Consider the following 144,179-nt stretch of genomic DNA (forward strand, 5'->3'; position numbering starts at 1 on the left):
CTCTTTTTGTTGTTAATGTATTTATAGAAACATTTTTTGTTATGCCTTACGACCGTGGTCAGGTTGAGCTCTAGCTGGGCTTTTGCCTTTCTAATTCCCTCTCTGCATGACCTAACGAGGTCCTTGTACTCTTCTTCAGTTGCCAGTCCCTTTGGTCAGTTGGGGTCAGCTGTCCCAGCTGTGTTCCCTCCCAACCTCTTGTGCTCACCCAGCCTACTCGCTGGCGGGGCAGTGTGAGAAGCTGAGAAGGCCTTAACACTGTGTAAGCACTGTTGAGTAATAGCTAAAACATCTGTGTGTTATCAAGACTATTTTGGTCATAATCCAAAACAGCATCCTACGAGCTGCTATGAAGAAAATGAACTCTATCCCAGCCAAAACCAGGACAATATCCTAGCTTCCACTTCATGGTTTAGAAGAGTGATGACTGCAGAGAGGTATCCTAGCGTCAACTCACAAATGGGGCAACAAGGGAAGCATTATTCACAACTTCTCATATTATAAAACTTAAGGCACACCAAATTTAATTATTTGGTTACAGTGTTAAAATAAAAATAATTACTTTTTCAGACAATGCATAGTGAAATTGTAGTACTCAGAAGTTGAGGATGTTACAGCAGTCAAAAAGATGTAATTGTGTTCAGTCCATGTGTTCATGGAGGACAAACCTAACAGTGAATATTGAGTAGTAAGCAGTTGCTGGACGCAAATTTGACTCAAGATATTCCCAGACTACTGTAACATGCAAACTGGGAGAATGCACACAGGAAAGAATAATTTTATCCATAGTTTTCTTCCCATCACTTTTGCCCCTGCATCCACCACAAATTCCTGCCGGAGACAGACTAATCACCTGGGCATATCTCTGGATTGATATAGTATGACCTTTATGTTCTTATTCTCAAAGAAGTTATTCACAGGTGAACACAAACCAAGACTGAGGAAGTGAAGATCATCATGCATTAACGTGAGCCGGTATGGCTGCTGCAATCTCTAAACATCGCGGTCGAGGACATTAGGAAGTTCAGTTCACATTGCACATAAATAACATCTTTATGAAAAGACTAAAAATGCATCTGTAAAAATAAAACTCTTTGGACAACTGAATTAAACAGTGTCACCTTGGCAAGCAAATATTTAGAAGAATGGAAAAAACCCTCAATGTTATCCACACATTTATATAAGCAGTAAATGCAGTTTATGAGCGGATGTTATCATAACCTATGCTCACAATCACTTCGCTGTTCTCTGCAATTGCCAGGGCAAAACATTTCTGCAAGAACATAAAGATAATGGCACAGTTAAATTTAGTTGACTATTTTAATCTTAAAATTCAGCCTCTAAACACATGTAATTGATAGTATATGAATGAGTCATGGAAACTTGCTTTTTATGAAGAAAATTACTAATGTTCAGTTCTGGCTTTTCTCATTACTTTTTATATCACCAGTTTCCTTCCAGTATGCAGTTTAGTGATCACTGAGCCACAACGCTTATAGTAATTTAAATGTATTTCAGATGCCGAATAACATGGCTCCTGCCATTTCAAAATGCTCATGAGTTTCCAAGCTATTCTACTTCCATTTTTGTTCTTTATGAGCAGGTCATTCTTTAGCAAGTCTTTAATGATGAACTCCTGCTTTCCTCAGGCTGGAACATATCCCTTTCACAGACAGCTTGCCAAATCCTCTGCACCTTGCTTTCAGTCCTGCACAACTGGGAAGGTCAGCTATGACCAGCAGAGAAAAGGCACCGAGATCAGAAAGGCAAAGGAGGTTCTGGGAGATGTGCAAAGGGTACCTTGATGAGCTCAGACACTAGCTGATATTGTGCTACCCTGCAATTTCTCCCACGCTGCCTTGCAGGGCTGCACTGTCATGGAGAATCGTGCTAGGTGCATACTTCCAGGTATACTTCCAGTTATACATGCCTTTGACATTGCTCCTTTTGGAGACAGGTAGAACTCTTATATTTTCCAGTTGAAGCATGCAGAAAAGGAGGACAAGTTGACCTTTTAAATTTTAAATTACCTTTTAAAATGATAACCTGAACTTTCAAAAATGATGATGACTGTTCTGAAGCTGCACTCAGCCAGCAAATCATTTGAGTATGCTTGCACGCCAGGACAGCCCCATGGGACTGCCAGGAGGGCTGGAAGATAAATGGAATGGCTTTTGGGTGGAAATGGGCCAGCCACAGCCAGTGAGACTAGTCATGATGTTGTCACAGGACTCTGAAAAGCCTCAAACTGAATGGAAATAGGGGAACCATGGAGGCTGTTATGATCTCACCCATTCACATAATTTTTGAGATCCCCTTCTTTTTAGTTGTCTAGTATATGTGGAATGTTACCGATGGCTCTTCACCACATGAAATACCTGATCTGCATCTCACAGGGTCAGAAGCATTGCCACACTCAAGTATTCCAGCAAAACGCTTCCATTGCCACAGCTGCATAGGAACCGGTAAACCAACTCTCTTCTCATTTATAATAGTACACGTTTCAGTAACATCTCCAGTGGTTTCTATAAACAAGAATTTGGAGCTAGAGACTTAAAAAATGGCCCCTTTCTGGCCAGAAAAGAAACACAAATGCATTTCTAGTCATTTAAATAGTTAACAGGACGTAGCGATACATGTTTCTGAGAAATAGATTTAAATAACTGCATAAATTGAATTAACTCATCAGCACAGGAGTCAGCTCATAGTCAGGGTGTCATTTGCCATTAAAAGTGCCAACTACAAATTCATATCACTAACTGGCACACAAAACTGTAAGTCCTCTAGCAAAAAGTCTATAGTTCAAAGCACCAAACCGGAGAATAGTAGGTATAGTAACTATATATATGGAAGGAAAAGACATCAGACAGCTACAAGAGTAGTGTGACTTGAATGGGATGCAAAGCTTTAAAACACCTCATTTTTTTAAGGAAAAAGTAAATTAAGGAATGGAACAAATAGAAAATGGGAGGAAATCAAATATGAGTTTGCCACAGCTAACTGTACTGGAAAATCCGATACCCTCGTTTGATAACAGCTGATCTCTTAGGCAAGGAGAGTGCTATATGCACTTGAGTCAGTGCAAAACATTTAGCATGTGACCGTGCAAAAATGTGAGTTAGGCAGAGAAGATGGGGATTAGTATAAGCAGTGTAGAAAAAAAACTGAAATGGCAGGCAATCCTATTTAGGGTGGAGGGAGATATCAGAGGAATTCCTCAGGAATCAGTCTTGAGACTAATCTCAATTATCAGTAATCATGAATTAAATTCATAAGGCCTTGGTCCAGAAATGTAGGAATTTACTCATGAAACCTGCTGATGACACAAAGTCAAGAAAAATCATCCTTATAGAGGGCTTTGTTGTGTAAAGAAAATATAGTTACATGAAACTTGAGGATCAAAATGTTAGAAATGGCATTAAACATAACATGAGATGGAAGCCCATTGTGCAAAGGGCTGCTACTATAAACTTTGGCTATGAACCAAAGTGCCGTCCTTGGAGGTTCCAAGGCTTGGCTAGACAAAGCTAAAGCTGTCATCATCCAGGGTGGCAACAGTTTCCCTCTGAGAGGAGGACTGGATAGGGATCCAGACATCTTTTCCAACCACATTTTTATGTTTCTATGAGAATGAATGAGAGAATGAAAGACTGATGTATTAGTAACATCATTGACTATGAACTGCCATTGCTACTCTGAGGAAGAACTTGCAGTCCCAGGTGTTTGGTAAGGTATTTCCTGAGAAATAAGAAGTGATTTGGGAAAATGCAGGTTTCCAAGTGGAATGCTTTATACAGCTGTAGTAACCTGTGCTCAGGAAAGATTAATTTTAACTTTAAAAGGTGCTAAAAGAGTAAGAGAGGACTATGAGTCAGCCAGGATTTGGGATGCATCTGCCTAGACCTTTTAATTCTAAGAAGTGCATCATAAACCACAAAACTTTTGTGGGGGTTTTAAACACAAAGTCAAACTTCAGTAGAAGATAACCTATACCGATTAACATTTCAAAAAATAAGTAAGATAGAATAGAAGTAAAAGATCAAGAAACCTAACATAGAGGAGATTCTGCTTTGGCTGCAGTCAGGACTGCAGGATACATTGCAATGTTATGGTCTTACTTTTTTTCCAAAGCTCTGAATATTGTACAGTTTGAAAGACTCCATCATGCTGATCCTGTAATAGCAGGTAAGGAGGGAATGGAGAGTAAGATTTTTCAGCTCTCAAAAATATCACGTTGCACAGACTGTCTATCTCCTCCAGAATGATTTCACAAGAATAGCTCAGGGCAGTCTACAATGGTTTTAGTAAATTTGAACATGTTTCATGAAAAGGAGAAAATTGGCACACAAATGGCTAATTTGACCTTGTTGTCAGCCAGAAAAGGAGTAGATGGTGTTAATGACAGCATGCTTCATCTTAGTACCTTTTACATGCAAGCCTGCAACATGCCAATTTAAAACTTCCAAAAATGTCTATTCTTGAAGTTTCTGTGTTCTCTCTTCCTTGTCGGTGTCAAGCCAGCCTGTCTGCTGGTAGATTTGAGGCTTGTCTCCATGCATATTTTCACCAAAAGTTCCTAAATACACCCTAAATTGTACCCTTAATCCTTTTTGAATTAAAACTTTGGCAGGGGAGGAGGCTATTTCAGAGTATGAAAAGTGACTCAAAACAAATCAAGTCTAAGGAAAGCTGAGTTCATAGCTAAATAGCAGGGCTGAGATTCAGAAGGTCTGGACTATATCCTGGACTGACACACACTTCCTGTATGAACTAAGCATATCTGAATTATTCAGTTCTCCTCCTAGGAAAAATGTGATTAGTTCTATAAAGCTAATAAACTGGAAGAATTTATTAGCTGATATTTTTCAAGCACTTTGACACGCTTGTTTGAGACAGTATAGAGCTGCAAAAGATTAATATAAATTATATATCAACACTGTCCATTACAGGGTGTCTACACCTGGAACTTATTCTGTTTCCTGGTATGAGTCTAAATTATTCATGCACTGCAGATTTTAAACATGAAATATTGGCATAATCTTATCTTTCACTTGATAAAGTTAATATTCTTTGATTTCTCTCTTCGTCATTCATTCTTCAGTACCTTCTCTTCAAGCTACTAAAATTTCCCTATATTCATACGTTACCAATTGCTCCTGCTCTAAGAAAACTCGACTTGTAGCTCCTCTGAAAAACCACAGGTAGGATCTTATACTATCCCCACACAGGGGCACAGTGTGACAAGTCTTTCTTTCTGGATTAAGCAGCCTCTGACCCCCTTTTTCCACCCCTACTCCTTTGCCTACACAAACTCTCAGTGTGCCAAATTAACAATTTGCCGGGCAGCATGGTGAAACAGAGCTGGGAACTGGTCTAAGCTAAAAACAACTATATTTTGCAGAGTGATTTTCTTTTGGGGTAGATATGCACAGAGGCAGAGCTATGCCTGTGTCAAGGTATCAGAGAGAAAAGGACAGATTGCTTAGCAGCACACCTCACGTCTGTGCTAAAATACTGCAATTCCCTTCCCTTGCTTGCTGGACCAGGAGCCTGAAGATTGTTCTGCACCAGCTATCACTGCTGGTTTCCAGAAGAGAGACAGAAACCAACTCCTTAGCTCTCAATTCCAGTCCAGTGAAACTAATCTAACAAATAATGTGAATTGGCAGCCCTGCAGTATCATAAACAAAACACTTTGATTGCTTAATTAACTGCCTAATCACAGTCTTGCTCCTTTCCAACAAAACCAGTTCAATTGCTCTTTCCAGCTCCATGTAGGAGTAAGCTGCACTTCCTTACACAAAATCACTCAGAGCTGGCAATACAAAGGGTATGCTGCATTATTTAAATTCTGAATGTCACCCTCAGAAATAAATACTGTGAGCTGAAACCCACAAATACTGCCAATATGCCCATGATTTATTCATGAACGGAATAGGATATGAATGGAATGGGGTCCTAAACACTATGTATTAGGGAAAGGGATATTAGTCAAATTAAGTAGCTTTGTTCCAGTTTCACCACCTGTGATATCATCTTTAGATCTTTTTACAGCCTCACAGGGAGAAAACAGCTTTGAACGTGGCAAAAAATGTGCTTTGAAAATTATTCATATGATGATGCAAAAGGTTTTACTAGAGCATTTTCAAAAGGACGTAACACACGAAAGCAGAAATATGTGAATAAAAGTATAAAATGGGCAATATTACACAATTTCAAGGAGAAAATTTTCCTTATTGGAAAAACAGGTATCATAAGGTGTTCCCTTGCAACAGCAAGAAACAAAGAGGCAAAATTTTATAACATACAAATGGGCACAACAAGGCTTTCTAGCTTGTGTGAGCACAAGAGAATTCTGGCTTTGGGGTCCTGTCCTTAAAGAGGCAGAAAATCAAGGGAAGGCAGGAAGAAGTTGATTTGGACAATCTTAGAATTTCATCTTAACATCACAGGTTAATTCCGCCTTGGTTGAAATGGGGATGAAAGCAACCAAGGAAGGTTTTTATTATTAAATACAGTCTACCGACATTTTGTAATTTTATCTCTTCTTGCAACTCTGTAAGGTTTATGAAAGAGTAGAGTCTGAGAAATTTGATGTGTAATGAAGCTTTCCATTCCTCTGGGAGTGGAAATCCTGAAAAAAGCATTGGTACATCACAGTGTTTTCATCTGCGTAAGCAGCCTGAAAATTGCTATCTTAAGGGTTGGGGAAGGAACATCTTCCAGTGATCAGCAATAGCAAGAAAATCTCTTAGTGTGCAGCAAAGCAGCATGGAGCAACACAGAGCAATGCTTGAGCCCAGAAGCTAGAAGCCAATAAGGAAATGCAGTGTCTTGGTTTGGAAACTTTAGACTACTGCAAGTTTTGTATCATACAGCAAAGAAACATTGCACTTACTTAGAAAATGCACTGGTCAGCTCAACAACCATAGCTGAAAGGAAAGTTACCCTTCAGAATGGATAGTCTACAGTGGGGTGGGAGTGGAAAAAAAATAAACCATCAGTCCTGAGGGAGTGTTACAGAATAGTAAAAATGCAACCCAGGGAGCTGGATGTTGGCATGTGTCTGTGTATAAATCATGAACTCTTTGGGTTAGAAAGAAACCAAGCAGAGGTTGTTCAGTAACAGTGTTTAGATGTGTTTTTCCTGAAGCATTTGGTATAGATGAGTGCAAGATCATGGATTTGCTCTAGTATGCCACACTGTACTATCTATGATATAGCAATGCATTCAGAAATATTTCTAAATAGGTAGACAAACCAAAAAAAAACCCTCTTGGAAACTAGCAGACATATACACGATACTCAGTTTATAACAGATAGTTGCAGTCTTTATCATTGTTTTACAGCAATTATTACCCTTTGCAGGGACATCTCATAGAATCCAGTTGAATGATTCATGGAGTAAATTGGTATTTGAAGTAAATTTATGAGAATCTGATGCTATGCAGACAAATAGAAAGTCAGCCCTCACTTATAAGTCCACATAGTTGTCTATTCCTGGAACACTAATTTTATCTGTAAACAACCCTCTTTTTTTCAATCACTGATACTGCTGTTGACTTGGGAAAGTCACAAGTTCTAGATTTCTTACTTTTCCCCCATCCATGACATCACTTTAACAACAATTATCTCATTTGGATGGTCTGAGACTTACTGGAGACCCTTAAATACTTTAAATACACTGTATCATTCTCAAGTACAATCATTAATTGTACAGAAACTTCTGCACTAATTCAGTGTCCTGTGTCAGTGATTTACACCCTTTTTTTTTTTTTTCAGTGTCCAATCATCACCTCTGGGGTTTGTTAATTTGGTACTAAACCAGCATTTGACAAATCACAAACAATATTGCTGTGTGGGGGAGAAAAGATCAAAGTAAGTATGAGAAACAAGGCTGTAGGAAGAAGCAGTAATTACTGTAAATGTAATTCAGAATTACTCAGCTGTACAAGTAGTGATATAGACTACTATTCTTATTATCCATCCATAACATACAACAGTTTTAAAAATAGGCTTGCATTGGAGGTTAGAAGGAAAATCTAGTGGGCTCATCTCTCCACTTCTTTAAATTCCTCATCTACATTACAATGGCTGATTTTTAAAGAACGCTAAGCGATACTGGGACCTAGATAGACTTGCATAAGTGTTTACTTGTTTAATGTCAGTTGAAATTCAGTTAGAAGCTACCTCCGAGTTATTATTCACCAAGAAAAGAAGAAATAAGTTCTGGCCTAATGGCCCTCTGCATCTCGGCTCGTCATTTCTTATGTCTCATGAACAGCACAGTGCAACCTCTATCTTCAAAATCTGAAACTGTTTTTAATTTACTCAAGCTCTCTCCTTCCACTGTAACATAGTTATAGGCCTGGTAGAATCTATTCCAAGTAATAAATGCCTCCCAAATGTATTACCTTATTTGCTTATTGGTGTAAAAATGCTTTCTTGGTCTGGTGGTGTGAAAGGCTTTTGCCTTTCTTGTCTTAGAAGATGAATCAGTGTTAGAATCATAGAATGGTTTGGGTTGGAGGGGACCTTTAAAGGTCATCTAGTCCAACGCCCCTGCAATGAGCAGGGACATCTTCAACTAGATCAGGTTGCTCAGAGCGCTGTCCAGCCTGACCTTGAATGTTTCCAGGTATGGGGCACCTACCACCTCTCTGGGCAACCTGTTCCAGTGTTTCACCACCCTCACTGTAAAAAATTTCTTCCTTATATCTAGTCTAAATCTACCCTCTTTTAGTTTAAAACCATTACGCATTGTCTTATCACAACAGGCCCTGCTAAAAAGTCGGTCCTCATCTTTCTTACAGGCCCCCTTTAAGTAGTGAAAGGCTGCAATAAGGTCTCCCTGGAGACTTCTCTTCTCCAGGCTGAACAACCCCAACTCTATTCTTCACTTAGAAAAGTTTTCATTTTGTCATATGTACAGAGCCAAAAAAAGGCCTTCATGTCACCTAAAATAGGTAACATTTCTATTTAGGAGGAGAAAAAATATAGACCATCAGTTGATAGGTGGATTGTACCTGAATACCTCAACTTTTCAGCCTATATAACTTAGCTGCAATCAGGAGCAAAACTGCTCAGGTTCTATATGCAGTGCACGTTTCTCAAAATTTAGCTTCTAGTTTAGCTTCATACATATACAATGGAAAGACCATTCACAGTTCTCCATGAAAACGGTCCCCAGGGAGTGAGTGACTCAAATGGGATCTTCAGCAAAGCTCTTGACTTCCTATCACAACCCTTTTTCCACTCACCTCGTACTACATGTGCCCCCTCCAAACCAAGCTTCCCTTCGCTCTCCCATCTTCCTAGAGTATAATCTTATTTCCTCAAAGTAAGATCCTAGCTTTGACCCCATTTTATTCCCCAACTTCACATCTTCTTTCTGTATGCTTTTCTTTTAATTTATCATTTTGAGTTAATCTGAATTTTTAAAATGTACTAAAGGAGTCTACTGCAAGTTAGTCAGGTCAGAAGCCACTTTCCACCCTATAAGCCAACCAAATACTTCAGTATCCAAATTGTCCAAAGAAACCACTATTTTTTAAACCTGATGACACATCGCATGAGGAAAGTTAAAACCACTCAAAAACATTGCCAAATGCTGAAATGAATAATTACAACTCAGAGAAAATAAACTATTCAGCCCAGACATTTGGAGAACATATATAGAAGTACAGTTGTGCTATTCATGGATCAGTCTATGAATAGGTAATTGGAAGAACTTTTCTAGGCTAGGGATGAATGCAGAGCACAATAGAGGGACAAGATGAACTTAGACTAAAAATCTCTTTATAGTACTCACATTTTCTTCCAAAGTATCTACGTCAACAGCAGTGTCTGTTCATCCAGGCACAATGGAGCCATGTCAGACTGAATCTACAGCTGAAACAAGTGACTGAAAAAGCATTAATAGAGAGTTTTATGATAGGAATTGACAACAGATCAAAACCTAATGATAGTTGTGATTCATGATGTGTTTAAACTCTCACATTTAGAAAGTTTGTAACTTTTTTTTAACTTTGCCTATTTCTTTCCAAAACTCTAGACATATTAATCTGCTCTAGGTGAACCTGCTCTGGCGGGGGTTTGGACTAGATGATCTCCAGACGCCCCTTCCAAGCCCTATCATTCTGTGATTAATGTAGTTAAGATCCCATAGTCTTATGGGAGCATAGGAAGTATAAGTGCATAGGTCATGAGGCCTAATCCCCTGCTGTTTTAGATTCATACCATATTACTCCCTCTAAGCCATATAAACAGGAATCTAAAAGTGGAATTTTCCTTCGATGCCATGAGGCTTTTTCAAAACCTCACTCCTCTGGTGATTACAAACAACTTTAACTTCCAGCCTCAGTTTATGCGATGCCAGTCAATATTTGACTTTTGTATGGAAATTTGCATTGGTAGCAGAACCATAAAGAACAACTTCTGCTCACATTTGTGCATCCAAGAACAGTTGTCACTGAACATTAATCCTTTCAAATAAAACCCTCACCCTCCTCATTAGGCTATTTCAAAGCATTGCTATAAATTCAATATTTCACTGCAGTGAAGCTAGAGAAGGTTGTAAAGTAAATATCTTCCTACTGAACGTCATGAGAGTGGGACAACAAAACTAGTGATCACCCAGTTTAAATTAAGATTCAGATTTCATAAGCAGCTGAAAGAATGGGAAAACCTCAACATATCTATAGCAGAACCCTGTCAGACCACCAGTGAGAGGGAAATGTGTGCGTGAGGGGCAGCAGCACTGTCAGGGCTTGCTGAACCCACTGGGGGTTACATGGGTCTCCCAGCTGCAGCCCCTTGCAGGCGTCAGGCAGGTCCTTAGCCCTCCCTTGGGGCAGGACGTGAGCTATCCCAGAGGCAGGATCAGTGCTCAGGCTGGATTTTTGGCTTTGCATTCAGCCAAAAAGGGGATTTATAAATAGAAGACTTAACTGAGATGTTTAAAGTTAGATAGAAATTAACTGGGCCTAAATGACAAAAAACCAGTATTGCCTGTGTCTTCCAAGCTGGAGTCAGCTCCTATTTGGGGCATCAGGACAAGTAACCAGAGCTATACTCTGAGTAGGGTATATGCTGGACTTTTAAAGGATTTTTAGAAAACTTATTAACAGTATTAATTCCATATGTTACAAGCCAAAATGGTACTTTCAAGTGTGTAAATTGATAAATTATTGTCCTAATGCAAGAAGCAGGATGTTATGGTCTTTATAGACAAAATGATTCTTTAAAGATGTTGTGTATTTGAGGGAAACAGTATTCTTCTTCATGTTTTTATTGCTGAGTAAAAAGGTCAAGTTAAGTGTTTTTCAAAACAGGCCATATGGTTTGGGTACTTACCTGAATAACAGAAGCTAGAATCTGCAGGAATGACTAAATTGTCCAATTCATCACCTGGCTAAGACACAATCATCCTCTACAGCACAATTTTCTGTATTACTCAGATTATACTTTAATTTTCAAATTGCTTCTCATGAATACAGCTCTGTATAACAAAATGTCCCCTAGTAGTCAGGATCCATTATTAATTACATTGTTATAAACTCGCTTACTGATTCCCTCATTATTTGCAGGATATTTTTTCATATGCTACAGAGACAGGCAGCCAAAGCCCAAGGCACTAATTAAGAGCAGGTGAAGAATGTAAGCAGGAAACCAGGGATAAGCAGTAGCTGAGGGCTATTGCTAAATAAAGCCTTTCTGAACAGAGGATTTCACAGCTTAACAGGATTGTGTTGAGAAGCAGTTTCAATTACAAAGGCTCCAGCTCAGAAATACAGAAGGGCTTCAACATAAAGCACAGCTCTTAATTTTGATTTCTTTTGTCTTCCAAATCCAATATTCATGTCTAATTGAATATCCTAGGGCACTGACTATATTCTGTAGGATATTACTAGAAAAATATTTATTTTTCCTATGTGAAAAATCTGTAACTAGTTTGATACAACATATGCTTACTTATTAAATGGTTTGATACAATAATTCAACTTAAATTGCATGGCAGCTAGCTCACAATATATCCCAGCCTATGTTGTTAAGGAAAGATATGGGTATTAAAATACAATCAGTTATAAATAATAGAACTTAATTAATAGAAAGCATTTTATTTTATTCAGTTGGACACATAGGGTCTGATTATCCGGAATTTTGTAATAACTCAATAGCATTGTGCAGTCCAAGGAATCCCCTTTGCAAACTAGAATGACCTCTATCCTGCCGCGGAGTCACTGTGGTAAAAGTCACCCCCCAAACTCCACTGACGATGCAGTGTTGCAAGGAGGCTATGCACAGACTCTGCCTTGATACAGCAACCTGCAGCTTGCGGTATAGATTGCTGCTTTTCCTGAACAGAGGCTCTCTGGCCTTTCACTGAGCGCCCAGTTCCTCCTCATGGTCTGTGTAAATCTCCTTTTAGACTGTCTCTTTGTCACCTAAGGGCTGACCTCTGCCTGGGTACCAGCACACAGAACTGGAATTGGGAGCTAGATTGGGACTTGGTTTACATGCTGCCAAGGCAAAACAAAATGTCCTATAAGAGCAACCTCATTATACAGTCCACATCCAAACTTGCACACATGCATACATAAACACACACACACAGTTTGCAATACCTTTTCTTTTGCAGTTTGCTGTAGTTCTTCGGTTCAGCTATCTTGTGGAGAGGAGGGGAGGGGAATGCAGCCAGTCTTTCTGACTGTTTCACTATCCAAGGCATCGATCTTCTTTACCTTTTCAAATGTCCCAGTTAGAAGCTCCTTGGTACAATCAGAGAAAACTGGGAGTTTTGTGCTTTGTTCAAGCCTGCCTGCAGGCCAGTGGGTATGGGTACAGAGCTAAGAGACTCCTGCAGCTGATACTGCCTAGCATAACCATACAGAAGTTGTGATAGAGTGTTTGCTTCTTTAAGCTGCTTCTTGAGGGCAGGCTCCCTTACTCTCTCCCCTCCCCAGTACACTGACTTTTGCTTTTATTCTGGGGTGTCGTGGTTTATGCCCAGTTGGCAACTAAGCACCACACAGCCGCTTGCTCACTCCCCCCCTGCCCCAGTGGGATGGGGGAGAGAATAGGAAAAGCAAAAACAAGAAAGCTCGTGGGTTGAGATAAAAGCAGTTTAATAAGTGAAATGAAATAAAATAATAATAATAATGATAATAAAAATTGTAATGAAAACAACAACAAACAAGAAAAGGCAAGTGATGCAAATGAAAACAATTGCTCACCACCCTCTGACCGATGCCCAGCACAAGCAGCGGTCCCCCGGCCAGATTTCCCCCTGGTTTATACACTGAGCATGACATCATATGGTATGGAATATCCCTTTGGTCAGTTGGGGTCAGCTGTCCCGGCTGTGTCCCCTCCCAACTCCTTGCCCACCCCCAGCCTACTCGCTGGTGGGGCGGTGTGAGAAGCAAAAAAGGCCTTGACTCTGTGTAAGCACTGCTCAGCAGTAACTAAAACATTCCTGTGTATCAACACTGTTTTTAGTACAAATCCAAAACACAGCCCTATACTAGCTACTATGAAGAAAATTAATTCTATCCCAGCCGAAACCAGCACATGGGGACATCCATTTCCCTAGCTACAGTAGTCTCTCAGCATTGATAAGTGTTAAAATTATCCACAGTTTTTTAAAGGGATCCACGGTTTGCATTTGACAGGACTCAGACTTGCCATGGAAGCCTGCAGGTGCTGTTGTCAGCACTGATGGGAATCAGACCAGTTGCCAGCCCCGCTGCTCACCTACACCCTGGCTCTCCTGCATGCTCAGGCTCATCAGCCCTAAAGCAGCTCACCTGCAGATGTCAAGGTGGTCTGGTTGTGGAGCCACCCAGTTAGCAATGGGGGAGAGAGGACATGCATTTGGGCAAGTACACTGAAGTGCTTTGCAGTCATGTAACTGAATGCAAAAGGGTTCAGACTGATACGCAGCTCACACAGGCACACATATAAGGTGAGAGAGAATGAGAGCTCAGGTCTCTCAAAGGTTCAGAAGACTCCTCCTGGTGACGTAGCTTCTGTGATAACTATAGATACCCACTGAAGGGGACAGATTCCATGGTTCCTGAGGGACAGCAAAATGGCACTCTGTCCTTTGTCCCTGCTGGGTGTTGCTGCCAGGGGAAGTGTGCTGCCCCATGAGGTGCCACCTCCTCCTCCATGTGCTCACCTCCCTCCCTGGCCCCACCAGCAGTGCACCACTGCCGGTCTTGTCCTGGTGTGTCTCTTCCCTCTGCCCATTTCCATGGCAGGAGCAGCCTCAGCCTTTCATTTTCCATGCAATACATTTCAATTTTAATTACATTGCTGAGGAACCCTGAGCTGCCAAGGCAGGAGGACCATTTTCAGTTTTAAAAATATGGTTTGTGACTGCATCTCATAAGTACATAAACCGCATAGGCAAAAGAAGTTCTGTGCAAAACCTTTAAAATTTTTATTTTCTGATTCCTCTTCATTATGGTGTTATTAACTACTATTATCCCTAATAGCATAAAGATGTAAACGCTTATTTGTTCACAGCTTTATATATAACATATCTCAGAGAAGGCTGTTAGGTAGGTGACATTAAAAACTGAAAACAGAAAAGAACAAAAGAGCAAACCCAGAAAAAAACGTTTAGTGAATTACAGTACGAAAAGGAAATGTATTTACACACATTAATCTATACAACATCATAGTCTGTACATTTTGTAAAAAATAATCACATTCATTTACATCATCTTTAATTTTTACCATACTTGACAGATAAAAAGTTATTGATAAAGACAACAAAAGAGAATTTCAAAACAATACTCATACTAATGTGCCAGGGAAAAAAAGCTGCAGGTTATCATAAACTTATTACAGTGCTTTGGGAAATAAAGGGGGTTGGGACATTTCAGCCACTGTTTAGCTGACAATGGAAATGTTACTGATTCAGATTTAACTACATACTGTTATCATTGGGCAGAACCAGGTTCAACACAGAGTGGTTAAACCGTATCACAGAACACTCCTTTTAAATGTTATCCTGATGTACTCTTGTAACATACATGTCAGAACACATTATTATTATTTTAATACTGTTTTTTCATCAACAGAATAGCACTGCATACCAACTTCTGCTATTTGGTTATGTCAGCATAGTACTGACAGCCCACAGCTTATATAGGCACTCATGGTAATGCGAAGGTACCTTTGTTAGTAAAAGTATTTACTGTATCCCTATGCACAGACAGTTAATTGCTTGGACAATAACCCTTATATACATAGCAGCTTTCTCTGCAGGTTACTTGCTGGTTCATCCTTTTTATCAGACATACTTAATGCTTGATTTTTCATTAGAGATCTCTGAAAAAATTCTGTCTAAAGTGAATTTGGACTTTATTCACAATCACTTTGCTGAAATGGACAAATTCACAGTCAACACAAGATGTTTTTTAGAACTCAGAAAAATAAAAGACAACTAATGCAAATGACTCATCTTAGTCCTTACGCATGGAGTGTGAGAGATTGCATTTCACTAGCCGGTTTCTGGTCAGTTAAAATGACTACGTAAAGTCAAAGATTTCAAAGGTATGACCAGGTGAGCTGCAAGTGGGAGTGAGAAATATGGTCAATGGTGTGTGCAGTCCTGAAAGAGGAGATACTGAAATACTTTCTTTGCTTCTCTTGGCTGAAGCTATTATGAACGGAATGGGGCACACAAGAGAATCAGAAAAAATATTGCAGAAAATACCTCACTCATGTCAGAATATGAAATATTTGATGTGTTTAGTTTATCAGAGAGGAAATCAAGACATGATTTAAAGAGTGATTTTCAAGAGACTTCACATCATAAAGAAAATTTCTGGTAGTCTAAAGCACTTTTTGTTTTAGCATGTGACCGCTCTACAAAAGACAACTAGCCAACCACCTAACCCAAAACAAGAAACAATTGTTGAAAGCTGAAGCCAGGCAAATCTAAACAGGACATAAGGCTATTGGCTTTATCATGGAAGGCAGTCAACCACATGGACACCCTATGAAATTAACTGTGGGATCCTCCATTGCCTGAACTTTTGAATCATCCTGCACATTTTTTGGAGGATAACTTTGGCTAGCCCAAGTTACTTGGCTTTAAAAGGAGTATCTGGGTAGTATTAGCCAGATAACTGAATGGCCTTTTCTGGAGAGATTAATCTTACCTAATTTTAGATGTAAAGCGAGAACTCTAAGCCCAGCTACTCTGGGCTCATTTATAGTAAGTATAGAGAAAAAAGTGATTCAGCTTACGTACCTTAGATGCCCAGCTGAACATGGGATGAATCATCTTCAGCTAGTGCCTATTTCTCTATGATGACTATGGAAGGCACTTAAAAAGAGTCTTTAGCTCAGAGACAGACATCCAGCTTTTAAATACCCAAACCAGGGCAGATGAATTTCACCCGAGTTTATCGAGCACGTAGCTGAAATCGACTCTGCAGAGGAAAATCTAAGTCAATGCTCTCTATATATTTAGATTTTGATCATGCTTAGAAACTGGAAAGCAATCTGTCACTGTGTCCCTCAGGCATTAGAAGCAGGTAACGCTGACAAAAATCACTCAGAATGAATGGTGCCACCCTGTCAGCCCCAAGGAAAGTAAAGTACAATTAACCACAGTACAAGAGTGAATTGTATTACCATTCTTGTTTAGTAACTTTACATGATGTGCTACTGGCTTTTCAGTCGGGACAACAGGTTTCCTGCTCTGAAGACTTTACAACTCAGTTTGGACCCTGATGCAACCAAAGGGAGAAAGGCAGTAAAGGAATAAAGAAAGGGAGGAGCACTATGTGACAAGGCCATGCCAGGAAAGCATGCACTTGTCTTGCTGCCTCTACCTCCTCCCCTGATGCTGCTAGGACTGAGCAAGAACTAGGATTAGGGATGACAGAAGGCCAAATGATGTTTTCTTGCGTTGTCCTTTTGGGTCTTAGCGTGATCACAGCACAGAGCAGGAGTGTTTAACTCCACACCCCTGTGCAAAATGCAATGAAAGACAAAGCCATGAGAAGCTATCTTGTTTCTGGGTGTCTTAAATATGCAAAACATTGATAAAGAACTAGATTTTTGTCAAACTGTTTTGCAGCTTTTACATACATTTTAATATGACATGTATCTGTGCGTGAAAAGGCAGCTGAAAGTCAAACAGGTGATGATGGGGTTGATGCTGTAACTTTGCATAAAATTATTTGGAAATCAGAATTCTCTGGGAGTTAAAACAAGGGAGCACAGTGCCCGCTGGGCCTTTACTGACATGAAAATGCTTGCACAAAGAATTATGAAGTTAAACTGCCTCACAGAAAACGTATTTTCTGTATTTAGATTCTATGATTTTTAATAGAGGGATGCGGTTCTACAAAGTACTGCCCTTTTCACTGGTTTGAAAGAAAAATACATGCAGCACCTCTCTCCCTGTGTGCCATTCTTCGCACGCCCACATAACCCTTCACAAACTTAGTGATACCATCTATGTTCTACCACTGGTGCAACTGCGTTGTCTCCTATGGCATTACTCCCTACATGAAAAGTAGAATCAAGTCTGCATGCATCTGCACCCTGTTAAAGGAAACTATGCTGTTTTGTTGCAACTTAAAATGTATTTTCTTATTTAAGCTTTTCTGTTTTACAACCCAGAAATCATTAAAATGGAGATTTTCTCCATGCTCACCTAATTAGAACAAAGATAGTTTTCTCTAGGATACAATGAATTATAAACACGTATAATTGGTGATGCATCATGCAGAACAGACTGGTGGAACTGATTGCTTGAAATCTCTTTCTATACGATCATTCTATCAGTGTGCCAGCTTACTCAAAGTACCTTCTTTGAACATAAAGATGAGTACGCTTAAATGCTTGTCAAGTGTGCCTTTCTACCCTAGAAATTTGGGGAAAAAAGTACATCCTGTATGTCAGATGTCAGGGAGCTGAGCAGTCCCAAAGCGACTTCAAAGAAACCTAAAGTGCACAGATGTATTTAATTTAGGTATAGGAGCAGCCCCCAAAGCTCCAATGTGTCTTTGTATATTTGCAGTTAAGTTTGTTGATAAGGTTATTCAGTGATCCAGGAAAAATACTAAAGTTTAGTAGTGGTTTCTGAGTCTAAAGCCTTTGGGAATATATTTAGTTTAAATACATGTGTAGGGGTATATCTTTAGACCCCCTGAGACTGTCACTGGGCAGCCCACTTCACTCCAGAATCTCACAATTACTTCACCAAGTGACAGCAGAAAACACACGGAATGACTGGGGGTGATCAATAGCTTATTTAAAGTCAAACTTGCCAAAGTAACAATTCATCAAGTAATTATTGTTTAATTCAAATGATAACTACTATGTAAAGTTTAGTGTTGTGTAACATTCACAGTTACCTGTTCTGCAGTACTCATGTGAACCATGGGGCCTTTTCTATCTTTGGTCTGACATAACTTTGTATCACTTCAGGGTGATTCCACTAAAATAAATTGTGTTTGATTGATAAGTAGCTAAATTAAATCAGACCAAGAGGTGTATGGAGACTTTGATGGCTGCCAACAATATTCCCAGTACTGGTAATATTTTCAAGAATATACATGTATGGCTGCCAAGACATGCCCTTACTCCTGTTCTTCACTTTTCCTGGCAATATTATGGACTTTGGATTCTGCTAGCTCCATACAATCTGTTATCTGAAATATCAGGGCAATTGCTTTTATGGATCAGATGTACTCATGCAAATATGTATTATTCCCACTTGCTATTTAGAGTGGACATAGTTAAATGTGACATGGGAAGTAACCATAATTTGGTTTATTCCTTTTAAAGAGTGCAAATGTTCTGTATATATTTATAAGAATCTGTCAGTTCTATGGTTTTTTTTTTACAGTGGCTACATGAGAGGCTTGGCATTGTTCAGAATTCCTTCTATTTATGCCTTTTATGGTGATTTTTAGGGATTCTGTCTAATTTTTTTTCTGCTGAAGTCATGGTCAGGACTAAATTTTAGATCAGCTCAGATAGATACAGAATAGAATTAAGCTGAAAGAATTTACATTATTCCTTAAATGGGAGTTGTAACTTTATTGCAATATTTCTTGATTTAGCTGCCAAGTATGTAGTTCTAGAGACATAGTTTAATGAAAATATTATATGAATATATTTTCAATGGGTAATATGCTATCCAAGGCTGTTTATCTTATGCCAGACTGCTCTAGCAAAATAGCACCTCTTCAGAAAATTGTTTAATAAAAGATCAACACAAATCTATTTGATTTTAAACAGAAGAGAACAACTGGTGATTGTAATAGCACTATTGGAAAATGCTGATGTTTTAATCAAAACTATTACAGTAGCCTTTTCTGTATGGACTGCAAAGGTAGCCTTACTTTCTGCACCTAAACATAAACCCAGGCGCTTTTGAAAGGAACAACAGGACTGGAATCTAACTCTGTAGAAATTAAACTCTGAAATTTATACAATTAGCTGAGAAGTACTACCTTTTTTCCCTCTGTATAAGTAATGTTAATGATTTCCTGGATTAGCACACTAAACTCCCAGTGCGGTTAATTGTACTCTTTCTTACATTTCTTTATTTTTATTTTGTTTTCCCTAATTAGGAAAGAATTTCCTAATCCTTAAGGAAAAAATGTTTCCTTAAGTATAAATAAAGTGTAAGACATTTTCTTGCTTCCCGTCTTAACCTTTTCAACATGTACCAAAGGAATCTGCATTGAACAGGATACCATACATCTATCTTGTAGACATGCTGGAGGGTAAAGGGACCGTTATAGTAAATGAGTTTTTGAATAGTTGCAGCTAGTAAACAGCAAGAGAACATCAGAATTAATATGAATACAATTTAAAAAAACCAGAAAGCATCCATGGGGCAGGTGTTATTAACTGGTTGGCTGCACAAACCAATTTCCCAAATACCAACATGTAGAAAAGCAAAGCACTAAACTGTACATTTTATAAAATATCACATCAAGCTGCATAATGAATGATGTATCGCACAGTTTTTCATGTTTTGGGGGACCTAGCTGATTTATATCATGGTGGTCTCTGTCTGCATAAATGACTGAGCCCTTGAATCCCGGTGGAGCTGAGAAACGCTTTCTGATCCATTTCGAGAAATCGAAGAGCTGTGGAGTCTGTAATCTCTGCCCGCTGTCTGCTTCCAGCACAAACTCCGCCATTTTCTTTTCAGCTCCCCTTGTACCTGTGTTAAAAAGAAAATGCACAAGATGAGCTGAAAATGTTCTTTTCTGTCAGGAACTTTTCCACATTTATTGGCTATCAAAAGGGGACCTCTAGGGACAGAATCATAGAATGGTTTGGGTTGGTACGGACTTTTAAAGATCATCTAGTCCAACACCCCTGCCATAGGCAGGGAAATCTTTCACTAGATCAGGTTGCTCAAAGCCCCATCCAACTTGGCCTTGAACACTTCCAGTGATGGAGCATCCACAACTTCACTGGGCAACCTGGTTCAGTATCTCCACCACCCTCATAGGAACAATTTCTTCCTTACATGCAATCTAAATCTACCCTCTTTCACTTTAAAACCGTTAACCCTTGTCCCGTCAATACAGGCCCTGCTAAAAAGTCTTTCTCCATCTTCCTTATAATCTCCCCTTTTTATACTGAACGGCCGCAATAAGGTCTCCCCAAAACCTTCTCTTCTCCAGGCTGAACAATCCCAACTCTCTCAGCCTCTCTTCATAGGAGAGGTGTTCCAGCCTTCTGGTAATTTTTGCGGCCCTCCTTTGGACTCACTCTAACAGGTCCATGTCATTCTTGTACTGAGGACAATCACCTCTCTCGACCTGCTGGCCACGCTTCTTTTGATGCAGGATACGATTGGTTTTCTTAGCTGCAAGTGCACATTGCCAGCTCATGTCCAGTTTTTCATCCCCCAGTATCCCCAAGTCCTCTCTGCCAGACTGCTCTCAATCCATTCATCCCCCAGTTTGTATTGATATTGGGGACTGCCCTGACCCAGGTGCAAGACCTTGCACTTGACCTTGTTGAACATCATGAGGTTCGCACAGGCCCACTCCACAAGCCTGTCAAGGTCCCTCTGAATGGCATCCCTTCCCTCCAGAGTTTCAAATAAGTTTTTACAAAGATTACAAACTGAGGTGAAGACTGTGTTGACACTGTCTGTGAGGAGATGCCCCAAGGCCACTTTCAAAATCAGTTTTGTATCACTTGGGCTGCAACAGTAACTTTTGGTATCTAGCCATTAATCACACGTACTTAACGCACAATCAAATGATCAGCCCAAAATCAGGCATTTCAAGAATATCAAAGACCAGAATAGCACTCAGGAGACCTGACTGTCAATTCCCTGTGCAAGCAGGTGTCTTCTTCAGACAGATTCCTCCTGTCAGACACTGCATGCTGTTTAATGTATATTCTACCTTAAAAAGTGGCTGACATCAAAAGGAATTCCTTGCATCTTCCTCAGTTGAGATTAGGAAAGCTGCCACATGCTGAGCACTTCTGAAAATCTGCTGCTGTTCTGGGCGTTAGATTCTGTCAGAAGATTACCCCTAAATACTTACTAAATGGTGTTTCGGATAAATTTCTAGACTGTTGCACCTCACTTGCACAATCCACATTGCTTGTAACAGCTAGAATTAGATCACGTTAAGTAACAGAAGACGCACTTACTAACACCTCGGTTTGCAAGGAATTAGACTTCAAACAGCTTTTAACTCTTCACCCAAACGCACTAATTTATCCTGTTGCATAAAACTGCCACACATATATTCTATAAATACGAATGTAAACATCTTCTAAAAAAGCTTCATGTATCAGAGTGGAAATATAGGGGCACTTATACATTTACTGAAAACAGTTTTTAACATCCTCAGTAGCAAAGGTGAGACTTACTTCACTGTTCAAAAAACAATACAGGACTGCAACAATCAACCCCTGGAGAGAGACAATATTCCTCAGTTAGTAGGCAGCACCAACCTAGGTAAATAATACTTCTTTTGAATACAAACTTTAAAATTTACCTGAAAAGATCCCAAACACAACTCAAAGATTATTTTATAATTATTGGAACTGCGGTCAGGAAATAGAGCAAACACTGTGTAGTGAACTCCAAATAATGGAATAAGCAACAACGTGGATTTTGCAAGTCTCCTGGGTAAATAAAAGAGAAAAAGCTGGAGTTTAATGATAAGCTCTTGTTTTACTAAGAACAGAACCTGATGGAATGACATTTACATAAACCTCGTAGGACTTCAGATTTATAAGCAGTCTTAGTAAGAGTCATTTATTGCAAATTGTTTTCCTTTCAGGCTTGCTATGAGATTAGCCACACAGTAACCTCATAAATTAACATGTGCAATTCCATGTTACACTTGATCTTGCTGACATTGCAGTCTTCCAAAAGCTAGCAAAAGACTGCAGGGCCTCTCTAAACCAAAAGACCCTTCTTCAGTTGCCCTCTGGACAGCAGCAGGGTGTAGGACTTGCCCTCTGCTCTGTCTCCTTGACACAAATTCAGTTCCCAGCCTGGTTTCCTGGCATGGCTTTTGGGGGTGCGGTTTTACTGCATTATTCCACAGGACCACATTCGGCAAAGTGTCACGAGCTGCCATCAGATCTCTCAAGATATTTTTTACCTGTCATAAAGGGTTCAGAGTGGAAAGGAATAATGCCTTCCTGCAAAGTCATACTGACAGATCCTCTTGTATGGAAGGTAAAATCTCTCTCTTGAAATTAATCGATGTTTATTTCCTTTAAATTTGAAAATGTATGGTTAGTCTGTACATTGCACATACAGAGTATGCAAACAGTACCTAGGAAATGTAATCCAGAATAATCTAAACTGTGAGATTTTCATGAGCAATTTCAGATTTGCCCCCAAATACTAAACTCTCATAACCATACTGATGGTATTAAGCATATACCATTAACGAATTTTTAATGCCGTCAATTACGTAATACATTTTAGCACAAGACACTACTGAAGTTAAGGAAGGAGAACTTTAATATTAAGCAGAGCAGCTCTCACTAACTGCCTGTGAAACCACTGAAATGATGAATTTCTAATTGTCCCTTATCTGTCACTTATTTCACTCTAGTAACATCAGTTTTATATATTACACAGGGCCAGTCATGCATGATTACACATGTCTGGTATCAGGTAAAATTCAAGAAGTTATAATGTTGAGTCCCATAATTCATCACTGTCTTGATGAATATAACTTGATTCAACAATGAAAGGATGCTGTTGTGAATTTACCTATTTTAAGAGAAAAGTCAAGGTATTTCAAGCAGTTTTATTTTTTCTGTGTCAGACTTCATGGCCTTTCTTTGTTCATAATGTGCCAGAGGCTGCACCTGTTTATGTGGAAATAATCAGTTCTGACAGCAAAGTTTCTCAAGAATAGTAAAACCCTCACATCTAAAGGTGATACCAGTAAGTGGGACAAATAGGATTTCCTTAGCACAAGAAATTAATTTACAGCTGGAGGAGATGATGATGGCAGCAAATTTCCTAGTTTCCCAAGTGAAATGGAAAACTGATTTTATTTGAACTTAACCTTACCCACTGCAAAAGTAAAATGAGCAACAAAAAGGATGGAACCAGGTGCAAGCAAGTGGGACAGAGGAAGGGAAGAAAAATGGTGACTTGCACGAATAGTATTCATTTTAGACTCATATTTCACTTTCACTCCATTCTTGTTTTAATAATTTTTGTCTAACTGGTTTTACTTTCTCTATACTGCACTGACATTTTAGTGAAGGGACAGACAAAATAGCCTTATTCTTCTCTGTATCTTAGAAAATGCGTTAGCATTTTGAAAAACAAGCCTTCCAGACCTTTAATTTGCTCTGTACATGCAGTATTTCTTGAGGTTAATCTACTGTTCCCGTAGGTATTTGCTAAAGACCATACAATCCAAACTTAATCAGGCAATCAAATGCTAAAAGCAAAGAATTCACAGGGATGAATAATGAAGGACAATGTTGCTATTAATGAACATTTTATGCTATGAAAGCGCTACAGTAAACTGTGAAACTGTGGAAAATGATGGGACTGATAGGAAGGGAATGCCTCATTTTCATAAAATACATAAATACCACATGGAAACAAAGAAAAGTTCTTGTCACAAGAAGTAAACTTGAGGGGATTTCCTGCCCATAGGTCGCTCATTGTGCTAAATGATAATGTGGCAACTGCATAACTTCATCTGGGTTGATTTTGTTCTCCCATATGTTTAGTTAATTCAAGCAGCAAACACAAAAAAGGGCCCTTGTAGCTCTATGAAGCAAAGCCTTATGTCAATCTAGTCATGTCGCCTTTTCCGTGGCACATCAGAATTCTTCACTTTTTGCATCAAATGTGTCACATTGTTTACAAAACACATAAGATCCTAGTTCTCTTGGCTTTAAAGATATGCTTTACTTTAGCACACCATGTTTTATCTGCTTTTAGGACAGGAATTCAGTATTTTTTCAATGAAGAAAAGGTGTTATCTAGGAGCACATTTTCAAAGGCCACTTGCTTGGTTTTGCATTTTCAGTGTTCATGTTAGGTTTTGTCACTGAAATATCATATTAACATCCTGTAGTGTCAAACTCAGTGTCTATATCTGAGCTTTAAAATAAGACCTACTACAACAGACTCTTGATTCTGGACTACAGTATCCAGCAGCTATTATAATAAACAATAACTGATATGGCAATATAATAAAGAACAAATCCAATTTTAGCAATGAATTTAAATTGCCCCCCAACATTCCTTGATTGTAAAGCTGTGGAAACAATGGATGTTAGCATTTGATGTTCAAACCAAAACACAATAGAAGAAAGCCTAAACAGAAATGAATTTGATCTAAATCAGAAACACTTATTTTCCTGTAGAAAAATAAAGATGCTATTTTAAATCAGCATAAAATGTTATATTTAATTTTTCATTTTTTGGTAACAACATAACTTCTTTCCAGCTCTTAAAATGTATTTAAATATTACAACAAAATATTTTAGAAATGAAAAATTAAAAAAAAAAAAGTTTTTAAGGAGGTTGAAGCAAAGTGTTTTGATCTTGAAACTTTTGTTATGTTGAAATGAAATATTTATACATTAAAAGAAAGATATTACTCTCCATATCAGCATATTCATTCATGGTTTAAACTCAAATTCAAGAATAGCTTGTTGGTCTTTATGAAATTGCATATTTTCTATTGAATTTAGTGTTTGACAAAAAAATTATATTCATCTCTATTTCAGCATAGTGATAAGATCTTTATTAAACCACATCTAAAAGTACTTCTGAATTAAATGTAATTATAGTATCACAGCAATTGTTGGTAGCAGGTTTCAGCAAAGGAAATCTTACAGAGATTATTGTGGTTCTGTATATAATATCTAAAAATATGACTCACTTGTACTGTGACTGGTCATTTCCTCCAACATCTGGAGATCTTAACTTCTGCAGTAAGATTCTTATAATACTAATGAAAAGTATAAAATTTACCTGCAAAGAAAACAAATATAATGGTGATTTCTAACTTCTCCACTCAATACACAGCACAAAGAAATGCTTAGCAAATCAGACAAATCAACTCATCAGTGGGTGTTGTGTACGTCCTTGCCAGAATACATCAAGATCTACACTGTCAAACCTATTGTCTGTTTTCTGCCTCACTAGGTTTGTTACGTCCAGCGCACTTCTGCATGGCCACCAGTTCTAGTCTGGCTGGCAAAAGCTTGTGAAAGTCCCAGTTGTCAGAAATGCCCTCCTTCCAAAATCTCAGCTGAATACAGGTTTCCTAGCAGAACAGGACATCGGATGTGATTTGGCGCAATCAAGCAGTGTCCTAAATTTTCACGTGGCTTCACAACTGGAAGCCCAAAGGAAGATGTAAGTTCCATACACAATTTTGACCCTCCCTTGCCTCTCACCTTGACTTTTAATAGTTTCTGTCTGAACTAGGGGAAGAGAAGATTGTTGCACAGGTGGTCTGTCCACTCCAATCAAGCACAGAAAGGGCCTCTCACAAGTATCTGTCTGTCTTGGGTATTGATGCAGACATTATCACTGAAGGAGCTGAATCCTTGCAGTCTAATTCTCATGACAGCCCTCTGAGATTGAACAGTAGTATTATTTTATTTCATAGAAAGGCACTTGCATAAAAAAAGTAATTATCAGACCCTGATCAATCTAGAAAATTGAAATATAAAACTCAGTAGATCCTAAGTCTCACTCCCATTATTTGGCTTTTGGCATCTTGTGTTCACCAGCCCTTCTGGTGCTGGATTGTTTGGTGTGGTCTAGAAAACCGCACACTAAATATACCATGCTTGTACTGAAGTGACAGAACACTTGGAATCCACGCCTTCACAGCAACAACATGAGCTAAAAACTACAGCTACAGCTACATAAACAGCTGCATCAAATGCACACATTTTAGAAGAAATCAACCTAGAGAAAAATTTCTATCACTGTAAAAATGAGCATTTTATTGTTCTTAACTAACGCCATCCCAAAGCTGAAGATTAGGAGGTTGGGTACCCAACCAGACAGTGCCTGCCTCACTGCTACAAACTTTCAGTCTCTGCCTTGCTGTATTTTCTCTCTGCCTTGATGTATTGCTGGAACTCTTCTTTTTCCAGCCTATTTGGCTGTAAGCTTTTCAAGTTCAATGAATTTCTGTGTCTTCTCTGGCATACCCAGTACAATTTGTGATGTTAATAAATAAACTATGATCATAGCAACTGAATGCCCCTCTGTATTTAATATTTTGATTTAAATGACAGGTGAAGGGAAGTGACAGGAACTGACAGGGATTAAATAAAAAAATCAGGAAAACTAAATCTAATATTTCTGAAAAAAGAAGAATAAAAAAGAAAGGTTAGAAAATATAGGCCTTTACTGAACTTAACATACATTTTTCAGGCAGATGATGACTTACTTAGAAGTTTTCCTTGATGCAAGTCTCCTATAAAAGTAACAGGCAGAAGCCTGTTATTGCTGATTGTATCTACAGACTTACCACAGCGGAGTGTACAGACCAAGGGATATACATTTAGTTTGCCATATGCACTGGAGCCAGTATTAGTGAACAAGGAGAGAGCTTCCGTTTCATTGTATATTTGTTAGACACAAAATAGGAGAAAGTAAACATCTTTATTCTGTATTTGCAAAGGGACTGGCAGAATAACTTCTTGTTCTTCACAGGCATCCCTAGTTTCTACTGTAACAGAATAAACTGTCATCCATTTGGTTTCTGAAGCGTCAAATAATCTGCAAAACTACACTCAGGTGACTCGCATTCTTGACTGCCATTCATGTATTACTTTTAAGTCTGTTTTCAAACACATACCTTTCTGTCTGTAAGCACAATCTTGGATTAATGAAAAACATACATTCATGTTTGGAAATTTTCACAGTCCTTGGCACTACTGAGCTTGTAAATCCAGCTAGCTGAAACGGGGTATTAAGATCTAAAGGTGGCAACCACCACTGACTTACTACAGTGGAGCAAATTAATTCCTCTAAAATTATTATTGAATTGATCATTTGTTAAAATCTTTTCAAGTATATATCTGATTTAGAATAGAAACAAGTAGTGCCCTGGAATTTTGCTTTTAGTATTGTAGCTTTTCAGTCCCATAAAATCATTTGAGCATAATGTCTTTAAATAAAATAGAGTATGTATACTGTTCAATGAACATATAAGAACAGGAAAATAAGAAAATCATGTGAATGCAGAGAATCTGCAAGACAGTGATGGAATATGATGCCTCTTTAGTGGAGTAACAGCAAGATGCTGCTGGTATGCTTTTCTACTGGTTGACAATTTCTGACAGTAAGTTGTTGAGTCTAAACACATTGCCTGAGCATGTATCATTTAAACTGTCTTCATGTTGCTTCTTTGTTGCTATTTAGTCCCTTACACTACCTGCAATGTGAGATAACAAGATAAACATTTCTGAGCTACTTTGATGTGTCAGAACTACTGTTTTCACCCAAACACCACTCCTTCCCAAATGAGAGCAGTTTATGTAAGTAGAAGTATGAAGGCAGCTGTGGAGGCATTTGCTAAATGGAGAATATGAGTAACACCACATTAACTGTTTGGAATAGTCACCCCCAGTTAAATAACTCTGAAATGTGTACAGCATGAAGCATGGAAGACTGCCAAATAACTTTTCTTAAGCCAAAATTGTCAGGAGGAGATGACAGGGAAGGTTTCTGACACACTGAATTAACTGAAGCCATTCCCACTTTGAGAAGTGACTTCAGAACTTGCTCTCACAATACTGTTTACTGTTGGATAATAACCTTATAGAAAGTATAATCTAAGCAGTGAAAATGTTTGGAGTTAATACAGAAATTGATGGAAGAGAGTGAATACGGCATGAAGACTGAGCAGACTTTCTGTTAAATCTAATGCGGTTAAACCATTGTTCCTTAAAACCTTTGCTTGATCTCCTCTGTCTTTCAAAAGTATATTCATGGCATCATTCTCACAATCAGGCTCTATTCTACTCTTCTTTTCTTCACTCTTCTTCCTCCTCTTAAAGATTTTCAGTATCAGCCATATTCTGGGCTTGCTTTCATGCCATTACATAACACAGTTAATGAGAATTCTCAGCTTAGGTGTTCTGCTCGCCTTTATTTTCCTGAAATTCAGCTTCTTTCAGAGTTTTCCTGTGTTCACCTCATTGACTACTTACACAGATGTCCTTCCTACTACTGAAGCCATTTGTTATTGCTGGTCATCCTTGTCATCATTCTCTGTGAGTCTTCCAGTCTTCCTACATTCTCAAGCATACTGAAGACACTGTGTGAGTATGATGTAAGTACATCATACTTTTATTGAGAAACATGACTCTTTCACAACACCTATGCAAAGAACTTGCAATGATCTATTTTCATTGTTGAATGGCAGGCACTGACCTCATTATTCAAAGATTTGAATCTTCAACTTCTATTTTTTCTAGAAGGTAACAGGAAATGTTGAGGCTTATCATGGTGTATGTATATTGAAAATTATGTTCTCATGAATGTAGTGTTTTCCACTCATTAGTGACCAATTTTATGTGACGTTTCATTAGCTCCTCTTGCTCTATGAATTCACGCTCCACTTTGCATAGCAGTAAGTTTGCATAGCATCCTAGCTGCCACAATGAACGTGCTGGTTGTAGTTCAATGCTCCAACAAGATACATTACTTATCCAGCAGCAAAGGGTGAGTATCACCGCTTTTATAACTCCCTTTCACAGCTTAACTTCCCAAATGCAAAATGCAGTTGATCAAACAGCTGGAGAATCATCTAATTGGAGAAGTAAGCGGCTTCACACAGTACACACTGCAGAATCGCTTGGCCATCTTTAGTTGCTCTCATCCCTAAAACATGCTGTTTAAGAGAAGAAACTTATCTGGAACGAGACAGCAGATCCTAAACATGTGTACCCGGCAAGCCAAAAATGGTCATTTGCAAAATGTTTCCCTATGTCTTACAATCCCTTTGTAACAAATCAGTAATAGAATCATTAAAAAAACCAAGGAGAACAACTGTTCCTTTGCCTCAAACAGGGATTCTGGACCATATTTTATGATATACTGAACTTTTGCTGACTCACTAGTACTCCATTTTCTTAACTTACAACTCATTTCCCAGTCTTTGCTAAGATCCAGCTGCAATTCAGGTTTGCCAATGAGCACTTGGATAATTTCCGCTTCCAGGTCTAGGACTTCTTTGGAGAAGTACTGCTTTCTGGCACATGAAGTCTCATCTGTCTACCAGATAGCTGTTTAAATTGAACATCCAGGGAATAGACTTTCATCTTTCTGTAAACACCAGGTGGTTTGTTTTGCTTTCAACTTTCAGCATATTTTCTTCACTGCGGACCATCCCCCATTCTCCAGCTCCTTTGAGGTACATGTATTCCCCTCATGCTGTAGTTCTGTTGCATGCCCATTTCTTCGTATCATAAAACATCTTTTCTGTGAGTCCTTACTTTATGTCATTTCACACATAGCCTACTCTGCTTTCTCTTTAAACAATGTAGAATTCACTTTGATGAAGATGATAGGAAGTTCTCTCAAAATGATTTTCAGCAGGCACAGATTGAAAGGGAAGCCCAAGCATAATGTGGACTCTTGAAATCTTGTGTAATCTAATAATGCCCTACTTTTTCTGACTAAATGTTAAAAATAAAGCAAGTGTATCTGAAATGTATTAATTTGCCCTGTGACTGTTTTCAGAAATGGACATATAACCATAGTACATTATGCCCAAAGTTAATTACACAATCATCACAGTAAACAGGAATTTTATATGTTACTCCAGTAATTCATAGGAAAAGACTCATGAAACATTCTCAAACGGTATTCTTTTGCAAATACTTAATGTTCAATATATATTTCAGTAGCCTATCAATTAAAGAAAGATATACACAGCCATAGCTTTTTATGGCTGCAGTAATATCAGATTCTCAATTGCAGGGCTATCTATTTAAATGCAAAATCAAATCTGCAATTCATTGAAAAGTATAATTAGATTTTTGCTTCCCCCAGGCTCACAAACAGGAGAGATGTTAAAGAAAGAACAACATACAAATAAAAGCAACTGCTTATTTAATAGGAGGCAGATAAATTGTGAAGGCAACAAATTTTAATGGCCTTGGCATCTGTTTAACATTTCTCCTCCAGAATTTCTTTTCATTAAAACAGAATTCTTGCCTATCTGTAACTAGCAGTAAAGTATAATGGCTATATGCACTGCGCAATGCTGAACTGATCTATAATTCATGCTTCAAAGTTTACTTACTATAATAGAAATTAAAATTGGTATTCGTATAACCCACCAGGGACCACCATGCTCATTTGTATCCCAGCAACTGAAAAAAAAAAAGAGGGAAAATTATGTTGACGTTAATATCATCTAGCAAGCAAGACCTACGAGGAGAAGTATTTCTTACATACAAGACAAAGCACACTAAAATAATGCCTGTTCTAGCCTAGAATTTGGCATTCAATCTTTTCCTGCTTTCAATTTTATTTCCCTGGGTTTAATATGCATATTCCAATCAGCTAAATCATCAGGCACACTAGAGTGTACCATTAGACATCATGGAGGACATTGGCCTTGAGGGAAACCAAGCTTAGTTTTGCTTTATGTAAGGACATTTTTCCCACAAGCACTTAACACCAGCCTCTGGGTAGCAGGAAGATCTAAAGCAACTGGCAGATACAATTGAAATGACATAATTCCTTGTGGGATATTTAGGTTACAGATGGCTGGAACTGATTCAGGAAAATGAGAGACTGAACCTGAAACTTTGTCTGAAAAACTGAAAATTTATTTTTAACTGTAGGCTCAGCACTTTTGGTCCAAATACTTTGAGAATAAGTGCTCTGAAAGATTAATCTTAAGCAAGGGCAATACCCTTCAGGGTTCTTCTAACTGTGATCATAACGACAAAGGAAAAAGAAGTTAGCCTTCGGTTTAAATGTTAGAGGTCTTGCAAAGAAAACTTAGAAATTATGTAGGACGTGATTTTTCAGTTTAATTACAGAATCAATTGAAAAATATTAGTCAGGTTGAAAAAAAGGAGTGTGAAAACTGTTTGTCCTACTAGCGAGGAATGCTCTCCCATTGCTTGGGGCCAGCAGGAGCAGCAAGTCTGATCTTCCTACAAAATTCTTATCTCTGTGCCCTTTCCCACGCCAGGAGCCCGGCCTCGCTCCAGTTAGTCATAGTTTTACCTGACTATGTGCATCTTACATATGTTTACATCACATTGTGTCACTTCTGGGAATGTAATCTAGATATACCCAAAGATATCTAGATTTCAATCTTTTGAGTTGCTAGTTAGTAAATTAGAATGCCCAGCATCTTACTGCACTGTATTGCAGCACTGAACCCAAGGACCCCCACTACTATTTTAAGTATTGACTTCCAAAGCAGATAGCTCTAAATGTGGATCTCAAGGGCTAACATCAGTCATAACCTATCTCTGCCCTCTCCTGCTCTTAGAATTTTTTAAATAAACAGCATGCTGAAAAGCTCCTAAACACCTGTCCCTTTATTGCTGTATCTGAAATTTCAGTTCTGTACTCATCCCCTTCAGCACAGCAAACTACCTTTGTGTGAATACCACGATATCCAAGGCAAGGATTGTATTGGCACAGTTGGAGGCTTTAAGCGCTCTCTTCCCCACACACTTACCCAGTGTCCTCTAAAATGATCCGTGTCACTGTCCATGTAATAATGAATATGGTAGGAATTCCTGAAAAATCCCAAAGAAGTTTAGAGGATGATCACAAAAATATAAGTCCACAAAAAAAAAAAAAAGGTTCAGCCTGCTAGTAACCAGTTATTCCCCAAATATACAGCATACAGTAAACAGTTTAGCGAATGGAGGGAGAGGCCCATCTGATGAGCTACGCGATGCAAGCAATGTATTACAAACAAAGACTGCAAGGGAGTGGGTTTATTTCTTATTAAAATGCAGCCGTAATCACTAATACACAAAAACTATGCCTTTCTTAGTTTTCTTTCAAGCTGTCAGAGTGACCTACAAGGAGATACAAGTTATGCATTCCCAATGCACTTCCTAGGACTACAATATAAAACCGAAGTGTAAATCATTTCACAAGGACCATTCCCACACACTGGTTTATTCCCATTTCCCAGCAATACCTAAATGTTTTATGAGCACCTGTTACTGGAAGCTTTAAAGTGCTCCGTATAAATACCATTGCACTTTCTTGGAAATGAAAGGAATACATGTATTTAAAGCCAGATGGACAATATTACTGGGCTTTTCAAAAAGGCAAATAGCATAGCATAGCCTGTGGCTGTGCAGCTAAACTTTCTTTTTCCTCCCAAATCAGGATAGCTTGCATCATATGTTTTGTGGTGTCAGTCCTTGCACCATCCTATATCCTGAACAACCCCTGGGCATTGCGCAGATTGGCACAGGTCACAGACATACCAAGGAGCAAGCTAGCAGTTATGCTTCACCAGTTTTGCGCCTGCTCTCTCCCATGGTACAGCAGCTATAACCTATGCTGGAGCTGAATTGAGGAACTAGTGAGTCTGAGGAGTCACCCAACAGCAACGGCATGACTGCCTTGGTATGAAATATTAAACCTGACTAATACATACATACAGAAAAAAGAATACTATTGGAAGATAGTTTAAGTTCTTACCCCATCCAATCAGAAGGTATATTGTGAAGTGTCTGTTGGGGGAGAATATTAACACAAGGAGGATGTGGAGGTAAAGTCCTTCGACTAAGAGCCAGTAAAAGTTTGCCATAACACCATACTGAAAAAACACCAAAATAGCCTTGCAGCTCACCTGAAATATGAGAATAGGGATCAAAGCTGTTGCAGGAAATAATACAGCTGTTGCTGTATTATTCTGTTGTTAATACATCCTATAGGTTTTAACTCTCCATGTAATACTAGTAACCCAGGTCCAGTAGAAATTTTCTTTTTCAGTAACGCAAACTGAGACATTATAAGTATTACTGTATATATAAAAAGAAAATTAATTATAAAAAATTATTTAGATGGATCTCATAGCAAATTCGCTCAGAAATTTTGAAAACTTCATAGCATAAATATTGTAAAAGGTGGTGGTTATCAATAAATGCACACATTTGCAATAGTTAGTTAATGAATGGCTATTAGATTAAGTTATTATCTACTAGGTGTCTAATAAATATATTAAAATCCCAGCTGGCTTCCTAACATAGTAAAAATTAACAAAGAAACTGCTTTATGAATTTTTCAAGGCTAAATGGGAAACTGAGTGAAAAATATAACTTTACATGATGAATACTCTAAGTAGACTTAGAAGAAAAATTTGACTGGACTTTTAAAAATTATGCTTTCCCTTTAGAAAATGCTTTAATGTTTCTTAATTAACAAAAGACATAAGCATGTATCATAAAATGAAAACCCAATATACTTATAGTCTGTGTGCTTCTCTTCAGCATTATTTTTCAGATGTCTCTGCTGCTGATGTTCCACAGTGCTGGCTGCTGCTACTTTGGTACTTCCCAGAAGGAATCTGGGATGTGAGAACTGAACATAAAAATGTTTCTGCTGAGACTGAGCTGAGAAATGTGATGATATGGTGAATGTAACAGACTAAACAAAATTAACTAAATAAACCTTCTAGTTTCTGCCTGCTTTACTCCCTTCCCCATTTTAAATACCCTACATACCTCCACTGTTTCTGTTAAAATTCCAAGTACACCAAATACCTAGGTAGGTAACTTACTCATTTAGTGATTGATTTCTCTGTCTAAACATAGGTGTCTGTTATGAAGCGAGATGTCCTCAGGGACCCCAGTCACCAGCTGCTAAGCCAGAAGGGCACAGACCGCCTAGCAATACTTCTTTCAATCCATCAGCCTCTTGTGGTGTCTCAGATAGCTCAGTGCATCCCAAGTAACATACCTGCCTATATTTATGTCTCTGTACATGCCTACATAGACAACTATGTAAGAGCCCAAAGTCTTGAATTCATTTAACCTAATTTTAGCTGCCTACAAGCAAGGTTTCTGGTGAAAGCTAACCACCTGCGAGCAAACTAGCTCCTTATACAGGTCATGAAGAGAGACGGGCATGTGCAGAAAAAGTCTTAAAGCAGATGAGATAAACTGTCCAGTGAGAAAGACAGAAGCCCAGAGAAACAGCTTAGTTCAGTCATCTCATTTGGTAAGACTACTCTTACCTCTGGACTTTGTTTCCACTGAAGGGATACCCACTGCAGACCAGTAATAGGCCAGAAAATTTAACATGGAGAAAATTAAACATTTCAAAATGCAAGCTGAAATTTGCTTTTATGGTTATGAATACTTACAACCAGATTAGCAGTTGAAGTCTAAAATTTCTGTAATCTCTTTTAAATTCCAATACTCCCCTGTATTATATTCTTGATTTACATACCAGAACCCCACATCAAAATATGTTCCCTTCCTCCTGCAGCTGATCCTGTATCAGGTGTACTTCCAGATGCTGAACAGCAAAGGTATCTGTCAGTAAATAGTTAGCCAAAATTATGGCTCTGTGTCATTCAGATCCAGGACCTAGTTACATTGCATTTTGAATTGTGTACTTTCAGACATCTGTGCATGCAGCAGAACTGTGGAACATCACACACATGTGACAAAAGGGGCAAACCCCACATGCTGTTATGTAAGAAAGGTAGCACCCAGCCAAAGCAAGACAAAATAGCCTTGCCAAGCTGGTGTGAGATCATCCTACCTATCACGCAACAGAAATTAGTCAACAGTCCACAAAACTGGACATATTCAAATAGGAAAGTATGAGGCTTTGCAACCAAGAATAATTGGAGAATAAAAGAAATTGCAGAAATCAAGTAGTATTTAGAGAGTCTATCGACTAATCTTTCGAGGACCTAAGAACTTTTGATTACCCCTGGCATTCTGCCTACTAACTACTTTGCCTACTTTGGGTCTACTAACTCAGAGCCTATTTGTCTTCATTAGAAATATCCCAGATTACGAATTCATACATACAGCTTGGTAGTCACTGCTAAGAACTTTATGCTTTTTGGACAATATGGCTTCATCAATATAAAGTACCTTCCTTCCATTTTTTTCTCACAAGCTTAAACTGTAGTAAATTAAATTCAGAAGGTATTCAGCAATATTTGTAGGGTTCTTTTGCAGCACCTTTGACTGAAACAATGGAGACAGAGAATGGGGAATATCATACAGTGGTCAGTCTTTTAACAGCAAGACTTGAGATTTTTTTAACCCCTGTGCATGAAAATGCAGTAAACATATTAGCTTGCCAAGAATGCAGATGCAACACTTGTGTCATAGCCAGAAAGTACAAAGTAGTTAATAAAGACAGCTCCTGCAAATATGTAATTCCCTGACTCATTTCTCTCCCTCCGTTGATACCTGTCCAATTCCTGGACGCCTGATAAAGCTGCTGGAACACTTCCAGGAGAGCTGCCTTTAATCGTTCCCAGCTGATGGCACTCCTGTTTCTCTTAAACTCTCCCAGCTGATTAACGCAGTGGCCATATTTATTCTGAGCTATAGGTGAATGATGATGATTTGTTTTGGTAGATGACATGTTGTCCCTTCATGGACATGCAAAATAACATTAACTTCTCTAATTTGTGCTGCAACCTTCTTTCTCTGGCTATTGCTAAAAGAGCATTTTGCTGGTCATTATATTCTCCACAGAATTGTCCACACTGACAGCTTGGTATTCCTAAATATTTAAAAGGATCAGGGAGGAAAATTTAGTGACGCAGCAGTATTATACCAGGTAGCAAATGAGGTTTATTACCCATGAGGTTTGATCCTCTGGACAGTGAGCTGTGTTGGAGCTGGAATAGAGAATATCATCCTTGACTAAAACAGAGATTGCTCTTAGAATGAAAGAGAGGAACAGGTTCAGATGGATGTAGTTCCGAGTACAATGAAGTTTTCTAAGAAGAGATTTAAAAACAGGCATTTTAGATTTCGAGACAGAAAGCTCTTGAACAGACTTCTATTACTCTCCAGTCGTTTCTTAGTAATATGAACCTTGAGCAAGAGCCTACCCTTTCCTCCTCTGTCATATTGTCAATGCTGCCTTGCTGTTTTCTTTTGTCATCGTTATCATCCTCACCACCATTATAGGCTGTCCAAAATACACAAATTAAGTATCTCTTACTCCTTTTCAGTATCACAGACCAAAAGATCCCAGTGGTATTTCTCCCACACTTTAACAAAAGCTGACGATAAACATAGATGATTATATCCTTTTGTGTGTGCACTCATCCCAGTGTTTTTCTTGCAAATAGAACTTCGATTATCCTGGATATATTTCAGACATGCTCTCACCTATTATTTTCTGGTTTAATTTTTTATTTAACTCCTGCATTTTGCTATATAATGGCCTTTCATCCTATGATGTGAGTGTATGCAGGAACAATTAAAAAATGCATCCAAAACATTAGATCACCTATCCTTTCTATCTGAAGAGATGTAAAACTTCTTTTCTTTAGTCCAGCAGCCATGTGAAAGCCTGACAAACAAACAAATGACAAATTAAATATTCCAAGTAAGTGAATGAGTGCTCAGGGGAAGCAAGTTACAAGTTGAGGGCTTTTCACTTAACAGACATTGCCTTCAAGATCTTCCCATTTAACAGAATTTTTTTATAGCAAATCCCCAGAAACCAAACTGCTAAGAGGTTTTTTTTGTCAAAACCAGCACCTTGAACTGCACCTGGAAATAAGGCAGAAGCCAGGGAATTTTAGCAATTACGAGCAATGAAAGAATGAAGATGCAATAGGATGTTATAGTGGTACGCAGTGGCAGCTTCCAAGTAGTCTTCACGTTTAGATTTTTACCGAAGAACACTAAATAATCAATTCTGAAACTACTAAAGCAAGGATGGTTGCAGTGAGTGTAGGGAAATAAATATCAGATCCATCTTGCTAGCCCCGAGCTTGGCAAAGGACCTAATATCAGGCTGAACTTAAAGCAGTTGTCAAAAATCCAGTGATTTCTGTGGCTATGCATGTCCTTTGCTGAAACAGGTTCTGAGAAAAACTGAAATACCGCTATTATGTCGGACTGCATCATATGTTCCTCTGGAATTCAGAGATATATGCAAGCTGCAAACAGGAGGAAAATATTTTTCTTGAGTAACTAATTTGGATGATTAGTTGTTCATTGCATTCAGTAGCTGAAATAATAGATGTTGGATATATACAAGGCTGTCAAACCAACATTTTGGAAGTAGTGGGCAAGAAAGTATTTTTATTTGGGATATGTATGATGATACAGAATAACAAAGAAATGCTGTTCTTTAACAATGAAACAAAAGCTATCATGCTTATGCCTTTGATATGACTACCTCGTGATACAAAACTACCATGTGAGGAATGTTTACAGACTGTTGATGCACATCAGAGCACATCTTATAGAAATGATGGAGATTCATATTTTTCTCCTTGGTAAGAAACACATATCAGAGAAACTGACATTTTTTGGGAAGGTTTTGTTATACAGGAGTAACCCCGAAGGAAGTATAGTAAGATCTATAGTAAGATCTAGAATGTCAGTGTTATGTAGAAATATGCAGTTCTACAATTTATTTTCACTCTGAGTTGGAACAACCCAGCCTTTTTTTAAATATCTGACAAATACTACATATTTTCAATCATTTTGATTTCCGTTCTTCTAAAACTTTATGATATATTAAAACTCAGACATTCAAAATTAAGAAATAGAAACTTGCATTCTAAGAGGGGTAAAGCAACTTCTTTTGACTAAATCAAAATTATTAGCTTTGCTGTTTATAAATTAAGTTCGCAGAAGCAAGAATGTGCCTGACAAATTAGCAACCTCCAACAGAAAAATACTGTGCCCAGAAGTTACCAATTAGCTTTAATTATAATAAGTACATAGAGTATTATTTGGGGAGTGGCACCATAGTAGTAACTTGAAAAATGCTGTCAGCTTAGCCTGGCAAGGTATTTGCAGATATTAACGTTTTATGTCTCTGTTTTGAGATTAAAATATTAGCCAGATATAAAATAATTTCCTTTTATAATGCTTCCAAATGTGTCCTTTACAGATATTAATAATGGGAACCCACATAATGTTTCTGTAAAGATTAAAATCAAGTCCAGTTCTTTGGAAGAAATGCAAAACTTAATATTGCAACTGCATGGAAAATTTCAGAAACAACTCTCCTTTCCCCACCCAACATTTCTGCCTTTCACGTGCTTATAGGTGATATGGTGAACAACTGCAAAGCCCTGAGGCTGTATCTGCTCTGCCAGACAGTACATAACAATATAGAATGGACTGCAGAAGTCAAGTCCTAATACTTAAAAAAGAATTTCCACTTCCTTGTCATGAACACATTACCTACAATTAAATTAAACTCCACATTATTCCATGGTCTTTTTTTCATTAAAAATACTGCACATATTCAGGATTAAATGCAGTATAATTTGAAGCATACATATACAAATCCAGCAATGCACGATTTCAATAATCTCTTGTGTTACTAATATCCAGAGTTTAAATCCTAATCCTGCTGTATGAAGTCAGGATTTTGACAACCCTACTGCATTAGTAACTTCTGATTTTTAACACACTACTTACTTAAATACCAAATCTCCTTTAGATAGTTTCACTTAGAAGAGTTGTTCATTGCTCTCCTTTTTAAACACAGCAAGGTGAAAGTTTGCTGGGTGCATTCAAAGGTGAATGTGTTTCAGGGGTGAGTGACTGATCGTTATAAACAGTATATTGACATTCTCTGTAAAGAACCCTGGGACCTTTCAGGGCAAACTATGTTTCTTCGATAGGAGGTGTTACCAGCTGAGTAGCGAAAAGTTAAAACTTACAGAAACATTCTTCTTTTCCAAACTCTGTCCTTAAAAATGACCATAATGTATGGGATGTCCTAAAATATGTCTGAGAGACAAACAGACATACACACTTTGCATTCACTTCTGTTATTGATAATTCACAATTGCTTCAGCTGCAGCCTTCCATAATAACTGGCTGCTTGCTATGTGCTTGGGAAACTAAATACTGAACAGGGTATTTTTACAACCTATTTTGGTTCCTAATTCAACTCACCATGTTAGGAGGCCCCTACACTCCCTGTAGCCCTGTAGATACCAGAGAAACAGGCTTCTTTCGGGGGAGACTTAGAAGACCCTATGTTCCCCCCTGAAAAAAAGCCTGGGTCTTTCCACTGACTCAACAGAGACTGGGGAGTTCTCAACTTGGATATTTAAACTGAAGTTGAACGTTTTGAGTACACCTCTGAAATTCTTCATCTGTTCGTTATAACTGACTTCTGGTGATGGACGACATTCAGATGCCTATAACACACAGTCTTAAATGCCTTATTAGGTTTTAGCAGTTTTGAAAATGAATGATCTGCCTGTAGCGTTTGCTGGTAGGAGGAAGATAACCATGAGTAACTCAATTAATGTCTTTCAAAGATACTCCAAAATATAATTATGGGTTATGTATCTGCTCTGAGTGGTCTCTCAATATTTAAATATTGAGAAAATCTGATGGCTTACAGAACTCGCCATAGGAATAGTTCATCAGAGAAATGAGGCTCTGACAAACAACATGCTGTCGTCTACATATTACGTGCACTTCTTTTCAACCAAATCTGAGATATGCATTTTCTTGTTTTTCTTGGTGCAGAGTGGAACAGAAAAGTTGTGTGAAGTTTATAATGGAGAATATAAAGGCTATTCTATAAGACAGGTAGAAGTGATACATAAAGGCATGAAGGTGGAGAGACTGATAAAAACTTTGATACTGATAATACCATTTTGCAATTCCTTTTACCAGTTGGAGATTGCTTTCAGTCTCAGAAAACTCCCAGAAATTAGGCAAAACCAACAGACAGTACTGCCTTTCCTAACACTGCCTAACAAAAACATTGCACAACAGCACTATCCTTCAGCACAATTATCCATATCTTTACAACCCTCCTTGGACAAATTCATTATTACCTTTGATTATAGTACCGCTGAAGACCACTCATAAGCTTCTGCAAAATATGGCTGCCCACTTGTCCAGTGTTGAGACTAGCATCCTACTAATTTTCAAGAGCAGTTTCAAGGTGTTGATTTTAATAACCAAATAGAAAATGCTTTATATAATCCATTCCTAAAGGACTGTTCTTTCTTACATGGGCTGTAATGGCTGTAAATTTATAAAGTGCTTTGAAATTTTTTAATAGAACTGGTGCTAGCAAAAATCAAGTTAGCATTACATTATTGTCAGCTGTTTAACTGAGAAAAGTGTAAAACCGATGCTTTTTCTAAAAATCTGAGCAAACAGACAATAATTAAAACTGTCATATCATTGTTCATATTTACTCATGAAAAATACATACCTGAAAAGGCAAAGAATTATACTTCCTGTTGTAAGAGCAATCAGAGATACGCTGTGTCCAAGGGTATAAATTGCCTTCACCCTTACATAGAAGTTGTCCTGCACAGAAAAATATATATGCAGAAAACACTTACTGATATGTAAAATTGACTGTGAAATGATATAATTTTCCATTAAATAGCTCTGAAGGCTAAATAAATAGCTTTATTTTCACTCTTTGCTCTACAATACATGATGAGAATGTTATATCTTTATTCCAACATGTTTTTGCAATGCAACATCTCAAGCCAACTGACCTCAGTAGAAAATTCAGCCTCAGGAACTCAAAACTTAGACACGGAAGCTGGGACAATTTCAGCTGATTATTCCATATCAGTGAGGTCAAAGAAAATATCAGATTCATCAACTTCCATAGACAGAATCAAACTGGGAAGAATGAGCCACAGTTTGAAAGAACGTATTATCTCTCAGTCCTTCTGCTCCAGTGTACTTTGCAATGCATTTAAACATGAGTTTAATTTTAAAGACATGTTTAACTCTCATTAATTTCCTAATCTAAATGTTCAAATACTTTATTAAATTGCGACCCAAACAACCCTTTCTCTCTTTAGTAAAGTTATTTGCTAAAACTTGGAAAGGAAATTTTTCAACAGAGGAAAGGCAGACTGAAGTGCACAGTCTGCTGATTAACTGCAGTTATCTGTAAATTTACCAGCTACATATTACATTAAATCCTATTCTGAATGACAACATCAAGAAAAATAATGCTAAATACTCTCAGAATTAAGCTGCTTCTTCATTTATGCCTACAACAAAGTCATTACACTGACATTATTTTCCACTGAAGCTAGATAAAATATTAAAATTGGAAAGCTTTTTACTATGTTATGAAATTAAAATTTTTAATAGCAGTGTTGAATGTGCCATGTATAACAGACAGAATTTCAATATTTAGTGCACATGGTTATATCACTCACCTTCTCGAACAACGTTTGTAAAAAGTAGCAAGGAAGGAATACTTTTAAATAAACTAAGATAGCAAAAGGAAAAGCAAATCACTTAATATATTTACTTTTCTAGCATTTGAAAGGCCAATTAAAGAGGTAAGTTCAGCAATCCCAATTTATGATGAAATTATCTGGACATTCACTTAGCAAATATTGTACAGATATGGAGAAGACTGAATGAAATGTTAAATGAAATGAAGAATCTTGAAACTGCACTATTGTAGAGATGGTTAAAGGGGAAAAATAAGGGAAACATAACTGCCATAGATCTTAAGTGTATTCATAGCAACTATCTTGCTCATTAGGAGCTAAAAGTGGAAGGTGTCACAAGAAACAGAAATGTCTTTTTTTAATTAGGTAAGTAAGCTGTGATGGCCTTTTTGACAACAGTCCTGACATTTTAATGTTTTGTGTGCTTTTCATAATATTAACTTACTGCAGATATAAAGAAGGAAAATATGTACTGAATGAAGTTTCCAGTGCCATTAGAATGACAATAAGAAAGTTCCTCAGTTAAAACCTTGAATAAATATTGGGGTTTTTTTGTTTTTAAATTGGTATCCCTGGGTGGTTAAAATGGTAGAACCTAATGCATTACCTTATTGCTCTCTATAGAGTCTGCTGTATATTTGCAAAGCCCCACTGCATTCCTAGGGACTCTCTGTGGGCATAAATTGTAGGCTCTGTTTCACCTAGTGTTAGGTGTCTTCACTGCAAATATAAACATCATCTAAGGCAATGTAGGGTCTCTTCATAGGGCCTTCTAGGAAGCACTTCTTGTATCTATGTAAGCAGTCAACATAGACTTCATTGGATATATTTCTACAGACAATGAAGAGGCCCCACAGTGACTAATTCAAGTGCAGCTACCCAGAGTGTACAAATGCTTGCACTTAGACGGATGCCCCCAAAAGATCCTGGTTTTCCACATGAATCCTGTGTTTGCTAAATAGAACTCTAAGTAGTGCAATGTTTCTTGAACAATGATTCTAAAATTGTTTTCAAATACAATTATAAAAATATATTTTTCAAAATTAACATAATTTCACAGTTCTGAAGAACTGCCCTTCAATTCCCTCCTAGAATGGCAGAATTATACTCCCCAGTTTGGCTCATTTTTGGACAGCTTTAAAAACTATGCCTGCAGACAAGCACTGCAGACCATCCCTACGCTTCCTTAATTTGGCCTCTGTCATAGCAAAAGGAACATCAGCCAGTCTTCAGGCAATTTTCTGTGAATAAAGTGATAAACAGTTTCTCAACAGCAATTACAACAGCCCATGGCACCAAGAACACTGCAAATACTTTGGGCACCCTTCTTCATTCATTCAACCTGACCTGCTCTGCAAAATCACAGAAAAAGGATGCTCCGATAAATGACTTAACAATTTGGCAGCCTCACGTCCCCATCATCAGTATTCTGGAAGAAAAATTAATTTTATTTCCTGATCAGGAAATCTGCAACACTTCAGGAGTTGCAAATATGGTGTAAAACTTACAAATGGTGCACAGAAGTGCCACAATATGTTCTATTTGTTATCAAACTGTCAGCATTTGCAGACCCCACTAAAACACATTTCTACTGAGTGTACAAATAGAAGCCTGAATGATGTCTAAATCAAAAATTCTTAACATCCACCATGTAAATTTGAGGGAGACAAATGTCATTTGCAAAAGAAGTTGCAATGACAATGAATCTGCGTTGTTTAAATAATGAGTGGAATTTTTCCTGTTTGGTTTCATGGAAAAAAAATTATTAGCAGAGATACCCTTTTAATAGTAACAGTGATATTCAACATCACGTTACTGCAGAGCAGAGACAGAGGCCTCCCCAAGTATGCTAAAGCCATGCACACAACACCTGGCAAAAGTGCACATAGGGACAACTTTCCACCACTCATCTTCTTATCCTGGGAACTACCAAGTAGCTTAACAAATCCCAACATGTTAGAGTAACCACTGGCCTCCTGTAATTTGTATTTGTTAACAGCCTTCAAAAGAAAAGCACTTAAACCAGGACTTCTGATGTAAATTGTGTCCTGGCCCTTCACAGTGCCCAGCAGAAATGACTTCTTCCCTCCTATTCAGGTTTCTCATTGTTCTAGAAAACCTCAAAGCAGCTGTAAGGTCCCTTTCTGCTGCTGAGCAGCCAAAGTGTGCTATGAGTTGGTTATAAGATCTGCTTCAAAAACAGTCTTAGGTTTTCCTAAGGAGCAGAAATAACTCTGAGACAAGAAGTGTGTGAGTTTGACACATACCAACTCATGCATTTGCTGTTAAACAGATGACTAAACTGACCCAACTGTAAACTTTTCTGTAAGTACCATGGTCTCTATGCCCCAGACTTAAGATTAGTTCCCTCTGGTTAGACATTAAATTTCCTCCCATCACCTCCTTGCTTCATTCAAAACATCTCTTGTGCTGACTTTCTCACTGCTGACATTTGGGTTAGATCTTTGTACTGGTTTTGGTTGGGATAGAGTTGATTTTCTTCATAGCAGCTCGTAGGATTTGTGATGAAAACAATGTTGATAACACAGGGATGTTTTAGCTATTGCTGAGCAGTGCTCACACAGTGTCAAGGCCTTCTCTGCTTCTCATGTTGCCCTGCCAGCGAGTAGGCTGGGGGTGCACAAAAGATTGGCAGGGGACGCAGCCGGGACAGCTGATCCCAGCTGACCAAAGGGATATCCCGTACCATATGATGCCATGCTCAGCAGTAAAAGCTGGGGGAATAAGGAGGAAAGGGGGATGTTCGGAGTTACAGCGTTTGATTTCCCAAGTCACTGTTACGCGTGATGGAGCCCTGCTTTCCTGGAAATGGCTAAACACCTGCCTGCTGCTGGGAAGCAGTGAATGAACTCCTTATTTTGCTTTGCTTGCACATGCAGCTTTGGCTTTACCTATTAAACTGTCTTTTTCTGAACCAACAAGTTTTCTCACTTTTAACTTTCAGTTTCCCTCCTCCATTCCACTGCAGGGGAGTGAGTGAGAGGCTGTGCGGGGCTGAGCTGCTGGCTGAGGTTAACCCACAACAGCCTTGATCCCCTTTTTCTGAAGAACTCTGCACACATATGATACACAGGAATTATTAGGAAGCTGACAGTACTAGAAACATTGTTATTTTGATGCAAGAAGTAATTTCAACTTGTACGTTTCCTTTCAACAGTAGAAAGCAGCTATTCTTGAACATGTTTGACAGTTTTGAGAACTCATTACTCAAGTCCTTGGCTTCTACCTGATACTGAATATAACATTAGTTGCTACAAAATGAGTCATAACATCCTTTACTATTAATTCATCCAAAGGGTTTCTGTATCTACTGCAGGGAGTGGATTTCAAAGATTGTACTATAGCTATATGTCTTCATTGTTCTAAGTGACTAATGCAGCTGTACAACATACACAAATGCAAACGTACTACATGTCTTACTATCACATATAATGATTCAGTTAAGCTGTATCAGCATCTTTACATTTAATGTCTTAAATGTCTTCAATCACAGTCAGTCAAAAGTGTGCATTCTGCTCATCAGTATAGAATACCTCAACTCATTGATATTCATTCTCTCCTTTCAAATACATAAAGGAAAGCCAAATAGAGAACAACAACATTCTAGCTATAAAATATCTAAGCAACAAAACCCCATTATCAAATTGCCTTTTTTTGCTGGCCAGACTAAATAAAGTGAAGCTACAAACTCACTACGCTGAAATGAACATGCCAGATTTAGCACCAGCTGATTTCAGATCAGTACAAGAGATAAGAACAGCTTTGCTGGCTATCACGGATGACAATTTATTACCAAGTAAGAGAGGATAGAGATCTATTCTCACCTGCCAAGATCCCACTTGCAACATCTTACATTACCAAAAGGTTTGCTCAACTTTTCTGACTTTCATCGCAACAGACATACTAGCTCCCCTCCTTACACAGCCAGAGATACTGATTACAGAATCAAGACCTGAAAAAATGCAGTCAAGAGGGACATCCAGTTCATCCTTAAGTAGACATCACTGGTCAACACTAGTTCCACTGACATAATGAACAAACCCTACATACTTGCCTAAATGTAGTCATCCAGTACTACTTGAGATGCCCCAGGGTATCCAAGGCACCTGCATGGCAGATGTGACAAAGGACCTCTTTGCTGGAATAGCAGTGGCGAGTCAAATGGCACTAGATATCTATGTTTAGATGCGATGATATCACACCAAGCCCTGTTTCCACACACTAGTGATTAGACACCTACATCTCAAGTAAATATCTAACTTCAGGAATTTTGATTTGCAAGTTAAATTTCAGCCTTCCAGGTTTTAAAATATGTGGTAAGTATATGATTATAAATGACGGGAAAGAATTTGATGTGGTTGACTGTGTTGGCACAGAAATGACTGAGAGACCCAGGAAATTTGTTCCAGCACCTGCTCTGATGTTCTGAACACAGCCGAGTCAGTACCCACCAGACAAGAAAACCTGACACATAAGGTGAAAGGTTTCACATTCAGCTTCTATTTTGAATTGATAAGAACAAACCTCTTGTATTCTGGTCACTTCTTCTGATGCAATTATTTGCAATTCAACAAGTTCACTGCTTATAAAACAGTCACCACTTGTGTTATCATATAATTCTCTCATCTATGTATTGTATTTTTATGATGTAAATAAACCTTTAAAAGGCCCAAGCATACCAGATCTAGACAGAGATTATATATTAACCTTCATTTTTGTCTTGCCTTGGAAGTTTTTGTTTAGGAAATATGTAAATTGTTCGGTGCCAAGTATATCAAATTTACATCTATGTTTAGTCTGCCTTTGTTCACTTTTTTCATATTTTTACCCATCTTCATTTCAGAATGAATTGCACTGCTCCTACATTCTCTTCCTCCCCTCATTCCTGTCCTAGACACAGGACCCATTACACTTCCATAAATTAAGAACACAGAATCAACTGATTTACAGATTCTAACGATCCACGGTCACTATAGTCCTTAGATGGCATGCATTAAGATTTTTACAGGAATGATTCTGGACCAGAAGTCATTATTGGGAAATTGCAGTCAGACCAATGTTCCCATGGAAAAGACTTGATTCTGCTTATACGTTCCGCATTGCTTCATGTCAAGAACAATTTGAACTCAATATAACTTTTAATTCCCCTTTTCTTGGAATCCATTACACTGAGTAACAACACTGAAATTTATCTGGTTTATGTAATTCAACTGAGTAATTTTTCCATTTTTTGTGGAATAATTTTTTTTTGAGATCTCCATAAAGTTGACTTTAGGATAAGCAGTTTTGCCTTCCTGTAAACGTTTTCCATGTCCAGGAATGCAGAGTCCCTGTTTACTTCCTCAAAACAAGTTAGAATAAAGTGCAGAACAGTAGAGCAAAGAAACAGATGCACTAACAGCCACTGAATTTTGCAGGGATGAGGCCATCTGAGCTAGGTATCAAGACTTTCTTTATAAACAATGAATAGAAGCAGCAGAGTGCTCTTCATGTCATCGTAAGACAGGCATCTAAAATAATTCAGAAGGATAGTGATGTAAAAACACCTACTTTTTCTTCATTAAATACAAATGGAACCTAGAGAGACTAGTGCAGATGCAGATGACAGATGTCTAAAGGTAGACAACATGACTCTGTCCCAGGAGTTTCTCCACCGATTTGGTCAGCTTTTGATTGGGCAGTAAAAGCATTACAAAACTTTGGATTTTATTTCCATTAAGGTTTTTTCCCTTATTCTTTTTTGCCGTTTTGTTTTGAAAGCCAACATTTGAAGTCTAGCATTTGTTTTTGCTTTTATTTGGATTTTTTCCAACTGAGGTCCAACTCTCATGGGATTTCTGATACCACAAGTCTGATTTCTCAGTAATAATATAATGAAGAAAAAAATACAACATATTATTTTAAAACCTTTCATATAGCTACTGGGGACTAGCTGAAATGAATAAGGTAAGACTCATTTAGGTTAATACATGTAACAGAGGATATAATATTTCTAAAAGGTAGGCAACTCAACAGAATTAGTCATTGTCTCTCAAGACGGGGGGAGTCAATGGAGAAGAACATGACTCATGTGCGTCATTGTGGTTGTAGCAATTCAAAGAAATTAGGATGATATGATTTCCATCTGGGCTCCAAAGACTAGATCTCCTTTGACTGTGGAGAAGACATAGGCTGTCTGGAGTAAATGCAGATGAGTACATTGTACAATCTAATCAGATGAAATTCATCTGACTTGTAATTCTAGTCATGTAAGAGTACATATTTTTGGCATACTGTTCAAAATCTCAGTTTTGTGATGTGTCCTTACATTAGCAGCCATCATGCTATTAGTGGTAACTGCACGCAGTCCTAGTGATTCCAGCACGTAACATAGTGAGCAGTATCTCAAAGTTGCTAAAGACTAATGAAAAAGAAAGCAGTAGTGCTTGGTACAGAGAAATTACAGGGAAGTGAGGGACGAGGCATTTTTTAAGGGTAACTAACTAAAAGGTCAGGTGTCAGAAGCTACTGGTTAAGCTATGCTTTAAACACTGTTTTCCCATGGAAATATATAAAAATTGTGGATTTTCATCGTGTTGCACCATTCTTACAATAGATAGGGGCTTTAATATGTGTATACAGTCATGTATGCACACAGATGATGCATATTTTATAAGTCAGTTAGAAATTAAGGTAATTCAAGTAAACCTAATTTAAATAAAATTAAATACAATGTTCGTCAATTCAGCTTACTTCAAAACCACATAGTTAAACTGACTAAAGTTTTTGGGTAACCAGAGTTTAAGCCTTAGTCTTTTTAATTCATTTCCTCTGTTGTAATGTATATTCGTTCAAAGCAAGACACTGGTCAAAGAGAGTTGTCATTCTCACCAGGTCTAAAATGAGCACAGAGCATGTAGTGAGCACAGCTCCAATTCTAGCTGCTGTAAACTGCAGAAGTTATTTTTGTTCAAAATATCCTGTGCTTTTCTCTTAAAGGATATTTCCAGAAGACAGTACTGCAGAATGATTTTATAGTATGTTAAAGAAAACCAAGACGTTCATTTCAAATTTGTTGTTTTTTAATAGCATCCCTATGTTGCATTTGTTTGAGAAGTTTCGACAAAACCATTAAGAGTTAAAAGCCCTTCTCTAACACATTTTTTATCTTACAATCAATGTCTTAGAGCTATGTCTCCTCTTAATACCTCACAGTGTAATTTGCCTTTTTGACTTGTACACTCTATTTCCCAAGATGTGAATCTAAACTCAAATAGGTAGAGGGAGAGAGAACAATATCATTGAAAGGTATTTTTTGCCTGATGGACTCCTTCCCTTATGAATAAAATACTATCTGCTTTTTTTACCAATAAAGTATACTACACAAAGTTCTTGACTGACCTGTCTGTACTAATGCCTCCACAATGTCCTGGAGAGTTTATATCTAATTCATAACCCCTCGGTGCTCATGGTTAAGTGGACAAATTGTTCCTTTTGGGTCTGCTCTTGACTGCCCTGGCTAGACTATGATCTGCCATCATGCTGCCAAGTTAACCAACTTCGGAGGTTGTCAGTTTGCAAAGGCATCAAATAAACAGACAAAAGGAATAACATACTAAGAAAAAAATGAAGGATGTTATTTAAAAAAAAATGTTCATAAACATTCAAAGAGAAGGAAGGCAGCTTAAGTGGATTTGCAGGCAGTCTCAGAATTCAACACAAATTTATCTAACAGCATTTCTGAGATTATTTTTATGTATAAGGAGTAGATTTCCAAACTCAGTAGTAAAAACATCTGCTAAAGGGAATGGTGAATGGTCCAGAAATCCCCTGAAGGCAATAAAGGATTCCCACTAGAGACATCCTTTAGTCCAGTTCTCTCATGCTTCAGCTATTATCAACTTGCAACTAAGGTGATCTCAGTCCTTAGAAAGAATATAATGACCAATTCTATAGCACTGGCAAGAAATACAGGAACCATTATATTTACATTCTCTGAAGAGTCATGCCCTCTATATATAAGCCATGTGTCACCTCTTGAAGGAGATGGAACTATACCAGCTATATTCATTATGTTTATAGAATTGAAAGTTGAAAGAACCTTCACCTTGTCAATTTTTGAAGGCATCATAATTCAAGTTGGGAGCTGGACTATTGTCTAATAACTAATGCATAAATTGCATTCAACTGCATAAACTTACCAAAATTGTTGCTGTCTATAAACAAACTTGCATGACACGTGTTGACATTACAGCATTGAAAAGATTACTGTAAATATTTTTCAGCCATTACACTATATAAAAAGAGAGTGTTTCGTACTTTGGCATAAAGAAAGTACTGTGGTTCAAACAGCATTGGGTCGATTGAAACATGCCCAACAAAAACGTTTGACTTGTTTCATTTTTTTATCATTCCGTACCATATTGAAAAATCTGTCTAGATTTGATTTCAGAAAAACTCCATTGACTGAATCTTTTGAAATTGGACCCGTTTTACTTGTATCTGATTTCAGAATTCTTAAATGAAAGAAAAAAAGGCGAAACCCCGCATGAACCTTCTAACAAAGCATCAGTTGTCCAGCCACACTGATGTAACTGCGCCTCTAATTTACCCTCTAGCTATGTACTCTGAGCCTGACACTAACTGTCAGGCAGCCTGGATGTAAAATGACTCCCGTCACTTCTCTCCACTAGGGAGAATAGAAGAGGTTGTCTTCCTCCAGAAAAAACACATCATTTAAAATAACGTTTCTGGCATTCTGTACGCACACATGACCCCTACAACGAATAGTCTGACTAAAATCAAAACAAGAATCCTGTGTACTTTTAGTCCAGCACAATAGCTGTCAGTGTCAGCAGGAATGAATCTATCTGCTGGCCATTCATCTGCCAAACGGACGAACATGAAATAGCTACATGGAGGTACACGTGAGGATTGAAGCTAATCAGCCAAGAGTACTTTGACATTACCTTAATACTGACCATGGTCATTTTGTTCAAACTAAGTACAAGCAAATAAGAAATAATTACACAATTGAAATTATTTTATCATACGACACCAATTTTTAATTATTCTCTATTCTACACTTGGAATTGTGGCTAATGAGCACATTTCCTTCTTTCAAACCATTTTACTGGTCTAGTACTATAATGGTCAGAAAGCTTAAATTTTTTAAAATTTTCTACTGATCAAAAATTAACCCTGCTTCTCAAACTATTGCAAAGCTAAGTAAACACTACTACATTTTGATTCCATTACATCAAAAATTATAATTATTTAAATTCAGGTGTTATGGTTTTCAAAAACAAGCAAAAACTTTAGATGATTAGCAAGAAGCACTTTATCAGACTCAGCATCAAAGAGGATGCAATCATACTGCTACTCAAATTTCCTGTATGAGCGTAGAGAGAAGTGTCTTAATTTGCTTGTAAGACCTCTATAACGCCTAGTGACTTAACAAAAAAATTCGCAAATGGTGTTCTGAAATTATATGATTATTAAATATACACAGGACCCCAATAAAGACAAAGAATTAAATTCTGCATTGTGTTGTGGTAGTTGAAAACCAGGAAATTTAGATTAATATTGGCTTAGTTATACCTACTAAATATTTGTCACTGCTCTGCATTTTACATAGTACCATTTACAAACAAACTCTTTATATTGTATTGCTCAAAAGAAACAGGCAAAGCGATACCAAATCTGAGAGCACATAAAAATCAATGTCTTTTATGTAAGATGGGCATATCTTATTTCTTATTTACTATTCTGTGTGAACCATAATTAGCCAGTCCTCAATTAAACTTTAGCTTTAATCTCTGAACTTAATAAAAAATTTGCAAGGTTGGCATAAGTAAAATGAGTGCAAAGAAAGTACGGATTGACCAATACAGAATTAAAAACTAAATTGTAATTCTATTTTTAAAAGATTTCGACACAGAATAAATATCAAAATCCCTTTACATTTTGTAACTGTAAACTCATTCGAGTCATGTATATGAAATTGAAATGCCATCATGAAATTGAAATGACATGAAATTTTCTGCAAGTCTAACAAAAATAGTACTTTTGCAACAGTAGTAAGAACAGCTGGCCTCTGCAAAATATTCACATGATTATCTGAGCAATACTGATTCCACAACTGAAATCCAACAATTTATTTCTAAACGTTTGAGGAAAATACTCAAATTAGAACCACTAAATGAAACTCAATAGGTGGTTAGGCATAGCAAAAATCAACGGCTTATGATTTTCAGAACAATTTTAAGGAAAAGTTTATAGAATCTGTAACTGCTTTTTAGACTATAAAGAGCTAATCCTAAGATGATTCCTCTTTTTTGTGGCTAGCTAATGCTAACAGGTTTTTAAAAGAGTACAGAAAACCACACCTATAAAAATAAATTGGATTAGTACAAGTTTGTGTAATTAGTGTTATCTTCAATACACCTTTTTGTAAAATCTATTCTTAAGCACATTTGTGTTTTGTTTTCTTAGAACAGACACCTTTTTCTGCTAATGTTTCCTTTAAAGCTAGTTTCATGTTATTTTTACTAAGTTCAGGAGACAGAAGTCTTTTGTGTATTTACAAAATAGACATAGCAGAGAAGCTTCCTAGGCGAAGTTGACAGTTACCCAGTGGAGCTTTCAACCTCAGCCTTGGTTTGGAAGGACCTCTAGGGGTGAGAGGGTAATTCAGTGCTGAAGGACAAAATGCTCTGAATAAAGTTTAGGGCTTGATTCTTTGTCCAAAGGAGTTTTACTATTGACCAGATGTCATCCTTAACGTAAAAGAAAAACCCACACCTCTTTATTCATTTAATCAAAAATATAATTGATCACTACTAAAGTATTTATGATCATTATCATCCCACATGACTCTTCATTTTGTTTATTCTGTGGGCTAGTATATTCCTGTAATACTGTATGTAAGAGATATGATCACAGATATGATTACTTACAAGTATATTAAAATTTGTGGGTTTATGTTTTCATAATACTTGTGTCAGAGTACATTCCGTAATATTAAATTATTTATACTAGAAGAACATATCAGAAAACCTTAAACCGTACAAACACTGTAAAATCAGAACTGGGCCTAGTAAACGAGTTCATTGCTTTAGAAACACTGAAATGAGCAAAAGCAAATAGAAGTGGAATAAAGAACCCTAGTTCTTTCCTTTTGCAAAATGAACTTCAACAACACAGTAGCCATTTCTAAAATCTTGCAGTACTTACTTACAAGAGAATAAATATAAACTGAGATAAAGAGATGGATTACGTGTTGTGGACAATTTACTTTTTTCTTATCAGGCTCTTCTACACTTTTTTAAATGGTGCAGAGCAAAATAGAATTTACTAAAAATATATGTAATGAAATTGGTATTCCTCATGGTATTTAATAATCTTTATGCAAGTAATTAATGATACCCCTTTTCTGACACATTTCTCCTTCAATTCGCCTTAAGCCTAAACATCCCCCCAAAAAGATGAGACCAGTATTGCCTTAAGTATCTCTTAATAATAGTAGCAAAGATGAGACCAGCATTGCCTTAAGTATCTCTTAATAGTAGTGGCATCATTAAGTAATGAAAAATGCAATGTAAATATATGTAGCATGACTTACAGGCACAGGGAAGAACCAGGGTAGATGGCTGCCCTGCACTACATTTTGTTGAGAGGGAGGGATTCAATTTAGACTCAATACAAACAACCCATTAGTCCAGTGCAATGATCCCCTTCACAGACAGTAGTAATGCATCTGTTTTCTAAAGATAGCTACAAACATTCAAGACAGTGTTTGTTTGTGTCAGTCCTGACTTTACTGCCTTGACTCCACTTGTCTTGCGTACTGTATCTGTATTGGGTGGTGGATAGCACACCCAGGATGTTATTTCTGACAGTAGCCTAAGAGTGAATGCTTTAGGAAACTGGCCAAATAAGGGAATACTTCGTCCATAGATGGTACTTCTACTTATGCACAAGCTGCAACAGTATCACCACATTTAACATCCCTCAGGATCTTTCTCTCCATCAATTTGTCTTTGTATGACCCCATGCATTCAAATCACATAGCCTGTAACTTGTATATATTTTTTTATGTGTGATCTAATAAACCTCAGGCCAATTCACACTAAGATTAGACACCACTGTATTGACTGAGCCAGTCATTATTTTAAGTCAAGTGGACACATTTCAGTCCTTCACATTCAACAGGCATCCTGCCGGATTTTAATAATGTTGACAGAGAGTTTAATACCCTCTAAGGACAGCTAGGACACATCTCTAGCTTGTTCAGTCTAGATAGATGTCAAAATCTGTCCACATGAAAGGAAAGATTGCGGTGAGGCTTGGATTGAGTTAACACACCTTGACGTGTGTTTCTAGCATGGTCAAAGCAAGATATTCATTTTCCCATTATGCTGCCATGACCTCAACAGAAATATAAAAGGAAAAAAAAGACACTTATTTGATGAATCTAAAACTTGATCTTGAAGGTTAGCAGTAACTAGTTTACTTATAGGAAATAGACTGGAAGTGTATAATAAAGTTTTAGATCTACAATTTGATGTGATAACAGCATACAGATAGTTTGTTCAGACACTGTCATATTTGTCAGATTGGTCCCCTATAAATACAGACATGTACATTAAAGAATACTAACAGAAGATCTAACATAAAATAAAACATTCTAATTAAGGGTGCTGTATCAGGAATTTACAGTTAATTTCAAAATGTTAAGCAAATCATTTCTTTTTATAGAACCTCCTAATATACCATTTGACATAGAATAAAAATTGAATGTTTTAACTCCAAGTAAAATCAATGCAAACTGTGGAAGCAGGCAAGTTCTTTCATACCCTGAACAGTATCAGTGAACTTGGCAAAGAAATAAGAGATGACATGCTTATGGTATTTTTAAATGAGCTTTCACATTTCAGTGCATTTTCAGCATAATAATTTGATACCTATTAATAAATTGCCTGTTCAATATTTGGTCACCAATCTCTATCATTTAAACCTTCTCTAGAATATTCAAAACTGCCCAAAATAGATGCATATCTGGAGACATATATATGTTTGTGTGTAGGCATACATATATAAATAAATAGAAAACATGTATAGAAATAAGTCCCCTTTGAAGTAAAGATACAAGTTTATATCCTAAAAGGCAGCAAAAAATGAATAAATATTTAATTGGATCTATAATGGGAATTCATTCAGCACTGAAGATGCACGAACCAAACTGACAACAAAGACAGTTTCAACCGACTCCTTCAACATTGTCCTCAGAGAAAGCGTACAGAAGAAAATTTAAGACTTACCATAAGAAAACTATCTTGCCACCTTCCCTAAAATATGATGTCCTTAGTTACTGTAACTTTGAGGTCAACATCATACATCACCCGCAAAGCATATTGTTGCATGATGTTTTTGTGTCCAAATTATTTTGTATCCAAATACTTAGGATTTCATTTTTAGTTCTTTTTGTTGAAATTCTATGTCAAATAAAAATTAACTACGTTGATTTATGTTCAGTAAAGATTTTTTTTTTGAGGTGCTAGCACTGAGGGCTAAGATCCAAATTCAAGAAAACATCTTCTTTCTCTCTAACAGTTAGCTGATACAGAACCTTAATTGCCTTCTGAAATCTCACAACTGCATGACACTTGCATTTTTTATATTGTCTCCCATGAAGAGATGGATTTAAACGTATGCTTTCCTGTTTCCCTTTTCAGATTTTGTTCTGATAACTTTTGTCCTTTCTTTAACTACAAAATATGAAATATTTGCACAGGAACAGCTTATCTTCTGACAAGCCAGCACTATTGTACTTACTTTTTGACTTGTCAATTTTAAGGTTAGAAAAGAATTATTGTCTTGTCCCACGGAAATAACCAGTTTATGATCTTCAGGCAAAGAATATTCCCTGAGCAATGACACTGGTACTTGAGAAAAAAGGACAGGGCCCTCGGGCCATGTTGCTTGAAATGCAATCAGTGCTTGCATTTCCCCTTTCCCTCCCTGCAACATGCTATGCATTTATTCTGTATACTATCTATGTTAGATATCTATGATGTTCTATCTATCTATCGTACTTTAGTTAACATTTTTTCAGTATCTGCTTTCCACATCTCTCTTCTGATTTTTATCCTCACTGGTTTATTATTTGCTCTTTTCCAGGCTTTTGTAAATGTTGCTATTGCTTCCTATTTCCAGTTTCTCTAGGTTCATTCCTGCAAGTATAGTCAACTTACATTTCATTCTTCTCCTTCAAATTACTAATGAATATGTCAAACAAGAACTGCTTTTCTACTATACTAGTTCATCTGATAATTAAGTACTTCTCAGTACTTGAAATGTTATCTTTTGTTAATTTGAATTTGCCCCATTTTCACTCCACATGACAATGTCTCGGTTGAATGACAGTGTTTAAAATGGCTGTTTTAGCAGTAATGCTTGTGTGTCTCCAAGCTGTCAGATGATACCAATGTTTTAGAATGTGACTTCAGGAAAGTTGGGAAAACAACATACTCTATCCATGTTCTTTATTATCTGTTTTCAACTACAGTAACGGCTGGGCTTTTAAATACAGAAAGAGATGGCAAGAACTGCATGTCTTAGCTAGAATGCCAGCACATCTCTGCAAACTAGACAGAACAGGTGTCCTAGAGCTATTCCACACATAATAAAATCCAGAAAAACCCAACCAGCCAAGTATCTTTATTCATGAGAGAACTTCATCTGTTCATGATAACAAGAGTTTTACTGACACTATGAGCTCATCCTTGTAAACTAAAACTTGCTCTGTTATCCTCAGCAGAAAAACAGACAGAAAATAGGTAAAACGTGATGGGAAAAGTACTTCCCTCAACAAAAAGAACAATAAATAGGATCTGCAAAGTGAATGAATTTGGTTTTCCATTTATACTGTATTTAAGATATCAATAGCTTTTGAACCTAACGCAATTTGAAGTCCAATATAAATTTGCAATAATTCCACTGACCTAAATTCATTATATTTTACTTATAACTTAAACACATATCAACAATCAAGTGGTGCATGTATAATTAACAGATTATTACAGTATTAGGATTTGGTATAATAGAAACTTCTAGAAATAACACAATGAAAAACATACTGTGCATAAGCCCAGTACCACTGCAGTATTAGAAATACAGATGCATTACTGCAATTATCAACTGTTTATAGCCTTGAGTTTCACTTACTGAATTCTACATTTCTGATTTTATCGTATATGACATTTGCAATCAAAGCATATGACAATCAATGCTACCCAAAATTACTACAGATTTCCATTAATTCTGATAGAGTAAAATGGGAATTATTTAGAAGCAGAATACGTCTGATAGCTGCATTGAACACTGGCGTCTAAATGAATAGAAAAAGTATTTTTCCTACCTTATAATCATCCTCATAGTCATTATATCCACAAGTACTTAAGATGTCAGGAAAAATATCTGACCATCCATTACTCGTACAATTTTTGCTGATATTTCCTGTAAAGAAAAATTTGAGAGTTTAAATCAGAAAGATTCAAAAGTCTCCTCATCAATGAATCTTTAGACAACCTGACTTTGTCATTCTCTATTAACATGCTGTATTTCGTAGCACTCCTGTTAAAGCAACCCAGACATTTCCTTTCATGTGCTCTTCATCCATTTTACTTTGGCTTTTACTCTTGCTCTGAGTTGCCTTTGCACTAAAGAAAAACAAAAGTCATTCCAAGCTGTGATGGCAGGCTTCTGCTTTGGTATAACAGCTATTTCTGTAACTTCTGCAAAAGCATTTTGCTGTTTTGTCAAAAGTATTCTGGAGGGACTCTTTCAGCTCACTCTATAAAGGGTGTAATTTGAAGGTAAAGCGATTTGATAGAAATGTAATTTAAGTGACAGTTGTTCTAACCTCCTATTTAAGCTTTTTTGAGAAGGTAATACCAAATGATCTACTGAAGAGTTATAAAAACTCTTAGATATTATGGTGATGAATTACTGCTACAGCAAATGTTGGTGGAGTTGGTAACACATGTTAAAGGCCAAATTATGTGATAGGTTGAAGAATGAGGAAATAAATATGCATGCTGAATCTCACTCTTTGAACCAATCACTGAAACAATGTAGTCCAAGGAACGTACAGATGTGCAAGTATGGTTGGAAAGGAATTTTGAACATCTGTTAATTACAGAAAGGATTTTTTGGTTGGAACTGAGAGAAGTTGACTCTTCTCCCAGATGAAGTCAGAGAGATGAGACGGGGGTAACCCATGATTCTACTCCTTAATCTAATTAATATGAACTAACGTTCATACAATATGGAAGAGCTTCAATAGGAGAAAACTGAAGAATCTGATGTCAGAATAAATAGTAGTCATTAAAATTATTATAACTTACTCTTACAATGTTAAATTATAAGCAAGTTCTCCTCACCTTTCTTACAGCAGTTTTTATATCCATAATACTTGAAATCTATAAAAACATACTGCTTTGGTTTGGAGTTGACCACTCATCTTTAACTGACTTAAAGATGCCTGGTTTTCACCACACAAGAACAAATCTATTTGTCATGGATCAACTTCGGCTAAGAATAACCAAACGTGTTTATATACACTCCAAACTACAGCTTTTGTGATTTTTATCTTGCTGATTGGTTACTGGAATTTCTTCTTTGTATAAAGTCTTCAGTGGAAAGTTGTAAATATCCTACAAATGGCTGACCAACCAACAACCAAATCTTTCTAGCTTGTAAGAAGGCCTTGACCTCAAACCACAGTGTCTTCTCAAACAACAGGACCACTTCTGCCATTTGGCACAGACATAGCATTTTTTAAAGAAAATGTAACCTATTTATACACTCTGAAGAGTCTTCACTTTAGAAGTACATCAAGATTCTCTGACTAGGCAGAGCAGAGGAATGTGTTAACAGAACCACAAATTACGTCAAGGGCAGTTTTGCAAGAAAAAGACTCTATGTACTCAAGATGCTGAAGTAATTTCTACTGTAAGTACTGTAAGGCCTTCTAACTTAAAGACAGTTAGGCAATGTTCTATGGAAGACATTGTTCATTTCTACACCATCATTCCATGCAATTAAATATTTCAGATGGCAACCTCATTTAAAACCTGTAACTTTACACATACATTTCAATAAAAAAAAATCACAGAATAACTTTCTGATACTTATATACTTACATCGTCATGTACAATACAGAAAAAACACTATAGAATAATATGATTGTTTTTACAGTAAAAAGTCATTTAATATAAAGTTGCTAATATTCAACAGAGAATTAATTATGTGGTATGTTTAAACTACAACCTTGACCATCACAGAAGAAATTAAGTGCCAGTTCTCCAAATGTTGTAAAGATGAGAAGACAAGCACTTTTTTTAATTCACAATTTAAATTAAGAAATTCTTTAAAGAATTGATGGTATTTAAAAGCCTACATTTGATTTGGAATACTTCCATAAAAATAAGGTATTCCAGATCATCTTGTAGTAGAATTTTAAACCCTGAAAAAACTAAAACATACATCTCACAAATCCGGCTAAATAAAAAGAGTTAGATTTCTTGTTTAAAGATATTTTTATAATGTCCTGCCATAAGAATTAAGTGAATTTGAAATGTGCTGTGTATGAATTAAATAAATTAAATATTCCTGAGCATAATCAAATTATAAAGGTGCTGAGACACTTAGTTAGATCTTAATGGAGTCAACCATGCAAGATGTTTGCTGTCTTCCTTCTCTGAAATTATAAAAAGACCAGATTTAAAAAATCCTCTTAATTGAACAGGTAACTCTTAAAAACTACCCTGTTAGTTCCACAAGCAAAAAGTAAACAGCTAGCTAAGAAAAAAGCTGTATACAGGAAAATTATAGCAAACTATAAAAAGGAAGTGATCTTTCAGTCTTGATGATGCCATGCCCAAGTGAAATAGAGTTGTAATGCATTGTGAAGGTTTCAGACTTAAATATTTATTGCAGTTGTTTTACAGGAAAATTAAAATGTTATTGAAATGTAAGATACTAACAGTTGTTAAATATCAAACATCTGAACTCCAGAGACATGCTTTTGGCAAATCAACAGAAGCAGTGTGATTTAATTCAGATTTTCAATTTTTTATATTTATTAGTTTGCCTTGTCTCATGACAACACCTTAATATCTTCGTTTGAGTCATTTGAATACTTTTACAGATTTCACAAGATTTAGTGAAGATTACACATAGTTTCCCCTTTATAAACTGTTTAGACTATCCATGATAAACTAATCAAGGTTCACCAGCTCCAGGAATGAAAACATTTGCTCATCTGTAGATTGTTTTAGTTACCTATTTTTTACTGGAACAAGACTTAGTCAACAGTTTTGAGAATACAGGTATTTTAGTCATACCCCAAGTTAGCCTCTATATTAAAAGTAATACTGTTAAAAAGTTCTCCACAGAGACCTCAAAAGCAGAATTAAATCACTGTGGTAAGTTTTGCATCTTTCACCAGCTCCTCATGACAAAGGTTTCTCACCTGAGCAATGGGGATAAGATTTTTCCTGCTGCATTTTGAGATACGTATGTGAAATGCTATGTTTGCATCATCTATTTTTAAAACCCCACTAACAAGCCAAAGTGCAAAATTAAACCATAGTATGATATATTGACCAGATGGTGCAGAAGACAGTAGACTTAAAACAGTTAAATGTTTCAGCAGTCTGAGACACTGATGAGCTCTTTTCAAGATCCATTAAAAAGAAGAATAAAAGGTTTCATAATAACTACCTTAAATTGCAATAGTGATAATTTTTAGGTATTATGTGTTAATGTTGGCTCATTGTTCTCATGAAGGCAAGGCAGAGCTCCCCTCCTAAGCACAGAAGGAACAACCTGCATGTGACCTGCTGGCAATTGTGAAAGATGTCAGTCAGGCTCAGCTGCCTTAATAATTAACATAAATAGGTCAAAAAGAGCAAGCAATGTCTTCAGCCTTGATGAGTGTCACTATATCAGAATATATATTTAGTATCTGCATCAAAGAACACTATATGGATGACAAAGACAATTATTTGGTCTTTTCATTATGTATCAGGAACAGCTCTGTTAAGAATCTATTATTTTAACTCTTTAAAAAAGAAAATAAAAACCTTAAACTGCAACACCCCACCCCCCCACCCCCCCCCATTTTTGGGATATTACGTTATAAAACACCAAAGAGAAGCCAGCAAAAATACACCTTAAAATGAAATACCTGGTTTGCCAGAAAAAAAGCTAAATACTTTTGGACAAGGGACAGTGACAGTCTCTCCAATCTTTGCAGGACGCCAACAGGTGATGTTATCCCAAACTCCAACACATCCTGAAACAAAACCAGCAGTAACAGACTTGAAAGCTCAGTTTGGTCTGAATCACGCTACTGTATTTACCTTATAAAGACTTGGTGGAAGCTTTGGAAAAGTGGTTCAAGAAAGATTAGACTCCTTCAAGAAAGTTGCAAAGATGGTATTTTGTATGAAAATGTTAAAGGAATCGTAAGAGTCTGTTGATTAACCAGCTTATTTTTAGGTCAGTTAATATATTGTTTGCAAAATGTCTCATTAAAAGGATGTCATTTTGATGGCATCATTCTAAGAAAAGATAAGAAAATGTTACAAAAAGTAAAAGTAGTTCATTGGACTCAGCATCACAAATATAATGGGAGATCATTGTGCCTGGAGAATTTTTGGAAGAATGAGCGTGGACTAACAAAAACATCTCTCCTAAACTAATTAACAAAGATTTGAACAAAGAATGCTTCTGTGTTTTTATTTCAGGAAGGGAGGTCATAAAATGTTATAGGCATGTTTTATAGTAGTACTAGTAAACAGTGACTACTTGTTACGGTTTTGCCCATGCTGATGTCTCTATAAATGTGGCTCAAAAGCAGTATCTTGTGAATGAGCATAAATCTTCCTACAGCCTGCTATGGGCACTTGGATCAAGCACACTCTATTTGTTTAAAGGTGACTACTTATAATGCATGCCTTCTACGCTAAGTGAAGAGTTATGAAGGTTTCTGAGTATAAGCCTTATGAATAAGTATTAGTACAAAGAAGTGAGGAAATGTTACTCATATTATCTCAGTTCAAGTTCTCTCCAAAAGAAAAAAGATCATGTGCAAAATTCTGGGCATTTATATCTTCAAATAAGGCAACTGACAATTGACAATTTAAATTTGTAATTAATGCTAAAGAGAGAAACAAAACTTTATCCTACCAGCATTATCTCTAATAATAAGATTATTAGAAAGTATAAGTGACAGTTTGTTCCCTTCAGTAGAGAACATGAAACTTGGATTAGGGACTACTCACATCCATGTATAATACTGTACTTCAGAATATTTATAGTATTAGCAATTCACTAATCATTTACTCTGTGCTAGTGAGGTCATGCCCAAAATCAAGCTACCTGAGTTAATGAAGCTGGAAAAGGAACATTTAAAAGTTCTATATTTTTGTTAAACCATCTTAGTGCAATTAAACTTGGACAGCTTGTGTTAACTTGAAAGTGTATAACATCCTACTTTCAAAGTTTAAGTGACTTTCAAAGTACATGTAAACTAGGGAAGCTAAGAGTGTGTTACAGAACCGGCAGTTGGATTCACCCCTGGGGGTATGTCCTAGCTGCAGCTTGAAGGAAAGCCAGTGGCATAGCATTCCCATGGGCCTTGCTTTCCTTTGGAAGACATCTAAGTGTGATAGTCAGGAGGGAGCCTCTGTGCTGTACCAAGAATAGGATTTGGAGATGAAAAAAGAAGATGAGAGGAGGATTATGGGCTAAATTCTGCATTTGGTCACCAATTCCATAGAGTCACCTTTACACAGCTTCCCAAGGAAATGCTATTCTCCAGAGGAGTCACTTGTTCATGGGGACTGGGTCTTTCTTCACTCCTCTTAGGATTATACAGCTCTAAATGCAGCATCTGTTTTATATTCAGAAAGATGATGCCAAAAATAAGGGATTACTAATGGGAACACTTCAGAAAGTTTATCTGTGTCGGTAGTTAACATGTAATGCCTTATTCTCCACTGCCTTGTATGCTGTATCAACCTCCAGAGAGGTATGCAACAAATGTGTTACTGTTTATTACCTCACACACTCACCCATACTCACGTCAATGCCTTTTCCAGTCAAGCACCAAAAATCTCCAAAGAGATTTGGAGATTCCAAATCTCCAATCTATCACAACGTCTCTAGGCAACCTGCACACACACAACTTCCTCCATGAAGAATTTTGCCATTTATCTAATTAGGATTTCCCTTGCTGCAGGTTGCTTCCATTGCTTTTTGTGTTTTTTGGGTTTTTTTCCTCATCTGAAAAGAGTCTGGCTTCACCTTCTCTATAAGCCCACTAGATAGATGAAGACAGCAGTCAGATCACTCTTCTCCAAGCTGAACAAACCCAGCTTTCAGTCAATCATTATATGCTGCATATTCTAGTGCCATCTCCATGCTCTCTGCTGAGCTGATTAACGGCTTTCCTGTACGCAGGAGCCCAAAACTGGACACAGCGCTCCGCTGAGATACAGTTTCTCAAAAGCCAAATGGAGACAGACAATTGCTTCTCTTGATCTACCAGTTTGCTAATGTAGCATAGTATATGGCTAAACCTTATCTCTGCAAGGGTGGACTGCTGACTCGTATTTAAATTAATATATTTCTAAAGCAAACACCTAAAATGGGTTAGAAGAATTTAATACTAAAAAATGCTCATTTCTTCCCAAGACAGCCTGAATTGTTAATTTAGTTGCAGAATCTAGACTGTAGGTACCTGTCTTTACTCTATCAATCCCACCCTTATTTGCTTAATACTGTGTGACTACCCTCAGCTTGTCAGGTTCTCCAGTTACCTGAAGAGGACTAATGGCTTTGGTTCCTTTAGCAACTTTGACTCCTAGATCAATGTATCGGATTCCTTCTTCTAGCCCTACCTTAGGGTAAAGGAGATTTACTTAGGATTAGGAACTGTGAGAGTGGCATTCTTTTTATCTGTATTCCACAGTTGGCTGAGAAGTTCCTGTTCCATTGACAACTCACTTTTTTCAGGTTTCTGGTCCTTCTCTCTTGACTGAGTGTTTTTAGCAACGGACTGAGAATGTAATACTATTTGAACTCCGTAATCATTCCTTTTTTCCTCATAATCATGCAGAGTTTGTCCTTTCTAGTGTATCTGCCCCTACAGCTGGTTCACATGTTTCTTTAAGAATTAACTCATGAGTTTTATCTATGCTCTGCTTTATGTGACAACCTTCTACTCCCGCCGGCACTATGGCTTTTCTTTTAGCATTAGTAATGGTATCTCTGAGGTGATGTTGACTTGGCCATCTGTATATAATTTAAGAGGTTTACAGCTGAGCAAGTCATCTTCATACACTTTGAAGTCAATGGAACTTAAACATGCTTAGGTGCTTTCTGTGTTGCAGTACTGGATCAAAATCAAGTCCAACTCATCATGATGCAACACCAGGGCTTATGCAAAGTAAACAAATATTTACCTCAGCCAATCCAGGTCATGCTTCCTTCCCAACTGATTTTAAGCCAGAAGCAACATCAACAACATGACACACAAGTAATCAGAAAGACAAAGAAACTATTTTCTTCATCTGCCAGAACTCAGAACTATAGTGACAAAATGAAACTCTTTTGGCTTTGATGGATGTACTGCCTGAGCCAACATAAACAAGCCCTGGAGTACACAAGAATAATTAGCATCTTGTGCGACTTCAGACCTTTTTAGTTCATCCCCATTTCCACTAACAAGTGAGAACTGAGATGAGTCATGAAAGTGTTCATGCACACTCCTAAAAGCTGATGGCTTCCAAAAATTTTCCCTTTTGTTCAATATACTCTCTGTAAGATGGTGGATTTGCTACAGTAATCTGCAAACAGTTCAAAGGCCTTTATAAATTTTTGCTACATTGCTACATGTACCGGGCTAAGGCTGTGCTAAAAAGGCAGCTGAACAATGTGGACTTCAGAGCTCCATTAGTACCTATTCCACAATAAAACACAAAACTTTTATTCAAGCTTCAATTACATGAAATATTATACAGAAAAACTGAGGTCCAAGTCCTATTCCCACCCAAATTAATTAACACATTTTGTATCAGATCTCGAAGCTAGCTTGCAGGAAGGAAATCAGTATACAAGTTTTTGACATTCAAAACATCACTAATGTTTTCTGGGGAATGTATTTTTTACCTCAGTTTTTCCTCACTATTTCAGTACTTTACAGGCATCTACGGCACAGGACAGAATGATACTTTTTTCAGACTCCTTAAATCAAATAGATGAAATAACACAAAAGATGCATTTGCTACATCTAGACTATATTCAAATGCATCAACAATCATGAGAGTGAAACCTGAGTGGCTGTCATCAGAATTCCAAGAAGAACATTAAGCCTCAATTTATGTATATTTACAGGCTTACTTATTATTTTACAGGAAACCTGAGAAAACTGCTGAAATATCCTGGAGGCATTTATAGTCACTGAATGACTACAGTGGGCTTCTGAAAACTGCTCTAGGGCTGAATGCTGAAATGATGGTGCTACTGGTGCGCTGCTAGGGGCTGCTAGAAGTACAACTATTAAACAATATGCACTTCTCTGGGCTTTCAGCTCACACCTTTCCTCATTTCCCCTTCCTCCTATTACTACAGATTTTTAACAATATTGCAGTCATATATCTTTTTCTTCTCTTAGCAAAACATACCCTTATGCAGAGGTGGGATACACTTAACAAGTCCATTCTTACTACACTTTCATCAACTTGTTTCTTCCATCCCAGCAACATATCTCTATTGTACAGCATGAGCTTAATTGTGCACAGTTCAAACTAGCAATTAATTTCCCACTGATCTTGGAAATTCAAGATGTGGCACAACTGGAGACCTTGGTGAGTTTCACAGGTCTTCAAGTAGATATTGCTCTTTACCCACCATAGTATCCTTTTACAACAACGACATACGCAATATTGTCAGAGGGTGACACAGCATGATTCAATTCATCCTAAAACACATGAAAATAGGCCAGATTAATTGCTCCCAACAATTGCCTTTTTCTCCCCAGTGACTATAGAGCAGCCTACAGTGCTATAAACAACTACACTGTTGGAAAATGAAGGTGCGATAAATGCTGTTAAATGTGTCTCTTTCTGCACATAGACTATCTAACTTGAACAAGCTTGATAGACTTTCTACTCACTTTTTACTCCTCTCTGTCCAGCCATTAATTAATTTGGTGTTAGGATTTCTGGACTGTCATCCATCATTGCTGCATTTCATAAAATCGTTATGTATGCTCTTACTCTCTGGGAGTTTTACCCATCTTCCACATATAAAAGCCTGTTTCCTACTGTCTCCAAAGGATAATAATCAATTAAGATACAAACCGTTTTTACTTGTAGCTTTAAATAAGGTTTTAAGTTTTAGTTCTAGTAACAATTCTACCAATAATTCTATAGAAAATATCTCACATTTTAAACAAAACTTTAATTGCTCCAATGTGTATTTCATATAATGTCTGCAATTTTCTTTATTTACCATATTTTAAAAAATATTTTAAGCACTCAAAAGTATTTTAATGTACATTTTTATCCTTTTATGTTCATTAATGGGTTTAGTCTCTTTTTGCATCCTGCTTCAATAAATTCTCAAGCCTTGAATGTTTTTGTCTTTTCACTCTGATATGTACACATATAAAACCAGTCCAGCTCTTGATCTGTCTTAGCTCAACTTTTTCTGCACATCTCTACTACTATACTCCTTACCTTCCTCTTTACCTATTAATAAAGCTAGCAAAGGGAAAAAGAATAGGTTCTTCATCCTTATTCCTGTGGTGTCTAGAACACCCCTGCGCCCTATATGTCACAATCTCTTTTCAATCTCTTCATTTGCATCATTTATTTCTCTGGTGTGTCATTTGCAGCATATCCAAGGAAACAATCAGTCTTCCCAGAAAACCTTTGTTCAATGACTTGCTCAAAAGCGTGGTCACAGTGTCACTCCTCTGCTGCTTTTCCCTCCTGTTCCTCCAAAGGTGTTGCAGATGCTACTCTTAGTTCGTTTCAATGAGATCACTTACTTTCTTTGGATGTTTGGTCTTTAATGCTTGTGATGCATTTGCAGATACTTCATAATGAAAGGAAATGTAACAGACTATAAACTACATCTCGTTTCTCACTTTTTTCAGCTTACGTAAGTATTGCCACTACATTCCTCATCCTTCTATCTGAGATCCAGTCTTCGAGCAACAAGTTTGCTTACCTATATGTGCTTCTTCATCTATAAAAACGTGTAACACTGGGTTTGTACTGGAACTGTTTTGTTTATATATACATTTCATCCATATATTAACCACTAGGTGGCACTTTGCATTTGGATTTTAAAAATTGCCAATTCAAAGAGAGGTTTAGCATTTTTTAAACCGTCCAGGCATGCATGATACATGAAACAAAGAGAAAGTGCTTTGAAAATCAGCCAGAAAGCTGTCAGCTAGTCCAGGGTTTATCTTTTGAACGGGGAAACGTTTTGATTTTTGTACTTAACTTGACAAAGCAGAAGCAATCTCACCTCTTATGGGCAATGTTTTCTAGACCGTACGTCTGAATGCCCCAGCATGTAATGTAGGCTGCATGAGAATTTATGAACATATACGGGCTGAAATTCTTTCTGCATTTTCACACATCAAGAAAGAAAGGAAAAGGAGGCGCTAGAGAAATAGCGAGCTAGCAAACCGAAAGCAAAGCAAACACCCAGCAGAACTGCTTAAAGCAGTAATAGGAAGAATATAACAGTAAAAATACTGTTGCTCCAAGCTACTTTGCTAAAGTTATTTGCCGTCCACTTTTGTCAGGGCCCTGAGTGCACTAACAGGCCTTAATGGCCCTGATCAGTCCCACGTCGCTGCCCAGGGCCCCATCTAAGCTCAGGTCTGGGCTTTCAGCGATGTTGTGGGTGCACCTGTCTGCAGCTTTGTCACAGCAGTGCCTGTGCCTGGCTCTGCCTGGGCCCTGACCCACCACTGTGGCCCTGCTCGGCCATCCCAGGGCTGTGTCTGACCCTGCTTCCCTATACCAGGCCGGATCCTGACCCTCCACCTGCAGGCTAATGTCCTCAGCTGTCCCTACCCCAGGGAGGTGCCCAACACCCCGGGCTGGGGCTGCCCTCCGGCTGCCTTGGCTGGGGGTGGGACGGGCTCTGCCTGGCCAGGCCCTGCCTGTCCGCCTAGATTTCACTAGTTAAACAAAATAACAAAACCAATAGAGTTTATCCCATATTCACCTAAAATGTTTGCATTTTATAGGTTTTTAAAAGACAGTCCTATTACCAGGAATGGCAAAAATACTGCTTCTGAGACTTCTGGGGGATTACTGGCTTTTCACTACATGAAACGTTTCAGAAGAAACGCCTTAGTTCCTTTCTGAAGAAGTTTCCTATCAGAGAATCAAAAATCTATAAGCCAATCTTATTTTTAATGTAATTTACATATTTTTAGGGTACTGTGAGAAAATATAGAAGTTGCCAGCTAAAAACATTGAAGAAACCCTTCTGAAAAAGAAAACACATTTCCATCCAAATTTTCTATCAAGTAAAACCTGCTTTCCAATTAATCAATTATTTTTGTATGACTGGACAGCACTCTAATCCTACCATAAGAACACCATTTTCTATTATATTGGAAAGATAGTCATAGGTGTATAGTCTTAACTGTAAGGGGTACCTTCATCTTTGTGTTGTCCCAATTTAGACATGCTGTACATTCTTCATAAAATACCATTAAATATCAATCTCCTGTTCATACAAACCCCACCACAAAATATTAAAAGTCTGTGTAAAGTATTGGGACTATATATTTCTGTTAGTTTGGATTATGTCTAACCCACATGCTATTTGTTGTATTAGTTGGAACTTTTTTAGTGCTTTGGTATTCAAGATTGCTTCCTTGTGGTATTTGAACTTTGGATGTCATGGAGAGTAGACTTCCACGGCCACAGCTGTCTTTATCAGGACTCAAGCGCAAAACTATGCGGGGCAGTATTTCTTTCAGAATCTTCTGAAAAACACAATAAATTCACTTACAGCTGTGCACTTTCCTTTTTCAGGGCTCCAAATGCCATTTATTAATGTCTACCACTGAATTTCTTTTTATGTTTTGGGGGGGTAGAAATTTCAGACCTTCAAAATTGTAGACTGTACCTGTGGCCACATGCTGCCTCTCTTCTTTCCAAAAAAGTTTGTTATTGTCACTCTTATTATGTGAGATTTGGAATGAGGCTGATCAGGACATTTTCTTGGTCATTTATTTCCTGTTGCTTGTCTTTCAGTACGCCACTACACTTCCCATACCTCTTTTCATTCAAGGTTCTTTCTCACCTATCGCCCAGCCTCCCCAGGATACTAGCCAGCTCTGCCTCTCTTCTGCCCCCAAATAACTAAGTGTAACTTCCACAAAAGCCCAGATGTTGTCAACACCATAAGGATGGACAGTTTTATGTGGTGTCATTAACGATGACACTTCAATTAATGGAAGCCAAAACCAGACAAACATTCAAAGCAGCCCCCTCAGCTCCCCGCATTAAAAAATGCATGAACCAGAAAGTAGCAGCATGTCTGTACTACAGCTAGAAAAGCAGCAGCGCAGAGATTCAAGAAAGCTGAAGTTGTCCTGCCAAGAGCTACTGGTGCTGCATGAAAGGAAGTTACATGACCCCACTATCTCCTTTAATCCTACCTTTAATGCTACCTCAGATAACTCTAAGCAACACTGCAGTCTGAACTACTGACTCATTTTACAGAAAAAATAGCTGCAAAACCAAACAAAAACTGATAGAAGACCTTAATGAGATTGAGAGGATTAAGAAAGGGGGAACCTTGAGGAGATTCCTTTTCACATAGCAAAAGAAAGGCCTCATCTGGTTTCATGTAAGTCTCCTATTTACTGATGTAGAGGAGAGAGTGATCATCAGGTTGGCTTAGTTATGCTCACAGTCAGTCCTTCTTTTGCGCGATACAGAGAGAGAGGTGTGTGTGTGTGTGTGTGTGTGTAGGTGTGGGTTTGGAATGCAAAATAGGCACCTTTCTTACTGGAGAAATAACCTTAACAGCAGAGGTTAGTTGAATAAACTAACTTTTGGACAACTTGCCATGGGTCACAACATTTGAATATTCATCCCACCGTTCTGAAGAGTTTTCAGAAAGATGTGCTCTGCTTCATCCACAAGATCATGAGCTCAGTGCTGGAATCACTGAGTGAAATTATACTGCCAGTGTAATTGGGGAGACTAGATTACATAGTGACATTGGTCCCTCTTGCTTTAAATTTATGAATAAGTGAGAGTATAATTCTGGTAGTCCTGTCTGTTTTAATTTCCCATTACTAGCTGCATTATGAAGCCTCTCTTTAAGAGGTTTATGAAATTCTTTCCAAAGCCATTTCTCTTTCCATCTACATCCCTTCATCAAAGTTAAGATGCCATATCTAAAATTAAAAATGTTGTCTGGCATATGGGTCTCACAAAAAAACATTTTGGAAAGCAAGAGCTGAAAAGGCTCATTTAACTGTGCAGCCACTCAGTCCAAAATGAAAAAAAAACCAAACCTCAGACTTCATTTTTTCATGATGATGTCTTTTTAGAACTTTTTGTTGTAGAACCCTGTTATAAAGTCTACTAACCAAGTTTTAACAGTTTTGACCACAAGATTCCACTTTTCATTTAAAGGTGAATGGAAATGAATCAATTACTTTATAAGGTAAAATTCTAAATACTGAATAAAGACAGAAAATTGCAGTTGGGCATTTTTTATGTATTTTCAATCACTTTTATTGGAAACTTTCTGTTTTTTTAAGAAGACAAGCCACAGGTAGTAAGTAAAAGATTAATTAGTGTTTTCCCATATGGACTTCAAAACCTGTAGCGATTACGAGCTATTTAGAATGGAATTAATTTGCCCTCCAAAAATGACAGTGCAAAAAAAGCCCCTTTCTTAGACTTCCAGCTAAGGTGCATCCATACCTCACGTGTCAAATTATAGGAGGAAACAAGAAAACAAATGCAGATGGAAGCTAATGCAATCTTCATAAAATAAACAACCAGATTTGCTGGAGAGCACTACAGAGATGAAGGCACTGCCACAGATCTTTGGAGAGTGACTTTCTTCCCTAAATGGAGTGTAATGCTCTCTACTAATGGAAGAGTATGTGCTAATGCCTGAAAATCCCCCAAAGGGTGCAAAGCAGGAGGTCCAGATGTCTAACAGTTTGACATTGGCAAATGAGCAGAATTTAGACAAACTGGGTCCTGTGGTTTTGATATATCCTTAGCATTGTTCAGAGGAGAGTTACACAGCATTTATAGAGTGTTCCATTGCAAAACACACTATTGCTTTATTAAGCCATGAAGTAAGCAAGCCCTTCATAGACTTCATAGTCAATGATTTTAGGTGCACTACAAAAATTACTCAGTGACATTCTTCAGCCCATGTTATGAGGCAGCTCAGGTAAGATGACTATAACATCATTTGATTATGTAAAAAAAAAAAACCGTAAGTCGCCTTTAAACCTTTCCTTTATGTCTCCCTAACTGGGAGTTGAGGAGTATTAGATAAGGTATTCCATACATAATTGCTACCTAGGCCAAAGGAGAAACTGCCTGTCCCGTAAAATTTGAATCCTCAAAAATTCAGTACCTGTGCATGCCAGCCAAATTCTGGAGCATGATACACGGAAGTGTGAAGTCTTCTCAGGTGCCTGAGAAGTTAATGAAAAAATTCCCACATAGAGGCCCAAGCCTCCGGCGGAAAATCTCAGTGAACCTTTATTTCCAAATTCTAGACAGTACCTTCCACTAGATTTCATTATAGCTTTTGTGAGGCAGGTAGCACATACTAAAGTTACAAAAGTACAACAAGGGCTCTATAACCATCTTTCCCATTCAGGAAAAAGTGAAATAGGTTTTGTGAATTTATTGTAATGATTTATGTTTCAAGTGTACTACAAGTTTTAGGTGTGGAGCTAGGACTTGGACAAGTTCCAGCTTGCTATTTTTCATCAGTAATTCTTCTTTATCAGCAGAGTATCACTGTGACAATCGGCAAGTCTCTGTTCAAAATACTCCTTACATCTTCGTACGAATACAGAGTTTATTATGAAAGTAAGGACACATAGAGAATGGCTATTTTTGGAAATGCAAATGCATGTATTTAACATAGCCTCTTCTGACCGGGTTCTTGGTAAAGGTATCTATAACATGATGCATAGGATAAATTCTCCTATAACATTAAATACAGTTTTTAAGGGTTTATTACCACAGGGGCTTTAGTCCAGTCTCCTACAAAATGGAATATTCCTTTAGTTTCAGCCAGGCAATCAATTAGATGTAAAAATCCTTCCACTGCTGTTTTATCACTACCTGCAGGGCTCAATCAACACCATCAGACATACTGTCTCCTTCCAAGACATGAACGTCTTACACAGCAGTTTGCCTTCAGGAGGCATCCCTCTTCCAGTGAAAAGAGGCTGTGAAGAATATATTGACAGAAAACTTCTTTCTTTCCCTAGGGAACCCAAAATAAAACTGGTGTGCATCATAAGCATATCCTTGGAGCAGCCCAGCATCTGGACCACAAAAGCAGATCTTGAAGAAAGCTTGATTTTCAAAACTGTGTAATAGCTAATACTGAATTTATTAATTCAAGATTTAATTCATTAAGCTGTGCTAGTAATTATTTCTCCATCTGGCTTCACACTAGTATTATTTATGTAACAGCCGTCTCTCTTCACCACTCATATAAATAAAAAAATCTAAACGTAGATCAATTATTCCAGTAAGATTTTGCTTGGAAGAGATATCCATGTAAATTATTCACTGTTATTATAATTTTTCTAATTACTGATCTGGATTAATCAAAAGGAAAAATTATAGTAAAATACAAATTGTTGATGATCCTTTTAATTATTTTATTGTATACAAATTGATATTAGAGTATGCACTGAGGGAGTTACACATTCAAATCAAGAATAGAGGTGGAGAAAGCATCATGAGTTGGGACTCATGTTTATGCTCAAGGGGCACTGCAGATGGCAGGTCCCTGAGGTATCATAATCATCTTCACAGCACATTCAAAAAGGACTGAATATGAAAAAACAAATATACTATGTATCACCTAGTTCAGCCAAAGGAAAACAACCGCACTGCAAGAGCTGTAGTATTCCAAGGAGCCCAGTTATTCTGAGATCATACATACCTGTACTACCACATCAAACGGCAGGACACCGATGAGGCTTACGGCTTTGTAGAACTAATTTGAAATTAAATACTTCCAGCCACTTCAAGATCATTTAACAACAGAAATCTAATGATTAGTTTTAGATGTGACATTACTTTGTAAAATCAAAATTGTACTTTGAACTGAAAAATGTTCAGTTGCCTTTAGCTCTAAAATGTCTTTCCCCTTTTTCTAAGTCTCACTGAAAGCCCACCCTTCCCTTCAATATTTTACATGTTACCAGAGGAGTGCTGGTCAGGTAACATATGCAAACGAAGCACTCCACGAAGCACTTTTACCTTTTCACCAGTAGGTGCGTAGAGACTGCTTTCTGCTCACAGGTTCTGGCATACGGGGTTTACAAAAGATAACTAATCACAAAACATTAATAACTTTGGCATAAAAAAAATTAATAAACACACACTTCCAACTTTCCTAAAAACCCAAAACTTTTAACCAATTTCTGCCCTAGCTACTTTAATGTTACAGATTTGCTTTTCATTTGGCTGTCTGGATTTATCTGTTGCCTTCATATTTTGCTTGCTGAACAAATGGCTTTATCAGCAGCTCCAACTTACAAGAAAAATGTCATTTTTTCATAATCTTACATTCTACTCACATGAAAATTTAGCAAGGAAATCTAGTAAAATCTGAAATTAAAAAATAATAAACTACATCTCTTCTTTTTTCTATTAAATTACAGTTGGCTATATCTGTATCTATATATTTATTTTCCCATGTAGAGAGAAAATAAAAACAATAAAGTAACAGAGAGAATTTGGTTTTTGAATGTAACACTACTGTCCAGTTTTTCCTTTGCACGACTCTATAGTACTCTGGGTGTGAATCTGACATTCTGTCTGAAACATCTTCTGCCTGGGAAACCCAGAGATCATTCCTGCCACTAGTACTTTACTTTCAACCATAGCTAGAGAGAGATGCTTGGATCCAAGGCTTTCAACTTTTCCTCAGACTTGTTCTTTCTGCTGGTCCTGTCATGACCAGCCTGCAGCTTCTCTGCCAGTCAGAAACTACTAGCAGCAACAGCTTAAAACATGAGAATGCATTTGCTCCCATCTAGTGTCCCACCCAGTGCGTGCCTAGCGCCTGGCACACCTCCCACAACATGCTTGCTGCAGCTGTACCTTTAACACAAAATCTGTGTAAATTCTAAAATACCTAAAATTATAAGCACAGTACAGACAAATACGGCAACTGCAACTGCAACAGTAAAGAAGGTAAAGGGAGAAAATCTTGAACACTCCAGCTGTCTCTACATTACAACTTATCTTCTCTTACCTTTGTAGTCCATTGGCTTTGCATTCTTTAGAAGTTCCATGCACCTTGTTTCCTCCTTATGAATCTCCAGCTGAAATCCGCATTCTGGATGGACACCTTTCACCTGTGTCAAATTAACAGTCGAGGTTCTTGAAACACGGATTAAAAATGCTTTATGATGGATGCAACTACCAATAATGAAATCCACAACTTCAACTGGCATTGGTTTTGCCCAAGTATGTGCTAGGCGTTTTACAGACACAGTCATTGCCCATTTTAGCTTCTCACACATTGGCTTTTCAAAACAAAATGTTAAAATAATCTACTAGAGCATTCACTGGCTCCTTCCTGTAGCATTTCAAGGCCAATTGTCATTTATGAGAAAATATTTAACTTTCTAGTGCATTCACCAATATTGTTTCATAAGACTTTTTCCTCCAGAAAAACTGTGAGTTAAACTGAAGCGGGAAAGTAAACACTTCTGCTTTTTTTTGCTTTTGTAGTAAGTTAGGAAGCTGAAAGAACAGAACATGAAAACCGATCAAACTGCATTCTCTTTGACATGCTAAATTTTGCTTCTCTTCCCTTTTCCACCATGTATATTTTACCTCCTGAGGGCCCCAGAGCATGACTATTTGATTCAAGCAAGTGCTACGCAGGAAGAAAACCCCACTCCTTTAAAAATGAAAGAAGTATTGCCTTTACTCGTTTACGGCCCTGCCCCCAGTTCCTTGGTTTTCAGAAAGGGTTATTTATGTCCATGGGATGAGACAGGGATGTAGCAGTATTCGGGAGGGAAACAAGACACCGGGAAGTTGTACTGAAGTCAGCCGGATTCAGAGAGGCAGACAGAGCCTAACAACATGCAGAGTCCGTAAGAGACTGCATGGGAGAAATGACTGTAGTAGGCGACAAATGGGCAAATAGTAATCACCACTGGAGCTGAAGGGACAGTGAGATTAGCTCAAATTAAATAACATCATAATGAAATAAAATGTGACTATGCTGTTCTTCAGACATCCTCACGCTTGTAGTACCAAGAAAAGGGTGGTCTCTCTCCAAGCTTCTCTCTCCCCTTTTCTCTCTCTTACTTTTTCTAGGAGACATTTAATAGCAGAATCTGGTAGTAGTATCTGATTTGTGAGACAATTTTTTTTTTTAATGGCAATACTTAATTAATCAAGCTGTGATCATAGACCCAGAACCTAGGACCCAGAGTTAGGACTGAGAAGCTGGTTATTCTGCACTCTCCTTGTGGTCAAGCCACTTGCGCAGCTTTTAATAATACAGCGTAATAGCCATAAGCATAACAGCAGGAGCTGTTAGGAAAACTCACGAAACCCTGACTCTTCTACAAATGTCTCATTTCACCATCTACAACATCAGAGCCTTACTTCCTTTTCCCCATCTTTTCTCTATATTGACTATTGAAATTGTATGTTTTCAGGGAAGATTTTTCTTTTTAAAGTGAATTTGTACAGATCCTTAACATAAATTAGGATTTCTAGCACTTCTAATAGAAAGTTCAGCATTACACTGAAAATATCTGTGTTTTGTTATGTATTATCTGCTTTCCAGATAGCGACCATGTAAAATAAAGTCCCATGTATACATGAAGTTTTTAATTGCATTTTCCTTTCACATAACAGATTTTGAGTATTTTTTTTCCAATTGCAAACATTCAGTAACTGAGAGTAGATCTCCTACTCATCAAAAAGTATTATAATTACTGGGTCTTGGAAAGGTACGTTGCAGTAAATGGAAATGTTAACTAAATGAGGGGTAAATCAAAGCAGTTACTGCAATTAAGAAACCTGCCGAATAAGTGACTCCTCTCTCTTATACTTATGAAAAAACTGCAAGTATCTCAGTATTGGTGATCTGATAGTGAAGCTTACTTTGAGAACATAAATTTGTTAGTACCCAAAGGTAACACAACATTACTTTTCAAACCTGGGATGTATGCCAAACTGTAATATACTTTGTTCTAATACATACACCAGTTTCATTCAGATGTACTTCAGCAAGCTAAAGAGAGTTAGAGTTCAAGACTATGTGGCACTGACCACGTCCCGAAACACATCAAAGACCCCAAAATGGATTTTGAGGGCACTCACCATCTTTCAGGGCTGGTGCTCATCCATCTTTCCCTCTGCTTTACCAAGGGTAGGTTATCCTTTGTCATCACTGAATACAGAACTGTGTGCGCTGTGTTGCGCATTGTAAAGGTACACAGTTAGCTGGAAATCCAGCTGAGGAGTGTCTCTGCGTTTTTAGTGGTGTAACGATTTTTAAGGCATCTAGAACAGCAGTTTGTCTGGAAAACCATTTCTTCTGACAAGCAGCTTACATTTACCTTCAGCATGGGTTCCTGACTTTTGGTGGAAATGATCTGTTATTTTAAATTTACGGTAACAAAGAGTTGAAAGATTTAGAGGGCAGGTTTTTTTATTTTTCGTAAATCGTCTTTCCAGCAACGTTACAGACTTTTACAAACAACTGAAGAAACTCTTAAAAAATATAAGGTTATAAAAAGCAGGTGCCCTAAATTTGAATGCCTTGTACATTGTTACCCAGTTGCACGCATTAAAGAGAAATTAATCACGCGGGGTTTTTCCCCATATTATGATTGCTAACGACCCTCTAGACCGTACCAGGGCAGAGCTCTGTGCAAACTCTTCGCGAACGAGCGGTGGCCACCGGCTGCCGGGGAAAACAGCGGGGAACGAGTGACTCGGCGACGCACGGCCCGGCGCCGGCCCCCCTCAGAGCCGCTCCGCCGGGGACGGGGACCGGGCCCGGCCCGCGCTGCCCCGCCGGGGCGGAGCCGTCCCGGCCCCTGAGGAGCGCCCGGGGGTGCGGGGCGGCGCCCCCCGCCGCCTGCGCCTCCGGCCTGCCCCGCTGTTGCCTGTGCGGACAGGGAGCCTGCCCCCAGGAGCGCCGGAGGGGAGATGGGCTGGGGGTCCCGGCGGGGGCAGGAGCCCCTTCCCCTGCGAGATCCCCGCCCGGGGACACCCGGTAAGCGCGAGTGGCCGGAGGCACTTGTCTCCCGAAGTGAGTGAGTGCGGCGGGGCCGAAGTCGCCCCACATGCTACGGCTACCGCTGAGCCCCCCGCCCTCGCTCCGGGGAAAGGGGGAAGCTGTGAGGGAACCGCCAGCCTGGGGGGGGCCGCACAGGCACCTCAGGGACGGGGGCGGCGGGAAGAGCCGTAGGGGTCACCCCCTCCGCGGTCCGGAGGGGCGAGTTTTACCCTTCTCCCGGCGGCGCGGCCGGGGCCGGGGGTGAGCGCGGGGTGACTTACCCGCCCCAGGCTCCAGCAGAGGGAGAGGAGGAGGATCGGCAGGTTCCTCATGCCAGCCAAGAGCCGGGGCCGGCGGGCTCCGCTGGCCCGCGCCGCTCCGCGGGCCCCTTTCGAAGGCGGCGAGCAGGAGCCGGGTCCCGCCGCGGCACCATAGGGCCCGGGGGCCGCCGCCGCGCTGCCGGGGCGCCGAGCCGAGCCCCCCGCCCCGCGGGCGGCCGCCGCCCTGCGGCTGTAGGCGGCTCCCGCACCTGCCCCCGGCCGCCTCCCGCGCGCCTGCCCGCCGCTCCGACGGCCGTCAGCTGCCGGCCCGACTGAGTCCCTGCCCGCCGCCGCCTCTCTGCGCTCAGCTCCTCCTCTAGACCCCGGCTCGCTTCCCTCCCGCTTCGCTTCAGCCCCTCTCCTCGGCTTCCTTTTCTCCTCCTCCCTCTCCCTGCCGCGGTTGCTCCCCCCATAAGAGGAGCGAGTCGTTCCCCTCAGCCGGGACGCCCCTCGCCCAGCCTGGCGACCCGCAGGTGCTCCCCGGACATCCCGGGCTACTGCCCAGTTGGACGGCATTTACCCTGCTCTGCCTGCCTCGAGGTGCCGGAGAAGCCCCCTCTTCTCATGCATACACGTCCGGAGGGGCCTGGGTGCCCATCCCGACCGCGCACCGGTGCCAGCACTGGGATGGCCTTTTGCCCGTGAAACCATTAAGATGATCGGGCACAGTCCCCCCAGGCCAGACACACACACAAACCCACACACAGATGTGGGGTAAGTAAGTGAAGCGATCCCTGGCATGGTCAGTCTTATCACTGGGCAGATCAGCAACTGTATTACAAAATCTTTCTTCCCCCCCAAGCTGTATTTTTCGAGGTCTCAATAGAGGACCAACAGTTTAAGGCAGCTCCATATTATTGCCTGGCAGTTTACACCAGGCATGGATCTTGGTTTTGCCTCACAAGGCATATAAAACATATAATTAAGTGACATTCATATTAGCCCATGCCTTTTGTTATAGAAAAGGCAGAGTTTCTATGCTGGCTTTTAGCTGAGAATGAGAATAAATTGGAGTCGTCTTTCCCCTGTCTTTACCCTGTGCTGTAATTTAAGTACGATATATTAAAAGGGACTGAGTGGGCAACTTAAGACTCTCCTAAACAGCCTTATGCCACCCAAAATAACCAGCTATAAGCAAAACCAAGGACACTTCTAGGAAAAAGCTGAAGAGAATTTTCATGGTTTTTAATGCATTTGCAAAAATTCTTTTAATATATTGAGAAGAAAAACCTGATTATAACCTCTGTGATATCATTAAAAAGAAATGCTACAAACCGTAATGTGCAGTGTTATAACCTGCGTGCTGAGAGCAGAGAGAAACATTAATGTAGAAAGAAAAACTTCTTGTAGGATGTCATATGATCAAGTAACAAAAATGTTTTCATTGTAACAGAAAATAGTACCCCTTTGGACTGACTTTGATCTGTGTGTGACAGGCAGACTGAAATGCCAAATTGCACCTACTTCTAAAACAGCTGGGTTGGAGAAGAACCTGGTTATGCCGCTAGCTCTGAGATTCCCAGGCAGACTTTCACGTCAAACCTCTTGGAAATTGAGAATTGCATAGTGCAGCCCCCCGATTCCTGAGACAAGTGTCCAAGGTTCCTCTTCTTGCTCCTGGTTATTGACACCTGCAGTCTGGGGGTGCTTTTAACAATTTCTTAAGAGCTATAGGTCTTTCCAAAATAATAGTCTCAAAACCATTTCTCTAATCTTATATTTTACAGGAATCTGATGTCTTATCATTATTGCAAGGCTTTGGAAAAATCCCTTCTGTCTTCTCTCTCTTTAGAAGTTATTTCTTGCACTTTACAATGACTGGCATCCTGCTAAGAAAGCAGTCTTTAAATCCAGTCACTCTCATGCGTGAAATTTATACATGTCAAGGCTCTTCAGGTACTTCAGCAGTAAACCCAACAGTAGTCCCTTCGCAGAGGAGCTGTCAGGCAGACTGTCCACCAGCTGGACTGCCCCAGCATCTGAGGACACAAGAGCTGCCAGACACCAAAACCCAGCGTTTGATTCTTCAAGCACATGATTCATTAGGCTGTTGAAGCTGAGTAGCCTGGGAAACCAATTAACAAATTAGTGTTAATGTTCTGTGTAGAAACAGTCTTGGGAACTGTCATCATTATTCCTTCTGTGGAATGACAGAAACTAGTATCTCGGGTAGTAGGCAGTCCACATGTCCCAGATCTGACAAAGAAGTTTTGAAACTTGCATCTGTTCCATCAGAAGATTGTCCAGAGGTAGTAGGCAGTCCACATGTCTCAGATCTGACAAAGAAGTTTTGAAACTTGCATCTGTTCCATCAGAAGATTGTCCAGAGGCAGATTTTTGTGAAGTTTTGTTTTCAGTGAATCAGCATTTTAAGGTGAAAAGAAAAATAATCAGTTACTTCCCAACCATTTCTTCTGTTGCTATTCCCAATGACTCTTCGACATGAAAGGGACAACAGATGAGAGAGTTGCATCAAATACTAATATTTTTGTTTCTATGTAGCTAAGTGGGTTTTTTTGCCTGAAAAGAATACAAATTATTGATGGATGAAGCCCAGAATTTGTGGTTCAAGTTCTTTTTGCTTAAACATAACACAGTTCAGTGACCTGTTACAGCAGCTGTAGAGGGGAAAAAAAAGAAGAATGGAACTAAAACAGTTGTTGATATATAGAGACATATATGAATGAGACTGATACTCTTATGCAGCAAAGAACAGATAGGGTTATGAAGGAACCAAGGAGTCATATAAATTTAGACAGTCAGTGTAGATTTGATGCCATTTCCAGGAGTGCCTGTCAAATTCAAAGGAAAGAACAGAGATTTTGTGGAGGTATCCATGAGGCACAGAAGGACTGCACAGACATGGAGGAAAAGGGTGGAGTCCAAACAAGGAGAGAAATTCATCCTCTCTTCACAATAGAGGTGGTAGAAAAGTAAATGAAGTTCGATTGATATAGATACTATTTTGAATCAGCAGAGCCTGGGTGTTACAGATAGGGCAGTGAAAGTGGAAATGGAAAGTTCAGCGGCAGGTAATGGAGCTAGCAGCAAGCAGTGCCAAGGTACTGCAAGCTCTCTGCTGCCACAGCACGTGCAGGGGCCAAAAGGTTTGCTCCAATTCCAGCTGTTGGAAAAGTCTGCCTACCAAGGAAAGGTACATGCCAGTAGAGTTATAAGTAACAAGTATCTTCTGCCTGGCTATCTGTCTCTTCAGAGTCCTCTAATACACAGTGTAGGCAATAAGTAGCTGATGTGATTTTGTTCAGGCACACAGAGAAGCAGCTGACAGCTTTCCATACTGAAGCAATGACATTAATCCCCTTTAAACTGAATCCTTATTTAAATTGTTTGTGGAGTTCAAGATGTTTTGACAATTTGTATTCTATCCACAAATCGTGTTCTTGTCATCTGTAGAAAGACTAAAAACCATTGCTTTCATTGTTTAAAAGGAGATTTTCTTTTGTTCAATCATCTAACAATTATTGTTTACACAATGTGTAACACACAGTTGCTAGAAATACCTGAACTGCATGAAAAACTTAGAAGGATTTCCCTCAAAGCATGTGTACAAGCCATCTTGGACAACATGCCTCTTTCAAGGGTGACTATCTCTTGAGCTGCTCAAGCTATTTCACATGTTTTGAGTCCTGCTTTCTAGATCGCAGAAAGATTTTTTGCTTTCACTTTATGTGGAACGCTGTACTAAGTTTCATTGCACAAGGGATGCTCTTCCTAAGTCTTCACACTTAGCAAAGACACTAGGTCTTCATCAGATATTCTCAAATCTCCCAAAGGCACTCTCTACTGTAATCCGGCATTTTATTAGGCTTTTTTGTTTTCTGTAGTTCAAATACTTAAGGGGAGATTTCATCAGCCATGGAAATAGATGTTAGAGTGGGTTTACAAGAAAAAGGAGTTGTGACTTTAATATACATGCTGTTTGGACATTTTATATTGGAGAAGATTAGAGTTCCCCAAAATTTTAGCATTGGTAACTATTAACGTAGATGATCTTACTGAGCCTCTTTCAATGATCAGATGAAAGCACAACAAAGAAGGTGCCAGGCCTGAGTGGGGCAAATGACATGTGTCCTGCTCATGGCAATGGGAATTCGGACCTTGGACAGGCTCCAGGGGACATATGGCTACACCACCGTCCTTTGAGAAGCAGCACGGTGTTGCTACTGTCCAACAATTGACCCTCCTGCACCAAATGTTGTAGTAGCTGCAGTAAGAGTAGAAGGTGAAATGCAGATTCTCTGAATAAACTAAAGAAACTCATCAATGTATTTTATTTGCAGCTCCAGCAGGTGTTCAAAAAGCCCTCCTAGTTATTTTGAACTTTTGCTGTCGTTACTGGTCATCTTATGCCTACATAATGCCTTGAACCCTATGCTTGTTTCTTAGACAAAGAAGGAATACCATGCAGAGGGAGAGTTTTCTAAGGAAAGGCTGTCCTTAAGTGTCATCTTAGCTTTTTCATTCTCTTCCATTTCAGCATCCGCAACAGTGCCCTGCTGTCTCCAGGTATGAAGAGTAGCTTCAGGCTGTAGCTGAGATTGTATCTTCTAGTGATGATGCTCAAACTGCTCCACAAATTGCTTTTTTGCAGTGGCCTGCGAAATGCAGTTTACCAACATCAGCATACCAAATACATCCAAACAGCCCATATTCCTAACCAACAACACAGTGATATGGAGAACTCTTCAGAGTGGTCTTTCTGTAATGTGCAAGTAACTTGGGTAGTCAAAAATATGTTTCTGCAGATTAGAAATACAAAGAAATTCTATGGAAACAAAGAGACTTTTCTTTTTGGTATGTTAAGCTCAGGACTGACAGACTTTTAAGTGGCTTGTTTAAGGAGATGTCTGTTAACTGTGAAGTCTTCCATCAGGGTATGTATGCCACAGGGACATTGTTCACCGAAGACACAGAGTGTAGTCTGTAATACTTAGTGTAAAGTATGCAATTTTGTCCTCTCTCCCTCAAATTTATAAGACTCCCAGGTCTTTTGTAATTTCAAGAGATTGAGAGAAGTCCCTTCAGTATAATGAACCTGTCCAACTTCTTGGCCGGGGTATTCTGTTTTTCATATTTCCATTATAGGCAGGTCCTTTCATTGATACTTATTGAACACATTAAATTAATAGGTGTTCTGTTACATTCATATGTGTAGATGAAGTAGAACCTGATCTTTTAAATTAATAAATTAAATACAAAATAAATAATTTGGGTATCTGGCATAATGGAAAATACTTGGCTAATGTCATTTTAGCTATGATTTATTACAAAGTTCCAGGTTTGATCAGTGATTTTTGAGTCTTTTACTGGACATGAAGAAATCAGATCTTTTTATTCTGAAAATTTGAAGTATTTTTTATTCTGATACAATGAGAGGAAAATTGTCCCCATTAGTTTTAGGGGCTTTGTAATGGTTAGTTATTACGATGATATTTTTTTTTGTACCCTTTAAAGTAAAGGATAGACTTTGCCACAAAACTCTAGAAGCAAAACTTAAAAACTGCAGAAAAAATTAACTGATGGAGTGGCAATCAAGGCTTTAGAAAAGTGGAGAAGGATGAGTGCAAAAGGGAAGACAAATGAAGAATAGAATAAAATAAAAGCATCAAGAGGAGTCAGTACCAGCTTAATCCAATACTTTTCTTTACTAAGGCATATTTTCTACACAAAGAAAAGACATTAGATTTATTCTAGATAGCTGTCAGTAAAGCATTTGATACAGTGCCGTAGAAATTGCTAGTTAAAATTGAGATGATGGAGCTTAACGAAAAATTTATTTGGCCAAAATGTAGTTAAATGAACCTGACAAATAATGCTGATATATAAATAGGAGGATGAAAGGTAATAACAGTGAACTTCCTCAGACATCAGACTGGGGACCTGTTTTATTATTTTCAGTAATGATTTTCATTTTTGAAAAAATTTGCTAAGGATTCAAGGTGTTGTCAGTAGTAAGCAATATCTGGATGTCTTACAGAACTGGATCAACTGAAAATGAAGTACTGGAAAAAAGTTGGATATTTAATAAAGCAAAGTGGAAGGTATTGTGCTGAAGAACAACGAACAAGTGTTTACACCATAAGCTAAAGGGCAATAGCAGGAAGTCCTGTGTGTACAACAAGTCAGAGTGTGGCAAATATGAGTATTAATGTGACATGGTTGTGAAAAATAAATGTGATCTTAGGACATACGGGAGAGATACTTGCTGTAGAGTTAGAAAAATAATGAGGCTAGGTAACACGCAAAGGACTGGTCAGATCTTATCTGGAGTGTTGCATATAAATTTAGCAATCTGCAGTCAAGAAAGATGAATTCAGCAGGTGCAGAGCAAATAAATGAAGACCTAAGGATTTTAGAGAACACTTGGTTCAATAGCCTGCTAAAATATAAACTGAGATGAAATATGTCACCAGGAAAAGAACTCTGTAGACTAAAGGAAATTTGGCAGAAAAACAGGTGGACTAACCTAGGTGAGAGTAAATGCATAGACTGATACCCAGCTAGCTGTTCTGGACAAATATTTTAACAGTGACGGCAAAGAAAGAAATTGCTTTTCAAGATAGAACTTAATCAGCCAGTGAAAAGGATTTTGTACTTTGGCTCTGTGCACAAACAGTAGACCAGGATTTTCTAGAGGTTGTCTCCAAGCCCCTATGCTACTTTGTGGTAAATAGTCCCTCTCCAAAATTTTCCATCAAAATCACTGTTCTACAGAAAATTGGTTGCTGGATTTTTTGTCCTTTTACACAGAAAAAGTAGTATTCTATACAAAGAGCCCACCTTCATGGAAAATTTCTATTTTCCATCCAAAATATGACTGGTTTTGGCAGAAATACAAATATTTACCTTTTGGATAAATTTTTCCATTTGGGGCTTTTCAAAACAACCATAAAGTTTGTTAGAGGGGAAAAAAAAGGTCTCTACCAGGCTTTGCTTTCTGAAGACTTTTTGTTCAGTGGAACCTTTTCTTGGTACAAAGCAGATTTTAGGCCAATTTACAAAATCTGGATCTGGATCTTCATTTTTTGGTAATCTGGGAGTATTTGTATCAGGAACGCTGTACTAGGCTCTTCTCCAGAAACAGGGGAAAATGAAACATTAAGTCTTGTACTAAAGGATGATTAAAAAAGAGATGAAAAATCCAGGCCACCATCTTGGTAATGGGAGAAGGGGAGAAATTGCATTAATATAGTCAAAAGATTGAGTGCTGATTTTGCATGATTTTAAATCTTGGAATAGAGCCAAGTAAATATATAGTGAATTTTCAGTCAGAGTAAGTTGCAGCTTGAGGTTGTTTTGATTGTTAAGTTTTTGTATCTTTAGGATAGACTATTGTTTACACCATGGGGTTTTTTTTTGACACTCAGCATACTTTAGAAATTCAGAACATCATTCTGTCAAAAACTTTGAATAACCATCAGCCTAATGGGATATACTTAAAGCAAGAATTTTAGAAAGAAGAGAGATGAGATTTCAGTGTGGTTATCAATATGGGGCTTGATTTCTATTGCTTAGCTCAAGTCTACTCAGGAGATATGAAAGGAGAAACTTCATCTTTAGTGTAATCAAAGTTTTAAACACTCTAAAATGGCTGTCTCCATTAAGAGAAAAATTCCAACAGCATAAGGTAGTAAGTGAATACTAATTGTTCAGTGTAATATGATCTGAATGACGCTCTAATGAAGAATGGATTACTGAAGGTTGTATGAAGAATTTTCCCACATAACAGGAGGGTAAAAGAAATACACGTTGACAAAACAGGCCCCTGTAATCCACAGGAATGTTCCATAGACAAAATCGATACCACCCACTTCAGGTGCCCAAGTTAAACAGAAAACGTCTGAAAAGCAGGAAAAGGCAAGGCAATCGTGACACAGGCTGCCAGTGTTAGTGGGTGAAGAAAGACAGGCATTTGGGTGAGCAGGCATCTGTCTGCAAAATTAAATATTAGGAGCAGATGTGTGCTCTGTCCTCCTCTAGAGATTAGATGCCTTTGTCCATTCAGGATCCAGAAAGCTTTGTGAAAAACAAAGGCCTAGTTGAGCAGAATTAACTCCTTAAAAAAACCACCCCAAAACCAAAAAGCAACATTAAAGTAGGAGAAAGTAGCTATGAACCCTCGTGGCAGAGTAGCCTCAGGGTTGCTGAAGACTTCATTTCCGTGTCTTCCCTAGTTCAACCTGAATCAAGGCCATCGTGAATGAGCAGGAGTGTGCCACGATTATCAACCCAGAGGCACGCTGGGACCAGAGGAGCGTCAAGATTGTGCTGTTCTTTGTCACTTGGTGATGGTGACAGACAAGACCGTCTTCTGTTTGGTCATCCATTTTCATGAAATGTGGAGGAAAATTACATCTTTGATACTTTCTCTTTGGTTGAGATGAGCTAACTGGTTTGAAAGTTGTTAGAAACAGATAGAAAAAGACAGCCAGATTTGTGGCTGCATAATAGCCCGGCTTCAGGAGGACACAACAAGGATGTCTTTGTGCAGACAGCCTGGTAGATTGGACAGCTAGCAGTTGTATGTTCAAACCTCACAGGCTTACATGGTCCTGGAAACCCACATTTTCCACTTCCTGGGAAAGTGCATTAATTGCTGTGGTATTACACAAAAGATGGGTATTGCCAACTATGGCTTTGAATAGATGTAATAAAGTGCTTGTAGGCCCTAGATGCTTACATTTTGCTGGAAAAATGTGTGTCTGTGAGCCAGATCTTGCCCCATATTTCCTGAATCATTCTTTAACAGGTGCTAACTAAGGCCTGAGAATCTAACTCCAAAATCTCTTGCTCTGATTCTAGAGAGGTGTTGAGTGTCCTTGGGTTTGCGTAGCTGCAGTGGATATTGAGGAAGCTCAGACTGGAAGCATTGAACCCTCAAAAGAAACTGAATATTGCCTTGTTAGCCTTAATCTTGCGTTTCTGGCCCAACCCTGTTCACCTTGAGATCAATGACAACAGTCCCATTGGCTTCAGCTGGGAACACAATCAATCAATTTGCTGAGAAACCATGTAAATACTGCTCAAACCTAAAATTTCTATAAATCACACTGCTCTTTTTGAGGTGAGCACATAGCTGGCTGGGCTTATGATCATCAGAGAAATGATGGCACAGTGTCCTCCTTTTTTAAGTATCTTATAGAAGCTATAGTGTGGGGCACCTCATATATTGAGGAATGATATGCACTAACTAAATATGCCAGCAATTAGATAACCAAGACTCCCAAACTGAAATGTCAGTTTAACTTTTCCCCAGTCACAATGTTATTTTGGGTTGGAAACATAGAAATTAATCTTAAGAGATGTAATTTCCCTGCTTTAATATATACTGTTTTTAATGGAATTGTGCAGAATGATTAGTGAGAGGCAAATGTCAAAATATCAGACAGAAACTGACTCACCAGTCATAGGATTTAATATTAAGGTCAGGCTATGGAAATACAATGGTGCTCAGTCTTTATTGCCGTGCACCTTATGTAGTGATTTACATTGGAGCAAAATGACCGGAGTGGTTGTAATGTCCTATTTTTCCAAAGTTGATGGATTTTACATATTCCTTCCACAGTTGTTAACAATGACGCAGGGCACAAAGCAGTTAAAACAAGACAAGAAGCCAAAACAAAGGAACAAGCTCAGAATGTCCTAGAAGATGATTATGAGCAATTGTCTGCAGAGATTTTAAGGTTTCCTTTTTTCTTTTTAGGCTGGATTGAAATGTTGAAGTTCTGTCCAAATAGAGCATAGCAAGAGCGCACATGGTGCATGCTTTTCCTTCCTAGTCATTCCACTTTTTCCCCTTTTTTCTTAATGCATTTGCATATGCCAATTCCTAACAGACCTTTAAAGTTGATGTATTTTATTTGAAAAACAGCTTTCATCACAGAGCTTTGATTGCATGGACTGCTCTAAAGTAAATGAGCTCCAAATTACATTATGCTTGAACTAACTGCATCTACTCACTAGAAGTATCTCAGTCCAGAGTGGCACAGGAAGACATGAAAGATTGTAAGATCACTCACACCAGCTTTCATGCAATACTAAACTTACATGTTGATGTCACTCATTTACTTCTTTATTACTGAAACAGTCCCCAACTCACACGTCTTGTAAGTCTTTGCTGCAGTTCTGTCCCTTAACTGCTAGTCATCACCTTATGCTGCTGATTTGCATTTTGGTTGTAGTGTGATGATGAATTACAGGGCTCAGATTTAAAGTGTCATCTACTTGTGTTCTCACTGTTTATTGTTTTTTCTTCTGGCCTTTCTGCGCTGCTGTCTATCCACCTTGTACTGGCTGGACACTAGATAGCATATGGTAGCAATTTCACTCTTTTTTTCCTAAACAGCTTCTTAAGGTCATTTGCCAACTCCCACTTGTCAAGCCATGATGCTAGCTTACCTGGGGAGTGCAACATCTGGCCAGTATCTGGATTTCAAAATACCTGGAGGCTATGATTTTGACCACAGTAGCCACAGCAACTTCATTACTACTTCATTTTGAATATATAGCTCATAGAGGTCACTTACCTAAGTGAATTTGAAACTAAGAACCTTTCTGTTATTTCTGAAAAGAATTATATGTTTCTGAAAATGAGTGGTATGTTTTTCTGTTTTCTTGTAGCTACTCTGAAATATGAAGGGCTTGCCATTCTGCCAAGGGCTGAGTGCATTGATTATGCTAAGGCTAATGGGGAAGAAAGAGTCGGACATGACGCTGCCGGAGGGATGCATGAGGGAAGAATCAAATTCAAGGAGGTAGCACAAAGTTGAAGAACTAGATGGTTGCTTATGGAACGATGAAATGCAATAAATGGAATAATAAAGTATGGAAAGGTCTATAGGATGATACTCAACAGTTTGTCACTTTCTATGGAGTATGATGCCCCTGAGCTTCTTGGGTTAAAGGATAAGTGATGTCTCTGGGTAAGGCCTAGATACTGGTTTCATTTTCAATTGTGGTAGGAGATACATAAACAAGAATACCACTCGTCTTATTCTTATTTTCAAAAAGAAGAATTACATACAGAGGAGGAAGCTCAATAAAAGGGATAGTCAAAGGGTAAAGCTCTGGCAAGCAGCAGAGGCTATTCAAAGACACCGTATAGGAATTCAGGGCAAGTGCATCCCATTTTAGAAAGACAAAAAGAAATGCAGCATGGCTGAACAGGAGGGTAGGGGAGGTTTTTAGAAGAAGGAAAGAAACTTCAAAAAGCTGAAAATGTGCCTAAATGAGGAAAACCAGAAAAATCATAAAACTCCACGTTACATGTTAAAAAGCAGAATAGGACAGGAGATGAGCTTCCAAATGGCATCTGTACTAATAGTACAGTCTTTCTCAAACACAGCAGAAGCAGCAAGTCTGCTGGAGCATCAGTACAGTTAATAGAGGATCAAGGTACATGAACATTTTAAAAAAGATAAGCCATAGAAGAAAAACAAAATGGATTCTTTGCACCTGTAATCACATTGAAGGACTCTAGAGAGCTCACCTTGGTAGAGGCTCGCTTATAAGCAATGTTCATGAAAATCTGTCTCTAGTCAAGATTTTGGTAGTAGTTATGGAATAACCAGACAAAAAGAACAGTAACTGCCACATCTGACAATATCCCCAAAGGATCCGAAAGGAATTCCCACATGAAAGAACTGAGCTGCTAATAGTAGCGTGCAATTTCTCACTTAAATCTTTGGTGCAGAAGATTGGCAGTGAGTTAATATGGTACAAATTTTTAAATGGTATTCTAAGGGACATGTGTGGGTGGCATGAAGATGAATAATGAAAGATTGCTGGTACTCTCTCTCAATACAAAGGCTAGTTAGGACATGAAATTAAACTACCAAGCTACTTTTTTTCACACAATGCACAGACAATGCATAGACCTTTCCAGAGGATGCTGGGGTTCCTAAAAAGTTTCTACAGGTTAGACATTGAACAAATTAATGGAAGAAAAACTCTCAGAGGATTAAATACAAAGATATTACCACTGGCTTAGGAAACACTTTGAATGCAAATCACTGGATTCTGGGAGAATACTTAGGAAAGACCAAATGTCTTTGTCCTGTTTTTACACTATTCTCTACATATTTACTGTTTGCTGCTGTCAGAGACAGGGTATTGGATTAGTATGGAAGTTCTGATGGTGTTAGATTTTATGTTCCAGCAGTTTCAGTAAGCAAATATATCTTTGCTGGTTCTTCTGCAAGTAGACGAGGAGGCAAATTCCTTCTCCAGAATCATCCTCAGTAATCTGCAGCTGCACAGGATCTGGGATTAGAAGTGATTACCTGGGAGATGAACATATGAGGCAAATGATCCCTGTTTATTTAACTACTCTACAGCTCTACCCAAAATGTGTAAGAAGAAGAAAATGAAAGATAAAGAAGCAAAGAACACATTACTTTTAGTTTTAATTTGATCTTTGGGTTGTCATACGCTTTGTGTAAGTGTACATATGTTAGTAAACACCTTGTTTAATAGTTTAAAGTGCACATTTATTTCTTATTGACAGGCAAGATTATTAATAATTTTTTATGAGGATGTATTTGCCATTTGAAGTTTGCTTAAGCACTTTTTGGTGTCCACTTCATTGTAAGGAAATGGAAAGCTGAAATCATATCAACCTCAAAAGACTTTACTAAAGGGCAGAAACAGCAACTAGCAATATGTATTAGCCAAGTCCATGGTACCCTGTGTTCCCAAACTCGCAAGCACAGAAATATCCATTTAGATTGATATTGTATTTGGCAAATAAATTGATTCTTACACCACTTACTTATTCCATAAATTAATCAGGTACAACAGACCACATACAGTCTAGGACTCCCCTCATCGTTGAAGTTTAAAATAATACAACAGGAGCTCCAAAGACTTGTAACATATCAGTAATGACCCACAGTATTTCACTACTCCCCCCAAAAAATTTACATTAGCACTTAGTTACTGCCTGCAGCATGGTTTGCCTGTGTCAGAGGTCAAACTGAAAGATCTTGCATGATGCTCTTTATTAGCTCTTGGCAGCATAAATATGATATTCCTGTGGTATATCATGTTCTCCTAAGCCAAACAAATGCGAGGATTATCCATTTAACACAACCCCTTACATAGGCTGAACATTACAAAGTGATGAAACAGTAGGCAAAATGTAAAGAAAAAAGACAATATACTTCTCTAAAGGAAAACCAATATACTGTTTTGAAAAGGGATATGAAGAAGAAAAGAATGATGCTCTGAGGTGTAACACTACAGGCAAAAACACACTTAAGAGAAACAGCTTTCCTCCCAGCTCAAGTACGGACCACACAAAGGAGGAATGTCTTTTGCAGATAGTGTTAGGACTGAAAAGCCTCTGGCTTAAGAGCATGGCTGTGTATATATAAATATCCACAAAGATTGTCTCCTGAAGGGGAGCTATCCTCATATGAGTGTCATTAGTGATTTGGGATAGTTTGTGAACGTCACCCTCGGAAAGCTTCTTGTTGTTGCTGTTACCAATAAATGAGAAGTAACTGATTTAAGCAACACCAATTAGTTATTTGGGAACATGTAGTTTTCTACAGTGATTGGTAAGTAACTTGATAGAAAGAACCAATTGCTTCCATATTGGTATGGGACTTCACAGACTTTAACATTGCTCACAAGTTTGAGCTGGTATGGCTACTGCAGCAAAGTAGGTATGGGGTGCTTTGAAAAAAATTCTGTGCACACAGAAAGGGATATTTACTTCCTTGAATCTTATTAGGCATGGATCGATATGGCGCTAATTCCTGTAGAAACACTATGTCAGGGCCATCTTAAGATACGTGATAGGTTGTTGTTCAATAGTAATTTTTTAATGTTCATTATGACAGTATGGCTGACTGATTGTATTATTTCTAAAGACTATCCAGATCTCTCTCACAGTTAATTTATTTTTTTTAAATCAAGAAAAATCTGGCAGAGGCTAAGTTTAAAAATATTGGCCAAAGAATGGCTAAAAGGAAAGTTTTAAAAGGAAACAGTCCTATAAGCCCCAACATCAGTTGCTGGTGGACAAAAGAAAAATGTATTTCAGAAAATTCTGGGCTCAATCCTGGTACTTGCAGACTGCCCCAGTGAGAAGAATTGCCAGCTCCTGTTCTTGTTCCTAGAGGATTGTGATTTCCAGAAGCATATGTCAATGTGTTTCTAGGCTGTGGCTATGATTTTAGGATCCCATCCTAAAAATGTTCTGCAAGGTGAAGACTAAGCAGCCACAAGGCTGGATTGAGTCCCAATACAAATGCTCAAACTGTTTAGTTAACTCCAAATATTTGTATTTATAAAATGTATTTCAGTAACAAGCTGTGTATTATTTAGTAAAGTTTTCTCTGGAATTACCCAGAAACAGAGATATAAATTAATTTCCTGCAAGGTCAGTATTGCTAAGATGCATACATATCCTTGTTTATTATTTCTGTTCCAAACTGCTCGTTCCTCTGTAATAACTTTCTCTGAAAGATAAATCTAATTTCCAGATCCTTCCTACTGAATTATAAACAAATCAGATAAACCGCTATAAATCAGTTCTATCCACAAACTGAAGATGCAGAATTTATCCCCCAGATTTTAAAACATATAATTGGGTATCAAGTCAAAGAATAAATACATTCCTGAATGCTAGTACGGGTCTTTGTTTCCAGTTCCTCATTCCAGATGAAGTGAAATAGCCCAGATATTCTGTTTGAAGGCTTTGGCACCTATGCTTGATTGTGGGACAAAATATTAGCCACTGATAGCTTTCATGCCTTTCTACCTGATCTGCATTCACCTACTTCATATAAAGTTATGACAGAATGAGTATTGCAAAATTTTCATTTTAGCAATTTGCTCTATAGTGCTCCAACTATTTAATTCATGTAAAAAAGGCACTCCTTTAAAACATTTTCTTTGACTAAAAATAAGTCTGATTATAAAGCGACAAAGTTCAGGTTCTCTTTTGTGCTTCCATGTAAGAAAGTTTAGGAAGTGCCACCAAGTGGGTACTGAATACACTGAATACTCTGTAGGGAGTGTCTACCAGAGTAGAAGATAGTAGTCTCAGGAGAATTCATTTTTTACTTTTTACTTTGATCTCTCATCCTTCTCTTTAGCTGTTTGTTTTTCTTCTTGACCCTTCTCCAGACTATATACCTATGCATAGACTTCTGCCATGCCAAAAGTTTTGATCAAGTCATTATTTCTAAATACCTCCAATGCAACTTCTTTTTCTATTACATCAAATACAAGCTTTCATATCACTTACAGAGCTCTGTAAAGCTCCTTCTTCTAGTCATTCCTACTCATCCTGAGTCAAACTGTGCCGCATCAGTTCTCTTTGTCCCCAGTTGCAAACATCTCTGGTGGTTTCTCAGACACTTGTGCATTGCTTTTTACTGTCCCTATCCATTAATCAGCAGTATTATGAAGTAATAACAGTCTCTCCCTGGTGCCTATGAAGTGAACGTGGGGAATTGTCAAATCTCAGAAGAACTGCAGCACTATGTGTGGGAACAGCCCAAACCAACCTCCAGAAAGCACTGAAGAGAGATCTGTGACCTAAGACTTCTCTGTCGCTCTAGCACGTGCACTGGAGCTCAGGGTTTCAGGCAGGCACTTCATCGCTTGGACCTCCCTTGGGTAGAGGCCACTGAGAGGAAAAATTATCATTTTGTTCCAGAGCCTTGCAATTAAGAGTATCCAATCAGTGTGCAGGGGAGTGGAGTTCTTCTTTACCTAAGGGGGCTTAAGCCCATCTCTCAGAAAAAGTTTGTTCTGTGGGGGAACACTTGTCCTTTCTCATGTTGAACTTGTACTTCTGTGAATGGCATTCACAAGACCCCAGCCAGCCCAAACAAATAGTGAAGCTGAAGTTTCTCAGAGAGCTGACGTGGCTTTCCTGAGGTCGGTCCGTGGGCTAGGGGCTGAATTCCACTCTCCTGACCCTGAAGGCAGCATTTGGTCTCCTAGGCTGCAGAAAATGAAGAGATGCTCTTCTTAAAATTTCCTTTGGATTAAATTGTGGCATCTACTCCAAATACTGAGGAAAGCCTGAACAAATATAGTTACTGCAATCTCAAACAAACCAGTAGGGCAGGAAATATACAATTCTTCTCTTTTGTGTATATTCCAATTGCTAATTAAACAAAAAGTAAACTTTCTTTTAGCAGTTTCCAAAATGAGATTGTAGTATCTCTTATTTACTGCCTTTTATTTCTTTACTTCATTGTATACGCATAGGCATACATGTGAATGAACTTGGTATGTAAGATATCCTCCACTTCCCGCCCCAGCTAGTAAAATATCTTCCACCACTTCCTGCCCCAAAATGCATAAAGGTATGAAAACGAGCTGTATTAAAAGAACTAGATGAAAAAGATGGTATAAACTTTGAAATACTGTGTCAACATAATTTTCATTAAGGTTATTTCAGTTTCACATCAGCTGACCTCAGAACAGTAATAAAAATTGTTTTCATAGTTCCAATTTCTACAGTATTACCCTGAAATTTTCATTTTAGACTCTTATTTGTATACACATTTCTTTATAATACTTTTCATTTGCTGAACATGCAGCGAAATATCTATTCAGTTATAGCCTGTAAAGCATATGTTAACTGAGGTCTCAGCCTTTTAAGTAAGAAAAATTCTCATCTCTCATGAACTCCCATGCTAAGATTTAAGATGAAGGTGTTTGCTGGAGATACTTGGCTGCATATTTGAAGCCCTTTCTCAAAGGTAGTCTGCAAAAAATTGTATCTGGTTTCCTAAGGCTGTGAGCCCTTTGTGATCACACTGCTGATATGTATCTGCTATCTACCATTTGTAAAAAATGGGGATTTGTGTAGAAGATTGTTTGGGGGTTTTGTTTGTCTCTCCCCCCCACCCCCCCAGCCCCGGTAACTTAAAAAACCCCATAAATATCAACTCCTATCTTGTTTTGTTGGATCATTATTTTGAGAAAATGAAGATGTTTGTTGTAATCTGTTAATACCTTTTTTCAAATGTGATGAATGCTGAATATTTTTAAAAGAGTTAGTTCAGTTCCTGACATTAAGTAACAAATAACAGAGAGCCATGAAAACCCAGAACATTTCCATGAGCGTGAGAGAAAATCCCTTCTATTCTGAATAGCTCTAGTTTCACTGCCTTTGGTCTCGGGATGTTTCTTCTGATCTAGGATATGTCACTATTCTACTAATCTTTCCAGAGAGACTTTAGAATCTGCCCATATTAGAATAAAAGGGATATAGTGGGGTTTTTTTTAGTTTCAACATCATTAAACCCCATGTACTATATAGAGAGGAAATTGTACTTTATCTTCTGTTATCTAGCAGAGCAAATCCTACAGGAACAGGTGAGGTTTTCCATAAGCATCTAATGTAATTGATTCAGTTGCTTAAAAACTTACTACTGAAACCAGCAACCAGATTTTCCAAAGTACAAAACTTTTATTCTAGAGAAAAACATAGGCTCCTAGAATTTTAAAATCTAAACAGGATCAACCACAAAAAAAGTAATTGTAGGACCAATGGAAGAGAACAGGTTTTTTAAGGATTTGTGTTTTAACTTTAAGAGAGAACATTAGTGCAGGGAACTCAGATGGAAGAAAAATCTTGAGGGAGGAGTGCATTCATCAGTGCCTAATAAGGTAAAGTTCCCACTGATGTTTTTCCCGTGGTTAGAACATTTCTAACATATCTGTCTTCCATGAGTTCTCTTCTTTGTAGCAAGGCCTGAACTATTACTCCATTCTTCTCCTATGTGGGGACTGAAAGACTGGTGGAATTCTTCCCTTTTTGATTTATCTATTTTCATAAAATTTCTGGCAATTTAGTATCTTATCTTTCCATAGTAACTAAGGTAGTATGGCTTTAGGGGGGTTTGTGCTTGAAGGCCAAAAACTCTGACCTCAGTATACTATACTGCATATAAATTCCACTGCAAACAAAGAAAAAATGGAATTAACCAAAAATATTTTTCTGGATATTACTGGAGAATTCTGGAGAATTGATTTATACTGCTCTAAGAATGCGCATCTTCAGCTTTAGCTTTACTTTAAGCATCTACCTTAGCTGAATGATCCTCATTACAACAGTGACTCAAAATCTGTACAGCCTTTACTTTCAGAGCTCAGCGGATAGTTAAGGTAGGCCCATCCTCCTGGTTTCATAGATGAGAGATTGAGACTTAAACAGGTTAAACAACAAAAGAATAAACTAGTAAAACAACAATAAAAGAGAAAACTGTTGTGTAGAATATAGAGGGCAAATACAAAACTGTGATCCTCAAATGGCCAATTCAGCCATTACTCACTGTTGGAGGGGTCAAAACCTCAGATTCTGCATTCTTGATTATGAGCTTCCCTGCTGCACCATGTTTTGCTTCTGCAAATGTCCTGTAGCATCTCAGGTCTTAACAGAGTAAAGCACCTTGGTGGAGAGATTGTTCCAAATGCCGTTCCAGATTCAAAAATTAGGGTCTTTGTCTCTTACCCCATGAACCCCTGCTTTATGCAAAGCAGTAGAACCTCACTAGGGGGTCAAAGAATTCCCAGGACATACAATAGCTGATAGTTGCTAATTAGGGCACTTCCAGATATGAGAGAGATATAGCAGAGGAAGGAACTAAATCTGGATCTCAGAGATAACAATAGCAGTGAGCACGGTAACAGCTGTAAAAATAATTTGTATTGCCCAAACAATTTTTAAAGAGTTTTGGCACACCAGATGGTAGAGCTAGCTGGACTATTTCTGTCTTAAGAGAGGCACCTCTCTGCAGCCCTGAGCAAGGACCTAGCATGAGGTAGAATTCAAAATAAGCTCACTCTAGCCTGTTGCCTACTGCAGGCAGCCCCCTGCTTCATGTGTTGCCAGTTATGATCCTGGTTGTGCTTTCTTTGTGCATTTAAGAGCTCTAGAACCTTTGTGTTACTGACTCCTAGTCTGGAGACCAGCAGCTTATGTGTAAGGCTCAGCATCAGGCTATCAGAGCCTTTCCTAAAACCGTGTTCAGAGTTCTATAGGAGGTCTGTGCTGAAGGAGGAAATTGAACCTCTGTCTCCCAAATTCTGCATCAACATCAAGCTTTTCTCCTTTTTCTTGATACCTTCTGCAGAGGCAGAAGAACTCCCTGGAACATCACACATTGCTCCAATATTCAAGAAGAACTGGAAGACTTCTGGCTGTCAGTCGTAGCACTGTCTTCTGTGGCCTTGAACAGAGTGTATTTATTTGGTGGTTTTAACTGAGAAAAACTAGTATTAGTAAAAGATAATCTATTTACTCTAGTTTTTATATTTTTCACCATGTTTCTGTTTTTCACATGATTTTGAATATAAATATTCACATGGAAAATATTTTGGCTTTGGTATAATCATCAGATTGCCACCCAGAAACTGGAATTCTTGCAACTGATATTTCCTTTTTTTTCTCCAATGATATACCATGCTTCTTTTGAGAAGAATAAAGACTACAGTGCATCTTGGAAGTTGTAATCAACCAGGTAACCTTGCTCATGGAAAAGAATGAAAGCAAAATTTACTTGAAATCCATTTCCCCAGCAACTCTGTGTTGGCTTTTCCAAGGGAAATCCTACCACCACCCTCAAATTCTTTTCTCAGTGGAAAAAGTGTTTTCTGACCAGTGCTAATAACCGTCTACTAAGTAGCTTATTTAAGAATGGGATAGATATCTTTAAATAAAGACAAATGTTGATCTGATCAGATGTGGGGTTTTTTTATATAAATGCTGTAGGTGAACTGAGGCTTGGTGGAGAAATTGCACAGACAATTTTAGTCACCTCTATAGGAAGTCAGACTATATAGTAATAAGAGTCTATTCTTGTTTTAAAACATATGAACCTGATTTTTAGTTATCATTGTGCTACCATTAATATTCTTAAAGTGCTCACAAAAATACGTGGGAAGAAGACAGGACAAGAAGAGCTAGTCTTCCATGTAATCATTTAAATAAAAAACAACCAGATTTTGAGAACTGCTGAGCTCTCACCAGCTCTTTCGGTGTAAGGTGCTTCATTTGCTGTGACATGGAAGCCTTAAATATTTAGGAAGAATTGCTAGTGGTTTGCAAATGCTGCCAAACATTTGCAGAAAGATTTGACAGAGCTCTAAAGTTAAGCAAGTTGTTGTGTTAGTAGAGACCTCCCGTGATAGCCCCAGCCCTGGGCTCCGTGCTGTTGGGCACTGTTCAGAGACATACTTTCAAGAACTGTGGGCAAAAAGAAAGTGAAGTGACTTCTCCAAGATCACACAGCAAGTAGGCACTCCTTACATATATCTGTTAATACTGAGGGTAGGGGTTGGGGCTGTGGTTTTGCTGCTCAGAAGTAGTGGTCCCTCAAACGGCTGTGCAGGACACGTGCTTTGTCTCCTGCCTGCGTGGCTGCCTGGCAGAGAGCCCGGAGCCAGGCGGTGGCTGTGCTGCTGACGTACCCCACGAGTGGGCACGAGGTGCTCCTGCTGTGCCTGCCTCTCCAGCCAGGCAGTGCAGAGCTAACCATACTGATCACGCTGCACAAACGAGCTTATTATGAAGAGCAAAAAGCTCAAGCTACAACTCATTTTCCATCCTACCCTATACTTCAGTATTACAATATTGTCTAATTCTTCCATCCCTCTGCCCGTTAGCACTGTGCAACTGGTTGCAATTATAGTTTTGAAATATTTTCTAAGCCACTTAATGTAGCTATATGGATCAGTGGCCCAAAATCTCTTTTGTTCTTTTAGGAATTTTATTCCTTTTAAAAACATAAACCAACAAACTTGAACTGTCACTTTGGTCTCTTGTTCTCTTAAGTCCTGGATCCAAGTTCTGCTGGATCTCAGCACACAATAAAGATGAGTCACATGCTCAGCACATGTTAGAGCAAAAACATCTGAGTATTCTGATTTTTTTCTGAATGTTATCGAGCTCTAAAGAGCTGGAAAAATCCAGTCAATTTGAGATACTTGGAAGTATTTGCCTTCTAAAAAGTCATTAGTTGTATGTGTAGAAGTCGCTTTCATGGTGGTAGAAAAGGTACTGCATTCAAAAATGCTATTTTTTGAGAAAGAGGGAAGAAGAGAGGGGAGAAAGTAAGGATGGAAATAAAAAAGAAAAAGAAATGAAAAGAAAGAAAGAAAGAAAGAAAGAAAGAAAGAAAGAGGGGAGGGGAGGGGAGGGGAGGGGAGGGGAGGGGAGGGGAGGGGAGGGGAGGGGAGGGGAGAGGAGAGGAGAGGAGAGGAGAGGAGAGGAGAGGAGAGGAGAGGAGAGGAGAGGAGAGGAGAGGAGAGGAGAGGAGAGGAGAGGAGAGGAGAGGAGAGGAGAGGAGAGGAGAGGAGAGGAGAGGAGAGGAGAGGAGAGGAGAGGAGAGGAGAGGAGAGGAGAGGAGAGGAGAGGAGAGGAGAGGAGAGGAGAGGAGAGGAGAGGAGAGGAGAGGAGAGGAGGGAGGAGGGGAGGGAGGAAGGAAGGAAGGAAAAGGAAGGAAGGAAGGTGAAGGAAGGAAGGTAAAGGAAGGAGGAGGAAGGGAGGGAGGGAGGGAAGAAGGAAGGAGGGAAGGAAAGAAGGAAGGAAGAGAGGGAGGGAGGGAGGGAGGGAGGGAGGAAGGAAGGTCAAAAGAAATGATGCACTTAAGCTGCAAAGCCAAGCATTCAAAAGTTTCAGAGTGGAAGACTTAAGGTTGCCTGTAACTTTCTTTTGGCCTTCTGGCACGTGCATTACAATTCAGACCTTCATTTCATGATCATATTTTTCGCCCAGTATCTCTGCCTCATTCAGTGTATGGATATATAATATTTCCTTTTATTTTTATTCAGTATGTGACCTTAGAGATCTTACTAAATTCATGCTCTCTAAACCCTCTTCAGAACAGAGATTTGTCAGTTTTCTCAGCGGCTGTTCTGATGTGCTCAGTTTCAGAGTATTTGGATACTTCACAAATGTAATGGATTAATTTTCACAGCACCCAGCTGAGGTGCTACATTATTATGAGCCCTTTGTAGAGACCTAGAGATGAAGGTCAAAAGCTAACTGCCTAATTTTGTGTTCCAAGCTGCAATGCCTGAGCCTAATTGCTTCAGACTTCCTACAGTACTTTCTAGCAACCTACAAACTGCAATTTTAAGAAATTTTGGAGAGAGTGCTTCAGACAGCCCCCATGAAATCAACATCAAATGCCAGAGAGATGCTCCCAGAAAGTCATCTATCCCACTACCTTTCTACCATCCTGCAAGGGCTTTCCAGTGCTTACCCCCCTCATCTCCCCACTGCACACCCTGTGACCTGCCATGCAGCCTGGCATAGCAGGCACAATCTTTGACATGATCAACGAGACTTTTGTAGCAGAGAGAAAGGGAAGCCAGACTGAACTTCAGCCTCGGTATTAAGTTCTTCAGTGAGATTTGGGTCTCCTGGACCTCACCATAACTCCTGTGCACATGACACCTATGCACACTTTATATTTTTTTATCTTTTGAAGCTTCATTTTTCAACCATTACATTACTTAAGTTAATTTTGGATGTAATTTCAATTTGTGAAAACGATAAAATGACATCAGTAGATATCCTATAGGTAGATACCCTCTTAATGTCATTGAAGCGTTTGTCACGGATTTCAGCATGCTCTTCTGGCCTGCCTTCAGGATTCCAGGTTTTGCTAACTATGCATCATTTTTATGTTATGCCCTGAACATTTTTTCCTCTGTTTCTTCTGTTTCTTCCTCCTGTACTTCATGCAGACTCCCTCTCCCTCTCTCTCCCATGCCATGACTTTTTCTTCCATACAATAAGTGTGTTGAGAGAACACCGAAACCTCCTTAATGTTTTCAGCACCATCAAGAGAAAAGAGCAATCGCAAGGAAAGAACAGCTCAAACTGTGCAGGCATGGATTGCAGCATACTGAGTGCAAATAAAATCTCAGGAGAGTTACCTAGCTATTAAATACTGCCAAGTTTCTACTGCCAAATGATTTTTCAGAACTTTGCAACATACCCAAATTTTGGACGATTTACTTAGGAATAAAGCCAGGACAATCCTCCAGACCGCAGAGGTCCCCTGATTTCTCAGTGGAACGATTGTTTTAATGTGCAGTTGTTATAAGCAACACCCCCACACACCACCACCCACCCCTGCCGTGCCTGTCAGTGTCTAAGAGGCATTTGGACAATGCCGTTAACAACATGCTTTAACTTTTGGTCAGCCCTGAAGTGGTCAGGCAGTTGGACTAGAATATTGTTGTAGGTCCATTCCAACTGAAATATTCTATTCTATTCTATTCTATTCTATTCTATTCTATTCTATTCTATTCTATTCTATCCTATCCTATCCTATAAAACATTGTAGGCAACCTCAAACAGAGTCTTAAATGGAAAATGCTGGTCAGCATTAATCAACTCTGACTACATTAATTTCTGCCAGAATAGCTATATAGAAATAATGTTTAGTAATGCTGCTTTAGCCTTATCATCATGACACTTTTTAGCAAGCAAGCCAGTTCATTTGCAGTGTGTTTGCACTTTTTATTGAACAGTTAATAATTGCAGATGTGTATGACACAGAAAGTGCTGGAACTGTTTCTTAAGAGTGTTACAAAACAGTATCGAGTGAGTTTTATCTACTTTCTATGTACTCCTGTTTCATTTGAAATTGGTGAGTTGCAGAGAACTGAAAACCGTAAGCACCTTTTTGAGGAAGAATTAAATGAAACAAAAAAATTGCAGTCTAGATGTTAACAGCTTTACAGTTATGCTTAAATTCATTCCATAAATGATTAAACATGCTCAGTGCCTTTTGGAGACTGCGGTGGTGAACCCAGATTAGATGGCAGCTCTAAATAGGAGCAAAATAAGGTTCTCTGTATTGAATCTGGAAAACCAACATCCCTAAAGCCTTCAAGAAAGCAGGCATTTTCCTCTTTCAAGGGTATTGCACAGAGCGCTCCCCTTTGTGTTCACTCCATTCTGGTTTGATCTCTAGCTGATACTTTCTGGGTTTCAAACCATTGTCATCAAATCTGTGCAGTGCCAATTAACTCAATGAGGTTGCCAAGCACACAATATTTTTAGTCAGCAAAAAAATCTGTACTGAATATTTTTATCCTTTATGAGCAGAGAATAATAATCTTTCTAAATTCATTTAAAACTTTCCAGAGAAATCTACTTTAGAGATATGCTTAGCTAATTAATTTTGTAAAAGCTTGAAATTATGCACAATTATTTCATTCTTTTCAAATGCTATAATTTTAAATTTGTTTTATAAACCTACTTAATTCGCATAACCTCCCCTCCCATTTTTTTAGTTGTAGTTAAATTCAATGGAACTTCTCCATTAAAAAAATCCTGAAAATTTGTGGTTAATTTACTTTGAGGAAGTAAAGATGCTTTTTAGCCTATAGTTAAGTCTACAAAACCATGGGCTTAAATGACTGACTTCAGGCACATTCTTATGGAGGGATCATACTTTTCTAATTTATCACTGTAAGACTGTCAGTCTGACCAGTGTTATTCTAGTAATCCACTTTCTTTACCCTTTCCACCTCTATATGAACCCTGAATACATATGTATGCCTGATGGATGGTTTTGCTTATTTGTTTGAAGATGATGGAATATTTGTAAATAAATACAGAAGAAAAAAATGTGTTTGCAGTGTTGTGGCAGAACACAGATGCAACAAATAAGAAATGGTGCTATTTGTAAGCACAACGGAGCAGCACTTTCTCCAGCTCCAGGTGCCAACCAGCAGGACTTCAAGCACTTTCTCTCACTACCTGTCCCAGTCCTGAGCCCTGGAGTGAGAGTGCAATCAGGGATGGAAGAGGAGATGGATGCAGAGGAGCAGGACCACATGTACACAGTGTCAGTGCAAAGTGGACGCTTCCCATGAAAGCCGGCATCCTGACTGCTTTTTATGTCCACATGGCAAGCCAAGACTTTAGTCTTCATCAGTGACCCAGTAATAACAAAAAGCAGAGCTCAAGTGGTGGACTCAAGTTTTGAGTGAACTGATGACTTTTATGAATGACTACAAATCATTTTAAAGCGTTTTCTGGAGTTCAAGAATGGGCCAAGCTATTTGTACAGACACAGCCAACGTGTTTTGCTTTTTTCCCTAAGTGAAGCTTTATATAAAAACATCTGTTAGCTGGCCCTAAAATTTTGCTCACAGAGCCTGTCTGAAATCAAAAGAAGGGGCGTAGAAAGAAGACAAGCTGGCAAAAGGGGAATTAAATAGATACCCTTAAGTAATATGAGAAGGTTTTGTTGCAGGATTCATTTTCACGACTTCAGGCTATATTAATTCTTAAAAAAAAAAAAGAGAACTGATTTGCTGGATTGCTGACTGCTAGAGGTTATTGGTTGCTTTTTCATTAGTTGCATACTATGTCTTGACTGCTATATTGTATAGAGTAAAAAATATTTTTAGATGCTCTGAAATATTAATGTGGAATGTATCAAGAAACTTCTGCAAAATCTCAGGGATGCACTGTTGATACTATAAAAGAAGTTGATGCAGCTGAGCTTTACTGTCCTGTGTAAATTCAGAGCTACAAGATGTTTAACTACTTTTCTGCAGCACGGTCATCATCATGTTTCATCTGCAACATGAAATCATTAAGAGTCCAACAACAGTGTGAAAACATCTTAGCTAAAGGAGAATTATGTTCATCTGTAGCTAATGTTAGCATTGGATGATTTTTTCCACATGAGCTATTTATTAACTAGAAAATACGCTTTTGAATAAGCCCAAACCACTTGTAATTGCAAATTGAATTCAGAGAAAAGTTGTTAATGAAAATTATTACTCATTATACACTTATTGCATACTATAAAAAGTTATTAATAACTTATTTTCTATTTATTTTAAAGCTAATCTGATCAAAACAGTGAAAAAGAAGTCATCAGTTAGATTCATAAAATGCTGGAAGACGTTGTATCCTTTGATACAGCAGTTAGGCTTTTACCCAAGGAATGGAGAACATACATAAAATTCCCTTTTCTCTTTAAGAGAATCCACCACTCCCACTTTCCAAGGATCTCACTCCCCTGTTGATAGTCTACCACTAACTATAAAATACTAATCACAGAAATAAAGTCACTGAAGCACGACTGCACACAGGAAGGGGCAACAGCCATCCTATAAAGTCACTCTTTGTCTCAGTGGAAACACAGTATTTTATACTTCATACAGAGCAGGGCAGGAACACGGTGGGGAATGTGGGAACCTTTTAAAAAGAGCAGAGAAGTCAACCTTAGGGCTCTAACCAAGTTCTGTAATCTACCTCCAGTTTTACAGAGGCTAACGTCACACTCATCCTTTCATTACGTCATAGTTGAGGGCGATGCTGATATTAAAATGAAACATTTTGTTGATGGACAAATGAAAATATTTAGTTTAAATTTTTCCTGTTAAAGAAAGAAAAAACATTACTTTTTGTCTTTTTTTCCACTGATTGTTCAATTTTAGCGGGTCTACCAAAAAAGAATTAGGTTCACAGTAAGCATTTATACCATTGGTGTCTTCCCCAACATACAAAAGCAGGGGAAGTGATCATAAAGAGAGCTGGTTTCAGGAACAACCAATTGCCTTCAGTCCAAGATCACAAGGAACTGAGAGACAGTCACAAGGACAGCTGAGATGGCAGCATAAATTATCTAAAGATGGTAGGAGGAAAATGTGAGAGTATGCCGTAGCTTCTGGCCTGAATCTCCAGTGCTCTAATCCGGATACTGCTCACCAGAGTGCTTATTCCTTTGTTAGTAAATTAACTGCAAAAGGATTTTGTCAAACAGATTAACAGCATTAACAAATTAGCAGCATTTGTATTATATTTGTATTACAACAGCTCCCGTCAGAACACGATCATCTTATCATGCTAACTGTACAAACAAATGTTTCTGATCTATGGAGCTAACAGTCTAAATTCAGACACAATAAACAAATAAAATAAATGGAGAGACTGGAGAAGAGGACAGGAGGGAAACAGCAATAAGAACACTTAGTTGCATAGACCATGTACATGCAAAATTGCAGCTCTATTTATAAGCTGGAACTAAACATGAGATATTAATGAGGTTAGTAATCCCTGCTGGCCAGCTGCCTAGCCATTAAAGGAAGGACAATTTGTCTGTAAGGAGAATATTCCTGCACCCTGCTGTGTTGCTGAGCAGGATTTTATAAATGCCATTGGGTTTATTCAGTTTCTTGATTCTGCTGGCCTTACTTGCTTGAGTCACCTATGCAAGGATGGAAGTTGTACCTGTTGTGGCTACAAATTCTCTTTCATCTACTTTAACATTTACAGTAACTAAGGGAGTCCTTTGCCACCCCATTCTCTACACTGGGACCACTGGACATACCAGATTGGAAAGTACACTTGTAACACAAGTAAGTTAAATGTTGCCTTATTTTACTGACAGGACTTTTTGTGATTTCTGTTTTAGTAGTAATATAATCTGTTATAATATGCAGATATATTAGATGGTAATAAACATGTTTCAGTAATAAAAACTTTGAATTAAGATCAGCCAATCTCCTCCCTTCTTCTCTGCCTTATGAAGCTTAATCCTGATTTAAAAGACTGTTAATTGCTTCTTATGGCATCGGGATTTGCTGTTAACACAATGCTCCGTGCAATTTTCCACTTTCCAGGTGGCCCTCAGCCCTAGGCACGGATGCTCTGCTGTCCTCAGGCTTATGCTTCCACTCCCAGGGAGCAGTGAGCGGTGGCTGTAGGGCTGGGGTGAGCTGTGCTGATGGATGTTATGGGGCCAGCGTGTTCGCAGGGAACACACACATGTGTGCCTGACTGAATACTTCCCTGACAGGTAATTCTGCCTCCTGATTGCCATAGCTTCCTCTCTCTGTGTTGATGCCTGTCTCCTGGGAGACAGAGCTCTCCTTCTGCTTTTGTTCGCACAAGCCAGGACGTGAATACAGGGAGAAATTAGCTGTTGTTGACAGTAGCAGTCAATGGGAGGGAGGTTCATCTCCCATCTTTCCCTCTACCCTTCCCTCATTTCCCACAGTGATTTTGAATTGTTTTCTAGGCTAGTGTAAAGAAGACAAATCTCCTCCCAGTATTCTTTGCTGATAAGATGCTCACACTCTGAACTCTCTGCTGTACAGGGAAAGATCAGCTCAGAGCAATGGGGATTGTTTGCGCCTTATGAGGAAAGCTGCTGGTAGGTGGGCAGTGAATTCGCAGGTAGAAGATGTGCAGGAACTGCAGTCTCCCTGTACCCCGTGGGAAGGGGCTGCGTAGCCCATCTCCCGAATAAGCAGTGCTCAGCACTGGGATGCCGTCACCGCCTCAAGAAAGCCATAAAACACAAGCCACTGGGAGCAGCCCCAGGGAGGTATGAATACGTGCTTGTCCTGTTCTTTTACTTTTAACTTGGCATCTGCTGCTGGTCAGATACCAGACTAGACAAATCTTTGGTCTGAGTAGAACTGTTCTTGCATTTTTACGGTCTTGTCAACTGTCATCCTAACTTCTTGTGTTAGGGGAGTCATCTCAGATCAAAAAACTGGCCTCATCGTCTACCTTACTCCTCTCTCCTCAACTTTCTTATCGTCCACCTCTCTTTCAACTTCAGGCTTTTAGGCAATCTTAAAAATTATTTTCCATCTTTGTTTTCACACTGCCCCAGGTCTCTTGGGACTAGAATGGGAATAGCCGAAATAATATGAGAAAGCCCTTTCTCAGGCTATTTACAGCTTATCCAGAAGCAGAAAGAGCTAAAAAAACTCATAAAAAAACAGTTCTCACAAGACTGTCCAACCCAATTTAGCAGATAAAAGGGACTCGAATAGCTTCGAGAACTATTCAGACTTTTGGGTGGTTCTCAGTCCTGACCTTTTTCAGCAGTTTATGGTTTACTGATCACAATCTGTATTTAATATCAGTGTTAGGAGATCAAGATTTGTTTCTTGCTTGGGTTGCCTGCATGGAAGTAAATTTTACCCTTCTTTTTGGACACAGTGAACTTTACAGTCAATGAAGAGATGTAGGTGCCTAATTTATTTGCATTGCACCCTATTCTAGAGCCATCAGAGATGACACATTGGACTTGGGCTCCTGGTTTAGGCACCTGCTACATGCCTAAGATTTAAAGTGTTGAATATTCCCTTCAGCCTCAATGTAACAAAAGTCTTGCCCCAAAACAGGAGAAGTCACTGTGGAAAGTCTCAGTACTGTGGCTCCACTCAACAAGTGAAACTTGCTTTTCAGGCCATAAGCAAAGCTACCTGTGAAAAAAAAAAGACAGTTTTCAAAGTTCTACATAGTGGCTTTTCAGACAGATGGCTGAGAGGCTGTCCAGAAGGTGTGAAGAGTTCTCATTTTTATATGTTATGCCTTGCTTAGTAACTAAAAGGGAATTGGTACTGGAGAGGAACCAGTATGTATAAGTGCTTTAACTCCTATGTTTTCCCTAACAAGAAATTTCTGATCAGATGTAACAAGAACAGATCCAACAGAGTTGTAAGATATCTACAGTCCTCCAGGTGCAACACTGGTCTCAGTATATTCAGTGGAAGAACACACATTGACTTTAGCTGGATCCAGGTTTCTCTCAAATAATTTTGTCAAGAAAAATGTTTTTCTCTGAGGTGTCTTTACAGAACAAAGAAAAATTATATTACAGAAATCTGGAGCAGTGACGTGATTCTAAGGAGAGTCCAAACCACCCCACTGATCAGACAATCAACCCCGAATCCCTGAATCCTACACAAAAATGAGCTTTTGCCCCTAAGTTTTGAGCAGGGGCATTGCTGCCTACTCAATAGTGTTGTGGTACCCTTGACTGAGTTAACCCTGGCATGGAAGACCTTAACAAAGGCTGATTTGTCGTATTGAGAAGAAGCCTGCATTGCAGTCATACCCATCACCTTCAATCACATATTTACAAGTGATTAGGAAGAAGAACTGGATGGACTATCAACAGTATGGGAGCAGTCTGTAGCTCTACAACAAAAGGATAGAATGGGAAACAGCAGTGAAGCTGATGAATTTTGGGGATTTCAGGATGAATTACAAGACACTTGGTGGAGTGCAGTGCATTACTTCCTACAGCCAAAACTCAGGCTGAAACAAAATCTCCTTTTAGGTTACAACTCAGAACTTACGTATTTGCAGCTAACGCTGTAGCTAGCTCAGCAAGACAAACACAAGGAGGTCATCGCTGTTTTTTTCAGCAGCAGATTTGGGGACCTGCTCTCTTCACACATTGCTTGTGTGAGCATACTAAAATGATTTTCTGAGCTAGGTTAATGCAAAGTCCTCAAACTGTCCCTTTGCATGGTATGAATATGTTGAGCAAAAATTAATTAAATTCTATGACAATCAAGGGAGCCTGGAAGTGAAAGAAGGAGTAAATAGTCTGGACAAGGTTAAGTCTGCGTTTGCAAAGATCTTCCATTGCAGATACAGCTAACAGAGAATGAGTTGGAGCCTGGTAGGGGGAGATGGGCAGATTCAATGGAAATTCATGGAGAATTAAGGGCAAATTCCCATTGACTTTTTTTTTTCCCTCCTTCTGAGTCATTAGAATTGCCCTAGAGAAACAGACAGGAATTTTCAAAGGGTGGGTGGGATTTGGGTGCAGTGGTGTAGAAGGGATGAATGGCAAGGAGCCACTGGCCATTGGGAGGTGGGGAGGGAATGTAAGGCCACTGTGGGTAACGTCAAATAGTTGTGAAAAGATGGCAACAAAAACAAGGGGCTCATGGAAAGCTTAGGTTGCATGCATATGTGAGGATACCAAGACAAATCCCATGCCTCACTCAAGAGGATACTTAAATCTGTTTGCTCTTACGTTGACCCAAGAGAAATCCTTGTCTGAATGATACAAATATCTGTCCTGCTCTGTTTATAGTACTTTCAGTCAAAAATAGCTGGGACAGGAGGGAGTCATGTAAGGAAAGCAGTTTGCTTATGAAAATGTTTTTTTCCTGTTTGTATATAATTTGTATACACACCCACAACTCACATGTGCATAGCCACATCTCACAGACAAGTTTTTTTCCTAAAGAGGCTCAGTAGAGCAGCCACTCATAATACTTTCTCACAGCTTTGCTTACTAGCAGTGTTTGGAACAAAGAGCCCAGTTCAAAGTCCATTGGAGTCTGTGGAAAGATGCCCATTGCCTTCACTGAGATTTGGATCAGGTCCCAAGTCTTTCCCTATTTGGGTGCTGGAAAATAGGCTGCGATTTCTCAGCTGTATATGCTGGGCTAACTGGGCCTGAAACTAAGTGCACAGAAAAGCCCCACGTACCCAAGGCTGAACCTTGCAAATGAGTCTTTTGTTTCTGTCTGCTCGTGGATCATTGAGTTCTTCAAAGTCAGTCAAACAAATAATGCTTCTAGTCATTAGATTTTCTGTCCTTACAAGGTTTGGCAGCTCTCAGAGATGTCTACAAGATGTAACCATCCCTGTGGTCATGCCAAAAGATACAGATTTGGTCTTCTACAGCAACAAAAGTAGTCTTTTGTTGAAATTGGAGGAAGAAGAAATATATTTTGAAGAAAATTTTTTCAGATTCTTTTCTGCAAAATATTCTTCAATCCTCCAATAGGCTTGAATATAAAGAAACATCTGTGGTTTATCTTGGCATTAGCACTTACATTTCTTCCTAAAGCACAGTTTTATCAAAGTGGTTTTGCAAAAGGTTTAAGTGAAAGGTTGGTGGAAGATTTCACATGATGAGGGATGCATTGACCATGCTGTTTCTGATCTCCTTCTTAGGATTTAATTAATTAGCTACCTTCATACCTTCTTTTTTCCAGGCTTAATTTCATTTTTTCATTTTTTACTGTAATAGCTATCTAGCAGACTATACTTTTGTTTTGTTTTTAATCAAGACATTAAAATTACTACTTCAAGCTTAGAATAGGCATGAATAAGAATTATAGACTAGATCCTGTCTTTCATCTATGAAGAGATCTGCATTACTTTGAGGCTTTTTACCATCAGTGAGAGTTTTTCCATTGATTTCAATGTGAATTTCATTCATTTTGGGCTTAGGAGAAGGGCTGATGGGGGACAAAGGTAGCTTTAAGCTGGATGTCAGCACTCTGTTGCTTCTGCACCAAAGGAATCCATTCCAAGTGTATTGTTTTATGCAGTGATACATTACTAAAGTGACATAATTATGTGGGTGGCATAAGATTTATGTTATCATTAATCACTCATTTATTTAAGTGTTTGGGGGTTGCTCTTAATGTGACAGATGTAGACACTTGTCAAGGCACCAGCTGAACTGTCTTTTTTTTAAATAAGGTTATTTACTTTTGGAAAAAAACCCCAGATGTAGATAGTTGTCTATTTTTTTCAGTTTAAATTTCATTCAGACTCGTAAGAGAGTTTGTTTAATTTTCTTATCTTCATTATACTCTGATGACAACTTTATTATTTTAGAAAAATTAATAGTTCCTCCACTTCCCTGTGTTAAACACGAGAAGAATATTATGCACTAATTATAAGGAGTGAACTACAACTGACGTCAACAGAATTTGTGTGACTGCACATATTATAAATGAAATCAGAATATTATACAACAGATGGAAAACAGTCTAAGAAATAACTTTTTGAATGCCATGTTAAGGAACATGCTGACTAACACATTCATTTAATTCAAGAATCTCTACACAAATAGTGTTCTTGTCTACTGACTTTTGCGTAGCCTGGAAAATGTAAATGAGCTGATTTCCATGCTCGTTCTGCCCAAATGTAGTGATTCATATTTAAATACATCAGTTGTACTCTGATTAGAAATTGCTTTAAACTGCAATGAAGCCTGACATAGGCAGAGTCTGAAGAGCTCGAGATAGTAGTCACACCTATAGTCACTATGTGTGTACAACTAGCCAAAGGCTGGGAAGGAAACTCATCATCGACTCCAGGATTTTGAAAAACAGGTGATGTCCGACATCTTCCTACTTGTGCACAGGAGCTCATTTTACTAATTTGTGATCAAAAAAAAGAACACCCTAGATTTTAATCTTTGGCTGCATTTATCCCACTCCTTTCTGAGTGGATAATGTTTATTCTTTTTTTGTGACACTACAAGAACAGGCCCCAGCTGTGCCTTAGGGGAGTTCCTGCAGACAGGAATGCCAGGCTCGGAAGCAATCTGTGGCACAGACGACCATGGAGAAAACAGTGGACTCACTTCAGGATAAGGAATTACTTAAAGGGCGCAGGAGTGAAACAGAATTTCTCCATTCATATATGTGATCTCATAATCTCACAATCCACAAACTAGCAGTGTTTGTTGCAGACTCTCATGCTAGTACACAAATCAATTTGTGCAGACATTTGAGGGTAGACCTCTCCAAAGCCCCAATCTGTAAGCTAAAACAAAGATCACCAATAACATCTGTTCAAAGCGCAGACGCTAACTGTCTCAAAATACAACTAGTCTTCTTTACTGTAAAGTCTTTACAGTCATTAACACACTGACATTCATGATGCTGTGGAGTAATATGGTGGTAAGAGAGTGACAGAAACCAAGTAAATGCCAACTGAGGATCAGGTCCTGCTGGACTCAGTCAAGAAAACGGAGCATAATTGTCCATTAATCAAACGCCATTTGCACAAATCATCGGTGTGATTGACAAGATTATATTGGCAGCTTATTTTAGCAGGTACCTTTTAGTATTCATTATATTTAAGGTAACGTCAGGGACCTTTGTTTTCCCAGGCCTTTTGGGGGAAGGTTTTCTTTTTTTGCTGCTGCTGTCCATTCTTTATGCCTGAAGAGGATTTACTTCGGTAGGTTTTGAAGTTGCTTATGAATTTGATAAGGCAATTCACCCTATAAAAAATGGTACTTTACTCCAAAACAACTTGAGTTTTACATTTGATGTATATTTTTTTCTTGTATTAAACTGTCAGTGAAGACACTTACTCTGCAAAACTGTTAAATATTGGATACCAGTAATCGCCAGTACATTCATGCTGCTGATGTGATGATTCTTGGCTGTAGGTATGAAGATTGATTTTGTGTAACTGAAAATTTAGAGCGACACACTTGATATTGCACTTGCATGTCATAGATCAGAGCGAGGGGAAAAAGAAATCATCATCTCACTGAACACAGGGCTTGCCCTCAGGGACTGAGATGTCTCACTATAGCCCTAGCTTGAGCAACTCTTAGGAATCAGGGAATGTGAATGAAAAAATTGTAATCCTTCCTGGAGAGAAGCAATCCTCTTGAATATATGCCTTAGGAGAGTAGAGTATCAAAGCAGTGGGTTTTTTCCTGAGTACATAGGTTATTCCTGTTCCCCTCATTTAGCTGCCAATAACACACAGCAAACACTGGGACAATAGTCCTCTTTTAATATTCCGTCGGGTCCCTTGATAAGCTTCATGCTCACAAAGGAAAGGGAGGGAAAATGCTATTTATCTTTCCTTTCCTCTGTAAAAATACAGAAGTTTTCTGGTAAGGAAAGAGGTAAGATCACTTGGCATAAGGACTTCTAAGTCACACTGCATGAGTTTAGGAGAATGGTAGCAATATCTACAAGTAATTGTTGAGGAGATTCTTTAACATCTGATGATACTTTCTCAGTCTTTTAGTAACAAAGTATTTATTAAAGTTTTATTTAATGGGATGCAAAGTTCGCCAGAGCTTCAAAATAGTAATACAACATACAAGTTTAGGCATTGATATAAATATCTTTTGATGTAAAATATCTTATATATCTATATCTTTTCAACCTAGATCTTTTAATACGTACACACTCCTGGCAGGCAGGGCCAGACCACACACATCACCCCTGTGGTTACAGAGATGCTTCTGTGCAATTTGTAGCTCAAATAACTTTGCCTTCCTTTTTCTCTGAGTGTATTGAAGGTATCGAAGACAAGGTTTGGAAGCAGAAGAAGGTGTCTTCCATGAGGCAAGTTAATATAGGTGGGAAAACAGACAAGTTTGGGGAACAGGTTTCTTGTTAGCAAAAAAGGCAAGACAATCCAATACCATTAAACTGTATCAAAACAAGTGAAATGTAAGTGTGTTTAATTTAATTTAATCTTACTACAATTACCTTTTTTTTTCTGTCTTGGTAGCCTTGATGAAGCCATCTTGAGCCTCAAAGTCTGTAATTTTTTCCAGGTATATAGTTTGAGCAAATAAATGTATGTAATATTTCCTAATTACCTGCCTTCTGCACATTGGAACAGATTCAGCCAGAGCAGTTTGCTGCACTCCTCTTCTCCTGAGCAGCTCGCAGCTTTGTGGTGAGGGCATTTTCCTAAAAGATGGGTGCAGAGCTGTTAAGCTGAAGACATACTTGAATTTCTTTCTCTCACTTAGGGCTGTATGCTCTATAGTACAAAGGTGTAAAAGTAGGGAAATTACCTATGTTTTGAGAGGAAAGAAGTTTTACTCAGGCAGAAAAAAGGAAGAGAGAACTATACATACTTCTTCAATGAACGGTTACAGATTATAGAACTTGAGTATATAGCAGTGCTTCTGTACAGCCCTGCGAAAAGTGCAGCTGTGTTTCATGTGTAACCTCAGAGCTTACTCTTGGTTTGCTCAAGGGGTCTGTATGGTGAGTGTGACAAAAGCTGGGAATCCATCCTCAGGTGGAGCATGAGGATGAGTGCAGTGGTCTCTGTTCAGGGACCAGGCTTTAGCGGTTTGACATTAAAGCGTCTAATTATTAAGTTCCTAAATCTTTGGATGTATCCCTAAAGCTTCAGTTTCTGCATATTTACTTATCCCAGAAGGTGTGACTAAGTAAGGCTAGCCAACAGGCTAGTTGGGAGGAAAAGGGTCATTTGAGACTGAGGTAAAAATTAAATTGCCTTTTAAGGTTGTAATAATTTGCCCTGTGGTGAAAAAGAACTTTATTACAGAACATTCAGGAATTCCCAGGGTCTGGTGGGCTCTAGTTTTTGTTCACTGCTGAAATCTACCCAGTGTGTTAAGCGTATCACTTCAATCCAGTTTCTATTATATTTGATTCTTAAATGTTGTCCTCTACAACGTTTCACATGTGAATAGCAACTTACAAGTTTTTTGTTGAGAGACAGATTACCACCCTGCTAGCACTGGCAGTCAGTCTCTATTTATCCTTCCAGCAACACACAATCTTTAAAAATTCCCATAGCTACCTGATATTTATAGGCACATTTTTTATCCAAAGCATAATTTTACTTGTGGGAAGGCATACAAATGCCCTGCATTGCAGAACGTCTGGTTTGGGTTTTTTCCCCTTCAATATTTCTCTGAATTTATTAATCTTAGATGTGATTCACTTCACCTAAGAGGAAAGTATTTGAGTGAAACTACTGGTCACCTTCTACCAGCAATTTATAGAAACAGGCATTTGGGAAGAAGTGATTCATCCCAACAGTCTGGGTGTCTGTTTCTCTTCATGAGGTATCCCATCACGGAGGTGGAGGGTGCTCAGATGTCATGCCTACCTTTTAAATGGTGATTACTAAGTAAGATGAATTCTAGACTGTCAATTTACAAAAACACTTCACACATTCTAGGTAGTATTCTGACCAATAGCAAAATCACATTTAGCTTCTGATTACAAAGATGCAACCTACTTTTTTAACAGAAAATCTTGCATCTAAGAACTCAATTTTTGTAACAAAAGTATTTTAAAGTAAGGAAAAAACCCAGTCATTTACAGAGCTAATGAAAATAATGGGTTTGTGTGGTGACTTCAATTTAGTTGCACAAACATATAACAAGAATACCAACAGTCTATGCAGTCGTTGTCTAGGTTTTGGTTCTGAGCATTAATTGTGCTCAATTCCCATTCACAGTGCTGTCAAAGTAGCGTGCTCTATTCCTCTATTTTTAAATGTGAAAATGCCTATGCAGAAATCTATGTGTTTTGGATAACAACAGAATTTTTGTCTACATAGGAGTAGTACCCCAAATGTGGGACATAGCAAGGAGCAGACATGCAAGTAAATGAAGCAGAATTCTATTCCAGGCAATGGAAAATGAAAAAAAAATCCTGTGTTAAGCGTAACTGGCCCTCTATTTGACCAAAACTAGTTTTAAAAAAAGTAGGAGATTTCCTAACCACCCCAAAAACTTCTCCAGTGACAATGCTAATGTAAATCTGAGCAGTTCTGCAATGGCAAGAGGACTGGACTCTATCTACACACAGACCTCAGCACTGACATTCTGGGACCTCACTCTGTGTTGCAGGAGAGAGAGTGTTTTCATTTTCTTCTTCGGTTGCATTTAGGGGAGCAAACTTCCTATCTGCAAAAGACAAAAAAGCAAACGGATTCCAATCACAATCTACAACAATGGCATTAATACAAATTACTCTGTTACCCATGCACCAAACCACAGCTACGCTGCTACTTAGGCCCTGTGTGAGGAAGGAAGAAGCAGCCTGAATACCCCTGGGAAGAGTTTCTGAACATTCTGATTACATGGGAAATTCAGTGACTGAAGCAAAACCCTGAACACGTCTCTTTTTTTAAATTTAAATTTTTGCCTCTATTTTGTGAGCACGAAGATTGTGGACGTTTTGTGCTGCTACATTCCCCTTGTGGTACATTTTCCAGTATATGGGGCTGTGTGCCCTGGGACTCACAAAATCTCCGACCAGGCAAGCAATGATATAACTCAGATCTTTGCTATTAGGGAAGAACCACTACAGTGGATTTTCATTATTTTTCAAGAGGTTGTTAAAACTCTTGGCAATCATTACTGGAGAAGCAGGGTAGCCAGTTCTGATTTTGCTGTTTTACAAATCTGTTAATGCTTCATAGTAAATCCAGCAACGTTCAAATCCCTGAACACCACCAACCTTCAACAGCAAATGGATGAAGCCAGATCTTCTGTTACCAAGACTGCATTAACTAAACAGACTATGAGGTACCTTGCCAAAAAGCAGGAAAAATAAGCAAAATAAGTACCCAAAACATTGGCTAAATTCTGCTCTGAATTACCCTGATGTAAATCAAAGAGAGCATGTAGAAAGTTTTCTTGCACATCATTTGGGTGTTATGTTTTGAGATGCATAACCAAAATTTTGTTTGAAGAAGGTTTATAAGAGATCACAGATTTTGCCATATTGGTGCAAATACAGAAAGTCAGAGTTCTGGGACACACAGAAGACAGAATAAACCCCTAAAGCTCTTGACTTCTGCCAACTGTCCAGAATTCAACAGAATTGTGGACAATATAGGATGTATGACCATATTTCTTCCTCTTAACACTCTTCATACCACAAACACACAGAACATGAATAAAGTTTCTACTATCTTTCATCTTTCCACTCTTCAGAAACTGGGCAAGTTTTCAGCTTGCAGCTGCCTATTACTAACTTTAGCTTGTTTAGTTGCTTTTTTGTGCCCATTTAACCAATTCATCACGACAAATGCTCCATGGTGACTCCAGAGCTGGCACGTCTGAAAATATTTACTTCCCCATTTCTTTTGTTATTGTTTAGTCTCATCTATTATTTTCAAAATCATATTACACAGGAGATGGGCTAGTCTCCCCACCAAAATAGAAGATTGATATGAGAATATGCTTAAAGCGTATCTAGTCAGCAATTTAGGAAGCAGATACTTGTTACGCTGATTTTTTCTTTTCCCAAATGTTTGCTATTTGCTTGGATGTGAGAACTACCCTGAACTTCATCATATACTTATTATGGTCAAGTTCCTTCAGAGAGCTGCAACAAGAAGATCCTATACCAACTCATGAGATCCCACCAGCATGGTTTGTTTTGTTGACTGGGACCTCACCGATTTCCCGAGCTAAGTAAATGGTTCAGAACGTCATCAAGATTCCTTTGTCCTATGTACTAAAGTCTATACATAAAAATATTGTACCAATAATCTATTACATACACATACTTTCTTTTGTTTGGATTTGATTTAGATGCTTTTTATTTTTTTTTTTTTTAAGAAAAAAGGTTTTTGCTTTCAGAAAGCCTAGGTTGTTAATTTGTATGACAAAATCCTTTTGCAGATTTTTTGCCAAAAAAGGAAGCTCTGTATGATATACATTAGAAATGGCCCAAGCGACTTGATATTGCAAAGCAACACAAACACAAACGTGTTTCTGATCATCTGTGAACCTTCAGTTTTGGAGCATGTAGAGAAGTTTTGGATGAGATATTCTAGTATTGATTAATCTCATTAAAAAAAAAAAAAGACTTTATTTTAATTCCTTCATATAGATCTAGAATACCTGCTCTAACATTGAAAAAAAGTGTTTTTTTCCTGGAATTGTAACTTAGATCTGTCCTTAAAGGTAATTTATCTGAAGCAAGGTATCTCCTTTCTCCTTTTTCTGATCTATAATATCTAAACTAACACATGAGCAAACAGAATGAACAGGTTGCAGCTGAGGGAAAAAGATTGACTTGTTTATCTCTAAGGACCATACCTGACCCAGGCCATACCCATTTAAGGCCACAACCTTCAGAGAACTGCACGGGCTGATCATGAAATTTTAAACAGATTACAATAGAAATATGGTAGATAGAGCCATGGTAGCTCAACAGCACTTCTGAAATTTTTTTTCCTGGCTGAACTGCCATTCTTCCTTCCAATTTCTTCTCCCTCACTTCACTTTAAGAAAGCTTAATGGAAAAGCCAATAGAAATAACAGAATTCACTCCACTAAAAAGTAGTATTTTCACAGGGAAAAAAAAATCAAAAAGCTATCAGGAAGAAAGAAAAACATTTCAAAGGTGCCCTTGGCATCAATGAGAAAATAAACAGTCGTAGCGAGAATGGGAAAATGACTATTCACTCAAATAAATAAATAAATACATATCATGTCTTTCCAGATTGGAAAAAGGCAGAATGAAAAACTAATCCTTTCTTATTCAAGCCATATAGCACAAGGTGAGAAAAAGGATGCATCCTGACAGATCTATGGTCTAAAAGCACTGGGAATTTCCACATTTTTCAAGGCTAATCACATTCAGAAGGGACTTAGCCCTGGAACAGGATATATCTATTTATAGATATTCCATGGAATCTTCCAATACTAAGTGAAACACTAGACTATATTCTTTATTAGCAAAACAAGAACTGATGCACTTAGGGCTGGCAGCAGTAATATAGAGAGAGAAGGCCCCAAAAGAAAGTGGAAACACGATCTCCAGCTTTCTAGTCAGCATGCTCAAGTGATTGAGTCGCAGCTCTAGGCACAGGTCTTACACAGGCATAACGCTTGAGTGGCTTCAGAACGGACTGTGGATGCATCTTGGACTTACTCCAACAGAATTAAAAGCAAGCTTGTGCTCGCCTACTTTGTGAGAAATACAGTACAACTACTTCATCATATAGCAGCACGCTGGTATAGGCGAATTGGACTTCCTGAAGCTCCTCTGTTGCTGCTCTGACCTGGCTGGACATAAACTTCCTCCAGGCTGGAAATAATTTTGGGAGCGCATACTCCAGCAGGCCTTTAACGTCGCTGGCCCATACTGACCAAAGGCAGGCCTGAGCTCGTCTGGATTACGTGCACGGACATACTTTCAGTCCACAGTGCCAGCTCAGGGTCTCTCAGCAGTGTACATACCATTTCATTTTCATTTTCCTGCTCCAAGACTGAGGAACCAGGACTTGGACCTGTCCATTCCTGCTGAAAAAAAAAGGGAAGGAAGCATGATAAAATCCAAGCCAGAGATCAGGGGTGAGCTAAAGAAGAGCCACAAAGAGTTGCCTGCCAGTCAGAGAAGGTGAGAGCATTCGCTCTGCTTCTGATGGAAGGAGAAGGGCTTACCAGCAACCCCCCCCCCGCATCTACCCAGCGGGCTCCTGTCAATGCAGCAATGGCTGTAGCTATTCAGGACTCAAAGGCGAAAGAAGTAAGTTGTGGGCCCACAGTGGCTTTAGAGAACTGTTTGCTTCACCCGTGCCTAGAAATTACCCTGCCCAGCAGGTTACCTGCAAGGCCAGTTCTGCAATGAACTGATCTGCATTCCCTGACTGATCCCATCCACCGGCCGAGCACCACTGCGGGGCTCGGGCACTCCTGTGCTCGGCATCTATAGCTTCACCAGCAAAACCAACTCTTCTGGGCTGCAGGGAGAGGGGAGGGAGGATGAGTTCTCCATTTCCAAAAAGAGTTCTTCAGAAGAATGAGCTAACCCTAATGACTTTCAAAAATTAGTACTGCATATGGCAAATAAAAACAACTAAGAACTTTCAATAAGCATTCCAAAGTGCCACTTAGCACTATAATTCAACTAGCAATTCAATTTTCCAAGGTCTAAATTCAGGATATGATGTATAAAAAAGACCCAATTCAAAAGACATATGAATGAAATGGAAATGCAAGTGTGTGTGATTCATTCTGTCAGCATCATCAGCTTTATAAATGCAGGTTCAAAATACCCAAGGTCAATATTTCTGAGTTATAAATGTGAAAGGAAACTGCATTCATGAGAAACAGCAGTAACTTCGGAGCTGTAATGAGGGATTTTGTGAGAGGTAACAGTTTCTTTCAAAAATGAGTTTTCCCCAAGGCGTGAAAGGTAACAATAACAGTGCAGAGATCTGAGTGTCAAAATAGTCAATAGTTTTGGTTTTGTCTGAATCTGGATTCTCTCATACAGTCAAACAAGACCTAGGGAAAAAAAAAACCAAAAGAACTTTTCTATTACCATTTCTTCAACACATTTTTATTCTCTAAGTTTCCCCAAACCTTGCACCACAAGTTACTTCCATTGGCCTTTTCCATATTTTCCTGTCAGGCAGTGATACACCCTGTAGCTTCGTTCTTAGCACGTACTGGAATTATTGAATGCGAGGAAAAATCTATGCATTTTTTATAAATTAATTTCTGCTCAATATTTACTATTTTCCTGAGGCACTTGCTTTTAAAATTATGTAGACATTCAGATGTGAATTTGGAAATTATATTTTAAAAAAAGATTGGTTTGGTCTTGAGTTCCTAAATTTGCAGTGACCAAATTTCCTTTGATTTAATGAATGATAAAAGTGACTTCCCAATTCATAATATAGTTTCCATCTGATTATTTCTCAGATTGGCATATTACTACTAAGGTACATGGAAAGCAAGTTGTCTTAATAGTCATTGCCCTCTAATACAATGCAGAAATTCAAAAATATTGGGTGCTCAGTATTGCTTATTAACCCACCTTTTTTTACAGTGCTGAACATTTCTGTTTTGTTTGCCTGTTAGCTGATTGTCTTATGTAAGAGCTGTATTGTTAGCAAAACCCAAGCAATGTTCTGCTGTGGGACCACTCTGTTCCCACTTTATCTGGCCCACTTTGTCTTAAAAACTTATAAATTCAGTGCCAAACACCATGTTGAGAGAACCTCCCTGATATCAATGCTAATGTCATCTGTCATTGTTGGTGTCTACTTCATCTGTGCAAGCTATACCTGATATAAAACCATCCTATCATATTTATTTTCTTTTTGCTTATATAGTATTCCAAGAAGAAGGCTATCAAATAATACTTTCTTAAAATCTGTAGTGCATATTTTAAGTATGTGTTGTTGTTTGATGCATCTTTGGTTGGTCTTCCATGGCTGAAAATGTGGTTCAAGACTGGTTAAGATCTTCCCTGCTCTTGCTAAGCTTTGTCTTTATTTTCTTTAAGATGCTTTTGTAGCATACTTGGCTTATTAATTCTGTTGTTGAACTTTTCTCAGGTTAAACGTCATAATTTATTTAGCCGTTATAATTTAAGAATATTATAGATTAATGTAGTTGTCCTTGGGATTTACTATCACCTCTTTCAACAGTTGTATCAGTTTCCTTATTATTCATATAAATCCTCTTGGATTTTTCTGTACTGCTTTTATTGATGTGATTTTTCTTGATTTTGCTTCACATGGAAGAGTTGTGGGCTTGTTGGAATTTTTGAAAATGTTTTTGAGAAGTGAAAGTTTATTTTGGATTATTTCCTTTTGTTGATAGAGCTCTGTATTTTCTCATTTACTCATGCAGAAGGAGTGCTTCTCTGGAAACTGTAATTTTTCCAGGAGTTATGATACTGTCATACAGAAAGGGCTTCACGATGTCCATGTTGATGTCCTGTGATGAGTCAAGCCTTGCCGCGTGTGAAACCTTTACTTCAGTTTGAAAATGCTGCAGTAAATGGCACTACTCTTAGCCTGGTGTGGTCAACTTTCTCTTTTATTTTTCAGAGGTTTGTTTTCTCATGTTTCATCTGCTTTCTTATCACATATAGTTTGTTATCCTTGGTTCTGAGGATTAGGATTGTGGCATATCCAGATATTCATGTAAGTTTTTTCCAATACATATATGGTACCTGATAGCTCTGTTGGGAGAATTCCAAATTACTTCATGGATTTCTTCATGAGGAAATATAATTCATGAGCTCCTGTGCCAGAAACAATTCAGACATCTATGCATCATTCTAGTTTGGAAACTCATGCTATATTTGTACATTTATTCTGAGTTGTTTTCCCAGCCACTGGGTCTGAAGTTCCTCATTAACCTGTTTGCTGTAAGCTTATCTAAATAAGGTGGGGTGAAGTCTATGTGAAAACTGGAAAAGTTCTTGCCTAGATTTTTCATTTAGTCCAGATGTGTTTTTTCTCTCTTTTCATTTGTTTGTTAATTATTTTTTTCCTAACCTAAAAAATGCTCCCCACAGTTAGATTTAGATGCTATTACAGGAATGGAATGAGACACAGTCAGTCAGTAAATATTTCTTTAAATTAATTATTGTCTCACAATGTCTTTAACAGTACGTGTTTATTTATCTATAGCATTTTTAAAAATGTAATTGGAAAAAAAATTTTTGTAATCGGGGTCCCCATATCACAATACTAGTGCTAGTAATAGGTGGCATGCCTGGTTAGGTGTACCAACTATCTGGGGTTTGTTTCCAATAGAGCTTCACTGGATATTCTCACTCTATCGAGCTGTGCTTATGCCTTTAATCTCTACTTGGTAGGAGTAACCAATGCTGCCAATTCTTTAACTAAAATGTATTCTTTGATTTGAATTGAGAGGTAGATCTTACTTTCCTTCTAGCTAGTGACCTCTTAGGGACCTAGCTAGTTGTTATAGAGGTAGATAGCAGAGGTGCCATTACCATAACCATGTTAATTTTAAATATTTTATACCTTTTTTTTTTAGTACTGTATTGTTGATATGAACTAGTGGTTAGTAGCACGTGTTTTGTTTCTCTAGTGACCAATTTGTATTTCATCTACTGCTGTACATGACAAGAATATACTGCCTTGTATTGAATAAAGAGTTAAACCAGAGCAAGTGAAATTGGAATGAGGCCTTTTGAATACAGTTATGTTCACCATATGGTAAGAATTACATTATGCAATTTACAAAGGTATTGGTTTAAGTTAAAACATTTAGAAGGGCCTTCTTAAAACTCTAGATGTTTTTAAACAATTCATCCAGATTCCTAATCCCTGAAAGGCCTTTTGGACCATTAATCAAGCCATGCTGGCTTTTGCCCTTCACATATTTCTTCAGACTAATTCACAGAAACAAGCAAATAAATTAAACATTAAAATTTATGAGTACAATTTTTTCCTTCCCTCTAACTAATGTGTTTGATTTTCCCTGGAGAAATTCCCTCCTGCATAAGAAATTAAAGCTTTTAAGAAAAGGATAGTTTCACTGTCAGGAAGAAGAACAAAACCATTGCCATAACCATGTCATTTTCACACATTTTATAGTTTTGAATACTATATTGTTCATATGAATGAGGGCTTAGTAGCATATATAACCATAGTTAGCTCCTGAATGTCACAACACTATAATACAGTATGAAAAATAAAAATTCATGGATTAAATATTTTTTTCTACTGGCAAGAAGATTTTGTAACAGTTTATTCTTTAAAGAAGCCTCAAAAGGAATAAAACTCTTAAAGCAGCAAACTTTTCAGTTCTTTTGATCTCCTGGCAGCTGAAATCAACAACTTCAGAGCCTATGGACATTTTGGTTTCCAGTCTAGATGATGAACTGCCTTTGCATGAGCTACACTGTTTATAGGGAATGGACAGACAAACCAGATGCATGGCTTGAGAAGGCTCTCTCAGTTCAGATGAAAATTTTCATCAGTTTCTGAAGACTCAGCAAAACTCAAGGCTAGGTTGTTATTTTAGTCAAGAGTAACACTTTGAGGTCAAAATGGACCTTTTGAAAATCACAGAAATGAAGATGTAGGCATTTTAAACTCCTACTTGATATATTTCAATGGTATTGCCACTGGAGGTTACTGCAGCATACTTATTAACATCATTTTTACATTAGCATGCTTTTCAAAAGCAGATTATTTGTGCAGAAAAGTAAGGGCTTTATCTTGGCTTCCAAGAATATATCCAGTGCACAGTTATCTGCTACACTATAAATACACATTTTTGGAAAAGAGAAAACATAATTGTCTACTGCTAGTGGAGTTGATTGTTAGAAGATAGTTATTTTCCTGGGTCACGTCAAGACAGAGCCTTGATTAGTTCTATATTAAGCCAAATTACTTTATTGCATCAAACATCTAGGCCAAGCAGGCCTTAGTTGTAGCATAATGTATGTAAGAATGTTATCTATATATTGCTAAATAACTTTTCCATTTGCAGAGTGGAAGGACCTGCAAAGGAAGAAACAGCCCACAGTTGCTGAAATTTCATCTGTTACTTACCCAACATTTTAAACATGTAAATTTGTTTATGGGCTCCCAGCAGTAAGAGGCCTCATAAAACAGACAGCAGTGGACTGACAGTCTCTTTGCAATCAACCTATTCCATGTAATTGTACCTTACAATTGCTAGTATAGGTTTGTTCTTCTAAAAGGCAGAACAAGGGGAACTGCATTTTATTTGAATTACCTAGAAAACAGCTTTACTGAGATCACCTGGGTATTAAACATAGAAGAAATAAAATAAAATAATACAAAAGAATTCTGATTACAGAAAAGGCTAGAGTCAGACCTGCAATAAACTGGCAAGTGGTTTTATTCTATACAGCACAAAAGCAGAAAACTTCACTTTTTCTGAGTTATACAAAAGTAGCATACAAAATACAACAGTAGAAGATACTAGAAAGTTTGTACTTTCTCATTTTATCTTCAAGACAGCTTATCTGGGAGACTTGACTTTTCCAGATTAGGGGGGATCGTAAGGCTGGATTATCACAGCATCAGATGAATTACATAGTTGTTTACTTAGTAGTCAGACACCAAAGTAGAATTTAGGAGGGAAATGCAATCCATTTGTAATATACCACTCCAATAATTCTTAAAACTACATAATTCAGCATGCAACTCCCCTTTGGTCTTGGCTGCTTGGCTCCAACTTTTCAATTTCAAGGTAAATTTGATTCTTCTGTGCAAAGCAGAGGTTTCCCATGTTCCACAATGTTCAGAAGAGAGCCTGCTGTGCTCCGGGAATGAGTACTGCCACTTTCACTGGGACCATCAAGCTGTACTCGTTCTCTGGACATGTAGAAAAAATGCAGAGGACATAAAAGTCTGTCTTGACTTACTTCCTGAGCTTTCATCCAGAAAGAGATTTAATGGGCAGAAGAGACAACACAGCTTCATACCTTTTGGGAGAAAATAGTTTTCAGGAAAAAGAGGTTTTGTTTTTGAAATAACTCAGTGGCACTTTGGGAGTAAGAAGGTCTTCCACATGAAAACAGAAAAGGAAAAGGTACAGATAGCCGAAGAGTTAGATAAATCTATTTGACATAGCTACAGTCTATGACTGTAGAGAGAGACTAGACTAGAGAGAGACAGAATTGCAGGTCTGAAAAAAAGAAAAACATGAATACCTTCATTTTCTTTCAGTCTTTCCAGATCTGCTTTAAAGATTGAAGAAGTTCAGTAAAGCCACAGAGATTTTGGGTGCTTAGCCTAAGCCAAAATTAACAGCCAAAATTTTGATACCTAACTCACTACAAGTACTGGAAACAAACATTATCTTTGACCTAAACTGGTATTACTTGTTCTCATAATTTAGGGGAGGAATTTGGGGGGTTGGCTATTTTGTTTTGTTTGTTTGTTTGAAAACTTAAATATGAAAATTGCCAATGACTGTGGGAATGGGTACTCATAATAGCAGCTTTTTGAGTTTCTCTTGATAAGCTTAATCAAAGTATCTGATTATAACCCTTCCCTTAGCACTTCATGTATTGTCTCCTTGGGAGCACAATAGATGCAATTTCACTCTTTCAGACTAAATTATTTTTATGGTAATTTCATTGCCATTATCCATCCCACACATGGTGGGTTTATATATAAATGTGTCTGACCCATGGCTTCTAACTAGTAGTCTGGAAAAAGTAGCTTTCAAACATAATAAAAAGGTAGAAGTCATAGCAGAGCTAATAGCAGCAAGTACAGGTAAAAAGACACAACTTGGACACAACAGATTTGTTAAATAGAAGCTGAGTTAGAGGAGGATTATGAAAGCATACCTGATTACTCTTCAGTAGAAATTATTCTTGTGAACATGTCATGTAAGTTAACTCTTGCTAGATTATTCTGCACATCAAATATTTCATTTGCATAAAAGTCTGATGTATCTCAGGTGTCTTGGTGGAAGATAAGAAATTTAACGTAATTCACGTTTGCCTCTGCTATTCAAGTATTACAACTTTGGAACAAAGTAATGAGATGATAGATGAAATGTCAAGAGAGCAGACCTTCCCATTGAGTGGAGGCCAGCAGAAAACAGTAGTCCAGCCAAAGAAACCTACTGGTAGACATGTAAGAATGCTCAGTGTTACTGTTTGGACATATCCAAGAGAATATATCTTCTAGTACAAATATTGCCTTCTTCTAAAACATGAAGATGATGAAGTAGAGTTGTATAAACAGCAGCATGGAAGTGTACGATGAGATACTACATGGAGGTAACAAAACTGATGTTACTTGTTTATCCATTATTCAGCTATGACAAACAACAGAGAATTAATCTTGCAAGGACCCTGATTACAGAGGATTTCAAAATTTAGGATCCCCTATATAATGCACAGACAAAGCTCCTGTGTGGAGCAGTTGGCCTGTGCTGTTCCCCAATGGTGTGAAGCATCACAGCTACTTTGTGCTTCACAGCCAGCATCTGTCTCCTACAGTTAACCATCTGTATCCTTTCTTTCTCATAAGACAGACACTCACCTGATGATGGTGGGACGGATACTCTATCTAGAAACTGGAGACCTGTGTTAACTGTTTCCCTTTGCTTGGCTGGAATAGAAGCTTGAACTAACATCTCCCACCTTGCAGGTGTGTACCATAAACATTTGGCTCTGTCCCACTGAAACTGTTCTAATGTAAAACACCTAAATGACTGCTGAATGTGCTGGTCAGAGAGCATCTGAAAACCACGGAGGGTCAAGACACATGTGGGCCAAAAGACACAGGAGTAGGTTTCTGCTTCACTTTGGGTTAAAAACCACTGATCTTACTACTTTTGCCCTCCTGGGACTTTTTCCTCCCCCACTTTACAATGCTGTTGCTACTAAAGGTTTAAGAGACTGTACCGGGCCCAAACTTTTTTTCCTCTTATAATTTGTCCTTTCACTGAACAGGTAAGCTACCTTGTCTACCACACTGGTAGAGTTGGCCTTATTGCATACCAGGTGGCATATGACTATGAAATACTCAAATTAAGTCAATATTGCATCTAAACTTCCTTAAGGCCTCAACAACTTGAAAAGAAACTACTAAAATGTAATGGTCCATGCTCATATGGCTAGACTTGGGCATTAAGGGTCTGTGCTCAAGAGAAAAGTGTATTTGCCTAATCCATGGTAAGAAATCTCCCTTCATTCTTTCTTGGGTTATATAGCAGGAGCCCTTCAAGCTGTTTTAAAAACATCTTATATTTTATTTATTTATTGTTGTTATTTTAAATTTCCTATCAGTATGTGTGTTTGACACTTTTAGAATGATGTTGATGGGACAGGTAAAGGGAAAATTTGAAGTTCTTTCAGAGAAGAAAACAAGTAATTTTTACAGGACAGATAGTTCATTATATCTAATCAGTTAACACAGACAGTTGTAATATGCTTCAACACACATAACGCACTCTTTGAATGTCATTCATGCAATGTATGGTTCCTTTTTAAAAGACTTTGTCAGAAAGACTGAGCCAGATTTGAAACTCAGAAAATATACTAGAATGCAATTTTAAATTACTTTGTACTAATCTGATAAACAAATCCTCCCTTACTACAGAGTGACAGTTTATTGTATTTTAGCAATCATGATAGCAAATGTACCACAAATGTATTCAGTATTTTTCCCACATGCATAACATTTCATGAAGGAACCTTTGCTTCACCTCAAACCAAACCTGAATTCCTTGAAAGACCACATTAAAATCCTCCAGCCTCACCATGCATCCTGGGGTTCAGGTAAAGTTTCAGATCATCTTGAAGCAAACACCACACGATGAGATCACTTTGGATTGCAGCAGAACTAACACAACTTGCCTTGCTATGGGTTGTGTCCTATCCCCAGGGGATCCCTTAGCTCCTGACAGCAGCAATGTGCTGGGTGGTACGTGCCGGGTGGGTACCTTGTGCCTCTGACATTCCCAGTCCTAATTCTCTCACTGCTTTCCCCATGTTTGGTGAGAATGCCTTTTTGTGCCTGTTTCAGTGGAACAATTTGCTGTCCGTTTAGAATTGATAGCTGGAGTGTGGGCCATAGCCAACGCTGCTTTTTGTTTATTCTTGGCCCTTCTCTTTCAGAGGACTGTGGGAAGAGCAGTCCTTGAGCCCACTCTCACGGTCTGGGTGAACATCTAGGTGAGGCTCAGAAACATCATGAGGTGTCCCAGAGTCCTCGTAGTCCCTGTGTGACAGTTGACAGGCTGTCACTATCTAGTCCATGGATGGGACTGTTGTCATGGAAACAAAACTACATGGAAATACTAAAAATAAAGCTGGCCAGACAAGCTTGATAGTTTTTAGGCAGAAAACCAAAGTGAGGGAGTGCCATGGATATACTTGGATTTTAGACAGGCATTTGATAAGGAGGCATATGATAGTCTAGGGAGAAAATTAAATCAATTTGGCTTAGACAACAATACAATTAGTTCAATCAAAAGCTAGCTTGTGAGCTACTGACAATGGAAAATTATAAATAATTCATTAAGGAGAGAGAAATTGACTGGTGATCTCTCACAAGATACAGTGTTGGGCTACCTGTTTAAAGTTTGGATAAATATATCTACAAAATTCTATTACGAATAATGAGTTATTAAAGATACACTTAGAACAGAGAACAGTTTGGACTGCTTCACTAAAGAAGAAAATAACTAATATGTATCACCGTACTAACTGCTGTGAGGGGGGATGGGGAGTGTGGAGGTGCTTATGAAAATACGTGACCAAATTTTCCAGCTTTCACAACCCAAACACTTTGGGCTTTTACCTGTCAGTGGAACCTTTTTTGCAGACAAGCCTGATTTTACATGTCTCCTTCCAGCAGAATTAGGATAATAGCTTTAAGAACTGGGACTTAGGTTTATTGGATGGAGAATCCAAAAATCCTTCACTCCCAGTTTTCTCACATTCAGACCTATGTTTCCCAGTATTTCCTTTAATATCAACCATACTAAGTAGCAACATAACAGACAGCCCAGCGCTCTAGGTCCCTGGGCTGGTATCCAGCCACGCATTGAAGAATACACAAAATCCTTCTCCATCATCTGGTAGGGCGATATATAGCGGCAACTTCATTCCGCTGTGTTAATATGCGTGATTAAATTAGACTCCCTCTAGTAATGTCTATGATAGAAAAAGGTAATTATTTTCTTTCACCTTCTTTATAACAAGAATATTTTTACTATCTAGTCTCCCATGCTGACACCTCAACTGTGGAAAGCACAGTGCTAATAAAGTAAATGGACTACATCATAGAAACATTTGGGATGGCTGTAGTTACAAATCGCTGACTGTACTATTTATCATTTAAGTCAGCCAACTTTTGCAAACATCAACTTAAAACAAACACCAGCAGCTAAACTCATAAATATGTCAGCAGTCAAGACTTGTTTACATTTGAAAATGTGGTGAAATAGCCAGAATAACTGTTTCATTGCAAATCCTCAAACGGCCACTATAGTCTGAGACAGCTATTTCACTTAATCTCTGAAGATAGACAACCTCTGAGTCATCAGAACTATCTCCCTGCCACTTTATTTTAGATCTCTTCCTTGCAGTCTGCTGATTTATCTATTATTCAAGTAACTAAATTTTCCTCTGTCCTTGAATTATTTAAACAGTTGTGCATCCAGACAAACACAATTTCCCAGCTCTCCAGTAAGAGTCTATTATAAGCAGATATTTGTGTCTAATCACACACATTAGTGAACGTAAAGACTTAATATATCTAACATTATGATCTTTCTTGGATGCAAAACCACATCAATACTATTTATAAAATACTTAGAACTTTCACTTTACATTTTATATGCTAATAACATTTTTTGTTAAGGAGCCAATCTGGCTGTGCTAAGTACATATTCTCCCAAAAATTAACCTATGGAACCTAAGGGTGAAGCCAAAATTTATATTTGTGATTTAAAACTACCACCTTAGTCAGAGTATTATTGTGTTATTATCCTAATATTCAATAATGCATTTTTTGTGGATAATTTAAATATGAATCAATGCCCAAGAATAACTGATTCCCCTGAGATAAAATAAATTAAGGAATTGAAAGTTGTAAATAAAAACTATTTATTTCAAATTAAAGCTCCAGCAAGTTTAACAAGAGTTCGATCTGAGACTATTATGCAGTTGTAATGCAGGGAAAATTAGTTTAGAAAAACTCATCAAGAAATTAAAGTAACCTGTTTTAAAGCAGTCGGTCCAGAAAGTATTGACAGCATCATGTCAAAGGCTTAATCAGCTGCAAAGCATACTTGAGAAACTCAGTTTCGCTATGTTGAAGACATATCATCCTAACTGCAAAATATGTGAGGGTGGTTTGGGACTACAGCTACACAGAGTGTCGTGGCAAAGTCTCTATAGTGAGAGAGGCACCTGGGCAGAATCAAGTTGGTTATATTCAAAATTATAATGCAGACTGCTCATTCCAGAAACTACAAAACCCCCAGAAGCAGCGTGTTTCAGCCACTGTGAACGTCTTTAAAAGACTCAGGAGCCTCCATGTCTGCCTTTGCTGCCAGGAGAGGAGTTGGACACTGGGGCACAGAGCTACCCAATGCACAGCCCCTGCATTAAGCCCCTGGCTCTTGGGTGACATGAGCCCTCCATCTGCCCCGTGTGTCCTGCGGGCAAGAGGACAAGGAGTATCCTGCTCAGCCCACCCTCTTCCAAACCCACCTTGCACAAACTGTCTGCATCTGACAGGATTTAATTTTCCTAGTGAGCTCCGAAGCTTTAAATGCCATTGCACTGAATCAATCTCATACAGTTAAGTGGCAAATTTCTTAAGAAGGTAATTCGTAATTCAGGTTACCCAACACTCTGCACAAATAGATTAGATTCTACAGGAACTAATTCTAGCTATCTGAAAATTGATCAGTTAAGACACATGCAGTAGTTTCTCCTCTTTACTAAGGTGACAAAATTTTACACTTTTTAAAGAAAATTAACTACTTAAGGAAAAACTGCATATTAACTCACTCAAAGAAATACTCCCTAGCTGTTTGCTTTCTTTAGGATGTCTTCCTGTAACAAAATCTATACTTATACAATCATGAACAGAAAATACACACAAAGCAATATGATGCAAATTTGTGATTTTAAGTTGAACAAGAAGTCCTGAATTTTATTCTAGGACATTCCCTACTAGAGCTCTAATCTGCTCGGAAAATTTGACAGCGTATCGAGAAGAATCAAAAGAAATAAATTAGATGTCCTAAAACACCCAAATTGTGGAGTACCTGAAAGCTGTACAGTGATGCATGCTTCTACAGGCATTAAATATCTGTTAAGCTTTAAGAGGAAAGTGCAATGTAATTTACGCTAAAAATTATCACAGTCTCAGCAGGGTATAAGCCAAGAAAAAAATGTTGCTTTCAGGTTGCCTCCTCCTGGTTTTATGCTGTATGCATACTCTGAACTGCAGACCTGGTATCAGCCTAAGAGCACAAGGGCAATGGCAAACCCAAGCAGTCTCCTCTTTCGGGCAGCTCATTTCCCTGCGAGTCGCAGCTGTTTTGCTGGCCAGGCTCAGCTGCTTCCCACGGCTCTCTGAGTTACTTCCTCAGCTGCCCAGCTCTGCACTAGCCAGAAAACAGAGAAAGCTCTAGAAACCTGTTTTCTAATATATTTCCAGCAAATAATGAAGTGCTTCGGCTGGTATCTTTGCTGACTAGTCTGGGCCAGCATCTTTGATCCTCAGGAAAAGGAGGAGTGGAAGAGAGGCTGAATCCATTGAAGTTTCAATCACTTCTTTTGTGGTGGAACTTTGTGCTTTTACAGATCTATTGATAACTGCAGTTTTGACTGCACTATTCTCCATTTCTCCTTTAAAATTACATGTGTGATGCAAATGCTGTTTGCTGTTTCAGTATGTATGCATGAATGTATTCACTAATAGAGCGTCTTCGTCCTTTCACTTGAAATCATTTATGGGACACTCCTCAGAGGTCCTTTCAACCCCCAAAAAATCCCACTTGTGCCGTTGATAAGTTGGTTTGCTGATGTCTCCATGTAGTTTCAGTGGACCATAGCATCAAACATACTATTTATTCAGAGACCTTGATTTCAGCTCTGTTTGTACATTCTATCCATCTTCATGGCAGGTACATCTTGGCATAAAAGTAAAATTTTAAAAAGATGTCAACAGTGATACACATTTGGATACTGAGAGTAGAAAGAAATGTTAGAAGAAAGGATTTATGGATTATACTTAGAAGCTAGTATTCCACAAAAATGAAAAAGAAATCTTAGAGACTTCTAGTAACACAGATGATTTCAGAAGTCATTTGTTTGGCAAAGGCTTTCAAATTATAAATGAAGTTATAAATGTCATAAATGGAGTAACTGCCTCAGTAACTGAACAAATTAACACAACATGTTTATGAATCCTGTGGTACGATAAGCATGTGTAGCCATAGGATTGTACCAAACCTTCTACTTTCTGATACACAGTTATTGTTCTTAAGTAGTTTAGCTTGTGGTAAGATTTCATTTTCTCCTAATCCTTGGAAAGAACAGGCTTTCTGAGCCTGAGATTAAACAGTGATGCTTCTTCCAACTCATAAACATTTAGTAAACATTGTCTGCAATGACAGTTGTGTAGCAGCCTCAGCTCACATTTTCAAGATTCATATGTTTGTATAAAACATCACTTGGGGACCTCAGAATATACAATGATTTTTTAAAAAGTGATCAAGATCTAAACTGTACATGGTTTTTGCTATATTTATTACACTGGAAAGTTGTTCCAGACCACACTGCTTTGATGGATAAAACTCATCATGACTTCCAGCCTACCTGTACTTCTAGACAGTCTGGATCCATTATCTGCCTTGTCAATTAGATTAAGTAGTACTTACAGAACTTTGTTTTTTATCAGCTCTGATATATTTCCAAAATCATGATATTCCCTCTCAGCCACTGCTTTGCTTAGTTAAAGAAGGTTAATCTTTTAGACTCTTTTCTCCCTGTTAGTTGCCTGCATTTTTTTCACAGAGACTAGAACATGGGTGACGAAGTTCGCGTGCAATATTCCAGTAGGGTCCCAGCCGTGCCTTGCACAATGTCTGTCTCTAAAGAAGGTACCCAGCCTACAGCAATCCTACTACTGCCTTTCATTTCTGATGGGCATGCCATAACAATGGATCAAGGTCATTCTGTGATCAACTAATTTAGCCAGATTTCTTTTTATTTCAGTGCAAAGAGGAGATAAGCAGCAACAGCCAGTGAACTAGTTTGTGTTATCCGTATTATCTACATACAGTGCACGTTGCTGTTGTATCAGCTCTGCTCCCAAATTCGCTACTTCAGCACTGAAAAAAAGCAGTTAAAAACCTGAGGACCACAGTGGTGACTGCAGCCAACCGACAGAACTCCAAAGCAGATTAACCGTGAAAACTGAGCACAAGAGAGTAAAACAAGGAACGTTATTTATAGCAAAAGTCACAATGTGCAATTTATTATGGTGTTTTATCCTCACACATTATTGTACATGTAATAACATAATGCATTTATAATCCCACAAAAGCATATTAATCTAAGTAAACTGCAAGATATGGAAAAAAAAATGACTGTCCTAAATATTAGCATTCCAAATCCACAGACCTGGATTCAAAGGTGTTCAAACATTTTTCTTGGAAATATAAGTAATTCAGTGTTATATAACAGCGTGCATAAAAATTTTGGAGGAAAGTGCTATTATTATGCAGCAAAATGATCTGTTCCTTTAGGAACACATTTTCCTTTTAGGAAAATATTTTGAAATTAGCTTCCTTTATATCATGAGCAGTCATGATGCATTTTGGATTTTTAAGCAAATTACGCCCTCATCTTAGAACACAAAGTGATGTAAGTCAGTCTGTAGTTCTCTGCACTTGTGTGATACTCTGAGGTATGTGTGTATCCAGCATGGCAGAAAGAGGTTTAATTTCAAAAAATATTACTGTTTTCACTGACATTTTAAAAAACCTTGAAAGTTTTTGTATCCTGATTAGTCCATTTTAGGAGAAAATCTAAAACTCTGGGTCTTAACATTGCCTGAAAACTGTCTTATCCGGGTCTGTTACTAGCAGTAATCCAACTAGAGAGTTCACTGTTGAACTAAAGAAGAAAAACAAGTATTTCTATTTTAAGAGACACATGAACCTCGTTGGAATTAAAATACACTGGAAATATAACCCCTGAAGTGGCAGGAGTCTTTTAAACCATTTTCTGAAGTTTCAGTGGAGCTGCATGTACAAGTAAATTTACTGTTATTGCAATTCCGTCAAATCTTTTTAGCCTAAAATCCAAGTTCCCTGTATAATTTTTGCCAAAAGGGTAGCAGGTGATAATCAACACCTGAAGCAGAGTTCCAAACCTGAAAACCTTCCCAAGTCCCCTGCCAAGTAGGCTTACAGCCATCTACATATTATTTTTAGCAGAGAAGAACCAACACAAGTCTGAGTTTTCCCCAAGATGAGGAGTACCTGTAGTTTTGCCCTTGATGTTTCATTCTTCCTATAGTACAAAAAGACCGGTTTGCTTAAGTGCCTGGATCAAACTGAAACAAAAAGGTTTAATCCTCTTGCAGTGATGAAGATGACAGTCTTATGCAACACTAGTGCTGTGTGTTAAAATCAAACAAAACAATCAATCCCTCCCACCCCAGATAAACTCAGCCATTAGTGGTGGGATATTGCTTTGAATCAGCAACTGTGATTGCTGTAAAACTTAATTTCAATTTATTAATTATTATGCTGAAAAGAGAGAATCCTGACTTGTAATCTGTGCTGCCTGTTTCAAGCTGAGCAGCTTACTTTTTCCTACTGGAAAATCTTTCCTCATTGCTTGTGACGTCTATGTTCCAGAACAGTAATACATGGGCAACAATTTGCCCTAACCAGTTTTATTCCTCATGTATCTGTAATACCATCCAGCTCACCCTTTGCAGGATTTTTTAACTGCATCCAATGAATAGTTAAGCAATAGCATATTTTGCAATTTTTCCTTTCTAGGCTGTTGCCCTAGAGACAGAGATGGAAGATATGAGTGACTGGGAGGATGGAAAAGAAACACAGTGAGGAGAGCCTTCACAGCAACATGATTGCTCATGTGCACCATGCGTGAACTATGGCATCAAGTGAATGAATCAAATTTTGCCTTGCTGTATTATACTTCATCAAGAAGCACCACACTCTACAAAGTGTGACCTTGGAGGAAACAGTACATTGATTCATCGTAACAGAGCAGCTGGGCCAGCGCAGTGAGAAGCAAAAGGAATTAGAAAGTTCTGCTAAGGACCCAGAGTGGCTCTCGCTCCTGCTGTTGTTTGCCTCCAGGAAGCATATCTCCATGCTCTGCATGATGATTCAGGATGCAGTATTTGCTGTGCTCCCATTTTACAGGTATGGAGACTGACTTCTGGAAAAAAATGAAGAATTTGCTCACAAACTTGACCGATTCCTCAAAATCTTCCTTATGTCTGCCTCTGCTTCTCACTTCCAAAAAACCTCATTTGTTTATCCTAAGAGAAAACTGACAAATTCTGGTATGTTTTGCCATGTATGCTCAACTCACCATCTTTAGCCCTCTTTCCTGTGTTTCTCCCCAGTCTCTAGTTACTGACCTCAGTAAATAAACCCTCCTATCTCTCTAACAGTTCCTTCTGTGTGTTCCTCAGTGAGTCATTGTCTTTTTCGATCCCTCTTTGGGGATCTCCTACAGCTCTGTCTTTTCTGTGTACATCTCTTCTACGTAAATGTCATCTACAAACATAAACTCTCCCTCCATTTCTACCTTGTATTCTGTCCCTGTGGATGGGATTCATATGTCTGAACATAGATACTTATTTCTGAACCACCCATTGTAGGCTCTCTGTGTAGTCTGAAAATCAAGCCAACAGTATTTAAAGAACTGTAAGGTGCAATTAATCCAACTGCTAAAGAACATCTCTAAAATAAGGCAGCTGAATGCTGATCTAACTGTTCTTCTTTCCTTTCTCTGTAAAGGGTAATATCTACATTGTAGCTATATAAAGTTAGGTGGGATAAATCCTACTCTTTTCTTGAAACTAAAATCCTAGTCTCTCTCTAACACTTCTTTGTAGACTTACAGGCTCAACATAGCTAATATAAAACTAATATTCTACTATCAAGCATCTGATCACACAGGACCATAACCTGACCTTCATGTTCTTGAAGTTCTCACACTCATTCCTACAGCATCTTTCTATCTGACATCTCTAAAATACACTGTTTCTGATTCATTCACTCAGCTCAAACTGTTATCCAGGCTCTCATCTCATGCACATGGCCTGCTTTCTTGGGCCTGAGTAAATCCTTATGTCTCCCCTATATACCCAGAAGACCTTTGCAATGATAAATTTCCAAGTCTGTTACTTTATCCATGCCATTAGTCTCTTTCTCTCTCTCTGAGGTTCCTCCTCTCTTTCATATCAAAGAAAGGCTTTTGAGGACCCTCCCAGCCAACAACAGCTTTTTTTTCTTCTGATTTGGCTCTGAAGCCAGCTTCAGGCTTTATTCAGAGCATGTGGCTAGTTTGTACCTGGCTCGATTTTCAAAAAGCAGCTTCTTCCTTTCTTTCCAGCCACTGCTAATGTTTGAGAGCAACCTCTTACAAATATGTGCAAAATTTCCCAGTCTGTCTTTAAACTCTTTCCTCAACTTCCCTTTTCCATAATGCTTCAGCAGCCCTTTGGCTAGTTTGGTAGTTTCCTGTGACAACTGTCTTCTCTCCTGTTGACAAGTACTTACGTGACTTTTATTGATCTGCTGCCTCTTCTTGCACATTTGGCTTCAAGTTCTCAGGGCTTTGACCATGTTTTTGTTCTGTTTTCTGTACAGCTCCTAAAACACCAAGGTCCCAGCACATGTGTTCAAGTAGACCACGTTATCTCCTCTAGCTCAGCAAATGTGCCAGATTTCAGAAAATTTTCATACCGGATAGTTCCAACAGACATGAGGATTTTGACCACGTTCATGAAGTATCCACACTATGCCAGAATTGGTTTATCTATATGTATTTCTTTTCCCAGCAGAAAATCAGTTGCAGTTACAGAGCATAAGAGACTGTCAATTTAGAGCACAGTTATAAAAGTGTAACGGATTTGTCCTAAGGCAATAGGCATTAAGGGAAAGGAGGTTTAAGTGTTAATGCAACTGTCAAGCACAGAGAAAGGAAAGGACACCCCACAAGTTTATTTAATTATTTTTACTTTGATTTATTTTATGTTCTTGATTAACCAAATCCAATAACAACACGAAGCCACTATGAATATACTCCAGCTAGCTTGGAGGTATAGGGATAATTTTGCAGGTGATTTTCTAATTTCCTTTGTGGAAATAATGCTTTTAGTGCATAGTGCACTCAAGCAAAGCAAAGAGTGACAGATGCTCTTAAAGTGTTTCTTAAGTGGACAAATGGCCTTTGTAACACAACAGAGACTCAAAGTGTTAGTTATCAGAAGCTGTGCAAAAGCTGTCATTTAACCCTACCTTGGGGAGCTGGAGTCCCACTTTCCTCTTCTGTTGTAAGGCAGCAATTAGTGCTGAAATACATAAAGTCCTCACACAAGATCGTTAAGGTGCTACATAAGTAGTTAACAATAATTTCTGAAAAGGTCAGTAAAATGTGCTAATTAAAGGTGAACCAAACGATGTAAAAAAAATCAACTATGTGTTGCTTAGCTAGCTACAACTATTAAAAGCACTGGTTCAAACAATCAAAAAAAATTAGTAGGAGACTAAAAGTAAGTCAGCGTTGTATTGGCACAAGGGAGACACTGTGCTTCATTCCCTCCTCTTTAATTCAAAAGTGCTATGCCCTCTTAACTCAGGTGTATTTCTCCTCCTGTGCTACCTGGAAAGACCTGATGACCGAGTAGACTGTATTTGTTAATGATTTCTCTTTCCTTTGGTTCCGCAACATGTCTATACAGGTACAATGATGCTTTCAACCTCATTACTTCCACTTTATCACAAGACTTATTCAAAACAAGATGAATTCAAAAGAAAGGGGCATCTTGGTCTCCTCCACAAATGAAAAACAGTTGATAAACTGAGGTGATTATAAGATGAAGGCTGCTATATAGAAACATTTAAATAAAGTTCCTCTTAAAAGAAATCAAAACATGTTAAGGCAGCAAACGTAAGGCAGCAAAATGAAGAACTAAAATAACCATATGTGTGCCTGGGAGGGAAATCACAAAGAGGAAATATCTACTCTTTTTTAAATGTTTAAGCTAATTTACAAGTAAGAATAATAAAATGCTTTAGTCATGGAATAGGGTTATTGCAGGTTGTCACAGTGGCATAGGTTTACAGTTGCCCTGGTATGCTAGATGCTGTTTTCAGATTTAAATTGTCTGGATTTTTCCTCGCAGTAATTCTTACCTTTCTGAGCTTTTAAAGCCTAGCTAAATAGTGATAAATGTTCTTGTCACATGTACAAGGTCCATGTTCTCAAATTTAGCATCACTTAAAGTGTAGTTTGGACATGAGTAATAATGCGAGCATCAGTGCTTTAAGAGTCTTACAAGAGATGTAAAAAAAAGTGCATGATGTACAAGTTCAAAGAGAACTGAATGGAAAGGTGAATTTGGTTCTGATATGAATAGAAGGACAATGATTTTCAAAGAGGGGAATCAGTTACAACTATTTGAAATGGAAGGCCACTTTCTGAACCTAGTAGCTCAGAAAGAAAGGCTGAGATTTAATTTAATTTTTGTAAAATAGTGTAATTACTATCCCACACTTTTTTCTTACTATTCTTCTTGTTGTTCTTGTTGTTCATGTACAAGTACTGAAATCTAACTAAATTCCCTGGATGCTGAGAACCAGTTTGAATCTGGAGACGTCAGCCCAGCTCTGAGCTGAGTTGCAAAAGCAGCTGGGGAGATGTTAAATAGTGACTATGCAGAGGTACTGGTGAGAGCCACACAGTGCAGCAGTAACTTGAGGACATCTCAATCATGAAGAGAAAACGTAACTTACACTCTTCTGACCGTCTGTGCAAATGCCGCTTGGCTATTGCTATTTATCGTCTTGTGTATCGGCACTGCAGCCCTTTGGAAAAATTAGAGCCAAGGAGATTGCCGGGATTCAAATTGTAAGCTTGAGCCCTAACTCTGTTTTTGTTCCTGCAGGTCAGGATCAAGTTCACGTTAATTTGAGGGAATTAGGCAGGAGGGGGCTATCTACAAAAGTCCCCTGGTGCCTAGATGTCTGTGTGCCAGGTGCCTGAGGATTAGACAGGCACCCAGCAGAGAAAGACCTACACACCCATTTGTCTTTCCTGTGGCAAAGACACCTTTACGTGTGCAGGCAAAAATTAAGGACGCCTTCAGGAGCCAAAAGGACTGAGGAGTTAGATGGTTTCTTGGTGCACCACCCAGTAACGCGTAGACGCATGAATTGCGCCTAAGCTCCTTTTGGACATACGTTGTCACTGAAGCAAGGAGCCAAAAGATGAAATGATGCCTAGATGAAATGCCAACTGCCAAGTCCCCAGCGACAGATCTAAGTGGTGGAAACCTTCCTAGTATGCAAAAGCAGAGCCTGAAACTATAGAAGTATACCAAAATATAACAGTAAGATGTAGCAGGCGGCAAGTCTCAGTTTGTTGTGCCCCATTCTTTCAGCTGTTCTTACTTAATGTAGATGTTACTTTTTTACAAAAACATAGACAAGCAGTTTCTGAGCAGAGCCCACACTGGCATCCCTGACATGGTAGCAGGCTACATGTGAATTCAGCTCTTTAATATTATCATTATGAAGCAGAGTGGCAGAAGGCCAGCAATTGCTAATTGGGGAACAATAGAACTAATTACAGCTAACTGCAAGTTCTACAGTCACCAGACAACAAAAATTCTCTCTCATTATGGCTGAGTCCCATCCTGAATTTCATTTCAATTCAATCCGTTCGGAACAGCAGAAAGTTGGAGCATAACAAAATCCTTTCCAAGGAGCTCCTGGAAAACCAGCTTACGGGCTTTTCTCAGCTATGGTCTCCCACGGTGGTACACAGCAGCCAGGGTTCACAGTGCTCTGCATAAACCAAGCTGATAACCTCCTTATTACCCAGTACAAGTCTCCTGAACTGTCATGGAGACACATCCCTTTCAAGTTTTAAGGATTACTAAGTTACACCTGAATGACTCTTTCTGAGCTGATCTTCAAACACCCCAGGTGCTGCCAGACAGTAAAAACTATAGCTGGGCTGCTAGGCAGAGCTCGGTAGTGTTTTTCTGAGGGAAAGAAATGTCAGGTAAACTTCATATTCCCCAAGGTCTCAACTGGAATTGTGGGGCTAGCTAAGGACTGAGCTTACTCTTGATATATGGTAGAGTTTTCTTAAGGTTCATCCTAATTATACAGCTCTAACCCTGCTTCCCACTGTCTATTCCAAAATCAGCCTGGCACCTGCCAACTATTTCTGCATTAACATACGTACCACAGACACAAAAGATTCTTTCATTATACATATGAAATATTTTTTTCAGTGTAGCAGTGTTGAAATATACCACATTAAATTCAACACTAGAAAGAGAACTAGTGGTGTCTCTATACCACTAAGTTTTCTCTAGAATAATCCAGCAGTTTATCTGTTCTCACTGAAACAAAAAAGGGAAAAAAAAGAAAAATGTCTCTAGGAAGTCAGGCATACTCTAATTCTCAATGTCATAAAGAGGACAAAATTAATGAGCAGTAATAGCCATACCTTTTCTGTCCTACCAGAATCACAGGATCAGAATCATGAAGATATAGCTTGGGCTCATCAGCACAGAGAGCACAGCAGGGGTGGGCTGGAGCCCTCCACCACAAACCCATCCTTTCCTCAGCTCAGAGCAGGGACTACAGCAACCCCGAGAAATGTTGGCTCAGCGCTGAACATCCTGGTGCTCCCTCTCATCAGTTTGCAAAGCTCTTTTTCACACATTCTGGCTCCAACACTAGACAGCTAGTCCCATATGTGATAATCTAGAGGACCAGGCTTACTCCAGAATAGTTTTAAAATCATAGGACTCCAGAAACACATGTCCTCCTTTGCAACGAGCCTTCAGAGCCAGAAAGGCATCACTCAGTTTTCGTCAGAACACTTGTAAACAGACACATCTTTGCTCGGCGTTCCTCTTGCTGTCTTGAGTGCTCTCTCAAGGCCTCATGAAGGACGTTTGCACCACTTTACATTAACAGAGTAAAGTGGAGAGCATTGTGAATCGCAGAGGTAAGATTCACTATCTTTTGGTGATCAGATTCTTGTCATGCACATAACCATTTTAAACCAGCTAATCCACTGGTTGCAGTGGGACCATTGGCTGAACTAAACCTATGAGAATGACTATTTGAGACCATCTATATGAAAAAAGAGTGGGAATGAATGCACATTCACCATCTTTGCTATCTTTCAGGCCAGCATACGTAACTGACCTTACAATATTTGACCAAATAATGTGCTTATGACCACTTAAATTTTGGAACATAAATCAGTGATTCAGGAGGAAACTGAGTATTCAGTAAGACCTGATTCAGGACATTGATCTTTACAAGCTAATATGGCAACTTAAGTGCTTTTGGGAATCAGATGGAAATCGCAGGATTCAATATAACTTTCCAAAATAATTCCAAATTTATTACCATCTAGAGATGGTGACAGGGCCCTGGGAAACAGGACACTGCATAATGCAATAAGAGTGGGCACTGAAACTGTTGCAAAATTTTCTGATTAATAACCTTTAAAGTAGTCCTTTCTTGTACTGGACATGAGTGTTATAAATCCCTATGGTATTTTGAGTGGTGTTGGTTTTTTTTTTTCATTCAGTGCCCTCTAGGCAGGAAAACCAATTTTTCTGGAAAAATTGCGTTTCCAAGCAGACAGGACTGCAATTCCACAGCACATATTTTAATTTAAATACTGTGCACAGGACTTTGCTAATGGAAGACTGCTCTTATTATTTCAAATGTTATTTCAGGTGAATTGAATCATTCAATAGGAAATTTTGCATTTGTTTTCCTCCTTTTGCTGTGCTTCTATGACAGAAAATGGCCATACTGCCAGGGTAGAAGATAGCATCTGGAAAACAGAGCAAAAAAAGGGAAAAAAATGCTGCAGGTTGGGTTAGGAGTCTTGTTCTGATGAAAACGGAATCAAAATAGCCCCCCATCACAGAAGAAATACAAGGAAGTATCATTCCCTACATTTCTAAAGTTACTGCTATATCTAGATAAAGAAGGGGGAAATTACTGGGTTTATTTTTCTGTGTAGCAGAAACTGGATGAAACACTTTTCTAAAAGAACTAGATTTCAAATTTAATAAGGAGTCAAAAGGATTGTCTTCATTGTGCAAAACAAGCCTTTTTTTTCCTCTGTTTTGGGTTGATGAGTGCATATGAGGTATTCAAAGATAAAAAACACAGTTAAAACATGGCACTTTCATCTTGGCAAAAGCCTGTTAGCGCAGGGGCAGAGGGCTAACCTGGGCCAGTTCACCTCTTTGTAAAATTAAGCCTTTTTTCTTTACCATTCTCCATCAGGCTAGCACCCACATTTCTTATAGACAATAAAAAGCCTTGAAGAAATTGAGAGACAAGCAGCTTAGTTGCTTTTGAATAACGCATCGTGTTTCCAGTTCATCTTTAGGAACTTAACTATATTTGAACATAATTCTCCGCATACTCTGGGATTGAATCCTCTCTAAAATATCTATATAGATTAATCACATAAATAAAGAGGAAATATAGAGGTAAATGCAGCTTAGAATCCATGGCAAGAAACTTAAAGAATATTTTTGACTCTTTTCTATTTCCACAGGGCTGATGCTCAGGCTCAGTGATATGAAACAAGTGAATGTAATGATAATAATAACACTCATGGACTCTCTTTTAGCTTCCCACAGCCCAGAAAAGGAAAATAAAGTAACCCAAGATGGGTTTATATACAATTTTCTTGTACTGAGAGATGTGTCATGGAACTTGGCAAACTTTCTCAGGTCACAGACTTTGCTACCACAGTGCAATGTGAGCAGTTTAACTGACTGAAGTAAAAATAATCATTTCCTATCCTTTAATCATAAAATGTTCCTAAATAGACCACAGATAACTCCCCCAACATACTACAGAGAAATGGCTGTAATTTGGGTGTGTTAAACCCATGCAGTAAGAAGGCACACAACTCAGTGGTTTTTAGGATGAATTTGCATTTCCAAGGACAGCCTCAGATTTTGTCTTTCACTTCCATAAACTGAAGAGGAGGGCTGGCAGATGCTCTCCAGGCACATAGAAAGTACCTCCTTGGTAGCGTTGTCCCCACCTTGGGGCCCTGCTTATCTAGTTTCTAAAATGAAGGAGGAAAAACCACCTGGAATATTTTGGAGTTTAGGCTACTGTTTGAATTAATCCCATTGGGATGCTGAAGTAAACTGCCTTATGCTCTTCGGAAGACAGTATTGTCTCTGAGATCCTTTCCCACTTTGAGAAGTCAATAATCATTAGTGTAATCTCCTCACTGTGATCTAAAGAAAGTTTGGGATTGCAACTGCTTGCAAACCATGGAGAATGGGAAGACTGGGAAAGTTCATCTAGGCTTTAATTACAGAAAAAATACTGCTAGCATTTAGAAGACATTTAACAAGGTTAGCAGATGAGTATTTCTGGGCTTTTTTTTTTTTTTTTTTCTTTCTTTCTGACATCTACCAAGTATTTCAAAAGCAGCAAGATCAGTTTGGCCTGCATGTAAGAGTGCAATGACAGCTCTGTTAATCATCCAGAAATCATCTGCTTGGGACAGTGTGATAAATAACAGGCAAACTACCCAGCCAGTTCTTGGAAGCAGAGCCTCTGCTTTGGAACAGTGTGAAACCACAAATACTATCCATGTGCAAACAAATGTGACTTACAGTTTATCATTTGTATTCAAGCTGCCCTGAAAATGTCTTTCCTCTTCCTGAATCATTAACTTGTCTGAAAAAAAATAGAATCAGACACATATTAGAGGAGTTCAATAGAAGAAAAGCAAATGACAAAAATTAAACAAAACAATAGACTGTGTTATGTTTCCATGGAAAAGCAGCAAAGGAAAAAAGAAAGGTCAAAAAAAAGAACGATGAAAGGATTAAACAGAACATAACCAATATTTCAGTGAACGTTGGCATGTTTCTCTTCCCTTTGAAAATGTTTCCCATGTGTCAATAGTTACAGGTCTTACCATAGGCAAGTTAGGGAGAGCTCACTTTGCTGAAGGCATCTCCTCCCTCCTCATTACACACCAATGTATTTATTTTGCAAGTTATTTTGAAGATCGCTTTTTTTCATTTCCTAAGGCCTCCTCCATACGCTTAGAATTATGTTAACCAAAGAGAAAAAGATGGTTATTGCCTACTTACACAAGTGATAGACGATTGCTACTGTAATTCCAACCAGATCCTGCCTTCGCAGCATATCCCCCCTCACAGCTCCAAAGCCTCTCAAATCCGAGAGCTCTTCCAAGGAGATGTTTAGCTTGCCGTTATTTTTAGAGATATAGTTGAGTGAAAAAAGCTAAGTGGATGCTTGTGTTTATATGGAAGCCTTGACAAACAGAATCTAAGGCAGCTTTTCACAAAATATATTACCCTGGTAATAGCAGAAGTGATAAATAGTCTGTAATTGAGAACATAGTATCAGTAGGCAAACACAACAGACAACTGTTGAGCATGCTGTGGTGTTAGGAGACTGTGAAA

At 38.4% G+C, this 144,179-nt stretch overlaps 1 protein-coding gene across 1 annotated transcript; it reads right to left on the reverse strand.

The window, feature by feature from the left end:
* Positions 1-20,041: 20,041 nt before the first annotated feature.
* On the reverse strand, positions 20,042-77,848 carry VIPR2 (vasoactive intestinal peptide receptor 2). Its single transcript, XM_059818788.1, has 13 exons — positions 77,798-77,848; positions 74,517-74,619; positions 61,162-61,269; positions 57,328-57,425; positions 40,910-41,007; positions 36,323-36,464; positions 33,191-33,341; positions 32,205-32,265; positions 30,804-30,873; positions 25,407-25,498; positions 22,023-22,152; positions 21,895-21,936; positions 20,042-20,215 (listed from the first exon to the last, which is right to left on the reverse strand). Exons 1-13 carry the CDS (start codon positions 77,846-77,848, stop codon positions 20,042-20,044), a joined length of 1,320 nt encoding a protein of 439 aa, XP_059674771.1.
* Between the last annotated feature and the right edge of the window lie 66,331 nt (positions 77,849-144,179).

Source organism: Gavia stellata, chromosome 6, assembly GCF_030936135.1.
Source record: "Gavia stellata isolate bGavSte3 chromosome 6, bGavSte3.hap2, whole genome shotgun sequence".
Classification (NCBI taxonomy): Eukaryota; Metazoa; Chordata; class Aves; order Gaviiformes; family Gaviidae; genus Gavia; species Gavia stellata.

Bases quoted from the DNA above. Each gene is read 5' to 3' on its own strand.
- VIPR2 (XM_059818788.1), bottom strand. From the start codon at position 77,848: ATGAGGAACCTGCCGATCCTCCTCCTCTCCCTCTGCTGGAGCCTGGGG. The intron at 74,620-77,797 runs GTAAGTCACCCC...AATTTGACACAG, and splicing joins TCTGCTGGAGCCTGGGGCGG to GTGAAAGGTGTCCATCCAGA. The intron at 25,499-30,803 runs GTAAGTAAACTT...TTTTCTTTGCAG, and splicing joins CAATTTTAATTTCTATTATA to GTAAATTTTATACTTTTCAT.